This window comes from Juglans microcarpa x Juglans regia, chromosome 4D, assembly GCF_004785595.1.
Source record: "Juglans microcarpa x Juglans regia isolate MS1-56 chromosome 4D, Jm3101_v1.0, whole genome shotgun sequence".
In the NCBI taxonomy this organism is placed as follows: Eukaryota; Viridiplantae; Streptophyta; class Magnoliopsida; order Fagales; family Juglandaceae; genus Juglans; species Juglans microcarpa x Juglans regia.
In genome coordinates, this window is record NC_054600.1 from 3,323,305 (window position 1) to 3,465,417 (window position 142,113).

Sequence of the window (142,113 nt, forward strand, 5' to 3'; positions counted from 1 at the left end):
TTGTACGTAACATGCTCTCTAACTGCTGTTTGCTTATGACACTCTCCTCTCCGCCTCCAGCCCTTCATGATTTGCCGTTGCAATACATCCAATAAGTATGTAATTTTGTGACACAATCTCTTGTTGATCATTACCATATAGAAAATATTGGGGGCTGGCTTGAACAAGACAAGACGGAATAGCAACTGGGAACAACGACCTTTGACTCAGAATCAGGTAAATTCATTCTCGTTCTTTATTTTTGGTAAGTATCGTTCTCATTTCTTCTTCACAACATAACTTACTAAAGCTGCGGAGGAAGACTGTCATGAAAGATAACTACAGAAGCCTACTCCAGTTTAAGGAAATGAATTTCTTCTCCATCCAATCAGCATGCATTAATGTTTGCAGTCTAATATCTGATCCTGTGCAGTATTAAATTACGGGTTATTTTGATATGAGAAACTATTTGTATGAACACCATTTAATTGCGTAATAAAGAGCTATTGGATATCTATTGTAATGTCAATTGGAATTGGAATAAACATAAATGTTTGCTCACCATTCAAGCACTTATCAAAGCTAAGTTCTTATGTTTGCACAATGGAATATTTCATATTAGCTGTGCAGAAAAGGCTTTTCACATATTCCAAGCAATGAAAATAATTTGAACTCTTACATTTCATACAGAATGAACTCCCTGTCCTATTAGGTTTTTTAGTCTTTGTTCAAGCATGCGTGCATCTCTTATCGATTCAATGGTGATAGAAGTTTTCAGATGTGGAATCGTCTCTGTTTTGACCTATAAATTCATCTAAAATCTCTTAACGAAAACAAAAACTATACCTTGGGTGCAGCTAGAATATGCTGCTCTGGATGCTGCTGTACTTGTTCGCATCTTCCTCCATGTTTGCAGTCATTCTCAGCCTGCTACTGTCTCTGGGGGGCATGATAAAATTGATTGGAAATCCCACATTGTAAGTATAGATAACAGACTTACAAACAGAAAATATGACACCTGATGTTGCATATTAAACATTTTGTATGTGTTGGACTAATGACAGGTTTCCCATATGGATAATAACATCAAGAAATCCAAGAAGGAAATTAGAAGTAAAAAGCAGTTGAAAGCAGCTCTGATTGAAGAGCATTGTCAATCGAGTTAGTGCAGAATTTCATTCCCATAGCATTAGACTATAAATTTGTAAATATTTTTGTGGTTGAAGAAGACATTGCTGGTTAAAGCTGTTTCTTTACATATCTGCATGTTTATTATGAGTGAAACATTTCTTCTTCTTTTTTTACATATTCACACTTCTTGAAGGACACTTTATATCCGTCGCCAAAACAAAAAAGTAATGTTACTCATCATCTCGATTCTCATCACATTCTCATCATCTCATGATGTGGCATTAGATGATTGAAGACTATTTATTATATTTCACATGTGAACCTATCATCTAATGTCACATCATATGATGATGAGGGGATGATGAATAGATTTTTCCTTAAATGAATACCAACATGCCAAACATGTTAGAAGAGCCTTTAGTCCTCTGATTTTAAATCCTGATTTGTACGGATATTTTTCTTGGCCATCAATAAGGCTAAAGAGTTTCTAGAAAAAAGCAAGTTAAGAGCATTTCCATCCGCATTCCTATATCACTGTTATCCCTAAATTATAAGGAAGAATTTAAGAAAAAGCTCAAAAACTCCCTTCCATCCCATCCCATTCCATTCTCTATTTTAGAATTTTGGTTTAGGGGATGAACAGTAGTATTCATCTCTAAATCATCTTTTATTAATATTTTATTCTAATAAATAAAATATATTTTTCTTCTAATCAATTATATTTTCTCTTATACTCATATTTATTATAGTTTTAAATAATAATTTTAAAAATAATTTAAATAAGTACTAAAATATAAAAATAATAATTTTAAAAATATTATCAAACCTGTAAAAAAAATAATTTAAATTTTTGTTTAAAATATTCACTATAGTAATAGTTCAAAATATAAGAAAAAATATTAAGTAGTTAGTTTGTAAATGGAAGTGTGAGAAAAAAGTAATAAAGAAAGAATAAAATAATATTATTTTAATATAATAGAAAAATGATAGGGAATGAGACGTAGAATTCTCATTTAGGAATGAATGCTCTAACATGGACAGGTAAGCAACAGGTACTTCAAACGGTCACGTATCCAAAGCAGTCGATAAGTAAGAGATTCGACCATAAAACAAAGACATGTCTAAACATAAACCTAAAAATGGAAAAGACTCAGTTTTTTTACCAATAAATTTATCTATAATTCACGATTCTATCTCTCAATACATTCCACTCTCCCCAACAGGAAGAAGAAGGAGGAAAAAAAAAAAAAAAAAACCAACTCTCCCTTTCTAATCATTTTATGTATCTAACAAAGAAAGGAAAACAGGGAGAGGGTGGGATGGAGGAGCTTGGGTACCGCTCCTATCGAGTTGACTGGAACCTTGAGATCGTTAGTGCGAAGGCCTCAGCAGAAAACTAGGTCTTTGTGGGTGGTCATTCTCGTCCTTGTTCATTCGAATATCCTTTTTAACCTAGAAAATACAATGTCGTCAAGGCCACAAAGACCTTCAAGAAATGGTGGAATAACCATGAGATGAAGAGGATGAGAGTTGCGAAATATAAGCTTTATAGCGCTGAAGGCACGACAATATTTTTAATCTTTTTTAACGGTTTAGAATCAGTGACGTTGAAAAGACTGTCATTAAGGCTTCGTTTGTATACAAGAGTATTTTCAAATATTTCATTCCCAAGCATATTCAAACAAAAATATTTTTCAATTTCAAGTTTTCAACTTTTTTATTTGATCATTACCTAATTCGTTACAACGTTTCTAAAATTTCAAACAAAAGGCACAAAATAATTTAACTTTTTTAAATCACAAAATAAAAATAATATTAAAAAATCATATTCTAACAATATTTTAACTTTATAATATTTTTATTTAACTTTCTATCTCTTTTCTCAAAACCCAATAAACATTCTAGTTAAAATAATTTCATATTATTCACAAACTATTTTATTATTATTAAAAAATATAAGATATTTTAAATATTCAAACGGAGCGTAAAAGTACCTTCTTGTGACAGATTCCTAAAACTATCACAAAAGACTAGTAAATTTTGTTGAACAATTTTTTTTGTGACACTTTTTTTCTGTCACGAAAAAAATCTCAATTTTCTACATGAAAATTATCAAATTAGTTTCAATCTATTACCATTAGCATTCGAATCTTTTACTATTAACGCTGGAGTAAGTTCAAATGAATTTCACGTTTGAATATATTATAATTTAAGTGCAAACACGTTTTAATTTACACTCGAACATATTTTAATTCACATTCAAATGTATTATAATTCACATTCGAACAATTATTGCAGGTTCAAACGTATTCTAATTCATGTTCGGATGTATCATTTAAATGTATTGTAGTTAAAAAGTTTCAACGTGATTTAGAAATTAGAATGCCTATATCAACCAATCAAAAGCTGACAAATGTAAGGTTGTAATTAGTCAAGTTCGGTCGATCCATGAGAGAATTATTGGACCGGATCAAAAAGTTCAGTCTGTCCATTTTTCAGATCAGAACGAATCGATTAGATCATACTTTTATATCAAGTTGGTCCATTCGGTCTGGGCAGTGCAAAATGGGCCAAACATACAAAAAATCTAAAATGACCTTCTATTGTTTATTTTCGGCCCAACTATACAAAAAAGTCCAAAATTTAAATTAAATAAGCTATTTAATGCAAATTAGGTAACTAATTCATTAAAAAATATTTAATTATAATTATAGTTATGATGTTAATAGTTACTAACTTAGTACTCGATAGTATGTAAATGAATTATGATATTTAATGAATAATGGACTATATTAAGATTTTAACATTTTATATATGGTTAATGAATAATTATCATTATCCATAGATATTTCATACTTACTTAGGTTCATATTGGCAAGGCGCAACCCCCTTCTACAGTTGTCCACATTGCTGCACTATGAGAGAAAATGATCAAACCATCCCATCTGTCTTAAACCGTAAACCACTGCTCCTTCGTAAGCCACCACCGTAGCCCAGCCTTGAACCTTTAGCGGAACCACTGTAAGCCAACTACCATACGCACGCACGCACTCCCTTTTTACTTTTTTACAATTAATATTTGTGTTGAGATGACAACCACAATCATATTAACATTTCTTTTTTCATATTGGATCGAGTTATTATGTATTATTAAAAAATCGTGTATAAGCGAAAATTATTCTTTCTTATATTTATAAGTTTAACATTTCTATGGATATTTTTTAAATCTAGGCTATATGAAAGGATCGTGAAATTCCAAAGAATTAGATATCGCACGACAGGATATGAAGCAAATAAAGTTTATATAGTTATTAAATTAATTATATGCTCAATTAGTCAATTTGGAAAATAATTATTATTGCCTTGTAATTATTTGCTTTCTATGTTTCAAACAATTATCTTGATATATGCATGCATGTATTTTCTTTAGAATGCATGTTTCTATTTTGATATTCTACTTATTTGGAGATTATGGTACAATTTGAATTCTTTGTGTATATGTGGACAACTTTATTAATTATATTATTTTTCCATTTTTATTGCTATTTAATTAAAATGTTATTATTGCTACAATAACATTTGAACAACATGTCATAACATCCCAATGCATGAGGGTTGACATTCCAACACAAAAGAATTAACATTCAAACCTATGTAAAATACAATTCACATTTAAACGTCAATATACTTCATTCAAAATTCAAATGTGAAATATTTTAAGTTGGAACGTTAGATCTTAATAACATTTAAACATAACAATTAACGTTCGAATGTAAAAATTGACAATTGTTAAAATTGATGTTTGAACCTAACAATTTATGTTGGAATATAATGGTTGTTGTTCGAACCTTGATGACGTCGAAATGCTTTTTGGTATGTTTGAACATACTTTTAGTGACGAAAACTAACTGTCACCAAAAGTTGGTCACATTCGAAAGTTCAATTGAATGTAGGTTCATAAATATTTTTTATGACGATTGAATAGTAAATCAACATAATATATATTTCAGGATGTGGTTGTTGTGTAGGTACGTGGACTACTTTTAGATGAATTTTGTTTTTTTGTGACAATTTGGTTTGATTTGGTTTGGTTTGGTTTTTTTTTTTTTTTATGTGACAGTTTGGTTTGCCACAAAAACTACAATCTGTTGGTTATCGATAAAGCTAAAGAGTTTCTAGAAAAACACAAAAAGTAGTTATGTGTTGTACCATGTTAACATGGGCAGGTAAACAATAGGTGCTTCAAACGGTCACACACCCAAAGTAGCAGCTAAGTTAGGGATTCAACCATAAAACAAAGATATGTCTAAAACATAAACCTAAAAATGGAAAAGACTTTTCAGTTTTTTACCAATAAATTTCAACCCCATAATTCACGATCCTATCTCAATATATTCCACTCTCTCCCCAGTAGAAACCCACCCTCCCGTTTTGATTATTTTCTGTTTTTGGCCAAGGAAGGAAGACAGGGGGAGGGTGTGATGGAGGAGCTTGGGTACCACTCCTATAGAGTTGACCAGAACCTTGAGATCGTTAGCGTGAAGGCCTCGGTAGAAAACCAGATCTTTGTAGGTGGTCGGTCTCGTCCTTATTCATTCGAATATACATTTTCACCTAGAAAACACAATGCCGTCAAGGCCACAAAGACCTCCAAAAAATGGTGGAATGACCCTGAGATGAAGAGGAGAAGGAGAGTTGCGAAATATAAGCTTTACAGCGCTGAAGGGAAAATGAAGACATCTCTCAAAAAAGGGATGCATTGGCTCAAGAATAAGTGCATCGTGATGGTAAGCCGGTTATGAGAAATGATCAGAGCATGCAAAATAAGAGACAGAAAGAGAAGAACAAGAGGGGGAGTATGTGTATTTCTAACAAAAGCTATCTCTCTTGGTACCGGTACTGCTATCCTTTTGCTTTGTGTTCTTTTCTAATTAGAACACAAACTCATTATACATATGGGGAACATTCATAATCATGTGTACATATCACATATATTTAATGGTAAATCTATTAATTTGCTTTGTTTTGTATGATTAATCCTCTCTTTAGATATCAAAAGATTTCGTATGTTTTGTACGATTAATTTGCTTTGTTTTGCATCATGCAGACTGTTCTACCGTGAACACACATGAAATTCCTCCATTTTAGATAAATGACGTTTGATAAGAGTAATGTTACTCATCATCTCAATTCGCATAATCTTATGATATGATATTAGATGATTTAAGACTATTTATTATATTTCACTTGTGAACCTATTATCTAGTACCACATTATGGGATAATGAGAAAATAATAAGAAAAATGATGATAAATAGATTTTTCTGTTTGATAAACTGCGAGATAATGGTCGTTAAAATGGCATTCCATATATATTCTTTTCATCTCCCTCAATGTTATAAAAAAAAATGTTAATTAACTTAATTGGTACGTACCAAAATGTTTTTAAGTTTCATGTCATCGATGGCGTATATGAAAATGAGCTCTTTAAAAGAAAAAAAGAACCTCCTAGGCCTCTCTATCCGGATGGGTTAACCTCCAATTATAAGAAATCTAAATACTCAAATCTCCCTAATCAATGTGTCCTTAATCAAGAGTTAAAATTGGTTTGGTTTGTCCTCACCAACTTTCGACTATCTATATTATTTGCAAGTGTGTAAAATACAATACCATTCACGTTACTTATATGACAAGATTTGATTTGAAATATTTAAATTTTAATATTTTTTTCTAAAATCAAATTATATTATGCAAGCGTTTTACTAAGTGTGTTATCTATACCGATTTATAAATAGAATTTTTCTTTCATTTTGATACTGTCATTCTTGTAAAAAATAACAATAGTTCATTTCAGATTGTTTTTTAGAAGATTCTAATACAAGTAAAATGATCAACAGATGCTACTTAGGTGTCAAAGCTAAGGCTGGTCTAATTATACAAAATTAAATTATCTCATTTTATATAATTATTATTATTTTTTTAAACTTCTACATAAAATATAATAAACAATTCAACTTTTTTAAATTTTAAAATAAAAATAATATCAAAAAAATTATTATAATAATATTTTACTTAACTTTTAATAAAATATTTTATGTCATTTTACGTAAACTGCGTAACAAAATGAGACATAAATATCAGTCATTAACCGAGCAAGTAAAATATAGAGAATGAGAGTGTCACAAAAATAGACAACACAAAACGACTTCGTTTCAGAGGCTTTTCTTCCTCCATATAAACGAGCTTCTCCGACCTGGTTTTTCAAAGCAATTTAGCGCGGGAGACTAGAGTTCAATTCGATCGAAGCCACAGAAATGGACGACCACGATCTGGAATTGGAGAAAGCTCGCTTGCTAAGCTTAGCCCTCGAGTTCGGCTTCGATGAAGAGGCGGCAGAGAAGTGCTTGGATCGTTTGGTTCAGCTCTATGGTACCTCATTGCTTCGCCAAAAATCTTAAACCCTAAAACACTCTTGTTTTTTTCCACATACAAATCTGTGCATGTAATTTTATTAAATAATGAAACGGGTTTTGGGTATTGATTTAATTCTTAGATATGTGGATGTTTTTGCCTTGTTTTTGCCTGTTTAGTGAGGGTTTCGATTTTGGATTCTACGAGGAATAAGCGCTGGATTGGATAGTGAGTTGAAATGAGATGAGTTGAAATAATTTGTGAATTGTAGTGAGATATTTGAGTTGAGATGAGATGAGTTAAAAATGGTTTGAGTTAAAATATTTTATGAGGTTTTGGAAAATGAGAAAAAAAAATTGAATAAAAAGATTATAAAGTTAAAATATTGTTAGAATATAATTTTTTAATATAATTTTTGTTTTGGGATTTAAAAAATTTGAATTGTTTTTGTGTTTTGTTTGGAAGTATGAGAAAGTTTTAATAATTAGTTAATCATTAGATGAAAAAATTGAAGATTTGAAATTGAAAAGTGTTTGTATTTGTAGTGTTTGGATATTAAGATGAGATGGGATGAGATGAAACTCATCATAGAAGCATCTATCTATCCAAACCAGGCCTAAGCTACGTTTGAGTAGTGAGGTAATGTCAGATGATTTGTGAATAGTGGTGAAAAAGTAATGATAAAATATACCGGTTTGTTAAGCTGTTGTTTTGCACAGGCTGATAATAAAACATCATTTGGGTTGAATTTCTCTCTTAAAGTAGCTGTGACCAGTGCATTTGGTCCTCTATTCAGCTGTAGGTATTCATTTCTCCATTGTCATTTATTTTTTCCTTCAACAAAAAAATATTTTTTAGGAGAGGATGGCCATGATTTTATCACTGTGGAGCACTGTGGTGATGATTTTCTCACGGCATTAGCTGAATCAATGCAAGACACTGAAGAATGGGATGATTTACAAGCCATTGAGTCAGAAGCTTGTGGAACCTTAAAGAATATGTTTGACAAAGATGTTTGCAACAGATATGAAGCAGATAATGATGAAGGTGGAAGAAGCTATATCAATGTTATAGAGGATTCACCCAAACCTCAGAAACATTTGAGTTTTATGGATTTGGATTCTTCTAGTGATGGTGAAGACTTAAGAACTCCAAAGAATAAGGGTGTCCAATCTACCCCTTCTTCTACTGATTGGAGCAGTCCTGTCTTCATGCAAGGGTCAAGTAAATGTCATTCAAAATCTGTGGTATGATATTTAGCCAACAAAAGTTTCTTCTCATCTTCTGTTTACCACACAGTGATGAGCTCAATTTTTGTGCAACTGCTACAGTTGCATCATAGCTGTTTTGGTCATTATTGTTATAGCAATATTTTTGGCTATCATTGATTGCTGCTAAGTAGTCAAGGGAAAATGTTAAAGCATGGCTGTCGTAAACTTATCTATGTGTGTGATTGTGAATGATTGCATGTTGTAGTTAGCTTGTTAACAGACAAGACGACAACCCCACCCCCCCCCCCCCCCCCCCCCCCCCCCCCCCCCCCCCCCCCCCCCCCGCCTGATTGTAAGCTTATGTAAGCAAAACAGTTTCAGCCTTTCAGACACTGAATTAGTCAGTCTTTGTTGAAGGATTGTAGGAGCAGCATCATTCAAAGTCCAGTTACATCAATTTCCTATAAAAGACGGTGCTCCCAAACATTGAAAGAGGAACATGAGACTCTGAGTTATGAAGAATTAGAGTCTCTGGATGATTTTGAATTGGCAAATGTCGTGATATTTGGTAACAGGGCATTCCGGCCATTGCAGCATCAGGCTTGTAAAGCAGCTGTAGCAAAGCAAGACTGCTTTATTCTTATGCCTACTGGAGGTGGTAAAAGTCTATGTTATCAGGTCATGTTCTCTTCCTTATTTTTATAGAGTATCTTACCTGTAAATTCTCTTAAATTATCTTACCTGTATGTTCTCTTTAAGATATGAATTGTGCAGGAAAATTCCCTTAATCCTGTCGGTAGTATTGGCACAAGAAACTTGAAACTTGTCTCTATTTGTGTTACAATGTATGTTGTCGATTTATTGTTGAATGTTCCCTTTATATTTTTTAAGACCTGATGGTCCATGACATACCATGGAGAGGACAGCATTACAGAAAACCAGGAGCCATTGTCGTTGCCATATAATTTACTAAATGTATTTTTCCAAGTCGAGTTGTTTTTTATTTAGATTTACATGGGCCAAATAAACCTTGCTACTACTCAATTTAACATATTATCACATGGCTATCACCTTTAGGCCCCCATTTGGATAGTGAGATGAGATGAGATGAGATGGTTTTAGATGAAAGTTGAAAGTTAAATAAGATATTGTTAGAATATTATTTTTTAATATTATTATTGTTTTGGGATTTAAAAAAGTTGAATTGTTTATTATATTTTGTGTGGGAGTTTGGGAAAGTTGTAATGATGAGATGAAACCGTTTCTGTATCCAAACGGGGCCTTAGACATCAAGCAATATGAATGCCTGACCTTTATTTGAGTAGTTAAATGTGAGATGCTGTTGACTTACTGTTTACATTGTATGACTCCATGTTTTGTACAGCTTCCAGCAACTCTGCAACCAGGTGTTACCGTAGTTGTATCTCCCCTACTTTCCCTCATCCAGGATCAAATTATCACTCTGAACCTCAAGTTTGGAATACCTGCAACTTTTTTGAATTCTCAACAAACTGCTTCACAAGCAACAGCTGTCCTCCAAGAACTAAGGCAAGGTTCAGTTCGTCTTTGAACTCATATCTGCTAAGAGAAGTACATTTATCTTTTGCCCAAAAATCTTCAAAAGGAGTTTTCTACATACCATAAGCGACAATAGGTTGCCTTTTCAATATTTCAATCTTCCCTTTCTTTCTACAAAATTCTTCCAATTGATTTTCTCATCCACGTTTTGTTTTCTCATTTCTAGGAAAGATGAGCCATCATGCAAGCTCTTGTATGTAACTCCTGAAAGAATTGCTGGGAACTCATCATTTCTTGAGATTCTAAAAGGCCTGCATTGGAAGGTGAAAATCTCAGGTTTCCAGCTGAATTCCTCAAATCTGTTTGCTACTAGAGAGTTTTGAAAATAAAAATTGCATGTAGTTGACCCCAGCATAAATTACAGGGAAAACTGGCGGGTTTTGTTGTTGACGAAGCACACTGCGTCAGGTATGCTATTTTCTTTTCTGTTTTCTGATTTATTGATTCATATTGATGGCTATTAGTGGTACTGGAATACATGAGAATCATAGCATGGGGATGCAGTCCACCTTCTGAAGGACCTGTCCCCTACCTTTCCACGACCTCACCAAACTACACAATTTTAACCTTTGGCCATCATAATTGGTTGAGGATTTTATTCGATTACTCTTCATTGATATATCATCCAAAAGGTGGGCACATGGAGGCTTGGTTTTGATTGTATTTAGCACTTGTATGATATGAGAATTCAAGAGTGTATGAGTGTGCCCTTGACTCAGGCCTCAGGTGATAAAGGCTGTGGGAATGGGAGGATTTTTGGTTCAAATCTACCAAGCAAATGAAAAATCATTTCTTTGCCATTTTATATGTCGAGTACTATTGGAATTATTATTTTTGATGAGTCTGTAATGTAGGAATTATTGATATTGATAATATCTGTTAAAGCCGAATTATGTGTTGGAAAATTCAGACCCATACTTTCATAAGTTTGGAAGATAATTTAACCATAAAATCACATATAAAGTGGTCACGTAATACCCTTTTTAGGGATAAAAGGAAAGAAAAATAACAGAATCCCATAAATAATATATATATATTTAAATTTTTGACTTAAACCGGCACAAATTTAACTTGAGAAAGCCATGCACCGATGATTGCCATATGTGATTGCAATACTGATGTATGCAGTCTCTGAAATAGAGGTGCAATTTACCTCACAACCACATATGTACCCTTCGATGGTTGACACGTGTTACCCCATTTTAGTATTTTACAGCCTCCTTTTGCCTCCCGAGATAACCAAGCTACCTTCAGTCCTTCAATCACCATTACCAATCTCAATAGTCTCTCTAACCAAGTTTACTGACATAACCTCCTTGTAATCCATCAAGCACCATTTTATTGTCTGCTGGTTTATTACCTCTGGTCTTTTACACACTACAGACATGCTGTCGCTGGAGAAGTTATGTTTACCTTTACGGGGAAAAAACTGGATTACAAACCCCCCCCCCCCCCCCTCTCTCCAAAAAAAAAAAAAAGGGGAGGAATAACTAGGTTCCAGATCTCCTCAACAATGTATGTCAAGCAATGCAACTTCTTTCACGTAACTGAAACTAGAGAATCTTATTAATTTGTTTTTGTTCTAATTTTGTTACTTATTCTTCCCAGCCAATGGGGACATGATTTTCGTCCAGATTACCGTGGATTAGGATGTCTTAAGCAGAATTTCCCAGATGTTCCAGTTATGGCATTGACCGCCACAGCAACCCATTCAGTTCGCGAGGTAATATGAAAGACGATGGACTTATCTATCTGTACCTTACTATGAAAAACATTATATGTTTCCCTTGTCTGAAATGGATGCTATGCAGGACATAATAAAAGCTTTAAGAATCCCTCGTGCTCTGGTTCTTGAAAGAAGCTTTGATAGACCCAACTTGAAGTATGAAGTTCTTGGAAAGACCAAGGAGCCACTGAAGCAGCTTGGGCAACTACTAATGGATCGCTTCAAGAATCAGTGTGGAATTGTATACTGCCTTTCAAAAAGTGAATGTGTTGAGGTTTCAAAGTTTTTGAAGGAGAAATGTCATTTTAAGACAGAATATTACCATGCTGGTTTGGTGGCTCGCCAGAGAGTTTCTGTTCAAAAGAAGTGGCACATGGGAGAGATCCATATTGTTTGTGCAACTATTGCTTTTGGAATGGGAATCGACAAACCAGATGTTGTAAGTCCAGATAAATTCAGTTGCTTTCTCTTTTATGCTTCTTTGTTGGATTTTCAAATAATGCTGTGGTCATGTGTGACTGTATGATTAATCACAGTAATGATGTCTCTATTGCTGAAACTAAATGCTCTCTGTGGTGATTGCAAATGACTACAGCTGTCAAACTTTATACAATGGCCATTATGGTATGTTGCTGGCATTGGCCACTTATGTAAAACGTTTTAAATATATAGGTTGACACTTAAACCTATGATCGAAGAATATTATTAAAGTTATTAGAGGAGAGATTTGCTTTTGCTTGGTGTTCAAATATTTTTTTTGGGGATTCTTACAACAGTCCATAACTGTGTGTTTGGATTTCACCATTTCTCCAGCCAATTGTGAATTAATGCTTATACTAATCTGTACATCATGTAAGCCAACTTTAAGTTGATCATCTCTACCTATCCAGCCCAAGGACTATCAGTTTATTTGGTGGAGAATTAAAGCTGATCTGAAGAGCTGCATATATTGGATAGCTATAGATGACTAACTGACTTGAAACGTGATGCTGTTGATATATATATATATTAGTAAAGCATCAAACTCAACAGCTGGCTTTGTCAAAGATGTATCACACCAAAAACTGTGGATGGTGTAAGAGTAATGTTGCACTAGTTGAGCATCAGGCACAGCTCAAATTATTTAGGATTAAGATCCTCTAGAGAGTATAATAGCTTTAAACTCTGGTGTTTCACCATTCAATGTCAGTATCATGCTTGCAGCATGGTTATTTCTCAGTCTGATTTGCTGGTAAAAATACTTGAGTAATGTGTGTTCTTTTTCTTTCCCTTTTAATGTTCAGCGATTTGTCATCCACAATACAATGTCCAAATCAATTGAAAGCTATTATCAAGAATCCGGAAGGGCTGGAAGAGATAATTTCCCAGCAACATGCATTGCTCTATACCAGAAGAAGGATTTTAGTCGGGTTGTATGTATGTTGCGGAACGGGCAAGGATACAAAAAAGAAAGCTTTAAGAGAGCAATGGCTCAAGCTCAGAAAATGCAACAGTATTGTGAACTCAAGGTTGGCAACTTCACATTCTAGCAAGCAGCTAATTCTCCATTGAACCCACCCCAAAAAATATCAGCCTTCTTATTACAGAGTTGAGTTTATTGATAAACTCTTGCTTTATTCTTAATATGTTTCGAAATTTTGCAGGCTGAATGTCGGAGACAAGCCTTACTCAAACACTTTGGAGAGTCTTTTGATAAAAAAGCCTGCAAATATGGTTCTAATCCTTGTGATAACTGTCTCAAGAACTCCTGAGCACCTGCATGCTTATCATTATTTGCTAGTGAGGTGTGCCACGAATCAATCTTTCGTGACATCCCACAAATTTCAATCAGGGGTTGTTTCATGCTCGGCCTGATTTAGCTGCCCATTTTAATGCCCTTAACGGAAGGGTAAAACAATTGTGTTTTACCATATAAATTCCGTCCCTTTTATCCTTCCAATTCCGCCTTAATGGAGGCAATGGTTGATTGGTGGAGGAACCAAAGCCACCCTCCTCTTTGTCAAGTGAAAAATAAAAACCCAAACCCAATCCGGCAGTTATATCCTTTTGCGTCTGTAGCTTGGGGTGTTTGCAGTGTGAGGGTTGTGTGCGTGTGAAGGAAAGTACTCTGGGGTTTTTGCATGGGAGTCTGATTTAAGCCCAAAAAAGATGAGGGACCATCGGATTCTATCCCTGCATTTGGATTCATAATATATTGACTACTACTTTTGTCTTTGGGAATTCGTGTTTGAGTTCATCAAATATTGGAGAAATCAATGTCTGGTATTGGCATACGTTGCAAAAGGCTAGCCATTGGTTTTTGTCTTTGTTCTTTTGTGTGTGGTGAAGATCTATTAAGCATGTGAGTAGTTTGCACTTTTTTTTTTTTTAAAAAGAAAATGATGGCTTCCAATTTTATTAATACACATTTACTTATTATGTATGAATACCGTGGTTACCATCCAAAATCTTGAAGATACATGAATCCAAACCAAATTGTTTTAAAAAAAAAAAAAAAAAAAAACTAGTGCAAAGTAAATAGACCCTTTTGCACAGTGTTTTGCAAGTAATTCAGCGGCTTGGTTAAGGAGGAGTTACAGGTTGAAGTAATTAAAAACTCACCACTCTTCTCTCCCTGGCTTTTCAAGAAATAAGAATGGCATTTGTATCATTGCATATTCATTCATCTCCAGAGATGTACTCATTGATTGTGTCAGATTGTTGATGAATTGGCTCTCTCGATCGACCAAAGCAACAATTGGGTGCTGCACCTGATCCAATCTTCACCCATCTGGCACCCTTTGTAGTTTAGTACCAGTAGTACTTGAACCGCCATTAATCCATCTCCTTTTTTCTTTTATCTTTTATTTATTTATTTTAACTCCTCCTCATGACACATCGATATTTGTGTATGCATTTGACCTTTGGTCCTTTGGTATTCCTCTGCCAACCATTTATATTTCATTTGGTTTGTCACGTTGCCGGATTGCAGTATAGTCAACAAAGATTGGCGGAACATTAATTAATATGGATCTAACATCTACAAGTTATTGAGACCTCAGAGGAATATTCCGAGGAAGTGCACATGCAAAAGCTTAGCAGCCACCATGCAATTTGTTCTTCTTCTTTTTGCATATTTGTTCTCTCACTTTGGACTATTACATCTTAACTGCCCCATTCAAGTATTCACTTTGTAAATAAACAGCACAAAATCTAAAACGAACAGCATTTTGGAAGTCTTGTTTTCTTTCTTAAAAAACTCGGTGAGATCATGGGAAGTGTATCTTAAATGGTGTTGCCCTCCAAAGCCTGTTTTGGAAAGAAAAATGACTATTCCTTAGATGTAAAAGACCCGATTGATTTACAACAAGTCCCTTTATGGAATCATTCTCTTGTGAAAATTGATCGACCGTTTGGATAATGAGATGAGATGAAATGATGTGATATTTGTATCCAAATAGATAGAGATATCTCTCTTTTATCTCAAATGTGTTTTCTGGTATTTTCATTCATGTTTTGAAGGAGCTGGAAACGCATAAAAGATGATATTATCTGTCCTTTGCTACAATTAATTGAAGCTATTTGGCAGCTTCCTTGTGATTCAACGATTATAATGAAAAAGCATGAGTGACAAAAATGGCTTTTTCAATAATTGAGGCAAGCTTTAAGAATGTAAACCCAATCTGCATCGGCCGGTCTCGAGGAATTGCTGGATTTTTGTGGGCAATGAGCAGCTCTGATGGGGCCTGAAACGGAGCCGTGTGAATAAGCAAAATGCCATGGTTTCAAAAACAGAAATAATGGAGGGGGGGCAGGGCAACCTTGGTTTCATGAACACATTGCATGCTTCTTGTAGTTTTTCGATATTGATTGTTGTTTGTGTCACCTTCTAACGTAACAGATTGAGCTGAGGGGTCAATTCATCGGTGCTAGGTTGTTTTCCTGGTGTTTTGCAACCGTTAAATTAGAAGACTTCAATATAAAAATACACACACGAGTAATGCTCATGTACAAGTTCCGCAAAGCTCTTTGTTAAAAAATGGGTCTCACTAAAAATTAATATATATTTTTGAATATTTTTTCTATATGTGATTTATATTTTTACAAAAATTTATACGTGATTTGTCTATTTAAAATTTGTATAAATTATTTCTCATTTATTGACAATCTTGACATGATTTTTTAAAACTGACAATAAAATTGATCCGAGTATTAATCAAAGTAATTGAAGATTTGAGTATATAGAAGGGGAAAGAAAGAGAAGGAAACAGCATTTGATTGTTTTATGCATTTGTATATCATTCATGAACTGAAATGTGACATTTTATATTGATACCTATAATCTCAAGATTTATTTAGCTAATTGGCTTTTTAAAGGCATAAATAAAGCCATAGATTCGAGATGGAAACCCCCATTTTACCTTATTGTCGTATATTTGGAATGATGTTTACTTATTTCGACAAAGCTACATATAATTTATGTACTTTTTAAAATAAAGATTTTATTTTTATTGCGCGACATGATCTGGTTTTGTGTTAAATGGCTAATGTTATATAAATTACCAATAATTTTAAAAAACATTATATCGATAAATACTATATAATATTATTTTTACCATACAAAGCTCTTTTTATTTTTTATGTATTTTTTGTTGTTAGTGATAGAAAAATATCATGTTTAAAAATCTAGGCAATCTAAAGTCTTATTTGTTTTCACAGATGAGATGAGATTAGATTAATTGAGATAAAAGTTGAAAAAATTATTATTATAATATATTTTTTTAATATTATTTTTATTTTAGAATTTGAAAAAATTGAATTATTTATTTTATTTTCAATAAAAATTTAATAAATTATAATAATTAGATAAGATGAGATAAGAACAATCGTAAAAACAAACAAGTTATTACATAGTAATCTCTCTTCTACTTCTTATAGGCACAATGAAAAGAGAGACATTCCATTATTTCTGGTTGATAAAAAACAAGGTTTAGGTTGTGTTTAGATGTTGAAGTGAGTTGAGTTGAGTTGAGTTGAGATGATAAAATATTATTAGAATATTATTTTTTAATATTATTATTATTTTAAGATTTAAAAAAATTGAATTATTTATTATATTTTATATTAAAATTTGAAAAAATTATAACGATGAGTTGAGATGAATTGAGAGGAGTTAACTAACCAAATGAAGCTTAAACTTAAGTTAAAAGCTCAGTACCAATTTGAATTTTGAAGATTTGAACCCTTCAGATTCCCCAAATGCACCGACTATTGATGACGTCGGCCCCAACCCAACTTTGAACGATACGTGGGGACGAGGATAAGAAAAGTGCTGGCACTCGAGTGGACTTTGTAACTTACTTTGAGAGAGAGATAGAGATAGAGATAGAGAGAGAGAGAGCTCTTCCTCTGTGAATATTTAATGCTTGGGATAAAAAATAAATATTGAATTTTTAATATTTGGGTTAGCTAAAGCCTTATACAACCAAGCATTTTTTTAGCCCTTCCAAAATCTTTTGGGTTCTTTTTTCTTTTCTATCCCTCTTTTACTCTTCGTTTACCCGAAACCGCCCTTCCTCTCTGTGTGCAGTGTGCGCATATTTCATCCAGATTTTCTTCCTGTTTGGTTCGTGTTCAGCTAAAGCCTCACACACCGGTCGTGTTGTGTTTTTGTTGCTTATTTTGAAGGGTACCCATTTGAATGAAGTTGCTTTTATGCATCTACATTGTGCTTGTTGATTCCGAGAGCAAGGGATTTGAATGATTTGCTTTTCCTGCAAAAGGAGTTGGAGATTGAAGTCTGCGAAATGGGCTTTTGCTGATGAAATATTGTAGGTGAGGCATTGATTGGAACCACTCAAAAAGTATGTTTTTTTTTTTTGTTCGATTTTATGGATATCCATTTGAATGAAACTATGAAACCCCGACACAGACGCTCAGGGTCTTGTGCTTACTTATGTTAAGTATGTATCTTTGCGGGATAGAGAAACTCTCTCTCTCTCTCTCTCACACACGCACGCACGCACGCAAGCACACGCACAAACACACTACAGAAAAGTAAGGGTCTTCTGGAAGTTACCTGTCTAAATGAGCAATGTGGAAAATTTTTTGGTCTGATTTCTTGAATAACTTAACCTTTTGTCCGAACTGCTCATTTGCATTTTGCTATTTGAACTCCTTTGCACATATATGAATCGAACCATGATAAGATTTCCCATCGTTTTTGGTATGTTCTTTGGGTTTTGTGGATGAAGTGGTTTTCTTTTATAGTCAAGAGGATGGAAGTTGAGAAAAGACGCTCGAAGGGAGGCTTCCTTAACTTGTTTGATTGGAATGGTAGATCTCGGAAGAAGCTGTTCTCTAACGATTCCGAATTACCTGGTATGATTCTATTCTCCAAGTTATTTTCCTTCTATAACAAAATTTATTATTTTCGTCTATGATCATGCTTATCATATCGATGTGTGTACCCTATATTTTTGCTGATTCTCTCTTTTTATGCTCATGACGTTCTTTCTGGTCGAGTATGATCTTTTACTCCTCTATTCTTAAGTGTTCCTTCCGTCTGAATGTAGAAGGACTGAAGCGGGGAGAAGAAAATGCAGAGAATGTGTCGAAGTCATGGTTCGATAGGGTAGGAAACTTCTCCTCTCTCCCAACTGTTTTCCCCCTATTTTTTTCTAAAGGAATGCAACAAATAAAATTGTAATCGTTTTGTCTGCTATGGTCATAATTCCAGGTAGAGGTTGATGATAATGAAGCAAGTTCAAGTAATAAAGGAAGTGGTGATTATAACTGTGCTTCATCAGTGACTGATGATGAAGGAGGTGGGGCTAGAGCTCCTGGAGTAGTTGCTCGACTCATGGGTTTGGATACGTTGCCAGCTTCAAATGTCACTGAGCCCTGCTCAACCCCATCTTTGGACTCCTGCTCTTATAGACCATCCTTTTATGATAGGAGCAATCCTAATTTGGGGAGTGATTATCACCTCATGGATTTCATGAACGTGCCCAATAAGCTGGAGAAATCTTCTTGGAATACTATAGAGTCAAGGACACAGAAGCACCAGAACCGCCCTTTTGAGAGATTTCAATCAGAGACATTGCCTCCAAAATCAGCTAAATCAATTCCAATTACGCATCATAGATTGTTGTCTCCTATCAAGAGTCCTGGGTTTATCCCAACCAAGAATGTGGCGTACATAATGGAAGCAGCTGCTAAGATAATTGACGCAAGCCCTCGGGCATCTACCAAGAATAAAGCATCATCCCTCGGGTCCTCATCAGTTCCTCTGAGGATCAGGGATTTGAAACAGAAGTTGGAAGCTGGACATAGTGCATCCAGACCAGAAAGATTCAAGGGACCCAGTGCTGTTAAGTATAAGAGTGGGCATTCTAATGATGGGAGCAGCAATGGATCTGAATGCAAATCTTTTACAAATTTAAAAAAGAGTGGTTCTGGCAATGTGAAGAATAAGGGAAAATTAGTTTCCCTTGCAGTACAAGCTAAGGTCAATGTTGAGAAAAGAAATGGATCAACTTCAAGTAGTAACAGGACTTTCATGAACCGGAACGAAAAGAATGATGTGAAATCAAACCAGTTTTCCAAGAACCTGCCAAGTATGCAAAGGAGTGAACAGAAGAGAACTTTTGCAAACAGGACTAGCAATGTGCTTCGGCAGAATAACCAGAAGCAAAATTCTCTATCTAGTAATGATAACTCGAGTTCAAAAACCTCAGTTTCTAATCAGCTAACAAGGACTCGGTCCTCCAGTGGTTCTGTTGGGCCAAATAAGAGTGTAAATAAGGTTGTTGTGAACTCTGAAACTGGGGCTAAAACGCTGAGCTCAGTGGCAATACCTACTGAAAAGGAGTTCCCATTATCCACAAGGATGAAGGTCCCCCTAAAGAAAATGCCTGTAAGTGGGGGAGTTCGTCTTCGAAAAAATCGCGTTGATGTGGAATTGCTCAATAATGATGAAAGTTCTAGAAAATGTAATGTTGCAATAGATGGATGCACAAGTTGGGGTGCAGATAACATGAAACAAGGAATGGATGTAATTTCATTTACATTCACATCTCCCTTGAGGAAATCCAGACCTGAAACAAACTCCTCTAGTCGTGTAATGGGAATTAATAACCACATTGGTAATGATTCTTTTGCCGATAGTGATCAGCCTCTTCTAAGCAATTTTAAGCTATCTTCTCCTGGGCTAAATGCAATTGGTGGTGATGCTTTGAGTGTTCTATTGGAACAAAAACTGCAGGAGTTGAGACATAGAGTTGACTCATCACACTGTAACCTGATCAGAGAAGGGAATTCTGCTAGTTTGGTATCAGGTTTTCAGGATTCAGATCCCAGTGTCATGAGCTCCAAATCAAGGGAAGAGAATAATAGGCTTCAATTTGATCTGCTTAGACATAAATTAGATAGTTTATATGACTTGGACGGCTCTTCACTTGATGATCTAGTGCAGAATGTGAACCGGCAGAGGCAGGTCTGTATCCTTCCTTTACATATTTGGTTGTAGCTATCATAGATTTCCACCCTTGGTTTTCTATTATCGTGGGACAAATCAAATCTGGAGGTGCTAAGTTGTTAGTGTTTGGATTTCAGATGATAGTTTATCTCGACTAGAAACAACCAGTCAATGACATGGAACTGCTTTTATTGGAAGAACAAAATTTAGCAAAGAAAATTCTCCCTGTAGCTAAAACTAGTTCATTTCAAATGGTACTGCTATTAGTGACCTTCTGAAAAGTTTAAATGCTAGTAAAGATCCCATATCTGTCGAGTTTGCAAGCAAGTTGCCTTTGTAGCCACTAAAGGAATTTATCTGCTTCTCTGTGGTCTAAGAAGCAATCAAGTGGTTCTATGGGTGTAAACTGTTGTTTGCTGCAAAAGTGGCGTCATTATTAAAGGTGAAGTAATTGGCATTTCCAGTGACATCCATTAATGTTTAAAGCTTTGATCATGTAAAAAGTGGTGGTTGGTTCTTCTGGTTCTTAGAACTAGTTTCTTTTCCCGGTAAACTTATTGTTCTCTGTCCTTCAGTGATATGATTGAATGTTATGGGTGGTAATTGGTCTAATACCTTTACACAAGAACTCCTAACTCCAGTATATCCACTGATTATGTCATAGAAAATTCGGGTCTGTATTTAAATGGTCAACCATGATGTTGGGCTTATTAATGTGTTTGGAGTTCGTGTCCATCTTATGTGCAAGTGCAGACACTTGCTCTGACTAGTTCAAGTTCATACTCTTGAAGTCACAGCTTACTGCAAAGTTCCTATGTCAGCTATTGGCACTCTTAAATTTCATCCATACGTGCCAACAAGTGAATCATAATCATAACTAACAATATTTAAATTTCCATAGCGTATTCTGGTGGGATTTCCTTTCTCGATTTCCTTTATATTTTTTTTCCATCTATGATTTCAAATTATTTTTCGTACATTGAACATATGCTTGAAATATTAGTTGCAAGCTCTCATGTTCTCTTCAACGGTTTCAGGGATCTGAATGGATGGAAGTGCATAGCAGCTGCAGCAACAACAGTGCAACTGGAGAAGAACTTGATTGTCTAAACCCCAGGCCTGCTTCAAGTTTTGAACACTCTTTTGTCAGTGAAAGTGTCCCGGATGATAGCCAGAGTACCATTGGTAAATTTAGTCTAATTTTTCTTTCACTACACATGATAACGATACATATGAGATCAGAGCATAATTTGGTCATGTGAATTAATCTTATTCTCAAAACTAATCTTGAAAACTGTCAGAAAAATGGCCAGGAACCTATTGTGCATAAGGAAGTGATGTCCAAGGAAAGAAAATTAAACTATTGTTTCAGGGATGTAAGTTGTCACTCAATGGGGAAAGAATTTAAGTAATCGAAGAATATGTACCAGCTAGGAGTTTTGCATGATTTAAATTACTTTCACTGTGTAAGGTTGTATGAGAAAATGATGAATAATTTAGTTTGGTAGTATATAAATGACTCTGAGAACAATGTTTTGTTGCCTTTGACCAAATGAATGTTATAACCACAACATATACTTTTTTTTCAGAGAGCACAAAGTATTTACTGGAGCAAGCTCAAGAATCATCTAATTGGCACTCTACAAATGAATCTCTACAAGTGGGAGGTGAGATTGAATTATCTGACTCAGCCTCTTCCGTGTCTACAATGGATATGGGCAGAAAGCATGCAAGTAGAACATTCAGTTTGATGGGTTGTATGGGATCAAGCAACTGGGAACTAGACTATGTGAGGGATATACTCAACAATGCTGAGTTAATGTTGGAAGATTTTGCACTGGGTCAGACCGGTAGGGTTGTGGCTCCAAATCTCTTTGATCAGTTGGAAAATCAGGGAAATGGATCACAAAGAAATAGAGAAGAGTACTACAAGCTTGGGCGAAAGGTTCTATATGATTGTGTGAGTGAATGCCTGGACTTGAGGTATGGGCCAATTCTTACTGGAATCAGCAGCAAATCATTGGCCAACTCAGTGGCACTGTCAGGCAGGAAGATGTGGATTGCAGAGGAACTATATAAAGAGATTTTAGGTTGGAAAAGCATGGAGGACTTGATGGTAGATGAGCTTGTGGACAAAGACATGAGCATTCAGAATGGGAGATGGCTTGACTTTGACATGGAAGCATGCGAAGAAGGTATGGAGATTGAGAAGCAAATATTGGCTTCTTTGGTTGATGATATGGTTTCTGATATATTGCATTAGCATAGATAGCTTTCTATTATTTTAATTTTATTGTGTCCAGGTGGTTTGGTCCCCAAGCAAATCTTGTACTTCTTCCCTTTTCTTTTGGGTATATATATTATTCAAAAAGGTGAAAAGCATCACAGATCATTCACTCTGGTCAGTAATTATTTTCCAATTTACAGTAGCTCCCAATATCAAATTGCAAATAATGTTTTGGTTTGTTTTTTGTTAAATGGCACCCATGTTTTTTACTTCCTAAAATGGATTAGAACTATCCTGGTATTTCTTACATGAACCGAGAACATTCAATGAAAGTGGAGGGGGTTTCCATTGAGCTACATGTGTGGTGCTGCAAATGGAGCTTGTTGGCACTGTAGTATACTTGATTAGTCTAGTCAACATGTATCTGTGTTGGTGGCATTTACAGGAAAATTATAAGAGTGCTGTTGATGTTATGGTATAGACAGTGGGGAGGTAATGGTGAACTACAGATGGTTGGAAACATGTGACTTGTGCTTGGGGGGTGAAGGTGCCCTCAGCTTTGGTGAAAAGAGCCATTAGCCTATATGCACCTTGCTTTCTAATCAGCCAATGCATGTAAAACTGGATCCAGTTTTACATTTTAAGTTGTAACTTCCTGCACTCTACTTTAGCATATAATGGCGACTTTCCAATCTCCAGAAAGTAATGGTGTCTATAGGGCCAAGGGCTTCCCTTTTTCCTCCAGTGCCCACGCGATTTAACTCTAGGGACTATTGAATTGGGAGAATTTTTCCTTAAATTATTTAATGTGCACTTGTGAGAAACTTCTTGCTGAGAGATTATGCACTCCAAGATTAGTCGGGCTTTTATTCTCGGATCCCGGATGCCAATAGAAAAGAATAGTACCCATAATATTTAACATCTTTCTTCCAAAACACTTGCGAACTTAAAATCGGCTATGACCACAAATTGTAATGATGGCAAGTAAAAGATATGAATCTCAAAGAAAAGCATTATTGCCTTCCAATGTTTGATGCAAAAGGGTTTTAAAAAGTTCACAACTTTGTCCAGTTCTCAATACAGGCAAAAAGGGACCAATCTGGCCAAGGTTTAACGGGGGGGCTTAAAGGTTGGTGGGGCTCAATAAAGGATGTCTAATTTTCAAATAAATAAGGATGAACGGGCTCGTTTGTTTTCAAAGATGAGATGAGATTGGATTAAAGTTAAAAAATTGAATAAAATATTGTTAGAATATATTTTTTAATATTATTTTTATTTTGAGATTTGAAAAAATTGAATTGTTTATTTTATTTTGTGTGGGAATTTAAAAAAGTTGTAATAATAAAGTGAGATGAGATGAAATGAGATGAAATGTTTCTTGAAAACAAACGAGGCCGAATTCAATCCAAATAATTAGGAGTAATTTTACGTATAATCGTGAAGTGTAAACGTCACGTAATCATTTTGAAAAAGAATAAGATTTATTATTAAAAAATTAATTTATTGCATTAGATTTTATTTTTTATTTTTTTTTAAAATAATTACGTGACGATTGTATAATTTATGATATAAATATCTTTTTTAATAATTAATTCTCAAAAGAGCAGATAATCATAAAGCTAAAAAAAAAATATGGTACGGAAAACAAGAAGACAAAATTGCGATGGTTCATTTTTTTGGGAGAAGGTCATGAGCTTTATAAGCCTGTTTACAGAATTTTCTTCTCATATTTTCAGTGGAGAGTCGGAGACACTACTTTTTTTTCAAGCGTTAATGAAATATGAATGATATTTGTAGTTGTAAAATATATAAATGTTATATAATTTTTTTAAAAAAAATAAGTAAATATATGATTTATATTAAAAACATTACTATTTTAAATTGTAAACTCAACTCGTTTTTAAAAAAATTGCTATGTGCTTGCGTATTTCACGACTGTATGTAGTATTACTTCTAATAAAAACATATCTAAACACAAATTTTTAATGAAGAGTACCGTTATAACTACAAAAAGATTTCATAAAAATAAAATCATAAAATGATATGGCTTCACATGATATATTAGATTTAATTTATAATAAAAATAAATTTACAATAAAAATAATTTTACAAAATGACTAATGATATCAAATAACGTACAACACATGTTTAAAAGTTTTAAAGAAAAACATTCAAAAGAAAATTTTACATCCAAAGCCTGCCCAAGTTTTTATTAAGAATTAAAACAGTGACCAACTTTGAGTACAAAGGCACATGGCTCTCGATGTGAAGCATCTATGGGCATGTTTAGCATTTACTTTGCAGGCATGCTGATGGGAAAGCAAGCAGTGTTTGTGTATTATTTTCAATAGAGTTATGAATGCTTAAATGTAAACACTCCTCACATGGCCATAGCATCGAAAAACGAATCTAAACAACATATCACGTGATTTCCCTCTCTTGTTTCTCACTTTCTTCCTCCACATAATTAGTTTTATATCAAATTATTCTTTCTCTCCGGTGATTCCATGAATCTGATCAACCTTTCTAGATTCTCCGTCGTTGACATTGATTTTATGTATCAAATTTTCACCATTTTATCATGAAAAAGAAAAATATCATCGAGATCATATCATCCTCATGGATCACCAATTTTAATTTTTTAGACTTCTATCTTTTTATATTTAGATTTTTTGTATTGGTACCGAATGTTCGAAAACAAAGTCTCGACTAATGTTAGAACGTACATGTTCTCAATAAGAATTTTTGCAAGTATTATCTCGAGTAATTTTAAAAGAAGTTTTCCTCTTTCAAAGAAACTTTTAGAAGGATCAAGTTTCTTAAAAACTGAAAAAAGAACTATGGTCTCATACATATAGTTAATGGATTTATATTATTAGATGTTGGTAGTACTATACTTAAGGTGAGTTCTTGGGCTAAAGACATTCAACTAAATTGTTGCAAGATTTTGCCAAGACCAAGAATAACATTACCAAAATGGGAAATTTTTAAAAAATTAATTATTTTTTAATTTCTTAAAAGAAGATGTGGGCAAAATGCAGATAGTGAAGGGTCTATGAATATTGAATGAATTGTGATATACAGAAGCTCCATACTCTTATATACTAATTAAAAATATATTATTTTATTTTTTTATCTTTATATTTTATATTTTAATGATAAAAAAATAAAATTATATATTTTTAAATAGTGTATAAAATGCAGAGGCATATAATTTTTCAAAAGAGTGCTCAACCTGATGTTAGAATTTTTATTTTATTTTATTTTATTTTATTTATAATGGAGTGATGAAAACTCATTGCTTGCTGCCAATATTCTTCTTTCTTGGGGATGGGAAAACAAATGAAAAGTGGGCCCTTCCTCTGCTGCATTCTATAAATAATGTGTACAGATTAGTATGCATTTGCTATATTTATGAATTGAATATTTACCTAAAACAGATTATTGTTATAATGATTAATTAGAGGGCTTCCTAGTAGCTGCCCAAAAGTTGGGATCCTATGAAGACAGTTACAACCCTGTGTTTCCAAGGTGTACCTATACCTCATATAAAGTCAGATAGAAATGGCTTTATTTTTTATTTTTTAAAAAATTATATTTATAATTTTAGGATGAGTACTCCAATTAAAAAAAAAAAAATAGAGAAATTTATGTGAAAAAATTATATTTTTTTAAGACCCTCTTTCCATTTTTATTTTTCTGGATTTATACCAGCAAGGTTGGCAAAGCATTGAATTCTCAAAATATACTTCTGATTTGATCGTGCGAAAGTTTTAAATTGATAAGATTTCGGTTAAAGTGAAATTATCTATTGTCTTAAAAGTGTTGATGAAAAAATATGAATTTTATTATTTATTTTATATTTTAATATTTTCATTATGTGTGTATCAGACTTTCTTTTAATGGATAAGCTAATACATGAAATATTTAATTAAATATATTAATATGTAGAGTCGGAATTTAAACTTAAGACCTCTATTATAATATTATGTGAAATCATAATTTGTTTGAAAAATTTAAACTAATAAAAAAATAAATTTTATTATTTATTTTATATTTTAACCTTTAATCATTCCGAGGCATGCATTAATGTTATTGATATTATTATACAATGATATTATAAAAATAATAACAAAATATTATTATCTATTTTAGATTTCATCATTTTTTATATCAATTGATTTTTTTTAAATGATTTAATTATAAAGATATATTTCTATTAAAAAAGACAAAATTCATAATAATATTAACGTTCATCAATACAAAATACAACTTTCTATTCACTCAATAATTCTCACATTATTTTTTAATATGAAATTAAATTATTAAAAAAAATAGAGAATAATTAACGTAGTGGCTCTAGTGGGATACTTTAGTAATTACAGAAGGACGTATGGTACGGATATGGAAAAGGAGAATGGCATTTAGGAAATAAAACACAAAAGCAATGGCAATTTCACTCTCAGACTCCCACTCCAATATATTTTTCCCATTTACCATATTTCCGGGCCTCGCACAGAATGCTCCTTTCCCCCACAATGGCCACACGCGAAAACACAAACGCAATGAACCTCGAAACTCCAATCTCGAAACCAGAGCTTCCGAATCCCAGCAATGCCGAAACCCAACCCATTTTTGAAGACATTGATAGCTCTTGTTCTACTCCTTATGTCAGTGCTCCCTCCAGCCCTGGCCGTGGCCCCGTCTCCGGCTTCTTCTACAGCGCCCCTGCAAGCCCGGTGCACTTTGCACTCAGCGTAGCATTGGCACCGACGACACAACCTCGGTCTTCTTCGACGATGGATGACTTTGAGTTCTCTGCGAGGTTCGGGTCTAGTGGGTTGAGTTGTACCGGGTCCATGAGCTCGGCCGACGAGCTTTTCTTGAACGGGAAGATCCGCCCAATGAAGCTCTCCACTCACCTGGAGCATCCTCAGGTTTTGGCTCCATTGATGGATCTTGAAACAGAATTGGACGAGTATGAGCCGGATCAGGTTGGCGAGAGAGGCAGAGATCTGAGGTTACGTGATAAGTCTCTGCGCAGAAGAACCAGATCTCTGTCTCCGATGAGAAACGCAGGGTTTGAGTGGACAGAGGACGAGGATAGAGATAAAAATACAAGCTTTGAAGACAATAATGGTTGTTTGGAAGTAGAAGAGAATGAGAGGGAAAAGATCGAGGGGTTCTGTTCAGAGACAACTACTCCTTCGGTCTCTGCGTCGTCGTCGAGATCTTCTTCGGCTGGAAGGAGCTCAAAGAGGTGGGTTTTCTTAAAAGACTTTCTCAGGAGCAAAAGCGAAGGGAGAAGCAACAACAAGTTCTGGTCGACGATCTCGTTTTCTCCAACAAAAGAAAAGAAACCTGGAAACCAAACGCTTCCAAACCTTGTTTCGAAGGATAAAGACAGCAAGTTTACCAACCCGGTCACCGTGGCTTCAGAAGCAGGGAAAAGTAAGAGAACTGCACGAACTTCGGCCAAGAAAGCTGCGGGAAAGCCTGCCCATTGGGTCGGAAAACGGGGCATCCCCCCGTCGCCTCATGAGTTGCATTACACGGCTAATAGAGCACATGCTGAGGAAATGAGGAAGAAGACTTTCTTGCCTTACAAGCAAGGGTTGCTTGGGTGCTTGGGATTTAGTTCCAAGGGGTATGGAGCCATGAATGGTTTTGCCAGAGCTTTAAACCCAGTTTCCTCCAGGTAACTATCTCTGTTGGATTTACAAAAGAAAAGGGTTGTACATAATTTTTTTTTTTTTTTTGAGCTTTTTTATTATTTAGGATTTTTTTTTTAATGATTATCTATGTATTTATTGTTGGGTCTTTCTCTCTTTTGGCTAAAAGAGGCACTGTTCCTAATTTAATAGGGTTCATGAAATTATATATGGAGTTTCTTTTATCTCCCCCACCTCCCCATTTGCTTTGTTGAGAGCTCGGGTACTTCACTTGTATCAGTTTGATATCGCAGTTTCTTTAATGGTGGTATGTTCCAAGCCATGAGGAAGATAAATTATCAATCTTGTTCCTTATGGTTAACTCAAGAAATTTACAAAAGTTTCACTCAAAGTTGATGTAATTGTTAATTTGAGGAATTTTCAGAGTATTGTTATGTAATCCAAATTGCATGATTATGATATAGAAACTTTATTTGGATGATTAGATCAATAATTTGATCCACATGGTCGACATGGCCAGACCTGTCTGTGTTTGGTACTCAAGTCTGAAGGGGGCCCCCTCGCACCAAGCCATAAACACATGAGGAAATGGACGTGTGTTTGGCTGTATGTTTCTGGCTCAAGCTCTTTGGTTCATATGCGCATATTTACATAAAAGAGGTCGTTGGGATTCTTTGAAATAGATTAGACGAGCCAATTTATTTCTGTTATAGTAGCAGTACCCTGTTTCAGGGCCCCAAGAATGCAACTTGTTCATACAATAATTTTCCTCTGATTGCATTTAAGCCAATCAAATAGTAGATCTAGGTAGGTCGTAGTTGGAGGTGATAAAAGGAGGATTATGGTCTAAATTCAAATGGGGGCATGCTGTCTCTAGACAATGACAGAAACAGTGTGGGGGTGATGAAACATTGACTTGATCTTGAAGAATTTGTTTTTGTCTAATAAAAAAACAAAAAAAAAAATCTGAAATCTCTTTTAAGGCTTCGTTTGGTTACCTAACTCCTCTCAACTCATCATTACAATTTTTTCAAATTCTAATACAAAATATAATAAACAATTCAACTTTTTCAAATTCTAAAATAATAATAATATTAAAAAATAATATTCTAATAATATTTTATCATCTCAACTCAATTCACTTCAACATCCAAACACAACCTTAGTCTTTCCTTCTTTCTTTCTAACGTGAAAAGTACATCAATTTTCTGGACTTTTGAGACAGAAATGATTTTTATAGCAAGTCTTAATAAATAAATAAAAAAATTATACTTTAAAAAAATGTAAAAAAAATTTATTTTTATTAATGGATCCATTTCTCTTGAACAAAATCATGGTCCCCATGCTATTATTTTTCCAATTTTTAATATTATCCCAGAAGTCAATAATAATGACAAGTTTGGGTTGTACTCGTAAGATCTGTGTGAAAATTCCACTCCGTTCAATCACCAACTGGACTTGGAAAATGTTGGTCGATACTGGTCCCATCTCCAGTTATATGTCGGGGAATCCAAATATATATATATATATATATATATATATGACTAATCACTAATCAGTAATCCCTCTTCTTCACGAGAACAAAATCACTACCTCCTCTCTACTACCCCTTTTTTTTCCCTGAGCAACTTTAGTTTTTAATTTCGAGAAGAGACTAAGACTTTGTTTGGTTATCAAACTCATCTCAACTCATCATTATAACTTTTTCAAATCTCAATACAAAATACAATAAATAATTCAACTTTTTTAAATTTCAAAATAATAATAATATTAAAAAATAATATTCTAATAATATTTTATCATCACAACTCAACTCAACTCAACTCACTTCAACATCCACACACACCCTAAGGCTACTTTTAGATGTTGAGTTTAGATAATAAAATATTGTTATAATATTATTTTTTAATATTATTATTATTTTAGATTTTGAAAAAATTGAATTGTTTATTATATTTTATATTGGAATTTGAAAAAATTATAATAATGAGTTGAAATGGGCTGAGAGGAAGTTAGAAAGCAAACTAAGCAAATCTAATCATGATGCATGCTCCTACGATGGGCATTCATTTGTGATGGAACTATTTCTGGTAATTTATACAGTAAGGTATTATGTGTTGGAATTTCAGACTCTTTCTGCACAATGATTCATGAAAATAAGGAATCCACTATCTCTTTTGTTTTTGTTTGTTTTCTTCCTTAAAGACAAGTATACGTAACAAAAGTATAAAAGTAAGTTTACCTTAAAAAGAAAAAAAAAAGGAGGATTATTTTCCCGCTTAACTCCTTTTGCTCTGTCTTTATGGTTATTATAATGGTACCTTGATTGTTCTGCTCAGGAAAAAAAGGCAAAAAGGGAGGATTGTTACTCTTGACACCAACCTAAATTGGATTTTCTCTTGCTTTACGATACCAAGACATTTTTTTCAAACTAATTGGATGACAGTTGAACACAGGGTTTGAAAATGATCAGAAAAGCATAAAAGGGTGAAGAAATAATGCAGTGCGAGTTTACCAATGATTAGGCAAAAGTTCTCTGTTTCTACAGCATTTTGTAAGATGACAGGTTTGAGTATCAAATTCTCCAGCCTAGAAAGAAAAAATCTCTCTTGCATCACACATCTAATCCCAATATGCATACACGTATGTAAATGGGGAATTCCTGAGAGGAGGTGAGAGAGAGAAGCCCTTTTGTTTGTATCCTGATCATCTGAACAAAGAGGCTCACATGTAATTTTATCAGGAAATGAGTCCTGCAGTCAGCACTGCTGCTGTGGGTCTAATGTTAAAAGCACCACTTTCTGATTGGATTGTCTTAGATATGGGTTTGAATGATCCATGTGAAACTTTTCAGAGTCCTATCATCCAACTGTAAACATTTACTACCCAAAATGTCTGTAATTTGGAACGTAAATACGCATCATTTTTTTCATTTAGACTCGCACCATTGACCTACTCTCTACCAAAAGTCTGAAATATTAACCAGAAACCTGGTGTATGTAATGGTCCATGGCAGCACACTACATAAACTATCTGCCAAAACTGAGCACCAGTAAATATTGGGCAGTGAATTATTTTAACATTGAAGACGCAGTCTCATTTTTTATTTTTTATTTTTTTGGGGAAAATAATCCCCTCTTGTTCGAAGCTTTTAAGTGGGGAAAAAATATAACACATAAAATATGACTACATTATTTGTTTTTCATTCGTGTAAATATTTTGAGCAGAATTAAATATTTAATAAATACTACAAGACCCACTATATATATATATATATATTTCCTATTTGAAGTTTTGATTACATAAAACCAAACTATTTCATCTCATCTCATACAAAATATAATAAACAATTTAATTTTTTCATCTAATCTCATTTAATCATTACAATTTTTCTAAACTCTCATACAAAATATAATAAACAATTTGATTTTTTCAAATTCTAAAATAAAAATAATATTATAATAATATTTTATTCAACTTTTAACAAAACATCTCATCTCATCTGAACTGCGTAACCAAATGATGCCTCAAGATTCTGGTATGTAAACAAATCTTCATCAATTTTTTGAGTCGACAAACACAGTAAGGACAACAAGATTTTCGTTTTACCAGCTTGCATCCTTTCCGGTAATTTGTATCGGCCATATCTCCAGTTACCTCCCACTAATTTGACCCACATTGGTAGGAGAATTTTCACTATGATGTCTTCTGGATGATCCTTCGCCCACATCTCTTCTTCAATCTTATTCTGAATGGATGGATCTATATTTTACACTCTTACTGAATTTTTTTTTTTTTTTTTGGTTTGTCATGAGCTTCCTATCAATTTTACACAGAAGGCTCTGTCTCTTCACAGTTGTTTGGACGGGAACACAACGATAATGCAAACAAGAAAATATGCCAAAACAGTCTATCAATCAATGCCTACGTGTCCCAAAAGGAGCTAAATCGGATTTCAAATGCAAAAACAGTGTGTATTCCTGTTGATCGTATGCTGGCTACCCTTTTCTTCTGTTCTACAATTGTAAATTTAACAAGTGCAAAATGTGACGAAAAAGGTTCACAGAAACAGTAACATTTCCCGAGTCCAAAAAACTCAATAATAGAAACCCAGTAACTTGGTTGCTGATACCTGATCCAAGCAAAATGGAAAGAAGTGCCTCCAGCGGATCAAGCAAAGGTAGATAAAATATTCTTCTTGAGAGTGAACTCATCTGCCTTCGCTGGGCTGATAGACTGCGCAAACAATACACAATATATAATATCACGTTGAGTTCATCCAGTTCGTGATACGGAATGTTTGAAAGATGAGATGAGATGAGATTCGAATTTTGTGAATAATAATAAGATGATTTGTAAATAGTAATAAGATAGTTTAAATTACGTATTTATTGGGTTTTGAGAAAGTAGAGAGAAAAAATTGAATAAAAAATATTATAAAGTTAAAATGTTGTTTAGATATTTGAAAATGTTAAATTGTTTTTTCTTTGAAAATTTGGAAAAAGTTGTAATAATTAGTTTGAAAAAATTGTAAATGATTTTTTTTTATTAGTAAAAAATTGTAATGATTAGTTTGAAAGTATTTATGTTTGAATGATATTTAGAAAAGAAATAAGATAGGATGAGAGGAAAATTGTTTCCAAACATCCCTTAAAGATTCCCACAATAGCCCTCATTAATAACAGCACAATAACATTTCACGTTTGATATTGACCATGTATTAATTATTAACTGGTATAACTGTCTTTCATAGCATCTTATCACAGACCATCTATAACATATCTAATTTTAATTAAATGGATTGAAATATAAAGTCAGGATTCAAACTCAAGACTTACATTGATATTATGTTAAATCACCATAAATAAAAAGGCTTAAGCTGATAAAGAGGTATATTTAATTATTTAACACTCCCCCATGTTTTAATAATAACAATTGTCTAAGAGATAACCACCAGATTTCAAGGCTGAAAATTCTCATAAGTAATCTAATAATTACAAATAATATTTCATTGCTCTCCAAGTAGTTGAAAATTGAAAGCTTTCTTGAGTCATTGCGTTGAAATTATCTCTTGTTAGTTTTTTTTTTTCCTTAACTACTCTTTCTATTTTGTATTTATTTTTTTCAAACTTCAGAAAGAGCAAGTTCAAGCTGTCCAGAGAAAGTATTAATAGCTAGGTGTTGTAGCCCTGCAGGATGCACAAGTTTTGTAGTGCTCTTCGTTCCAGGAGGAAAAAAAGGGGTAGGAGATATGAGCATATGCTATCTAATGAGGATGACAAAAAAAAGCCTATCATGAGTATTTGTGAGAAGTATTTGCCAGTTTTGCAGAAAGAAGCCAGATAAAGGGAAAGATGGTAGGAATATGCTAAGATCTCTCTCTCTCTCTCTCTCTCTCCCCCATCATCATCTTTCCTTTTCTGGATAACCAAGTACTTTTGAAGAACCACAAAACATCCTAAAAGTCTATCCTAAATGTTTTGGCAGCAGACAAAACCTGATTTCATATGTAAATAAACAAACGTTCTGGGATCAACATCGCAAAATTTATTTCTTCCCTTCACTGTCTCTTTAAAGGCTGAAAGTTTAGTTGGTTATAGGAGCCAAGGTTAAAATTCATTATTCCAAAACGTCTGCAACTTTCAATGACGCGATATATTTATCAAGTTGAATTTATTGCTCAAATGATTCAAGCATGCATTCAAGGCGCTGAACTTCATTCTTAGCATAATCGGTACCTTTGTCCATAGAGTTCTTGGCAGCTTTCAAGTAAATCTTCCCATATCTAAAGACGTAATTATGAGAAAAAGAAATTCAACTTTAGAAACTTGGATCTAGCAAACTTTATTATTTTACAGCAAAAATTCCTGCCATTTCATTACGAAAGTCGTGCATAACAGCCATCAACCATGTACGTTGGATAGAAGTATGAAGTCATTGATATAACCTGGTTGTTGAGCCCTTAAGCTGACTGACTTCTTCTTCTATCTGGGCAAATGCTGCCTTCTTCTCTTCACTTCCAGCACCCAAAAACTCCTTAACTAGGATGTTCAAACTTGCAACTATACCAGCCTACATCAAGGAAGATAAAATTTCTCAAGAAAATTAAAACATGTTAAGTGTGATTCAGTTTTTAATATACATCTCTCACTAACTTTGGATGTAAGTTGCCCTTTGCCATCACAACTTGTGCCACACTTCTCACTAGAGAAATTTACTAAGTCATTCAAATCTCGGCTACCATTATAATCTTCACCAGCTTTGCTGTTCTTTGGGAAAAACTTCAACGTGGGATATCCACTGACATCATACCTGCAAAAGCAGCATCATTGCATAGGTCATATTTGATCTTTTTACAGAAATTGTTTCTTTGGTCTTGTGGTTTTTAACAGTCCTATCTAAGTACATAATTGTCAATCATAGAAATCGGAAATTCGATAGCAAACACTCCACAAATAATGAATAAAGAGTCGTATTATTTATACTAATGATCTCACTTTTGAGCCAAATCCTTGTACTTGTCCGCATCAAGGTTAGCAATTACTACATCTTTCTCCAATTTAAATGCTGTGGCAACCTTTTCGTATGTCTGAAGAACAGACAGCAGACATCGATCAAGAACAACCATTGTTTAGACAAAAGATGAAGATCCATGACAATAATACCATCAAGAAGCAAACAATATACTGACCTGAGCAAGAGCTTTGCAATAGCCACACCTGCCACCCAAGCACGCACTGAAAAGAAGGGAACCATTTAGAGTTGCAAAATTTCAAGTAACATGAACGGACCTTTTCCCCTTGTTTGAATTGAATTAGCTTCACTAATTTCACAATGTTAATATGGAAGAGAGTACGAAATAGCGGACTTTTTCAAGTAAGAAATAACAACAAAAAAAAAAACTTACCAGGGTGCATAGACCTCAACCAGAACTCTTTAGTTTCATCTAGGACAATCTCATTAAAATTGTCTGGAGTTAGTTCCACTACGTTGGACGGGCTTGCGGCTATCTTCATATTGGTCCCTGGGGACAAAGCAAAATTTCAATGCCAATACAAGTTGACTAAGCTGAATGAAGCGAAAAACACTAGCGAAATCCCTGAAGATGGAACCCATGCAGCAAGTCATGCAGGGCAGCAACCAAAAAAGTAGGCACAAATCACTGTAGTGACTCCAGACATGATATATTACAACTCAAGAATAAATTACAATCCACAACCAGGCATTTTGATCTTCAAATCTCACAAGAGCCATCCATTCCACTCTAACAGATTTACAGGTTTACACTGACCAAGCTATGTCTACTCAGCAATCAAAGGAGCAAAATTGGAAAAGAAATTGACCTTCAAAAATTGGCCAATTGCAAAGTTATTGCACCAGCAATATACGGCCAACCCACTCAAGCAAATTAAGGTAGAACGTGTAACTATTCAATTGAAAGTTGAAAAAGATATTATATCTTCTCCATCCATTGGAAGTATTCAAACTCCCAGCAATACATATGCAACCAATAAAAAAGCAATGGAGCAACTTGGAGGGAAAAAAACATTGGAGCCAAACAAACCTGATGCAAGAAACATCAGCAAACTTCTTAGGTTCGCTACATTCTATTAAATTACAAGCATACTCGTACCTTCTTCCCTGTTCACGAACTCAGCAAGGGCTTCCACAGTACGAGCACCTTCATACCTAAACATGTAGAATTTGATCAAAATCTGTCTAAGTTAATATTCTTGAAAGTAGCGTGAATGGTTGAAAATTATTCTACAATATTAAGACTTCAAACTGTAGACATGGAGATAGGAAATGTTATCATTAGAGAGAAAAGGATAGAAGTTTAAGGTAACAGAGGGCACTCACTTCTTGGGTTCTAAGGACCCTTTAGGAAACCACTGAATTGTGGGGTATCCAGAAACCCCATATTTAGAGCATAGGTCCTTGTGTGCATCGCAGTCCACCTACACCAGAAACCATCCGATGAAGTGAAATAATATGTCAATCATTAGCCATTGAGTATAACACTAGCAGCATAAGAAAAAATAGATTTCAAGATTAATTTGAGACCCACAAGTGCAATAATGCATGATGATAAATGTAACACTCATTTAATTGGTAACCAGAACAATTGATTTAGACTCATACATACTGAAATACAGCTATATTTAAAAAAAAAAAAAAAAAAAGGAATCAAGGAACTGACCTTCCCAATCAAAATAGATTTTGTTTTCTTGAAACTTGTGCCAAGCTTCTTATACTCTGGAGCAAGCTTTTTACAGTCATGCCCACACCAGCCATTGGAGGCAAAATAGCTCATATTTTACAACTGACATCCCTAAAAATTTTCAAGAAACAGTTTGGCAACAATAGAATTTAGTGAGGAGTTTTGAACAGGATGTAGCCCAGAAAGTAATTCGTAAAAAATAGAGAGGGTGGCTATAGATCAACGGTATCAAGGTACGAGCTCATCAAACACTGAGCTCATCAGTAACACGCCGGTTGCTAAAATAAACCTAAAAATATCAAAAACATTAAACAAAACGTGACTAACGCCTATCCAACTCGTGTTTGGTTGGAGAGAAAACTTAATCGAAAGAAAGGAAAAGAAACCATAACTCTCGATACCATACATTTTATGATTCAAGAGAAAGTCATCCAGGATTTCAAGACTATTTATAGTTTTTGCTACGTTTTCTCAGCAACTAACCAAAGAAACGGGAGAGTGATTGATTGAAAATTTAAAAATTTTAAATTATTTATTATATTTTGTATGAAAATTTAAGAAAATTATAATGATTAGATTAGATGAGATGAGTTGAGATAAGTTTGAGATTTTTTTGTATCCAAACCGGGTCATAAGGCTGTGTTTGGGTAGTGAACTATTTAATATTTTATCATTAATTTTAACTATTTTTTACTATTATTCAATATTTTATCGTTACTTTTTATCACTTTTTCATTATTATTCACAAATAATCTAAAATCGCCTCACAACCCAAATATAGCCTAAAACTCCATGAAAAATCCCAATTTTTAATGATGAAATCTATTATTTCTTAAAATGAATACACAAGATTTGCATATATAAAACTAGATTACTCCGCCACGAAATAACAATCATACCACTGGAACAAACACATGCTCATGGGAAAAGGAGCATATGATGATCAGATTTCCAACGCAAAAAACACCGCATTTCTGTTGATCATACATATGCAAACATTTTCCTTTCTCACACACTTCAATTACTGAAAAAAAAAAAAAAAAAAAAAAAAAAAAAAAAAACCAATGTAAAGAAAAAGACACGTTACACTGAAAAAGTATCTATCCCAAGTTCAGAAAGTTGAAAATAGAAACCCCAGTAACTGGCTGCTCTGATACATCCAAGAAAAAAGGAAAGATGAGAGACTCCTCGGGATCAGCCGAAGCTAGATAGGATATTCCGCTTGAGAGTGAACTCATCTGCTGCCTTTGATGGGCTGATAGACTGCACCATCAATACACAATATATAAGAGCGTGTCGAGTTCATATACATATGCAGGTATGCCGGAGTGCAAATAAGAGTGCATCTTTGATCAGGACAACTTTCAGTCAACAAATCCAAAAAACCAACATCAACCAATTGCATCCCGAATCCAAATGGCAACGAAAATCAACACCCAATCATGCATAATGCGATCTTAATCCACTCAAATCGCAGAAACTGAAAACAAACAAGAATATAGAAAATGTAGATGATTATGGGTCAGATGGTAACCCTTTTCTGAAAAAGTTTCGCCTTCTTTTGCACCATCGCCTTATTCATTTTCTGGACAAAAGAGTACTACTGAAGAACCACAAACTTTTCTGAGCTAATCCCTATACAAAGCCTCCTAGAGATCTGTCTTGTGTGTTGGTAGCTGAAAAAACCTGATCTCCCATGGAAATGAACCCATTGAACTTGTGATTTTCATAGAGAGAGTGAAATGAATAAAGAGTTTTGCAATTTTGAGCCCGGAAAGTCGGAATAATTCATACTAACATGATATGAAGTAATTTTGTTGATGTAACCGATATAATTAAGAGCAGCGCGATAACAATCAAGCGGTAGCTCTGCAACTTTCAAACATATGAAATACTTTTAAAGTGCGTTTTGATTAGATGGATTTATTCCCAAAATGGTATGATGTAGCATTACCTTCTCAAGCATGCGCTCAAGCTGCTGTATTTCATTCTTGATATACTCCGAACCTTTCTCCAAAAAGTTCTTGGCAGCTTTCAAGTAAATAATTCCATATCTAAAACAAGATGTAAATTATTAGAAATATAAAGTCAACTTGGATCTAGCAAACTTTAGAATTCTACTTGTGACAGCCACTAATCACTTACATTCTGATAGACGGTTGGAGTCAATTTTAAACAATAAATATTGGACAGAAGCATGAAGTCATTATTGTAAACCTGGTGGCTGAACCCTTGAGCTTCCCAACTTCTTCTTCTATCTCGGCAAATATGGCCTTTTTCTCTTCACTTCCAGCACTCAAAAACTCCTTCACCAGCTTGTCCAAAGTGGCAACTAGACCAGCCTACATCAAGAAAGATAAAATTTATCAAGACAATGAAAATAGATTACACCATGATTCATCCATGAATCTACATATCTCACTAACTTTGGATGTAAGTTTTCCTTCCCCATCACGATAAGTGCCACTTTTCTCATTAATGAAATCTATGAAGCCATCTAAATCTCGGCCACCGTCATAAGATTCACCAGTTTTGTTGCTCTTTGGGAAAAACTTCAGTGTGGAATATCCACTGACATCATACCTGCAAAAGTAGCGCCAGGCATAATTGATTTTTTTCACAGAAATCTTTTATTTGCTCATGTGGATTTAAACACAGTCCTATTTAAGCCCACTAATTATCAATTACACAATCCTGAAAGTTGATAGCATGCGCACATTAAAAATACAAAATTAATATTGTACTACTAAACTCACTTTTCAGCCAAACTCTTGTACTTCTCAGCATCAAGATTAGCAATTACCACATCTTCCTCCAATTTAAATGCTTTTGCAAGCTTGTCATATATCTGGAGAACATGTGGCGCAGACATAGATCAAGAATAACTGTTGTTTAGGCACAAGATAAAGTTCTGCAACAAGACAATGATCAAGCAGCAAACAATATACTTACAAGAGCAAGGGCTTTGCAATGTCCACACCTGCCATGTAAGCAAGCACACTAAGACTATTTAGAGATGAAAATCTTCAAGTAATTAAAACAGACATTTTCCCCATATCGAGACAGAAACTGCTCCACTGACTTCACTATGTTAGTATAGCAGATGCAACAAAAAGCATATTACAGAAAAATTGAACACAAAAAATTACCCGGGTGCATAGAACAGAACCAGAACATCTTTAGTTACATCAAGAACAATCTCGTCAAAACTGAGTGCCGTTAGTACCACTACAATGGATCGGGTTGCAGTGATCTTCACGACAGTCCCTGGAATAAAGCAACACTTCAATTTCAATAGATAAGTTGACTCGAGATATATTGGTATAATAAAGCAACTAAAGTTAGCTTGAATGCAGCATTATATCCCATAAAGGACTAAAGCATAATAAAGACGAGAGAGATCCCTGAGATGGAGTCCATAACTCCATGCAGCAATTTATGCTGGGCAGCAACCAAACAAGTAAGCACAAATATTGGAGGAACTCACAACAATGCATTACAACTCAAGAATAAATTGGTATTATTCACTGATGGCATTGTGAAGAAGTGTTATGAAACAGATGTTAAATTATATGTCATGCAGCTCTGAAGTTGAATGTACTTGTCCATTAAGTCGTATCTCAATTATTATACAACATGCATGGAGTGTCTACTTTGTCATAGACTCGAACTTTATTTGCTTCCCATTAGTCGTAGGAAATGATATATCTTCAAATCTCACAAGAGCATCCCATTCCAAGCACAGCTGCTCCAGTGAAGTACTTGGAGTGCTCCAGCTTTGGTTTCTCGTCAAAAGTATGCTGCCAGATCTGTCAAGGCTTAATCGCGCATATGAAGAGTGGCTCGAAAAACATCAGCTGCTGGTCAGTTGGATAGGCTCCACCTCCCCTTCCATCTGTGATCAAATCCTCGAGCCAAAAAATTCTGTTTCAGGCACTAGATCTGACTCATGCATATCAGATCTGGAATGCCTTCATGAGATCTTCACCCAATAATCCTAAGCTCAAGAAATGCAGCTGTGAATTGGTGTCTCTCCTACTTCCAGGATTCCTAATTTCCTTCACCCTTGCTTTCACATCCAAAATCAATTCTGAAATAGCAGTCCCTTCATACGGAGTTTTGGAAATTCAGCAGATAAAATGTTAAATTTATCAGCCATTCAGCTCTGCAGTTGAACATACTTTTAATTAAATCCTATCTCAATTGTCAATAAAAGATGTATGCTAGCATGTATGCAGTAAAAACATCCAAGAACTATCATGATTCATTTCCCTTTAGTAATAGGAAATGATAGATCTTCAAATCACACTGAGGACATCTTCTATTATTGTTATTTTGGTTATTTTACTTATGTTTTATTTATTTTATTTGGGTTTGTATTAATGGGCTTGAGCTTTAGCTAATAGACTTTCCAAGATTTATTTAAGGTTTGTGTTTTTTTTTTTTTTTCTTTTACCATTTAAATGCTTGTAATGAAACAGAAGATCAGTTTTGGAGATTAAACAATTGAGGCTGCCACCGTCTTCCATCCCTTTCTCTGTCTTCTTCTTCTATTAGTTTTCTGACTTCTTCTTTCTCTGCCGCTATTGTCTTTCTATTCTAGTGTTTTCTCATCTTTCATCCTACATCACACACGAGCATCCCACACTGATGATCTGTAACCAATTTACAAGTTTACACCTACGAACCTAAGTCTATTCAGCAATTAAAGGAGGGAGTGGAAAATAAATTCTGAATTTCGAGAAGCTGGCCAATCGCAAAGTTGTTTGCACCAATAATATTGCCAATCCAGTCATGCAGAATTAAGTAAAGAAGTCTAAATATCCCATTGAAAGTTAAAAAGACAATAGGTCTACATTGTTTGTTGAATCTATGCAAATTCCCGTGATACATAAGCAACCAAGAGAAAAGATCAGGGCGGGGCAACCCAATAAAAAAAGAAAGACAGCAAAAAAAAAAAAGAAGCAGCAACTTGGGGGAAAACAGATGGAGCAACATAAACATAATGCATCAACAAACTTCTCTTGTTCCCTAAATTCAACTAAATTACAAGCATATTAATACCTCCTTCGATGTTCACAAAATCGGCAAGGGCTTCTGCAGTACGAGAACCTTCATACCTAAAACATATAGAACTTGATCAGAATCAAAGTTAATATTCTTAAAAGCTACAAGACTGGTTGAAAAAGTGTTCGTACGGTTTTTAGAATTTAAACTGTTTACATGGATTTGGAAAATGTTTAATTTAACGCTCTAATGGAAAGTCCAAATCACATGGTTTATATTTCAAAATGATTAATCAATTATATATTTGGAGTTTCATTAGAACCTTATAAAGAGTAATAACTTCTCATTTTCAAGCAATGTAGAATTCCATAGATCACTTTTAATTAGAAAGGATGGAGGTTGACTTAACAGGACACTCACCTCTTGGGTTCTAGGGACTGTTTAGGAAACCACTGAATCGTGGGGTACCCAGAAACCCTATATTTAGAGCATATGTTCTTGTGTGCATCACAGTCCACCTACACCAAAAACCGCAGTGAGAAGAAGTCAAATAACATGTCAATCGATCACCATTAGGCATAACAGTAGCAATATAACAATAGATAAGGCTTTAAGATCAATTTGAGACCAGAAGAGAAAATGAGAAATGATTAAACACACAAACAGAACAATTAGACGGCAATCATACGTTCAGAAACACACCAATATTAGAAAAACCAAAAAATCTAGAAGATTCAAGGAGCTCGCCTTCCCAATCAAAACAGATTTTTCTTTCTTGAAACTTGTGCCAAGCTTCTCATACTCAGGAGCAAGCTTTTTACAGTGCCCACACCTGCCATATAATCCAGCAAGGACTTAAGCAAGCAAAATCGATGGATGCCCAAACATCTAAGGCCCTTTGACTACCAAAGTACCCCAGTCCATCATTCAGCTCAATACATTCAAGACATGAACAAGTGAAAAATGGCTTGGTCTAAGCAATTTGTGACCTGATTACCTTTCTTATACCGAAAAAAGGAACATGAGACTGGAAAATATTAACAGGTACGGATAGATAACTGCTCATTATAATAAGTAACTATCTAATTGTGAATAATATTTTTGGTTATTTTTTTTATTAATTTTTCTTATTTTTTCAATAAGTTCTATTTTATTAAAAGGTCCTTAAGATCCTTCATAATTTGACATATAACTCTCTTGTAAAAGTTAATAAAGGATCATGTTTTATCAAAAGTTCATTAATATTAATAATAATATTTTATTATTATATAAAGAATAAATAGATAATCCAATATGGATGCAGACCAATATTCATACCTTACTGAAGTTTAGATTTTTTTTAATACTGATTTTTTGTCTTTCTTTAACCTTATATTTTCTTTTTCTAGACAAATAAACTACTAACTTTTTTATTTTTTTTATTTAAATCATTATATCATGTGCATCCCTTGGCTAACACATCTGGGCCGTTCCCGTGTGTATATATATATATATCAATAAAATTATGATAATGTATGATTTGATCAGTTGCATGCAGACGTATTGACAAGCAAGTAATATGCAAGCTTAATTCCAAATTGAACCAATGAAACACGAAAGAGTAGTTACGTTATATAGTAAAATCAATGAATCATGTTATCGACTACTTGAATTTTAAGATTAGTGTAAAACAAAGTCATAAGAATTCCTCTACGCCAATAGGTTTGAATATACAAACAGTGAATTCATCTATAGCAATATATATGGAGCTCCAAACCCACGTATCTCCAATCACAGTCCGTCGACTATCAATATCAAGGCAAAAGCTCATCAAATGCTGAGCTGATCGTACGACGCCGATCGCTAAAACGAACTTAAAAATATTAATAAAAAAAAAAGACTGCATCACCAACTCTTATATAACTCATGCTTGATTCCCGAGAAAACTAAAACGAAAAAATAAAAAGAATTAGAAACCGCAACTCCTTTATAAGTTAATTTCTCGGTCGAGTGCATTAACTCATCTGATAAAGCTCTATTAATGTTTTGCTACGTTTTCTAAGCAACTACTGTTAGACTCAGGAAGAAAAGCATTAGTTGATTCATTAATTGTACCAGGGAGCGTAGAACTGGACGAGAGCGCCGCGATCTTGTCCGACCTTGTTGTCGAAATTGTCGTCGTTGAGCACGACGACACCGTAAGCGAAAAGCGATGAGGCAAAGAATATCAAAGCCAGGGCCAGAAAAGCAAACGAAGTCCTTGAGCTCAAAATTCTCGACGAAAACGGAAACAGTTCATGATGAGAGGAAGGCGAAAAGATGTGTATATATAGCTCCAATTCTGTCGGTTTGTCGCAGCCGTGACTCAGGCTGCCTCGGCTGTGGTAAGCGGTGACACGGGGTGCAAATTGCAGACCTTGCAGCCATGCCACTATGAAGACCATGTGCAATACATGGGATGCCATGAGCCAAAAGCCAAAAGCCAAAAGTATATATTAATGCTTGAAAATCGTGCTCGAGCAAGCAATCGACGCTGGCCGCCTCGAGTGAACGATTGCGGCTTGGAATTGGAGCTCGATTCGAAGGCAGCACGCGGCACTGCATGCGTTGTTAATTACTGCTGCATGAACGATTTGGCAATTGTCTTGCATGTATTTTGTCACGCTCCGATACAAATAATTCTACACGCCGCGTGGATGTGTCTTGTATTGTACAGGTTAGTGTTAAAGATAATAAAGAGTTTTGTTTTTTGTAAACAATAAAGAGTATTTGGATGCGTTAAGAGACTTGTTGCTCGAATTGTATACGTGACATATAAACATATTTTAAAAATATTTATTGAATATTTACTATTAACAAAAAAAGTAACATAAATTATTATAAATGTCGTATGTCTCGTTTTATGAATCTCTCAATTTAAGCCGGGTTTCAATAGTTAGTTGAAATGAGATGAGATAAGATAAGTTGAAATAGTTTGTGAATAGTAATGAGATATTTGAGTTGAGATGAGACAAGTTATAAATTTTTTTAGTTTGAAATGTTTTATGGGATTTTAGGAAATTAGATAAAAAAATTGAATAAAAATATTATAAAGTTAAAATATTATTAAGATATAATTTTTTAATATTATTTTAGTTTTTATATTTGAAAAAATTAAATTATTTTTTGTATTTTGTTTATAAGTTTGGGAAAGTCTTAATAATTAGGTAATGAAGAGATGAAAAAATTGAAATTTTAAAATTAAAAAATATTTGTATTTATAGTATTTAGATATTAAAATAAGATGAAATAAAAGTATCTATCTATCCAAACCAAGCCTCAGACATTAAAATTCCTAATTTCCTGGCTAGCAAGCAATATTCTCACTTCGCAATCGAGAACAGGAAAGTAAGCAAGAATAGTGACTAAAGTCTCATTTGAATAGCATCTCATTTGAATAGCATCTCATCTCATCTCATCTCATCTAATTTCATTACATCTCATTTCAATATCTAAATACCATAAACACAAATATTTTTCTATTTCATCTAATTTTTAACTTTTTCATCTAGTTATCATTACCTAATAATTACAATTTACAAATTTTCAAACAAAATACAAAAATCAATTCAACCTTTTCAAATTTCAAAACAAAGATAATATTGAAAAATTGAGTAATTATACTCATCGTCCTAATCATCATTCTCTCATCATTCCACGATGTGGCATTAGATGATTGAAGACTATTTATTATATTTTATTTGTGAATCTATCATCTAATGTCACATCATGAGATAATGAAATGATGGTGAGAAAATAGATGATGAAAAAAATTTTTGTAAAAAATTATATTCTAACAATATTTTAATTTTATAATATTTTTATTCAACTTTTGATTATTTTTTTCTTTTATATAATATTTTTTAAGGTATTCTTTATTAATCTTAAAATCTTCTTTACTAAGTGTGTATATATTTGAGCATCATCTCCAATTATTTATGAATATGTTGAAGAAAATGATTCTTTTAATTGCTCAGGATTATGAGAGTTAGAGGGTTTACTAGGATTAACTATATAGACACATGTGTCAATAATATTTTCAAGAATGACTCCTTGAATCTAGGTGTCCAAGTTTTGAGATCTATTTTGTGAAACTGAAGTAATAACAGATCAATGTGTGTGGTAGCTAGAGAGTGCTGGTGAGGAATAATGAGAAAATGATTTTCTAAAAGGTTGAAAAGCTATTTGGACTGATCCGTCCATTTTTTTTTATCTATGCATTCTATATCATCTATAACATTATTTTCTATTTCAGATAGTGGAGTTATATTATCTAACTTCTATTCATTACGGAAAGTAATTTGATTCCAATGAATTTATTTAGGAATCTATGTACTTGAATTTGATGTGTTAGATTGTAACAATAATGTGTCACCCTTTGGATTAGTAATAAGAGTTCGTGACTCTAGTGTTGTTTTCACAAGTTTATAATGGATCTTATAAACTACAATTAGGGATGTGATCATCTCTTCATATGATACCTATTTGTTTTAATATTTAATAATAAAGCATGTGGGATATTAGCATCAAATAATGAAAGTGAATAATTGGGATAACAATTGAAATAAACTGAACCTTGGAACATGCTGGTTTCTACCATACCAAATAATGGGTCATGAAATTTATAATGTCTTCCATCCCTTAGGTAGAGTAGTACTGAAGCATTTAATCCACTTCTTGCGAGTGATTTTATAGCAACTTGTTCTAATCGAATATGTATGAAATAATATTTTTGTTCCATATGATGTTTAACAACATATTTTGTTAATAATTGTAGTGACTCATGATCATTATTTAAGCTAATAGTTTTTTCTATAGTTTTAATAGAATAATTAATAAGAAATGATAATTTTGAAGAGAAAGTGGACTGTTTATAAATTTGATTTTTTGGAACATTAGGAATTGTCAAATCTTTCAAATTTATTTCTATATTTAATATAGTATAATCTTCTTAATTAATATTATCAGGTTCTATAGTATACTTAAAGTGGATTTGGATGAATCAGATATGAATAAGGAATTCATTAAGACAGAGTTTTTAAACAAGAATCTCCTAATATCAAAGAGAATAAGTAGATCAAGATCTTGAGAGAACACTATCGAGACCACCTTTAGAGCTTTCTAGCATAAAAAGGCCAACTAACGGATTTTCCTTAGCTTATCAATACAAGACTCTCAATATACTCCAATTTTTTTCTATAGTCTATCGTTGTTAAAAATTTGTTTGAGCAAATTCTTACTGTTTTCTTTTCTATATAAAGCAAGAATATTCAAATGATTCTATATTCTTTTAATTTCAGTTTTTAAAAAATTGCAATGATAATCCATTTCATCTATTGCTACTTGTTTGCTTAAATATATGTGATATTTATTAATCATTGCTTCCTTATCTAGTTTTATTAGCTCTTCCAATCATTATTTCTTATTCAAACCTTGTATTATAAGCCAAATATTGTAAATTATAAAGATCACGATAGTCAATACTATGAACAAAATAATATTTTATAACTATATAACAATAGGTAACAGTATAAAATATAAGGCATATTAATAACCAATGCCTAAGCTAAAAAAAAACTAATAGCTCGGATATCAATAATGTATCCCAAATAATAATTAAATCATACATTTGATCGGTTATATAGCCTGTTATTATTTATAATTAATTCAAGCATATAGTTATTATATCGCCTATAATTATATTATATAAAAAGTTGTGCAACAGAGAATTAATTATAACATATTTTGAACTATCAATTGAGAACGATTATCATTTTATATCTGCAACTCTTTTATAATTATTTTAAATTATTTTAAATTATTTTAAATGAATTAAGATATTATATAACTTTATTAAAAAATATTTTTAATTCTACATAAATAAAATTTATTTTAAATAAAATTGTAAAATCTTGTGCACTAGTTTATCATTACTTTTCGCTTTGTTTACCTTCCCCACTTTTCTTCTACTTCGAAGTTCTGGAGCTCGGAATCAGAATTAGGGTTTTGCTCCGAATCAGAATTGGGCTAATCTGTGAATCACGTCAAGAATCTTCCTTCTATTTCAATGGCTCACACCAGTGATAATGTAAGTTTTAAGTCTCTTACCATTACTTTCTCAACCTAAAAATTTCATCACATTTTTTCTTTTTATGTTACTGACAGAATATTACAACTTAGTAGATATCCGAATCATACTTTTTATTTTCACTATCTATTGTTTTCTCTGAGTTTTTTTTTGGGTGTTGACTATAACGTGTTCTTTTTTTCGTAATTGTTTGTGTAGGTTGTTGGGGTTGATAACACCTTCAGAAGAAAATTTGATCGGGACGAATATTTGGAACGAGCGAGGGAACGTGAAAAACAGGTTTTTCTAAATCAAAGTTTCCAATTCTCCTTTTTTTTTGGTTAAGGTTGTTCGATTTTCTGATTAACGCCCCTTGGTTGATTCTGCTTATCTTGTGTTGTATATAGGAGGCGGAGTCGCGGGTTAAATCTAAATGTGAGTAATGTAATCCGAAAATCTTCTTTCTTTTGTATTTGTATCTTATTTGATGGATTTATCTACATCTGTGTTAACGTTAGAGAAATGGGTTGGCTGGTTTTGTTACAGCCAGAGGCCCTCCAGTGCAGAGGAAGCCCTTGAAACATAGGGATTATGAAGTGGACCTTGACTCTCGCTTGGGAAAAACTCAGGTGTGTCGCTGTTTTTATATCTTGGACCCTGCTACAGCTACCGAGGATCTCACCGAGAAGGCAGTTTTTTTTTTTTCAAAATTTATTTTAAACCCCTTAAAACATTTTTTTTTTTAAAAAAAATTTCACAAAGTCGTTAAAAAACATTTCCTTAACCATGACGTTAAAAAAAAAAAAATCAAATCGGTGAGGATCCTTGGTGGCCCAAGCATTATTCTTATATCTTTTTTAGATATGCATAGTCTTTCTGCTAGGACCTTTTTGGTTGTAAGTTGTACTTTTTGGTAGACCATTTGTTATATGAGCAGCTCAATATGGTGTTTATGACTTTGATTCCGCTTGTCTACTGGAGTACCATCGATTCCGATAAGCAATTGTTAAAGGGAGTTGTTCTCTAGGTTCCTGGTTATGTATGCCATATAATCCATGGAACATGATAAACTTGTGGCTTTTTCTAGAGAAAAGAAAAAAACACAATAGATGGCAAGAGTATTACAATGAAACTGGTTATCATATCTTACAGAATTGGTTTTTAGAATTCGTTAATTAAACTTGTGGCTTTTTCTAGAGAAAAGAAAAAAGAAAACACAATAGATGGCAAAAGTATTACAATGAAACTGGTTATCACATCGTACAGAATAGGTTTTTAGACTTTGTTAATTAATTCTTGAGTGTTTGATTGGTGGGAGTTTCAAAGGTTGTGGTTAATCTGTATAATGCTGGTAGATGTGCCACTTTTGAGAACCCAGAATAATTTTTACTAATGTAATTGTGCAACTTGATGCAATTTTACATGATAATTGACCGTAACTTGCTGGATTTCTTATTTTTTATACCTATTGAGGTGTTGACTATTTGGTTAGCTCTCTGCTCCAGTTTTGTAACATGCCCCTGATCTGTCAAGCCAGATTTCTCAAGAATGATTAAGATTTGGGATTGGCACTGCTGGTACTTACAGATTGGGACAATATTATAATATGCTAGGTGTCTCCTATGCTGCTTTTTATGCTGTTTTTATGAGGATAATGATAGGACTTATCCTTCTTTGGAAGGGGATTCAGTCGGTGGAGTGACATCACCCTACCGATATAGAGGTATCAAAACTTTGAAGCAAGCATGCTTTTAACAGTAGGCTATCTTGAAATCAGGCCTTCCAATGTTACTTTGGAAATAGAATATCAAATGTCTTTATGGTTAAAGAAACACATATATTAACATGTGGGCCTTAATCATGTTGACATCCAAGATATATATATTAGCCTTAAACAGTTTCCTTTATGGACTTTGGATTTTTTATAAGAGGAGTTCTAGGTTTACAGAGGGATCTCACAAAAGTATAGTTCACAAAGTGATGTGGCTAGATGTGATATGTTAGATCTTTTTTATAGTAAAAGAACTTTACATTTTGATGTACGACAACAATCCACATTAGTTGCGAACTCTATTGTTGTGAGATCTTTTTGTGAACCAAATATTTCTCTTTCTATAAATCTGCCAAGGCCATTAATCCTTTTCGTGGAGATTTACCATAAAATTTTGGATCCTGAGCTTGGCATGTTCTAGATTTTGAATTTGTTCTATACAAATTTTCATGGGTTTATACCATCATAACCCAAAACCCTAATCGTTTGGGGGGCATGTTTTGCTTCTTGCTTGCATTTATTTTTATTTGTTTCCTGCCCGATAAGTTTCCTGGCACAATAGCATGCCTTTCTGTTTCCCTTGAGTTTCAAAAGGATGAAACATCTTTCAGCATTTTATGTTGAGTATTTTATGCATGGGTCTTTGATTGGCAAAATTATTGACCTTATTATATCATTTTTTATTTTTGCAGGTTGTTACTCCAGTGGCACCCTTAAGTCAGCAGGTATGCAACCATATTTTTGTTTTCTTGTAAGTAAAATAATAGCCAGTATGCAAACATGTTCTCATGTGTCCCTTGTCACCATATGGTTATTGATGATTCTACCTTTTGAATGTACAATTTTATTTTTCGTATGGCCTCCTAGTCAAAATTACCATTTTTTTAAAGTTTTGGGTGCTATTTTGATACTTGTTCAATGTTTGTTAGGATGAGGGTGGTGTAACACGCTGTGGTTTTCAAGACAAATCTCTAGCAAGGGCCTGTTTAATTTTATTTTTTAAGTGATTCAATCTTAAAATTTGGTTAGATTATCAAATTAGTGTTTGGTTGAACTAAGCATAAGACTAAAATTTTTAAACTAACAAATTGAATACGTCACAATTAAACAGGGTAATCTGATTGTGATGTAATGGGTTATTCCATAAATGAAAATCAAGTTGAAGAATCCAAACCAAGAGGCCTAAATCTTGTCACTCCTCACCAATCCTGGTTGAGCTAGGCGAGTGCCATGATAGTTATAAAAACCAAGATCGATCAAGCTGATCTAGACCCTGTATCCCACAGACTTTTATTTTAAGCGGTAAGCTCACTCACTTGGCTGTGTTGACTGTAAACGTCTATATCTATGCATAAAAAAAACACCTCCATTAAGATATTAGATTTGCTTTGCTGAAGGGAATACTTGAACTCGTGAAGGTAAAATCTGTTCTGTATCACTAGATCCAAACTATCGAAAAAATATTCTTATGAATCCCATTTCTCATCCTGGGTTTCCCTGTGGTACTTTTCGACAAGTGCTTGGTTGAGGAAGATGATATTGCTCATGGGGGATTTCCGAAATGTCTTAAACCTTGTGGTTAATGTACATCTCAAATGACTTAATTTTAATTACTTTACTAAGAATGGAACACTTTTTTTTTTTTGAACAGGGAAAGCTCTCCTCAATTTATTAATAACCCTTGCTTTAAGGCTCTTTTTTGATTTATTCTTTTTTAATAATGCTCTCCTTGGGAAGTGGCTGTGGAGATTCCAATCGGAAGGGGAATCACTATGGAGATTGGTTATTGATCGGAAGTATGGTTGTGATTGGGGGGTTGGTGCTCCAAGGAGGGTAGGGATAACTATGGGGTGAGCCTCTGGAAATTTATTACAAAAGGGTGGAAGGTGTTCGTAAAACACACTATTTTTGAGGTGGGAGAGGGTACAAGAATCAGCTTCTAGTTCGATGTATGGTGTGGTGAGAGAGCCTTATTTTCTGTTTTTCCTGGAGTATTCAGATTGGCGGCAAATCAGCAAGCATCTGTCTCAGATGTAATGAGCCGTTCTAACGGTAATGTACATCGGAATATGGTATTATCCAGAAATGCGCAGAATTGGGAGGTGGATGAAATAGCGAGTTTTTATAGCTTTCTTTATTCCAAGAAGATAGGTGAAAATGGGCGAGATAGCATGTTGTGGAAACACTCGGGGAGCAGGAAATTCTCAGTTAAATCTTTCTATAAGGTGCTGGCAGCACACCAGCCCAATGGGTTTCCTTGGAAGGGTATTTGGAGAGTCCCTGTACCCCTTAGAGTTTCATTTTTGACTTGGAGCGCAGCTCTAGGAAAGATTTTGACGGCTGATAATTTAGGAAACAAGGTGTGATTGTGATGGAGTGGTGCTACATGTGTAAAAGCAATGACGAATTGATTGAGCATCTTTTTTTGCATTGTGAGGTGGCAAGGGAATTATGGGCGGGTATTTTCAGTCGAGCCGGGTTGTTTTGGGTAATGCGTAAGAGTGTGATGGATCTTTTAGCATGTTGGAATAGGACGCATCATATCCCACAACTAGCAGCAACATGGAGGATGATTCCTTTGTGTCTTTTGTGGTGTATTTGGATGGAGCGCAATGAGAGGTGTTTCAACAACAAGGAGAGAACTATGGGGGAATTATGGAATTTTTTTGTATTTTCTTTAGTCCAATGGTTTGCTGCTATTGTATTGAAGGGAGGAAATGCCCATGAGTTCTTGCTTTCGTTTCAACTTTCTAGAATGTAATTAGGTGTCTCTTTTGTATACTTCCTGTGTACATGGGTTGTGCCTAGTTTCATTCCATCAATAAAGTTTCTTACTTATCAAAAAAAAAAAAAAAAAAAAAAAAAAACCCTCACTTAAGGCAGAGGAAAACCAACATTACATCGATCCACCAATAAACGAATACCACAAAAAGACAATACCAAACCAAAAATAAAGAAAAAACACAAGATTTCTACAGCCGAAAATTTGGGAGTCCCGTTTTATCTAGCCGAATAATCCCCTTCAACAACCTTGGCAAATTCTGATCACCTTCATAACAAATACATCTCCCTTCCTCCCCTTGTTTTGCAAGAAAATCCGCCGCTTGGTTACCTTCGCTAAATTGATGCCCCACCATGACATTAACACCTTGAAGCTCCTTGAGTAAGTCATCCCAAAAATCCCACAAGTATCACAAAGAACATCTTCCCCCAATGAGCCAATCCACCACCAATCTGGAATCACTCTCAATGACCACATTAAAAATATTTAGCTTTTTGCACAATACAACCCCCTCCCTAATAGCCCTCAACTCTGCCTCACTATTAGTACCATGAGCTGAAAAAGCCACATGGACCCTGCCGAAATTGTTCCTGATCACGCCTCCTCCCCCCCCACAACTTCCCGGATTGCCACGACAGCTCCCATCACAGTTTAATTTCATCCAACCAGTAGGTGGTCTCTTCCAAGCAACCTGACGGAGACGATGAACGCGTTAGGCTGGCTGAGGCACATCGAGACTACTAAGAAGCTGCATGTCATGCGAAGAGAGAGGCCTAGTTGCCGTGATTTCCCCTGCTAACACTCGAAGCCAATATTTCACCGACGACCATACATTTTCGGCTGAGTCTTTCACTCCTTCCATCCTAGCCTTACACCTCCTCGTCCACAATTTCCGAGTGATCAAACATGGCAATAAACTGAGCATCAGACATTTGACAGTGGACCTTCTTGCACAGCGAAACCAAGCCGACATTCTGGCCCACCAAGATTGCAAACGCAGATGTGGGATCCCCAGCTCGTTACTAGCTTTTTCCCATACTTGGTTAGCAAACTCCCCCACGCACAAGATGTGATCTAAAGATTCTGGAGCTTTTCTTGTGCAACAGTCACATCATGAAGCCAACGACATGCCCTTGCTTTGCACTCTATCATCCACCACTAGAGCTCGAAACCTTGCTTTCCACACACACAGAGACACCCTTTTAGGAAGCAGTTGGTGCCAAATCCACTCTTGTCACTGTAATGGTTCTCCTTTAAGCCGGACCACTTCCCAAGCACTCACCAAAGAGAAAATTCCATCCGTAGATGGCTTCCAGATAAAAACGTCTGAACCTTCTCTACCCACTGAAATTTTCGGAACAATCTCAGCCGTGATCTCTTCACCAACCAGATCCACTAGCCTATCATAATCTCAGGAACTAGCAGACCAACAATCTTTTATTTGCAGCGAATTGTTTTGAATGTCATCCACACACACGGAAAGAGGTCCTAAAGCAAGCCATCTGTCATGCCAAAACGACGCATTTCCACCTCGCACTAGAACCTGAATGTTCCCAGTGACCTCAGGTAAAACCAAAACAATGGATTTCCAGAGCCGGGAGCCCGATGAATTCGCAGGGGTGAGAACAACATGCCCAGACTTTTAAGTATTTTGCACGAAAAAAATTAGTCCACAGGTTCTTCATCGACATAATCCTCCATGCAAACTTCATGTGCAGTGAACGTCGGACTTCTTTAAAGTCCCGCAAGCCCAAACCTTTGTAGGCTTACACAGCTTTGACCAAGCTTTTCATTTCATCCGCTGAACACCATTGACATCCCCCCAAAAGAAACTAGCTAAAATAGAATTAATTTGCGTGATGGTAACCAAAGCACACTTGTTACCGAGAGGAGATGTATAGCCATACTCGAAAGTACATGTCTCAACAAAATCAACCTTCCCCCTTGTGAAAGAATTTTCAACTTCCACCCTGCCTCCTTGTTGCGAATTTTAGCCACAAGAGGTTCCAAAATTCTAGCCATTAGTCTCCCCACAACCAGCCGCGCAGCCAAATATGTCACAGGAAAATTTCCTTCCTTAAAACCTTTATTCTCATCAAAGCACGCTTACGTGAAAGATTAATAAACTTTGAAGGGTAAAAAGCAGATTTTTCTTTACTAATCTTCTGGCCTGACCATCTTTCATAAAGATCTAGCATCTCAATGAGCCTCTTAATAGACCTTCTCCCGCCATTAACAAAAACTAAAAGATCATCTACATACAATAAATGGGAAATCAAATGAGCTCCTACTGGACGGTAAAATCTACCAATCCGACCCTCTTCAAAATTCTTCCTTAACAAACGTTACAAAACTTCCTCCATCACAATAAATAGATAAGGAGATAAAGGATCTTCTTGCCGTAAGCCCCGAACAGGTTGGAAAAAACCTTTGAAAGTTCCATTCATCATGACTGGGAACCAAGGGGACTTAACACACTCCCCAATCAACTTGCAAAAATTGTTAGAGAAGCCAAAACCTTTTAGCACCGTTAGAAGAAAACCCCAATCCACCCGATCATACGCCTTAGTAATGTCAAGTTTCACTATCACATTGCAGCCCACAGATTTCTTATTCAAAGAATGCACCATTTTTTGAGCAAGCGTAATATTTTAAAAAATTCTATGCCCTGGCACAAAAGCACCTTGCTCAAGAGAAACCAACTTATTTAACATCCCTGTCATCCTCTTAACAATAATCTTCGAAAAAATCTTGTAGGCCACAGAGCAAAGACTAATCGGTTGGAATTTATCAAAACTTTTTGGCTCCTTAACTTTAGGAATAAGAACAATGAAAGATGATGAATAAACTTGGGGCAACCGCGTACCACGGAAAAATTCACCAGCCGCCTCCACCACCACATCTTTTTTAACAATATCCCAACAAGCAATATAAAACGCAGATCCGAAACCATCTGGCCTTGGGCTACTATATTTAGGAATGGAAAATAGTGCTTCTTTTACCTCTTCCTCCGACGGATCCATGCAAAGCATATGATTATCTCGTGCCGTGATACTAACTTCCAGTAACGACGACAAATCCGCAATTTCCACACTTGAAGTTTCCGTGAGAAAGTCTTTAAAATAATTCGTGGCACCGATGTGAATTTCTTCCGGATTGTCCAACACCCTCCCGTCTGAAAGAACCATTCTAGAAATAACTACTTGTTTCCGGCATTGGTTGATCACCGAATGATAATACTTTGTGTTTTGTTCACCTTCAACCATCCACTTCTTTTTTGCAATCTGACCCAATCTCGTTGCCTCTCTTCTCTCCCACATATTGAGTTCAACCTTGGTCAGCAAATAGTCAGCTTCTACCTCATGAGAATACCCGGACTGAAGCTGGTGCTCCAGAGTTTCAACTCTCTCTTGAAGTTCTTTTAACATAAAATCCACCCTACCAAAGACCGATTTATTCCAAGCCCGTAATGCAAGTTTTGTCTGCTTAAGCCGCACCACAAGTTTCAGAAGACCAGTATTAGAATCCGGTCTATTCCAAGCCTCTTCTACGCATGCCAAGAAGCCCTCATGTGAGCACCACATGTTTTGAAAGCGAAAAGGTGGAGGACCATAGGACACTGACGGTCTATCAAAATACACCACCATAGGGCAGTGGTCAGAAGTCTTCCTCCCCAAGTATTCAAGCTGGCCAAGAGTAAATTGACTAGAAAAATTATTATTGATGACCGCCCTATCCAACCGTGCCCAGCACCTTGATCTCCCCTCATGTCCATTACACCAAGACATATGTCTCCCTCCATGAGAAAGTTCAAATAGGCCACAACTATCTAAACAACCATTGAAATTTGCCATAGAAGACGACGGCCTAGGATTTCCGCGAATTCTCTCATTGTCATTACGAATAGCATTGAAGTCCCCTACCACTAGCCAAGGATGATCTGCCACCTGAACCTCCAAATCTTTCCATAATTCTCTTCTTTCAGCTTGATTACATTTGGCATACACAAAAGTCACTAAAAACTTTTTATTCTCCAAGATAAACCACCCAGTAACCATTTGTGCAGACTTACACAGCACCTCAAAAGCTTGTTCATCTCTCGATAAAATCCATAACTTGCCCCCTTCAGCTTCATTGGAGCAGAGAAAATTAAAAGACGAGCTTACCCAGGAGATGCATGCGACACTCCTCAGCAAAAGGCTCAGAAATCGCCACTAAAGATACACTTTTCTTGGTAACTAAACTTTTCAACCGCTTTCTAGATCAGCCTAACCCCCTTACATTCCAGAACAATATATTTTTTTTTTTGATACGTAAGAGATAAATTTTATTAATATGAATGAAATAGGCCTAAACCATGTACACAGGAAGTATACCACAGAACACCTAAATACATTCTAAGAGCGATGAACTAAAGACAAGAAGTCATGAATATTATCCCCAACTAAAACAATAGCAGAAAACCAAAGCAAGAAGGCATTTAGAAAGAAATTCTTCAGCTCCACCCCTGTGCGTTCATTGTCTTCAAAACAGCGCGCATTCCTTTCCATCCAAATGCACCACATGATACACAACGGAATCATATTCCATACTACTGCCACTTGACGACAACCCTGCAATTTTCTCCAACAGCCCATCAAATCCATCACCCTCATAAGCATTACCCAAGCGACACCAATATTGTATCTTTCATAGATTAAGTTTTTGAGGATGGGAGTGCACCTGTTGAGATTTCTTTACTGCCGTCTTAACAAGACTCGTCGACTTATTAGATAACCTTCGGGGATCAACATCAGAATCATAAATCTTATCCTTACCTAGCCTCAAAATTTGGTCATCCACCTCCCGATCCGAAGAGTAGTCAGGCACAACAGCACTTTGTGGTGCATTAGCCCCATCCAGGACCCCTTCTGAAGACACCATTTTATCCAAAGGCTCACGAACCTCCATCATCTCATCCACAGGTACTGCCAGCACTACTTCCCCTTGAACATCATTTTCATTAAAATTCTTGCTAGGCTCCTCATCACACCAAACCTCCACACACACAGCATCACTAGCCTCGACCTGCACCCCTCCACCACTAAACACATCGCCATGCACCTGTACTTTTTCTGCCCCAACCGTAACCATTTCACCCTGGTGGCCAATGTCAGGTCCACTAATTAGACCACTTGACAACATCCCCTTGTGATCACTCCGTAAAGAATCCTGCACGTCCCCCTCGACACCCGCTACTTTTTCCCCTTCAGAAATTTGCAAAACATTGTTCTTATTCTCATTCATGTTACCCAGCACCCCTTTATCAGATTTCGGTTGCCAAATCTTTTTCGCCTTATGTTTTACCTCCCCTTGTCTCCTCTCCCCAACCCTACAGACCACCGACGTGTGCACTTGATGGAAATATTTCTGACAATAAAAACCAAGTTTTTCATACTTGACTTCCTGCCATATTCTTTTCGATGGTGAAAAAACAATTGGGAAACCCTGCATCGACTCCACAGTCAGGTCCACTTCCACACAAATACGTGCCCCCGAAGCCCTAGTTCGATTGAGTGTCGCATTATCCGTCCCTAGGTATCAACCAAATCTTGATGCTAATATCTGTAAGCAATCCTTTGTATACAAGTGCATCGGCAACCCTGGTAGATAATCCATTGAGGAGCCAATGGAGATTCCTTGTGCAAATCAAACTCTTTCGTCCTTTTGAAAAGCTGAAAAGTATAACCCCCCACCGTTCGACCTTCACATGCCCATCTATGCACAAAATCATGTTCATTTTTCATCAGGATCAAAACATGATATTCATCCATAAAACTTGTCGTTGGGATCTCTAGCAACCCCCACGTCTTAACAACTGCAAGTCAAATATCATCAATAGAAGGTCGAGATCGCATGAACTTCATAACTAAAGCAAACCGAAAGTCTTTTGCTGCCTTTGCCATTTCTAGAATGGAATTAGATTACCGAACTTCATAACTAAAGCAAACCGAGATCGCCAATATATAACATATACAATTACTAAGAATGGAACACACTAGCTATATTAAGCTCTTTAAGAGACTGGGATTTCAGGCGTGAGGACTTTCCATGGGAAGATTTAACTTCATAGTGATGAGGATTTGATGGGTGGTTCTCTTTTGGCAACTAAACTAGATTGGCATGCCGCGCGCGGGGGGGGGGGGGGGGGGGGGGGGGGGGGGGGGGGGGTGCACCATTCAATTTGGGTAGAGAGGGTTTACTTTTTGTTTCTATTTTATGTATTTTTTTTTTTTATAGGTAATCAAAGATTTTATTTAAAAAAGGCGTAGCCCAAGTACATAGATTGTTTTTCTTTTATATATTGGTCTGAGGGAAGAAGAATAGTAGTATTATGAAGTGAGCCGAGTTGAGTTTGTAATTGAAACTCATGTCATTTTTCAAAATTTTTGTTTACGCTGTCCTTTTGTGATTAAATCTGTTCTTTTGCAGGCCGGATACTTCTGTTCTGTTTGTGAGTGTGTGGTAAAGGATTCTGCAAATTACTTGGATCATATAAATGGAAAAAAACGTATGTGGTTATCTATAGACGATTTTGTTTCATCAATTAGTTTTGGGAACTACTTATAAAAAAAAAAAAAAAAAATTAGTTTTGGGAACTATTTTTTCCAATTTATTCCATTTTACTAATGGTTCATTTGCTTTTGTTTCATAGATCAAAGAGCGTTGGGTATGTCTATGCGGGTCGAACGGGCATCTGTCGAACAGGTACATTTTAGAAAGTACTTTGAAGCTTAATGAATGCACCAATAATTAAACATAGGTGAAAAATGATGCAACCTTTGTAAGACTTGCTCTCGAGCATAATTTTTGTACATGCAACAATGTACCGAGTAAACCACGAGGAATACAAGATAGAGGAGATTGTGTACATGGGTTTTTTAATAAAGATTCCTTATGAAAAACAAAAAAGAAGAAAAAGAAAATAGAGGAGATTGCCACAATTCTTTTAAAGATAAAACTATTTTTCTGACCTAAGCATGTCATTGATCACAAGTACATATTTGTCTAGCAACAGTGTTTATGAGCTGCAAATTCTATGGTCTCAGGTCAAAGAGAGGTTCGAACTTCTTAAGAAACGGAGTGCTCCTGGCAGCTTCACAGAGCAAGGTAAAGAATTTTATGGCGTAAACAGAAAATGCATATATTTTTTAAAGACGTTTATCTAATTGGTGATGGAAAATTGATATCTGCCTCTGTCACAGATCTTGATGAGCGGATCTTAAAGCAGCAGCAAGAAGAGGAGGAACGGAAGCGCCAACGTCGAGAAAAGAAGAAAGAAAAGAAGGTGTGTGCTCTATATCACCACAGGTCGCTTATTGCTTAGATTTGTGAACCATAAGTTTATAGGGAAAAAAGAACGGGTGCTCTATATCACTATCAACACAGGTTGGCCTAAGTGGTGAAAGCTTTGGTCTTGGGTATCACTTCCTTCAAGGTTCAAGGTTCATGGTTCAACATCTTATGGGTGCAAACAATCCTTTGGGGCCAAACCTTCTGGTGAAAAGCCAGCAATTTAACCAGTTCCCTGTAGGGAAATTTTCGAGGGTGCGATGCACGGGGCCGAGGTTTACTTTGCAGGGATGGGTTTGAAAGGCCGTGCCTTGGAGAAGTTCCCCGATTTAAAAAAAAAAAAAAGAAAAAAAAAAAAAAGAAAAAGCATTTGTTGCGCCAAAGCTATGCAATTGAGAGCATATTATCTTTTGAATGTGTGAGCATATCATGTTTACCATAATATTTCCTGATAATTTTTGGTCTGTATCTGGGTTCAGAAAGAGAAGGCGGCAGAGGAGGAAGTTGACATGGATCCTGATGTAGCGGCTATGATGGGATTTGGGGGTTTCAGTTCATCCAAGAAGTGATAATGTTTAATCGTGGGAGTCTAGCTTTGAAGGAACAACTTACTTTAGGTACCTTGACCTTTTAGAAACAGTAATTACTAATGATTTTGAGATGTTCTATATTTATAGTGAAAATCAAAGTTTGCCGAAGCTCGATATTTTTGACAGATTTCCCAGGTGAGATATCATCCATATTCATTCTTTGTACATTTTAATCCTTGCGATACTAGAGGTAACTTATAAGTTTCAAGGCTACTTTGTACATTTCTCCTGACTGTTGTGGCGAAAGAAAGTCTGCATTAGTTGGAGGAAGGCAATATTGCTTGACATATAAACCTTTTGCTTTGTGTGTAACAAGCCAAATAAGAAATCCAACGAATCTAATCTCACAACCAAAGTCAGAAGATGATGAAAATATATGGCTACAAAGCGTGGGGGGACGAGGTTAGGTTGGGCTGATAGAAAGGAAAATATGTTCTTGTTCCCTCTCATGGAAGGTGCAAATTTAATCACGAATGTAGCCGATTCAAAACTCATCTCAACTTATTTTATCTCATCATTATAATTTTTTTAAATTTTCATATAAAATATAATAGATAATTCAACTTTTTCAGATTTTAAAATAATAATAATATTAAAATAATATTTTAATAATATTTTATTTAAACTCACTTAAAATCATCTCAGCTCTTTTCTGAATTTATCAAGGCTAATCTTCCATGACATATCTATTCTAGTTTTCTTTATATGATTTTAGAATTTTATAGTTTTTGTTAATTTTTTTACACTTAATTGAAACAAATATAGACAAAATCCGATGGCAGAAATAATAAAAACTAGAAACCAAGGGAGCAAAAAGATAAAGAATGTAAAAATCGGGAGCAAGTTCTCAACGCCAAAAAAGTTATTGCAATTCCCTGCAACGCCAAGGATATACGACTCGACGTTTACGAGACCCCACCTCCCGCTACCCAACCACCATAAGGTTCACGACACTTCAAATTTCTGTTTTTCTGACTGTAAACGTTTCTCTCGCACATTCGCTATGACTGGCAGTATCACATTGCCGTAGCTGGAACCATGAACAAAGCCTACCGCGAGGCAGAACGGCGAGTCCTCCGCCTTCTACACGGCCACAAAACCCGAACCCAGATTCCCCAAATCCACGCCCACTTCCTCCGCCACGGTCTTGACCAATCCAACCAAGTCCTCGCCCACTTCGTCTCCGTTTGCGGGTCCCTTGACAAAATGGCTTATGCAAATCGCATCTTTCTCCAAACGCACAACCCAAATATTTTCCTCTTCAATTCCATGATCAAAGGCTATTCACTTTGTGGACCCTTTGAACAGTCTCTCCATCTGTTTTCTCTTTTGAAAAGTCGCAGCATTCGGCCTGATGAATACACGTTTGCGCCATTGCTTAAGTCGTGTTCTGGTCTTTGTGGTTTGAAAATTGGGAAGTGTGTTCATGCGGATATTATTAGAGTCGGGTTTGAGTGCTTTGGTTCTATTCGAATCGGGATTATAGAGTTTTACGTGACTTGTGAGAGAATGGATGATGCTACGAAGGTGTTCAATGCAATGTCTTACAGGGATGTAGTGGTTTGGAATTTGATGATTCGGGGTTTCTGCAAGATGGGTAACGTTGATATGGGGCTACATTTGTTTAGGCAGATGACTGAAAGGAGCATTGTTTCTTGGAATTCAATGATTTCTTCCTTAGCACAGAGTGGACGAGATAATGAGGCTTTGGAACTTTTTGGTGAGATGTGGCAGCAGGGTCTTGAACCAGATGAGGCGACGGTGGTCATTGTTTTGCCTGTTTGTGCACGTTTGGGGGCTGTTGACGTTGGTCAGTGGATACACTCTTACTCAGGTTCTAGAGGGCTTCTGCAAGATGTTATTTCTGTGGGTAATTCGCTTGTAGATTTCTATTGTAAATGTGGAAATTTAGAAATTGCATGGAATATTTTTAATGAAATGCCGGCCAAAAATGTCGTTTCATGGAATGTGATGATCTCGGGTCTGGCATTTAATGGGAAGGGTGAGACTGGGGTCAACTTGTTTGAGGAAATGATCAATAAAGGTATGAGCCCTAATGGTGCAACGTTTGTAGGTGCTTTAGCATGTTGTGCCCATTCAGGCTTGGTGGAAAGAGGACGAGAGTTGTTTGCTTCTATGACAGCAAATCACCGAATCCATCCGAAACTTGAGCATTATGGGTGTATGGTTGATCTTCTTGGGCGTAGTGGGTGTGTGGGGGACGCTCATGGCTTGATTAGAAGCATGGCAATGAAGCCAAACGCTGCTTTATGGGGTGCATTGCTCAGTGCTTGCCGTACTCATGGTGATTTAGAGCTTGCAGAACTCACAGTAAAAGAGCTGATCAATCTTGAACCATGGAATTCTGGTAATTATGTGCTCTTGTCAAATATATATGCGGAAGAAGGGAGGTGGGAGGAGGTCGAGAAGGTCCGGGTTTTAATGAAGGAAAAGTGCGTCAAGAAAGCACCAGGGCAGAGTGTGATTAAATAGTTATGAAATGTGGGAGTCCTTATTCTTGGTTGGTAAGGTAATAGTGCCATGGTTCTAAGTTGTGATACTTACCACCACCTCCACCATGAATGAAGATTGTACATGTTGGATGCTTAGGGAATGACTTTCAGCAGAGGCAAAGGAGGCTGAATGGTTTGGGTATCTCCCTAGACCTCGGTCATATACATGAAGAGGATTATGAGACCACATGAAAATGGGAGCAGGAGGCAGAAAGGAAGCTAACCTGCGGATGGGGTAAGAGAACTTACAACTAGGTTTCTTATGGAGAGAATATACCCAGAGAAATGCATTTAGTGAAACGCATTTAGAGTTTGAGATATCCTGCTAGGTACATATCTAAGTATGTCCTTTCGGGGGAAACCCCTCTTCTTCTCCATCACAAATATAAAGAAAGAAAAACTTGGTTACATTCTTCTAAATGAAGTACATCGAGACAGCCGTCGGACATCGTATCTTATCATTTTCTCCAATGATACTTCAAGCTGTCATATAAGATGGAAAAACAGCAAACAATAATCAGCATGAAAGTGTGGAAGCTGATCAAGTTTGGCAATCGGTGTGCATTGCTTGTTACTCCTTCAATATACTGTCCCACATTGAAATTCCCTGTACAAACAGAAACTTTTGTTATTAATTGAATAGTTGTTCGTCTTAAGCATGCCATTATATTCACGTAACATACCTAGCATATTGAGATTGAATTTTGTAAAGACAAGTCCACAGATGATGGAGATCATTAACAGGAAAAAAAAGGAACAAAACAAAAAAGATATGAAAGAGAGCAGTAGAAATATGCTACCTCTTTGGCTGGTGTGGCTGCAGCCAGCGTTTAGTGCATATCTCACTGATGGTATGGTCGCCTTATTGTGGAACATGAAGTTTGAAAAAAGTTCATCAATGCAATTGAGAACTTCTTGTGTTTCGGCTAGGCAAGGTCCATTACAGAATAAGTCAGCAGCCACAGGAGGTACATCAATGTTCCCACTCGGGTTCAATCTATATGCCTCATTACATCCAATATAGATCTGTGCCACATACAAATTACAAAAATAAAAGAAGTGACACTACAAAAAAGAAACATGAACTTCACTAAATAAAGAAATTACAAGGTTTTTATATGAAATGCTCTACTATAACAAGCTTGCTAGCTACAAGCCTACAAACCTACAAAGGAATTAGGTTAGAATAGAAAGGTTAAAGATGAACATAAGGTTCTCACTCACAAGCTTATTGTTGAAACACATTAGGGCATTTGCTACCTCTTGCCCAGGGTTGTCCTGTGCATATCCTATTCACAATTATATCCAACATCCATGAGGATAATGAAAAAGGTATGATGAAAAGAAGAAAAAGTTGTGAATGTCACAGGACTATGACCTGAGGAGCAGCAAAATATGGCAATGGAAATTAGACTGAGGATAAAGCATTTCTGCTTTGGAAAGACTGAGAATGCCATTGTGAGAGCTGCGAGGAAGATGAAGTGGGGAAGAAATATTTGAGCTGGGTCAGTAATACAGTATGCTATTTATTGAAAGGCATGATTTAAGTCTTCAATATAGAAATATAAAATGCGGTGATAAAAGGCTAAAAGATTTTAAGAAAGAAAATGAAGAGAGGTTAGCTGGTGATTGTTGGGGATAAACGGACTGAAAGGAAGAGTTGAAGTAGGTGTTTTGGCCACCAACTTGTACTTGTCTTTTCAAAAAATGGAGTGTTGGAATTGAGAATTGATTTCTTTTTGTCATCTTTTCAGTGGATTGAGTTCACATATCCATCGGACCATCAGAGTTCAACAAAATCCCTCTGCCTAAAAGTTGACAGACACAAGTTGAAAAGCACGTGGGGATGTAAGCATTTACCTTTTCAACAGAAGGTAGAAAAGGACATGTTCTGTTCTTTGCAACCACCAGGAAATCTGCAGCTGTGGAGAAAAGAATTAAAAAGACTTGAAAAGTAGAGACGTAAATAGTGCACTGGAGATGCGGGGTATCGATCCCCGTACCTCTCGCATGCTAAGCGAGCGCTCTACCATCTGAGCTACATCCCCTTGGGTTATGGAAGAAGTTTTTTAATTACTAATAGTAATTAAAGTTGATCGATTTTTTTTAGAGTCAGAAAGAACAGCGTGGCATTATTTCAACCAACGTGAATGAGTTAAGTATAAAATAATAGTTCAGTCACGATTATTTTACAACTCGCAAAATAATATTATGTTTTCTTTTTAATTTTTCTACTTGAATTGAATTTCAAATATTTTTCAAAGAGTCGTAAAAAAATATATTATTGAGTTCAGCCGAGTTGAGTTTTGAATATCCAAGCTTTATTTATTTAATAGTATTGCTACAGCCATAAGTAGATTATATAAAAATAATCATACAAATTGACATAACTTCATTTAGTTCATTAAATTTACGTTACAATAAAATAACTTCACAATCTGATAAATCACATTATATCACATTAATTTATAAAATTATTTTTATATAATCCATTTGTACTAGAATATTTTCATTTATTTAATTTTCGTTTGAACACTACTTAGAATTATTGACGAATTATAGTTGTGGAGCATGAGCTTAACAAAGCCGAACTCAAATTTCTTTTTTATTCCAATATGAATCGAACTTAATTTTTTTTTTTAAATTCTTGAAATCATATATATTTTTATAAATTTGTAATGATAATGAGTTTCTTAATTATGTTGAGTAAGCTACGTTTGGGTAGTGAGAATATCTGAAAAGTGTTGAGAATATTTGTGAATAGTAGTGAAAAAATAATAAAAAAATAATAATAGAATAATAAATAGTAGATAAAAAGTAATGAATAGTAAAAGAAGTAGGTAAAAAGTAATAATAAAGTAAAGAATAGTAATGAGAGTACTTGAGGTACTCTTGGTACCCAAACGTAGCTATGCCATTTAAGTGACAAATCTTGTATTTATACTGAATCATATATGACTTTTATCATTAAGACAATTATTAATGTTATTATGCAGAATTTGATCATCTACAAACTTTTTTTTTAAAAAAAAAAAAAAAAAAAAGCTCTTATAAAAATATATATTCATCGTAAAGTTAGAAACAATACTGTAAAAGAGTAGTGCTATATAACATCCACTGTAGTGGTGCACACAATGCACACACTACAATTCACTAATTTCTTCTCCTCAGATGGATGGCTAGAATGATGCCACATAGGGTATGCAAAGTGACTGCTCCCAAACAGTGGCTTCTCCCAAGATTATTTCTATTATAAAATTAAAAAAATGTATATACATGAAATCTTCAATCCTATGTGAGTTAAAATGAATTTACAAGAGTTTGAGATGTACAGACTTAATTCATTATCAATTGATCCAAATCCAAATCCAAATCCAAATCGAGTTTGTCTATAAAAGTAGGTTTGAGTTGTTCATGAACGGCTTGGTTTGGCAGATAAAAATAAGCTGCAGGGTAAATCCGTGGAAGCATATTATATGTTTCTTCCCAACAATCCAGGAAAAGAATTTCAAAAGCTTACCACTCCATTAATTCAAGGCAGTCAGGAAACAAGTATGGATTCCTTTCCTCTTCCGTCTCCTTGAACCATATATCTACTGGTCTTTCTGATGGGTAATTTATAGCCAGGAAATAGCTAGCATGATTGTAATTAATGCATAAACAAGGTTGAGTAGAATAGAATTTGGAACTCATTTCCTGAATTACATAACAGAAAAATGGGGTTTCCTCGTCTCTAAAATGCCCTGCTCCCCTCTATCAGAGCACAAGTCATCAATTACTTTTCATGTTGAGAGCTATCTTTGTGGATTCACCATAAACAAAGGAACACAAAAGGAAACATGTGGAATATATCTCCAACAGTTTTTTTTTAACTGACAAGAAGTCCAGCTCCATTTTGTAGGAAATAACATATAGAGAAATAAGATGACAGATCTTCACTTCTAAGGCCTACTACTTAATGTACTGGGAAAGCCATTTGAATCCATCTCCATAACCCATTTTCCGAACAATACTACACATGAAAACCTCAAGAGGGCGGACATTCGAGTCTGCCAGGTTAACCTTACCCTTACCTGTGGTGAAGTTGGTTAGGCCCAGGTGGAAACGCAATTCGTCCTCTGAGGCAGCATATGGTATATCAATCTTATTGCCAAGAATAAGGAATGGAACATTTGCCAAGGCCTCATCAGAGAGGAGAGCATCCAGCTCTTTTTTTGACTCGGCAAATCTCTCCTTGTCATAAGCATCCACTAAGTAGACAACTGCATCCACCTTCAGAACAAAGATGAAATGTATTTAGCAAAAGAGGATTCACTTAACAATGAAGATAGAGACAAGAATCCTACAGCATGGTGGAACAACCTACAATTAGAGTATAACCTGAAACATATGATGTAAGGCTCGAATAACACAAGCCCATAAACAACAGCAGAGGCCACAAGTGTTCAATTGGGATAGCAAAGTAGAAGATCACATGGGATGATTATCATCTACCTATGAAAGATATAGAGAGAGATGGAGAGAAAAAACAGTAAATATGGGTGGATACATACGGTGATACAAGCACAAAATCCTCATCTGATGAGCTTTTAAAAAAATCGGTTAAAAATACTACCAGGGGATTAAATTTTCCATGGTAAACCAAATCGGGGAGAGTCTAAATCTGGCTACTAGAAACAAATAGTCACAACTGTCAATAGTTCAAATCATGTTTCCTATTTTTCAACCTTGAATCATAAAATTGACTCTATAGGAAAAATAATAAGTGAAAATTTCAAGTATTCTCAAGGGTAAAAACAAAATGTCAAGCATAATCACTAACATTTTTTTTATAAGTAATCACTAACATTACATTACATGTATCATTAACTGAACGTACTTATCAAGGATAATTGATATACAGAGAAATTTACCTTGGCATAGTAATCTTTCCAAACTCTACGAGCTATCTGGTGTCCTCCCAAATCAAAAGCCTTGAATTTGATTTGCCCAATACTCAATTCTTCCGACGTCGGATACTGTGTTGGCTGGTGTTGAACTAATCTCTGCAATATTTCATTACCAATACCCAGAAAAAAGAATATCAAGTAAGTGGAAGTAACTTCGTTCAGAATTACTATGATTGAAAAAGAAATGCACTCTCAGCCTAGGTTTCATGTCGTTTTGACCTCCAAAATTAAAAGTCTCAAATAAACTACAACTACTAACTGTCTTGAGAAAGTGATCGAAAATCTCGTCTTTTTTTTCTCTCTCCATTTTTAAGTACTTTTTCCAATTCGCTATCTATTCCAGGCAATAAGCAGAACTTTCAATGAAAAAAAAAGACTACCAACATTTACAAACCCAAAAAAGAAAAGTACAGGGCTTAGCTCAAATCAGCTTCGAGGCAAGTGGAGTATCTAGTACTTATCACATAATTGCAGAAACTCGCTTATAAACTAACATCCAATTCACTTTCTTTTCATATCCCACATTTCTCATCAACCAAGCCACCATTCAATTATAAGAAAATAACACAAAGAAAAACTCAATTTCAGAGCACAATACTCAAAATTTCCAACACCCGCTAAAACCAAAGAAACCCAAGTCGAATCCTTTTCTTTGTCATCATCCCGAATTTTTCTTCAATTTCATTTCATTTACTACATTCAAATTTTCAAGAAGTGTAATTTTTAATCAAAGACCGAAAATAAACTCTTAATAAAGAATCACAGCACCATCAACTGAGATATAAAGAAACAAAATCAAGACTTCCCTAACTTCTCCTCGACAACCAGACAGAACAAATTAATAATGAAGTTTCAAAACAATTAGAGAAATACTTCAGAATCTTCTTTCTTTTTCTTTTTTTTTTTTTTTTTTGGGGGGGGGGGGGAGTTGAAGAAAAAGTACCTCATCTTTGAGCATATGAAGCAACGTCGTTTTGCCGGCATTATCAAGACCCAAGAACAAGATCTTGGCCTCCTTTTGCCACAGCCCCAGCGACGCTAGAACACCGTAGAACCAATCGAACAAAAACATGGTTTTACGAAGATGATACTCCGAACCCACCCAATATTTACCACGATTGCCACCCGATCGAAACCACAGAGAGAGAGAGAGAGAGAGAGAGAGAGAGAGGAGTGGCTCTGGGTGGAAATGTATATAATGCTATGTTTATTTGGGATTGTTGGGAGTTGTGGTGGTCACTGGTGACTGGCTGGGCCAGTTTCAGTCGGGTGGTAGGTGGGGGAGAATGTGTTTGCTGTGGGCGGACCGGGTTACCGGGTAGATGGTGCTGGGACCGTTCTAGTGGGTTGAGTACAGACCACGAGGTCCACGACGCTCTGGATATTTTTTTTTAAGTTAAATTATAAATTTAGAGTAATGTTAAGTCACTATTTAGTCTTACATACCATATCTATATTTTTTTTTATAAGATGTGAATATATTTTTTATAAAATATGAGGCGTAAGATATTAAATAGTGATTGATAAAAAGAATTTTTTATAAATTTATATGACACGTCTTAATCATGCTCTTCGTTTACTTTGTTAATTTTAATTTATGAATTTATTTAAAATTAGTTAACTCATTTATTTATGAATTCTTTAAAAATCTGATATATTAAATAATGTGATTAGAGTAATAAATTTAAGATAAAGAATAAAATTACTTTATAATTATATTTACTTTCTAGGCATAATGTTTTTCTTCAAGATTTTATAATGTAAAAGTATAATTTTAATTTCTAATAATCTTTTTATTAACCTATTAAGCCTATAAACAAGTTTAGACACCAAATTGAATCTTAGGAATGGTTTCAAAGAGATTATCCTATGATTCAACACAATACACGTATTATCGACTTCCTATCTAAAAGGTTGTGACTTCTTAAATGCGACAACTTATATTCTCGCTAATAATAAGAAGAATTTACTCGTCGGTATCAATTAGGCAGTTCGCACTCTTTATAATGTTTTAATAATGACTCATGCTTTTTAAACACTAAAAAGTACTAAAAAGTTCTATACACCGTACTCACATCTATTATAACGAGATGATAATTTCATCAATATTTATATTTATTTAAAAAAATTAAAAAAAATCACCGAAAAACGATAAAAGTGTCACATTATATATAATGAAAAAACAATACAAGAGTGATTTATAATATTACTTTTAAATAATAGGATCACATGCTTTTAATTGTTAAAGTTGTAAAATTATTAAGAATAAAAAGAAATGAAATTTTGGCAATATTGTGACACTTCTGTAAAGATATTTGTCCTATAAGCTGATGGTAGACAAATGGAATTAAGTGAGTGCAATTGTGCACCAATGACCCCTATCTATACGCCATCATGTACCGATTAGTAAAGAGCACAATCATTGGTAACTCAATAATTGGTAAATGATACAACCTTAAGAAGTGACACAATCTTTTGACTAAATCAAAAGATTATGTCTTTTGACACTTCCTTAACTATCACCCCATGGGAACCATTACCATGGAGATGGTGTCATTTCAGGGGATAAACCGTTTGGTGATCACACTCCTTAAAATTACATCTCTCACTTGATCACACAAAACAGTAATGATCCAGTTGAGTATTTTACCTTGGTACCAATATAAGATTTACACTACTCAACTCTCATCTGCATATTCTTGCAGATCGGAGTCAGAGCATGACAAGCCTCTACGTACACACATTTTTGTCATTACATTATCTGATCAAACCATTTATCATATGTGCTCCCACTGATCACATATTAGGGGTGACTTCATTTCCCTAAAAATTTAATGATCGGCATCAATCCTCCGTGACTAGATCAGTAATAGATATCTCTATCACAATTGACGACTTCAGCCGAATACATAACACATGTATCGACCTGCGTTGAATTTTCGTTAAGTACTTCCTCTAGAGGTAATTCCTGAGACTTTTCCTAATCACCTTATCAGCGATTTTACAAATGATCAATCAATTTTTTTGGTTAATCAACCTGCACTGAAATTTTATTAAGTACTTACGCTAATGCCGTTTATGAGATTTTCCTTAATTACCTTATCAGTAACTTTACAAATGACCAAAATTTTCATTTGGATATCACCATAACTCCAATTTTCTAGGTGTCTCTAGAATTTCTAAAGTTGTGCATGTCGACCATGAGGTTTTTTCACTTAGGTTTCTTTCAACCTCATTCTAGTCATATGTTCTCTGAATTTATCTATAGATAATCATTTGGTCATTGGATCTGCTACCATCTCGGTCGAGGAAATAAAATTAGCCTTGACCTTACCTTTTTTTACTATATCTAAAATATAGTGATAATGCACATCAATATGTTTTCCATTGTAACTCTTTGTTCCATTTTTTATCAATAAGATGACAGACTGATTATTGCAAAACGCATTGATTGGTTCTATAGATGTACCTAAATTTAAGCTTTCAATAAAGTGTTTCATCCACACCACATTACCCATTGTAGTACTACAAGCAATTTATTCTGCTTCCATAGTAGACTTAGCAACACAAGCCTGTTTCTTACTTAACCAATAAACTATTGTTCCATCAAATAAAAATATATATCTAGTTGTAGATTTTTTATCATCTACATCACTTCCAAGATCAGCATCATTATAGCCGATTAATTATATATCACTGATCCCAAAACACAATTTCAAATTTTTGGTATGATATAAATACCTTAATATACGCTTCACTATTTGCCAATATTCCTTACCTAGATTGGATTGATATCTGCTTACCAATCCTACTGCATGACAAATATCTTGTCTTATACTTATCATTGCGTACATGAGACTTCCCACAGCTTGAACATAGGAAACTTTAAGCATTTTGTTTATTCCTCCTCATCTTTTGGGCACACACTTTTATTTAAAGCATGACCTTTGCAAACAGATGTACTTAAGGATTTATAATTTTTCATACCAAATCTAAGTATTTCTTCAAGATATTTTTCTTGATCTGAATACAAAATCTTTGTGTTTCTATCTCTAGCAATTCTTATACCAAGAACATATGATGTTTTACTCACATCTTTCATTTCAAATTTAGATTTAAGGAATTCTTTTGTTTCATTCATTATATCTAGACAATTATTTGTTAGTAATATATCATTAACATATAATGATAATATGTTAATTTATTATCATTTTTCTATATGTATACACAATGATCTAGTTGACTCATTTCATATCCCATTTTCAAAATAGTTTGGTGAAACTTCAAGTACCACTGTCTTGAAGATTGTTTAAGTCCATACAATGACTTCTTCAACCCATAGCATTTTTCTTCATATTCTTTAATTTGGAATCTTTCTGGTTGAATCATAAAAATATCTTATTTTAATTCACCATTAAGGAAAGTTGTATTTACATCCAACTGATGTCAAACTCATCCTGCCAACAATAGACATAATGATCCTTATGGATGTGAACTTCACCACAAGCAAATACATATCCACAAAGTCTACACCTAGTTGTTGAGTATATTCTTTGGCCACTAACTTTGTTTTACATCTTTCTAAACTACCATCAACTTTAAATTTTTTCTGAGAACGAGAACTCATTTACAAGCAATAGTTTTTCTATCTATTGGAAGATTTGTTAACTCCCAAACATTATTTTTATTTATCTATTTTATTTCATCTTCATGGCTTTAATCCAGTTATCTAAATCGATACTATTGATTGCTTCAAAAAAAACTTTTGGGATCATTTTCTAAATTTTTCAAACTGGTATTTAGTGCATAATGGTCTTGAAATAATATCGATGGTCATCTGGTTCTTTTACTCCCAATATCTCCAACACCAATACCAGAAGATTGATTTTCATCTAACTTTCTTTTATTTTTATTATTCTATATTTAAATAATATCATAATTTTTATTGTCAGACTCTGTGGAGATATGTTGATTTTTTAAATCATTTTCCAAATCTATCTGATCAACTTGAGTAATAAGGTTTGTATTTTTCAATAAAACGACATCTCTATTGTCTATCAATCATATTTTAGAATGATAAAATTTGTAGCCACTTTCATTTTCTACATACACAATAAACCTGCATTCTCAAGTTTTACTTTTCAATTTATCCCTTAGTGGTCTAGTGATAAGCACTAGGGCCTTACAACCCCACACTTTGAGTTTACTTAAATCTGATTTATGTCTTGTCCATATCTCGTAAGGTGTAAGAGCTTTTACTTTGGTTTTAACTCTATTTAATATATATGCCGCAATCGATAATGCTTCACCCCAAAAATATGTTGGTAGATCAGCATATGCTATCATCGATTTCGTCATATCCAATAGAGTTATATTTCTTCTTTCTGCAATGTCATTTGTTGAGGTTTATATGACATATTATAAACTTGTCTTATACCATTCAATTTACAGAAATCATCCAAAACTTCAAATTCACCTCCTTTATCACCATTCAAACCTTAATGGGCCTACCCAACTGGATTTCTAGTTCTACTTTATATTCTTTAAATTTATCAATTGCCTTAGATTTATATTTGAGTAAATAGATATACCCATATCTTGAATAGTCATCAATAAAAGTAATAAATTACTCCATTTCTCTATGGGTTTTAGTTCTAAAAGGTTCACAAACATCAGAATGTATAATTTCAAGTAAATATGTGGATTTCTAATTTTTTGAAAAAGATTTACTACTCATTTTTCTTTTGATACATGATTCATATATATCAAAATTATCTAAGTTTATTTGTGTTATTAATCTACTTTTACATATTCTGAACTTCTTATTTTTATTTATACGACCTAATCTTAAATGTCATAAATATGCACAATCTGTAGACACATTTAAATAATCATAAATAGATACTTTATTAATATAAATATTCAATACATACATATCGTGATATTTCACACCTTTCACTAATATATTACCCTTACTTATTACAACGGTTCCAGACTTAAAATTATCAGTATAACCTTTCTAATCTAGTACAAGCACTGATACTAAATTCCTACGAATACTAAGAACATATAATACATCATTAAGTAAAATAAGGAACCATTCACTTTAAATTTACAAGCACCTTGCCCCAAGATATCGCAGTATGTGTTGTTGCCCATATACACTCTGTGCTATCTTGTTTGTTTATCTCCAAGTTTAACAAACATATTTTTGTTCCTACACATATGTCTTGTTGCTGCAGAATCAATCTACCATGAATCTGACACTAGTTCCACTAGCATTACTTCTGGGACTGTCATCACAATTTTCTTATTTTCTTGTGTTTTTTTCTTATTAGGACATTGTGATTTGTAATGCTTATTCTTTCCACACTTAAAACAATTTCCGGTAAATGGTTTACTTTGTTTATTTTTCAACCATTTGTTTTTCTTAAACTGTTTTGGCTTCATTTTGTTTTGTGTAGAACATTTGTCTTAAGCCATCAATAAATTGGATGATTCACTATCTGTATTCCTCATCTTCATCATTTCTCATTCAAATACTAAAAGTACTAAAAGTGATGTCATTATTATTTCATTTCCACTATGTGTTAATGAAGTAACAATGTGATCCCAAGATGAAGAAAGACTATTTAGTATGGTTGTAACTTGCATTTTGTCAGTAAGAGGATGACCAGAATCATGTAATTCTTTTACACTTAACTCCATTTGAAATAAATGATCGTCAATGTCATCATTCTCTTTCGTACGATTTCAGTTATACTTATCCAATAATAACTATACTTTGCCCCAACTGTATCCATAATTTTTCTAGCTCTTTCATATTTTTCAAATAGAGGAATAATGTGATCATTTATACAATACAAAATTAAAACTTTTGCCCATGTATTGTGTTCTTCCCATTTATCTTCACTTGATACGTTGCTCCCACTTTCATTCAGCTCATTTTCTACATTTTTCTAATGGCTTTGGTATTGTTAATGTGTATAAGGTCTTTTCATGAGTTAGAAGAAAAGTTATATGCCTTTTTCCAGGCTCGAAAATCTCTTCAGTTCAGTTTTTCTATCCTCAAGGGATCAATACTTTTTTTTGGTACCATAAATATTAAACCTTAAAAAAATTAACAACAAAAAGAATGTAGAAATAATAAATGTGTTCTATTAAATACAATAGTTTAACTGTGAAAAATTAAAATTATTACAAACTTAATAATAATAATTCTTGGATTTAATCCAAGGTGGCAGCCTCGAAATTTTTTTATTATATTTTAAATAAGGAGAATAATGAAAGTGACGTCCCGATCGAGAATTTTTAAGACATTTTCTCGATGTTTGACCTTTTTCAAAGGATTTCTGGCGATAATCTCGATCAATAGGTGCTTTGTAATGTTTCGGCACAAAATTTGGAACACAACAGCTTTTGAACGGATCAAATCGGATTTAAAATGATCTCGAATAGTCTGAAAAGTCAAAACTGCCCTAAATTGATTCAGAAAACTGAGTAAATCGGTTCAGCCAGTTCAAACTGGGTCTAGAAGAAAACTAGCGGTCGGCGGCTCAATCAACGGCTCGGCTAGTGGTTTGGTCAATGGCTCGGCTTAGGGATCTGCTTGTGGCTCGATTGAAAAGGGGTGGAACGACATTGTTTGAAGAGTTTGGTTTCACAGGATCAGCCAAAATGACACTGTCATTTGGCACTTCTTTAGGCTGAACGCCCATGTCGTTTAACCTTTGTTGATTTGAAAATATATGACAGTTGGATATTTCGTCCAAGGTCTTCTTCTTCCTCGCACTGGGTGTTTTCAAATTCTGTGAAGCTTCGGTCTTCACTTCCGTCCGACGAAATGGTGACTAGTGTTGAGGATTCCGATGTACTCCTGATGTCCATTAACTCCGACAGGGGTGAGGAACTCCAGCGATTAGGGGTGAAAGCCGGTCGGTTCGGATAGGAGAAACCAACCGGACCAACCATTTACACTGTGATAAGATATTCAATTAATTTTTTTCAAAATAATAACAACTTACAAGATTTTGAAGATTCCCAATATACTCTAGGCCTCCCACTGTGATTTGAAAGAGTTTCTCTCTTGGATTTGAAAGCCTCCAAAAATGATTTTAATATGCAAGTATGGTTGTCAAACCAAACGCTTATCTATTTATCATCTTCTTAATGATTGAGAAAATTTCCTTTGACATGACCGGACTCTGATACCACTGTAGAATTATTAAGAGTAAAGAGAAACGAAATTTTGGCAATATGGTGATACTCCTGTAAATGTATTTATCTCACAAGTTGGTGATGGATAAAGGGAATTGAGTGAGTGTAATTGCACCAATGATCTCTAGTTATAGACCATCATGCACCAGCTAGTAAATGACACAACCATTGGTAACTCAATAGTTGACAAATGAAATCAAAAGGTTGTGTCTTTTGATATTTTCTTAATCATCACCCCATTAGAACCATCATCATGAAGAAGATGTCATTCCAATGAGTAAACTATTTGGTGATCACACCTCTTAAAATTACATAAATAAATCCAAAAAAAAAAGAAAAAATATAAAGCTCATGACACTAAGGAAATGTGAATTTGTCCATTTTTTTTTATTAAAAATGGTTAAAGAACTGAATTTTTTTTTTTAAGACTTCAGGTATTTCAAGGAATTTTATTTTTCAATTCCAACAATAATATTAGTGATAAATTTAAAAATAGGTTAATAAAATATAAAGAGTAATTATATATATAAATTTCGAGCCTAACAAATAAATAAAATGTATTTAAGATTTTTTTTTTTAAATTCTACTTAGCCTTGCACCACAAACCCGTTGAGAAGAAAAAAACTATATCAATATATGTATGGTGTAAGACTGCTGAATATAATAACTTATAAAAAAATACAACAATTGTAAAAGAGAGATTTGATTTGGATAATGAGATGAGATGAAATTAGATGAGTTGAAATGAAAGGTTAATAAAATGTTGTTAGAATATATTTTTTTAATATAATTTTTATTTTAAGATTTAAAGAAGTTGAATTATTTATTATATTTTATTTAAAAATTTTAAAAAAATATAATGATAATATAAGATGAGTGAAAATGATTTGTGGAAAAAAAAAACATGCGGAAATGAGACGAGTTTCTCTTAAAACGACAAGATGTGTCCATTTCCATGTCCGACGTCCGTCCTGAAGTATGTCGGTCACTGTACGATTTGTTTCTGCCTCCATCCATATATATAATATTCTTGGAAAACTCCAGAAGGCGAGAACCCTAATCATCGAAGAGCTGCCAACAGCGAGAGGGAGAAATGGCGAAATCAAAGAACCACACGGCCCATAACCAATCCTACAAGGCCACAAGAATGGCATCAAGAAACCTAGAAAGCACAGGCACACTTCCACCAAAGGGGTATTCTCTCGGTGTTGTGATTATCTTTTGTCTCATCTCTTGACTTATCCATTGTTTGGTTGCTTAAAAACCATAGGGAAAGACGAGAAACGAGAAAACGAAATTCTAAACTCTCTGCCTTTTTTTATTTTTTATTATTCGTTCCCTGAATCAACTGAAGTTTCAAAATTTATTTGTGTATCACACAGGAACTGAAGTTTGATATTTTTGTTTTTTCTGATCTTCCTTGAAATTTCATATTTCATTATGTCTCTATCTTTTGTTGAGTTGGGCACTCAACAAAAGATGCAAAAGAAGGAATCCCAACTCAACCAGACACATGCCAAGCAGTTGAATTGGCCTCTTTTTATGGAAAATTTTTTACTCTTTGGGATCATGTAGATGAAAATTACACATGTAGTTGAATTCCATTTTTTATTGTATTAGATACATCTAGCATGGCTTTATTTTCTTTTATGAGAATTAAATTAATGGGTTGTGAAAATTTATTGAGTTTTTATTTCTATTTTTATTTTTATAGATGGATTCGAAGTTTTTGAGAAACCAGAGGTATGCAAGAAAGCACAACAAGAAGAATGGTGGTTCTGCAACTGAGGAAGAGTAAATCAATGAGGGTTGGGATTCTTTAAAGTTTAGATATTGTTGAAAACTTGAAATGGTTTTCAGATTTTATTGTGTTGAAGTTTTTTTCGACCTTTTCGATTATTGACTGTGGGTAAGTTCTGTGTCCAAGATTATCAATACATCTTGTTGGAGGATTGATCCCCAGGGTGTTATTTACTTGCAATTAGCAGCATTACGTTTAACAATTTCGATAGATTCTATTATGCTGAAGTATTACGCATTTAAATTATAATCAGTTTCTTATATCTTGGGAGATTTAACATTGATGATTTCAGTTCATGTGAATAAATAACATTGATGATAACTTATGAATGAGATATTGGGCTTACTTTTTCTGTTGCTGGATGAACTAATTCTATGCAAGATCATTTTACAATCCAAGAGTAATGGAAAAGCCTGCAAACAAATATATGTTTTCTTCCAATCTTCTGTTTATCCTTTAGCCAATTTAAGTAAGAAGCTTGCTGAACTGTGTAGGTAATTGAATTGTTTTGAATCACTTTGATCTAAAGTTTGTGTTGATGTCTCTGATCCTGTTCTCATACAACCATCACAGCCCTAGTCAGTTAATTTCCTTCTGTTTATATTAACTTGGCTTGCATTAAATCATCAAACAACCCCTAAGGGTTAACTTAAGTGGTGAAGGCCGTAGTGTTGGGGGTATACTCACCTAGGTCTAAGGTTCAAATCTTTGGGTGCAAACGACTTTTAGGGACTTGCACCCATTGATGAAAGCCGATGATTTTTCTGATCAGTATGATGTGGGCTCGTTACATAGATCTTGGGTTTAAGTGGGTAAAAGTGAAAAATTAATTAAGCAGATAACTTGCATTGGAGTTCTGAAACTAATCTCATCTTCTTGTTCAGTCATAAATCTTCTTCCCGGTAACATGGATACCAGGCACAATGAACTGGATGGGGGCATCAGCTGCTCTTAGACGGGCAGTTGCATAGAAAATATATCTTCAACAGTCTTCAAAGGTTATGCGGATATATCCAATATACAAACATCGGATATCCAAAATAAAAGGAAACTATTGTTTGTGTTGCTGCTCATCCTTTTAGCAATTGACTAAATTTACATGTATATATATATCTTTATATATATAAAGTGTTTATAAGACGGAAATTCTTGTTTTAATGTTTTTTTTTTTTTCGTTAAAGTTAATGGTAAGTATTTAAGCCCTGCTTTTGAGTGTCTTAAAAACAATTGGATTCATCTCACTGCCTACCATTACTCAATTGCCCATGGTGTGGTTCGACAAATTTAGTGCAATGGTATTTTCATATGGTTTTTGCAATGATGGTGGAGCCAAGTTCGGGATAATCCGATCAACTTTTTTTTTTCTTCTTCTTCTTCTTCTCATATTTTTTGAGTTTTCTCCTCTCCCCTGGAACTCTTTGAAAAAATTCTAGAAAGTCGAACTCCTAACTTCTTCAAACAAAATTTCTTCTTTGAGCGGCATTTCATCTTCTTCTTTCGACTGCTTGTGCGACAAGAGCAGAGCCAGATTTGGGATAACCCATTCAATCATTTTATTCTTTTATTCTTTTTCTTTTCTTTATTTTTATGAATTTTCCTCTTCTCATGGAACTCCTCCGTGAAACATTTACAGAAAGTTGAGATCTTAAGTTCTTTCAGCAGTATTTCTCCTTTTTAGTGGCATTTCCTTTTCTTCTTATGGTGGAGCTTCTTCTCTAGGTTCTTGCAGCATTGACAACGTTGATATCGACAACACCACCGTGGGTCTGTGTTTGTTCCATGATTGATTGATATCTGTGATGGAGATTTCTAATTGCTGATAGTATTAGCTGATTACCAGCATTTCCTCTTCCATTGCTGGTGTGTCAATGGAAGCATGCATCACACCATACTCTGATCTTGAGTGTCTTCTCCACTATGGACAGCGTCCAGGAGGAAAAGAAATAAAGCCCTAAGGCTATGGCCAAAATGGCGCCGTTTAGAGAGAAAGGGAGGACTGGGCTACAAGCTACGGACTTGACTTCAAATCCGAATGGGCTGGGCCCAAAAGAGAATAAAACACACTAAAACAAGCCCAATTCGAAAAAGAAGGGTCCAATAAAAAAAATACATTAAAATAAGAAAATAAATTTCACAACTTAGTAATCATAAGTACCATAATTTTATAAACAGAACCACAATAGTGAAATATCCTAAACGAGGTTATATAGTTATCCGGCAAAATATAATACAAAGCCAAAATATATAAGAAAAAGGGGAAATAAATCTCATTTGGCCCAAAACACACCATTAAATACCATCATCTTGATGATGCAAACTTAATCATCTTATTAAAGTACTAATCGTGGTAGTTAATTTGTTTGTTATAGTTCCTTTGTAATATTCTATTAATTATATTACTTGTATAAATGTTGAATCAATATCTTCTAAGCTATATATGCCATCAACTATTTTTACAAATTTTATAAAAAAAATATATTATTTTTATAAAACAACTGTTTGATCCAACTAGGCAAACGTGCTTTGCACGTTACTTTGACCTAGTATATATATATTATGTATGTATGGAGAAGCAATACAGTTGTGGTCCGGGTGAAACTCATGATTCGAAATATTAGAAAAAGAAAAAGTTTACTATACCGTCTCAAAATGACCACTTCATTTGACCGTTTAGTAATTTTTTTTTTACTTAATGATGAAAGAAGTGATTTTAAATATATTTGTGTATTTTTTATTTTTTAAAAATATTTAAATATATTAAAAAAAATATGAATAGAAAAAAAAAAGAAAAGTTATTTTGTAACTGCCCGTAACACTGGTAACACTGAGCGGCGCTCACAAAAAAAATAATTCCTTTCAACTTTAGCAGTATAAAAAACTCTTTTTTTCCCAGCTAAAAAGATGCTTTTGTTGTTCAATTTGTCGGCCACGGCAGCCTATGACCACTCTAGTTTCAAAATCTAGATTCCGTTCTTTTTGGAGTGTTCTTCCCTTATAGATGTTATGCTTGTTCTACAACCTTTGATCTGATCATTTTGTCTGTCCCTGTCTTGAGGAGAACTTAAGGTTTTAAATATCAGATAATGTTTGAGCTTTATCTTCTTCTTTGGCTCAATATTCACTAGAATCCATCTACAGAAACAAGAAGATAGGGTTGTGGGTTTTTGTGAACCGTGTTGTGTTCTTCCAGAATCTTAAAGGCGAGCTAATATATTTAGTATGTCATATAAAACACATGAAATAGAGTTAGTTTAACTAACTAATAATTATTGTTACAATTGATCGCCTTGATATATGCATTTAAAATATCGGTTCGCGTCGATGGCAGCCGGTACCGTCGGTTTATGTACAGTTCTAGATGCAATCATGCAACAACTATATAATAAATTATAGAAACTCTTTTTACTCAAAAAAAAAAAAAATTATAAAAAGCCCTTGGATAATATCGGAGACAAAGGAAATAATAAATTCTCGACTGGAAAGGCAGTCATCGAAGACATTTCTTCAATTCTTTTATAAAAAAATAAAATATCCAGCACAAGATAATATTAAAAAAAAAACTGACAAAGGCCCACAGTCTTTGAATAAAAAGCCCAAACCACGAACCGCCAACAGTTTTTACAGACACCATAAATATGTATAGAGCATGAGCAGTCGAGGACACAACTCTCACTCAGAAACATCAACGAGAAACAGTTATATCAGTCTTTTTAGCAGTTGAAAATGGCAGACGTGGCAGCAAAGGAGAGGAGGATACTGGTGGCCGTCGATGAAGGAGAGGAGAGCATGCACGCACTCTCCTGGTGCCTCAGCAACGTCATCTCCGAGAATTCCAAAGATGCCCTTCTCCTCCTCTACGTCAAACCCCCCCGCGCCGTTTACTCCTCCCTCGACGGCACCGGTATTCATCTCATCTCATCTCTTGCTCAGCTTTCCGTTTTAAGAACGACGAGAAGTCTTGAATGGCATTTTCTGTAATTGTTGGTTGTGTTTCAGGGTATTTGTTTTCGTCCGATATAATGGCGGCCATGGATAGGCACGGTTATGACGCGGCAGAATCCGTTCTTGAGAAGGCCAAGCGGATGTGCAAAGACCTTCACGATGTATGTGATAATATATTTATTTATTTATTATTTCGTTTGTTTGTTTTTCTTGATAAATCTAAGTAGAACGTATTATAATATTTATTCGAGATTTATAGTCGTATTTTTTTTTTTTTGTATTTTCAAAATTAATTTCATGATTATAGAAATTCACCCCCATAAGGATCGATATTTCAAGAAATACATCTGTTATTATCAAATTATATCTGTTTTTTCCCTTTTTCTCTCTAGAGGAGATTTTAGTATTTGAGAAAAGCTGTGAGAAATAAATAAATAAATATATATATATATATATATATATATTAAGGTATTTATTAATTTTGGTTTGACAAATTTAAGAATGATGTACACAGGTTAAGGTGGAGAGTATAGTAGAGCATGGTGATCCGAGAGATGTAATTTGCCAGATGACACAGAGATTGGGTGTTGATGTGTTGGTTATGGGCAGCCGTGGTTATGGCCTGATTAAGAGGTGAGTCCCTACACATTATAAAATCTTATATTAAGATTTAGCGTGGACTCTAAACAAAGAAAATTCTATTTATAAGTTGGAAAATTCTATTTATAAATCGGAATAGATAATATATAGTAAAATATTTAAGTAACATAATTTGATTTGAAAAAGAAATTTTAAAATTTGAATTTTATTTTGCCTTGTTTGGCATTTGGATAGTAAAGTGTTTCATCTCATCTCATCATTATAATTTTTTTAAATTTTTACACAAAATCTAATAAATAATTTAATTTTTTTAGTCCCGTTTAGATTGAGAGATGAAATGAGATGAGTTAAGATGATTTGTGAATAATAGTAAGATTTATGAGTTAAAATTTGTAAATAGTAATGAGACATCATCTCATCTCAACTCATTTCTCAATATAAACTGACTCTAAATCTCAAAACAATAATCATATTAAAAAAAAAAAAAAAAAAAGAAGAGAGAGAATACTTTGTTTCTCTTGAAAAGCCTAAATTTGTAGGAATTTTGGTGTTTGGCAGGGCTTTCCTTGGAAGTGTGAGCAATCACTGTGCACAGAATGTGAAGTGCCCTGTTTTGATCGTGAAGAAGCCCAAATCTACTGTTTCAAACAACTGAATGCCTTTTTTTTTTTTTTTTTTTTCTAACTCTTATGTGGCTCTTGTACAAAAGTTTTCTTGCGGGCCCTTGTAATATATATCTATATTTTTTTTTGCGGTTCCAGTTTAATGATTTGACTTTGTTTATTTTTAAAATCATGTAAGAAATGCTTTTTTTTTTTTTTTTTTTGGGGGGGGGGGGGGTTGAATTATTTCTATAATATTAATTAAGTGGGGAATTTTCCAAAGCGAGAGTGAAAAGCTTAAGAAGAAGAAGCAAGAATGGTATCTTATGAGAAGAAGCAATGAAATAAATATAGAAATGTATTAGATGATGATTAGGGAATTAGCATCACATTTTCTAGAAAGTTTGTTTTACCCCACATTAACTAATTAATTACGAAACACATATTCCCTTAAATGCTTATTTTAATTGTTATATTTTAATCAAATGTTCCTTTCTCCTCTCTTTTTAAAAGATTATATGTCTATGTGTGTGTAGTGAATGAAGAAAATTTTTCTTCTCAAGTGGGTGTGTGGACATGCCTACTAATTAAAGTGTTTATATGACATAAGTTGATTTGGAATATAAATTTCAAAATTTAAATCTGATAAATTAAATTTTACTATTTAAGTGATGTAGATAATATTTTTTATAAATAGACTTGAAAATAGAATAACTCAGAAATGAATATACCAATAGTCTATTCAACGAGATTGCATGCAGCGAAATTGAAATTAAAAAAAAAAAACCTTAGGCCTTGTTTGGATAGTGAGATGAAATTAGATGAAAATTAAATAAAAAATTGTTAGAATATTATTTTTTAATATTATTATTATTTTGAAATTTGAAAAATTTTGAATTGTTTATTATATTTTGTGTGAAAATTTAAGAAACTTGTAATGATGAGGTGAGATGAAACTGTTTCGGTCTTAATCCAATGAATAAATGGTTAGATCCTACAATAAGAAAGGCTTTTTGCAAGGAAAATATATTGTTGCAAAAAGCCTTTTTTCGTTGCAACTGATTATTTACAACGAACGAACATTGCCCTACTTTTGGAATTACTGTGTCAGTGTAGACATTCACCAACGAATTTTTTTTCCTTTGCAAATAAGGACTTTTAGCAACGAGAATCTTTCGTTGCAAATGTATATCTTCTCGTTGCTATTGTCCATCTAGGGATCTGGATAACTGTTGCAAATATACATTTGCAACGACTTATAATTGTTGCAAATGTTCGATAGCAACAACCTTAATTATTTGCAAATGTACTGAAGCAACGAATTTTGTCATTGCAAATAAAATTTTGTTATTTGCAATGAATTTGATGCGTTGCAAATACATTGCAACAATTTTTTTGTTGCAAATGTACATTTGCAAAGACTTCACTTCGTTGCAAATCTATAGTTGCAATGATTTTGATTCATAGCAATGTATACATTGCAACAAATTGCATTCCTTGGAAATGTATATTTGCAACGATGTGCATTGGTTGCAAAGGTACAAAAGCAACGAATGCATCCATTGTATTACACCTCCAAATTGTATTTGTTGGTAATTTGTAACAAAAAAAAACTATTCGTAGCAAATATATGTCGCTGCAAATAGTCTTACATATGAGAAAAAAATACAATTCAATTAATGGTTTAACCTATAAAAATGGAGGTTCATAGGATATAGAAAGCAACAACCTTGAAGCAACCTTAACAAGCAAAAACAAAGAGAGAAAGATAGATAAGTGGTAACGTAATTTGAAATTAGGATAACTAGCATGTTAATAGATTACAGTTTCCTAAGTTCATGATTATGATATGTATGTATTAGGAGAAGCATGTTCACCAACACAAACACAAACACAAACACAAAAGTATGTTCAAGGATTTGCAAGTAATACTCATAAGGAAACTTAAATTATGCAATCCATCAGATAATATTGAGCAAGGTCATCTTTGCAGTTGATAATCTGCACAAGGGTATTTTCATGCAATTTTAAGAGTTAATAAAAAAAAAAAAGCTTCTTAGTTGAAATATTATAATAACAACTACAACAATTTAGATATAAAAAGAAATAAAAATTTTGAGAAGAGAACTAAAATAAAAAAGCACTAAGATTCTGGGAAGAATAATATCTTTGTACATTTTGAGGTCTACACTCTCTATCTTTGCACTAAAGGCCATTCCTCCATGCAGAACAAGTGTCAACCAAGATGGCTAGCTTGCATGTGGGGCGCGTAATCCCCATGGCCGAACCCTAGAAGTCCCTTACTATTTGTGCCATCTAATTTGTAGTGCTTCTATGTGCCTCTTTGTCTTCTTAAATCATTATAAACTTCTTAGAACTTGCCAAAATCCTATGGGTGGTGTGTAGGTCTCTTGGATTCACCGAAACCCTAATCTTCTCTCACTCCTCTTGTCTTCTTTCCCGTCCAGATTCAAAGTGACCTAGAAGTGAGTTGTGAATGTGAGACACGTGGCATATGGTTGGTGGGAATGGTGTGTTTCCTATGTGTGGCCGTATCCTCTCTCTTTATCTCATCCACTCACTTCCTTCTAGAACCTCTTTGCATGTCGGACAAGTGTCACACTACTTTCCTAGGTTTCAAATGATGAGCTTCTAGTAAAACAAAAATATCTTCTCATGCCATGTGGTGCCTCCTCTATCCTTAGTGATCAACATTGGGTTTCCAAACCCTAATCCTAACTTGGTTGGCCGAAATCCACATGGGCCTTTGTTGGCATTTTTCTCTTCTTTCTCTTGTGGGCTCTTATGCTTAAGATTTTAAAGTCCAAATAAATAGAACATATCTCAAAGCATTCTTCTAACACCTAGAATGATCCAATAACTAAAATAATATCCAAATAAAAATATGAACGGGGACTTGGCAAAGTCCGGGATGTCACAAAATTCGTATCATTCCACTTCAGTACCCTTTCATATACACAACTTGGGTTATAAAGCATACCAACATGCTTGCTGCCTAAGTACTCAAATCCAACCCAAATATACATTTTCTATCCATCTAACACTTGAGCTCCATACAAATCCATTGCACAATCAAATAGTCATACAAACTTCACATTACATTCAATATGTATAAAAAAAAATAATTCATTCAACCTTCATAAACACTTTACTCAATATTAAGGCTCTTGGTAATACATACATATTTCCAAATTACCATCCAACACAAACATACATCCTCAATGACAAGTTTATAATCACCACATCAATTCTTCATAGTTTATTGAAATCTACACATTCAATGCATAAAATCTGTCTATATCATTTATACCAAAGTTTTAAAAATCGTTTCGTACCGGCTGGTACGGTCGATATTTGCATTACCGGCCACTGGGCCGGTACAGATACTACCTGTATTTCGTACCGGCTTAAATACTGGCCGGTACCAGCCGTTTCGGCCTAAATTTCGGCCTGTACCGGCCGGCCTTCATTTTTTTTTCCATTTTTTCAAACTACAAGTTCATTTTTTTACCCCAATTTAGACTAGACTATTTATAATTTATATATATGTATGTATTTATATATAATTTATTCATATATAAACTATTATTTTAGAATATAATTGTTATATATATTTATATATATAATTTATTCATATATCGACTATCCCGAAACGGTACACAAAACAGTACCGGTACCGAAATATTTCGTTCCAGTGCCTTGACCGGTACGCCATCTGGTACGGTATTCAAAACATTGATTTATACATCTACACAACACAATCACAAAACTTTGTAAATTACAAATCATGGCTCCATAAAACTACAACCATATTTGCAAGGAAATAACATCCATGTACATATGCAAGGAATTATATTTGTTGGTAAACAAGTTTGCACAGTTTTAAACTCCTATTAGCGAAGAAATTAAAATCGTTGCCAAATTTTTTTGAGAAAAGATATTTACAACCGTGAATTGTGCAACTGCCGCGTAATCGTTTTGAAAAAAGTGAATAAAACATGTGACTCATATGAAAAAATTAATTTTTTAATAGTGTACCTCATTCATTTTTAAAGTGATTACGCAGCGACGTTTACACACTTCATGGTTGTATGTATAATTAATCTCTTTTCTTTTTTTTTGTAAGGAATAATATTTATTTACAAGGAAATAATATCCTTGCAAATTTACATTTGCAAGAAAATTACGCTCGTTGGTAAACAAGTTTGCACAGTTTTGAACTCCTATTTGCAAGGAAATTAAAATTGTTGCTAATTTTGTTTTTTATAAGGAAATAATATCCTTGTAAGGAAATTATGTTTCGTTGCACAAAAGTTTGCATACATTAGCAAGGAAATTATTTTGTTAGAACTGTACAATAACTTGTTACTAAAAATGTTTACACTATTCTGAACTATTATTTTACAAAAGGCTTGTATAGGGTTTGTCTATTTGAGACTTGTATCTAGCATTACTCTTTGCAAGAAAATTAATGTCATTGTTAATATATTTTTTGCAAGGAAATCATACGTTAGTAATAATCATAGCAGCGAGATTATATCGTTGGAAATTAATACTTTGCAACGATTCAATGTCATTGGTCTGGATGATGTTTTCGCAAGGAATTTTTTTCATTGGTAATGAATTTTTAAATTTTGCAACGACTTTGATTCGTTGGCAAGGAGGCCAGTGGTATTTGCAACGAATCAAATATCGTAGGTAATAGAAAAAAATTGTTTTTGCAACGAAAGTATATCGTTGATAAATGGGGGAATATACATTTGTAATCATGAAAGTGTACGCATTTTTTTCGTTGCTAAAGGGTACAAATTTTTTGCCACGGAAAAATGTCGTTGTAAATGTATCAAAATCGGTTGCAAAATGGCATTTCCAGATATGAGGTTAATAATTGCAACAATAATTTTGTAAGGAAATGTTTTCGTCGCAATTGGATCCATTTGCAACGAGAAATGGAATTTCCTTGCAAAAAATGTATATATTTGCAACGAAACAAAATCTCTTTGCAAAAAGCCAAACCCGTTGTAGCTAGAGATTCAGAAGTTGAATATTTTTATTTTTTTGTATACATAGTTTTCTTTTTCGTATTTTAATTTTTAAACAAAGGAAGTTACATAAAATTTGAAATTCAAATAAAAGACTACAATATTTTTAGTGAGGTGATACTCTGATATTAATTGATTGTAAAATAGATTATAAAATAATTATATAAATCAAATTATTCTAAGTCGAAAAGAGATTGCTTGTTGTACCAGAAAATGGATCTGAAAGTTGTGGAAAAGATGCAAATCAAGGCATAAAAAGTGTAATCTTTATAAATATATATATATTGCCAATAGATTATTTTCCTTGGCATTTGGATGTAGACGCAACAGAATCAGCAACATTCGAGCAACATATGCGAGAGGGAGTCTATTTAAAGAATCACTTGAACTAGGTTAAGTGATCGATCTAAGGTTAAATCGGAACGTGATTGTTTGTTTACTAGGAAACTTCAAGAAAAAATAAATCTGTGTGTGTGTGTGTGTGTGTGTGTAAAGACTTGAGCCTTTCTTAACGTTAAACAATAAATGAACAACCGATCGAGGTAAAAAAAAAAAACAAAACCAACGTACGAGGCTTATGGCTCTTTCCTCATAGTAGGAATGGATTATGACCCTCTGCATTAATCATTTTGGATTATGTTTGGAGAGAATATCACGCGATCTTCTCTTTCTCAACCTCCATATTTCCATCTTCCTAAACTGTGAATCATTTCCACAGTTTCTTGATTGATTGGTGCTCAACTAGCTACTAATTTCCGAGCAAGTCTTCTCAATACTGTCGCCGCCACGCATGGCTAGCAACACCACCAAGTGCTACATACATTTGTCATAGTTCTCATGGATCAGCCTTTCTTGATCATGATCTTCATCTCGATTTCTCCTATAATCATTCTACACACATGAAGTCATGACTTCTTGTCTTTTTGTTATTAGTTTTTCACGATGGTGACACTGATCATCATGAGCATTTTCTGTCATTCTCTTTATCATTATTCTTTTCCTACTTATTCTAAGGTTTTATTTCATTTATGTTGATATCACGTAATATGCATGTGATTACATATTGGAAGATCTAGACATACATGCATGCATGCATGCATACATACATACATACATACATATCTATGCATGGGTATTATATTGCATGTGATGATCTATAGCGTTGTCCTTGAGTACTTGGTACCATATCATCGTACAAATCTTTGATATTCACAATTTTGGTCGAACAATTAAATCTTCTATCTCCTTAATCTACTTTTTTTAATGTTAGTGACAGGAAACCACATATATAAACTTTGTTTAAAGATTTTAATTTTAAATAAAATTAAAATATCTATTATTTTTTATAATTTTTACTTAATGATGTGAACAAAGTTTTAGGCATAAATACAAGATATTGCCCTTGTTTTCAATTATATCATGTAGAGGGTGACATTACCTATGAAGGGGATACAACTAACTACTCTGTATGATTGCAACACTTGTATTAGACACGTTTCTTTTAGCTTACTTCAAATTTCAAGAGTAGCATCTATGTACAATCATTGAATAAATCGAAGTAACTATATTTTTCATTTGTACTTGAACATGCTAAGAGACTAATGCTGGGATACCAAAATTAAGTGAATTTAGACACATTTTGGTTTGGATTACTTGCAAGGTTGTTCCATAGTATCATGATCCTTGAACAAATCGAAGTTATTCAATAGCTCATTGGTCTATGAAAATATTGTCGACTTTAGTTCAAAATTAGTAGCAATGTCATTGTGTTTGATAGCAATTAACTAAAAACAGAATATGCTATTATTTATAGCCATCATCTAATAATACTCTGTTTTAAATGAAATGCAGATTCTAAAGCACAGGTTCAACCATGAGAGTGATCAAATACTACCCGATGAACGTCTGCTTGAGAGTAATTTGGCGGCCAATATGTTTGCTTGTGATTCTAGTAATTCCCTTCAGAAGTTTGGAAACCACATCTTTTGGAGTTTTGGAAGTGCATTGACTGATATTGAAAGCTATTTTTTTTTTTTTTTTCTGGTTTTTGCTCAAGCAAGAGAATTAAGCATATTTTGTTGTACAATGTTGATATTTTTATTTTATTTTTATTTTTTTGTTTTAACTTGCACATTTTAATAATTACTAACGACTTTGAAGGGACTTTCTAGTTTCATGATCTCACGTCTGTATTTGCTGAACAAACAAACTGAAGAAAGTATTATTGCCTGGGAATCACGTAAAATACAAGAAAGTTCTTCTTTAGGAATTGAAATGACAGCAAAACTGCTATCTCCGCTAAATTCATCAGCTATGAACTTGGCAAGTGCTTTAAGTTCGTCTTTGAATGAAACTGAACTATCATTTGATACCATCAAAGAAAAGGTCCGTGCAAAAGTTAGTGTGTTTCTGTATCAATCGAAAAGGTTCCTGCAGCTTCAAGTTTCCCATTTCCAGTGGTGAAACAGAAATTTATCAGCTTCATAATATTTTTTGGTCAATTTTGTTAACCTTGCTTGTGTTCTTCAGGTTGCACCAGCATTGTTTTTAGCAGTTTCAACTATTCCCCATTTAGCACAGGCTACTTATATTGGAATAGATGGCTTGATGTTCTCATTTTACAGAGGGGAGACTCAAATGATTGCATCGTATAGCAACATTTCATATTCTTCAGTCTGGTATAGTCGGCAAGTGGACCGGGACAGCGGGAATCTATATGGAGAACCTATTTTTACAAAATCTATTGCTGCTAGGAATGCAACTTGGTTTCAAAAGGCTTTAAATAGCTCAAGTGGCTATTCATGGTTTGGAAAAGCATGGAACAAAGCTCAAGATGGGTTATTTCTTAGTGCTGTGGCTATGGATGGCAGAGGTGTGATTTCCCTTGGCTTGAGAGCAAAGGCGGTTGCTGATCATTTTGCAGCTTTAGAATTCCATGATGCTGATTTTCAGTTGGCTACACATGATGGGGAAGTGATTATACCAACGAGGCTTCCAAACACGCAGATAACTGTAAGCAATAACACAAAGCTGAAGCCAAATGGTGACCCTTATATAGATCTTGTTGGTAACTTGTCGTGTTCTATGTCTCATGGTGGAGGGTCAAAATATTTTAATGAGAAAGTTTCTGGAGTGACATACAAGTTTTATTGCTCTACCCTTGAGATTGCTGGGGTTCAAACGGTATGATTTTTGTTGCTTTCTTGCTACAAGTTAGTGTCTATGTTTAACAGATTCATGTGAATTTTAAAATGAATTAAGGATATTATTAAATTCCAGTATCAGAAGTTCATTTTTATTCAATCAGGATATCCAAATCAAATGTCTTTTAGACATGAAATTCCTTATTAATATATATCTGATAATATTATTTGGCAACTTCTCTCAGGTATATGCACTAGTTTATCCCACAGAAAATTTAGTCAGCCTTGTCCGACATAACTGCAAGCTGTCGACCATACTCCTTTTGCTTCTGTTTATTCTGATAGTTACCTCGCTTTCTGTCTTCATATTCTCAATAGTCAGAGCTGCAAAAAGAGAAATGTTCTTATGTGCTGCTCTCGTTAAACAAATGGATGCAACTCAACAAGCAGAACGGAAGAGTATGAACAAAAGCCATGCCTTTGCTACAGCGAGTCATGATATAAGGGCTTCTTTGGCGGCTATCATTGGTTCAATAGAAATTTGTAATCAAGATTCCAATCCTAACTCAGTTGTAGCAGCAAACTTAGGACAGATGAGTACTCGTGCACAAGAGCTCCTAGGTAAGGTGTTGTGCACGTTCTGTTTCTTTTATCACACCTCCTTGAAACCAGTTTGTGCTGATGATTCTGCTAGCTGAGAAGTGCTATATTTCAGAACATGCTTCATTAGTACATATTCTGTTTAAATGTGGAGCCTTAGTGATGCATATAGCCGTTATATCATTTCAGAACTCTAATTTAATAGTTTAATCAACAATTTACTAACAAGTTAGCCACTCAAACCCATTTGGATTTTCTATCAGAACTAGTTCTTCGTTATTTAGCCTCAGAAGTGGAACTATTCGGGAAGGATAAATTGATGTTTGATTTACATAAATGGTTCAGGCTTGTTGAATTCAGTTCTGGATACAAGTAAAATTGAAGCTGGAAAAATGCAACTTGAAGAAGAAGAATTCAACTTGGCTCATCTCCTCGAGGACGTAGCGGATATGTTCTATCCTATGGCTATAAAGAAAGGTGTTGAGATTGTGCTTGATCCTTGTGATGGCTCAATTTCTAAATTATGTCTTGTTAGGGGTGACCGAGGAAAGCTTAAACAGATCCTATGTAACTTACTGAGTAATGCAGTAAAGTTCACATCAGAAGGTCACATTACAGTTCGTGCCATGGTCCAGGAAACAAGTTTCGAAAATGCCATAATTGCTTCTAATCGTAATTTTTTGTTGGAGTGTTTGTGCCGTTTGTGTTTCAAGAACAAGACAGGTTTACAGGATTTGGATGTCCTTACTACATCTCAGCAAGATCCCCATATCACAGAATTTGTAATTGAGGTGGATGATACAGGCTTGGGAATTCCAAAAGATATGCAAAAGACTGTGTTTGAATACTATAATCAGGTTGCAGAAACCTCTTTTGGTCAAGAAGGAACTGGTTTGGGACTTGGTATTGTTCAATCTTTGGTAAGTACAATATGCAGTCAAAGCACTGAGACTTCGATTCCTATTTAGAGTTAATGTTGAATGGAGTTGCTATTCTCCAGCCTTTGGTAGATGATCAAGATCGTTTTCATTCTATACCCTCTTTGGTTTTGAAAGAGAGAGCTGATTTGTGTAATTGTGAATTATATTGGAGCTTTAAGCAGCATACACACACACAAACGCGCACACACACTTCTGTTTGTGCATTTAACTAAATCTTGTTGTGTTTGTACCTCAGGTGCGTCTAATGGGTGGAGATATAAGAATTGTTGATAAAGAGACTGGTGAAAGAGGTACTTGCTTCAACCTCAATATCAAACTTCCAACATGTGAACCACAATCAACTGACATTGAAAAAGAACTCCCTAGAATGCACAATGATCGCCCTTCAGATAGCTTTCAATCTCTTGCATTACTTCGAACCCTTTCACCTAAACAAGAAGAATCTCATGTGGTACTTCTCATAGCAGCCGATCAACGGAGGAAAGTTTTGATGAACTATATTGAAACCTAAACATAAGAGTGTCATGTGTAAAACAAGGGAAGAATCTACTCCCACATTTGGAGAAAATAAAGCAGAAGTTGGAGATTTCCTATTTCAGTTTTTCCGAGAAAACCCAGATGGACCACCAGAGAATATCTGCATCATTCAATTCTGGTTTGGGGCCGAGTGATAGGCCTCTCTGCATCAAGGATGAAAATGATCAAGTTCCCCTGCCCTACAGAAAGACCGACTCCAAAGGTTCACCAGGCATCATACTATTAGTGATTGATTCCAGTGCTGGTCCTTTCTCAGAACTATGTTCAGCTGTGGTTAACTTCAGGAAAGACATTCATAATTCACGGTGCAAGGTTGTCTGGTTGGACCATCCAGCAGTGAGTGATGATGCTCATTCAGGAGAACCTCCATGCGATCTCATTGTATATAAGCCTTTTCATGGGTCACGCTTATTCCAAGTGCTAGGACTAATACCAGAACTGAAAAAAGGAAACTTTATCAAAGTTGATAGACCACAATTCTTTGAACAAATTCAACGGCGAAGGTAAAAGTATGGAGTTGGGGATGCCTTTATCTCAACAAAGCTCACTCCAGCAGAAAAAAATGCACAAGCATGCAGATGAGAGAAGTAGTGATAAGCCTTTGAATGGGAAGAAAGTTCTGGTTGTTGATGATGATAGTGTTCTACGCAAGGTGAGTACAATTACTCTTTGTAAACTTGGAGCAAACGTTGAGGCCTGTGAGAATGGAAAAGAGGGACTTGATCAAATCTGCAAGGGCTTGAGTGATGGGAGAGAAGGACACGCCAATCTTCTCCCTTATGACTATATTCTCATGGATTGTCAGGTATCTTCACAATGCCAATCTCCTTTTTATTTTCACTTGGAAATAGAAATCGACTTCTTCAATCAGTTATGCTTATGGAGAATTTCAGAATGCCAGGCAATAAAAACCTTGGATTTGCAGTGATCTTAAACAAGATTAATTACTTCCCAAGGCTCACAAGTATTATATGCATCTGTGGTGACTGCTTTATAGTATTTCAAACTCAACCAAACAAGATTCATCTCTAATCACTCGTATTATTTCTTTTTTGGTGGTAATTTCAACGAGTATGTATTGTATATAATCATTTCAGATGCCGGTAATGGATGGAATCGAAGCAACCCGACTGATAAGAAAAGAGGAGCTAAAATATGGCATCCATATGCCAATTGTTGCATTGACTGCCCATGTAGAGACAGAGCAAGTGAGAAAGCTGTTAGATGCAGGAATGGATTTCCACGTACCTAAGCCATTACAAGTGGAAAAGTTGTTGAAAGCAATCCAATCTACGGACAAAATAGGATAAACATGGGAACAATTCTCAACTTTTTTTCCGGATTAGATCTTAGTCACTAGCAGTCATTATTTTGTTCAATGGTTACATATCAAAGTTTTAGGGTCATCTTTCACTTCAAGTCCAAAAGTTCCTTTTCAAGGATGAGTAACTGTAAAGTCTTTTGTTCTGGGTCTATTGCTCATTTTCAGCTGTGTATCAGTCATTGTGAAAGGACGATAGCAGCTATTGGAGAGAAATGTCACTCCCCACCTAATTTGCAGGAAAAAAAAAAAAAAAAAAAACCACCAGACTTCCATGGAGGATTACACTGGCTTTTACACACCGGATATGCTCTGAGGCTTTAAGATTGATGTTTTTCGGTTCATTTTATATATGAAAAGAATCTAATAAAATGAGTCAAGTAAAATTGTAAGTATATATAATACTACTCATTCAGGTTTTATACACTTGTGTGAAAATGTCATTCAAGATTCTGGCATGCAAGATAGGGACTTGCGTGATCCTAGCACTATTAATGCAGAAGAAGATATTAACAAGGAAATAGCTTAGCTAGCCAAATGTATTTTAGGAATTCCCAGCTGTGAATACATATATATAATTAGATAAAATATCATGTCAATAAACATTAGATAATTTAAAAATTTTAAAAGTAGTGGGAAGAAAAATGCACCATGCATGATAGTATCGAATCAGCCTCGCTAAGATTAGCTAATATTTCCCGGGGAAGCAAGGCTGTGTACTTCAAAATGTCGGTAGTAAAGTCATGACGAGCCTTCACAGTGAACTCAACCTCTATCATTATGTCCTCTAGTTCATGGTTCTATAGTATTTAGGATACCTGTAACAACTTTTACCATTCTGGGTGGGGAATGATAGTGAAAACTATCATAATAAAATTTTAAGAAATCTCAGTAAATAAACAAGTAACATACAATAGATATCACAAACATATAAGAGTAAACCACAAATGAATACATGGACATGTACTTTGACATAAAGCTTGACATATGCAACATAGACCTTAAAACATCTTTTCATCTTTTAATCTCTTAACACATGTTCATATCATTTGAATTTGAGTTCTTGTTCTTGCCATAACATATTATGCAATTTCTTATCATAACGTATCATGTCATATCATGATCGTATCATATCATTTCATGTCATTTTATATCATATCATGACATATCGTATCATATCATGTCATAGAGCTTAAACGCTTTAATTATTTCTTATAACACATAGTTGGACACCTCATGGCTCCCCTGAGCACTGTGTGTTTCCCGCTAGTTACCGCATCATCCAACAATCCACTTTAATCGAGGTGACTACGTCATATTCTTAAACATATTCATTACGGCAATTTGCTTATTTCGCCTTCATCGTGTGACATTAACTAGCTTTAGGTGCAATCTCGTTCCGGCACCATTTCCATAAGAAACCATTCGAGGCTCGTCGAATGTACTTTATTGACCTAGGGGTCTTCACTAGACTTTAAGCACTCCAGAGTGGACAGAGAGTTCCACTAGGGCATTTCCCTATCCGAGCATTTGAGGTTGTGACAAAACATGCCTTGACTCTTTTTTCGAAAATACATACCTAAATGCATGAGACATGAACTTATGATGCTACATTCTCTCATACTCATGAAACGTGTAAAAATTAAGACATACAACACTAAGTTGCAACATGCTTCTTGTGATAAGGCTTGAAATCATTAGAACATGCAATCACATGATGAATATGCATAAACATCGTCGATTCATGATCAACGAAGCATAAAACAAATTTGAAAACCCGAATTCTAGCCTTGGCCGATTCATATAGATCCTCAAAAATTTTCATCATCACAACACATGCTTTCATTCTTCCACACATTCGATTGATCTTATTAGCAAACAAAACACATTCACATGTAGAAATCGAAACCCAAACATAGCATATTAGAAGATAAGATTCAACCAATAATCCCCACAACATGGCATCATATATTTTCCATTAAAAACCGAGTACACACAACACAAGAGAAGCTAGATTAAAACAAGAATAATCAAACACGAGTTCACAATATATATACAAGTGTTATTAGGAGTAGGTTGAAGGTCTACTTACAAAAATCCAACGAATGCAAATAGTAAGCTGAAAATATAATTCAAAGATAATTAGCCAAGGTCATATGAAAAATCCTAATCTTATTGGTGAGTGTGTGAGTCGAATATATGGCTTTTGAGGTCCGTCCTTATGGTAAGAAAACTCCAACACTTCTGGGCTTTTCAAAACCAAAACTCCATGTAAGAATAAACCTTAACTTTTCTAAGTGTAATGGTTGTGGCTCTCATTCCTCTTCAAAGTTTCATCTTTTATTTGTTCGAGACAAATGGTGTTTAGGTCCCTTTCTTTCATGTGAAGAGAAACCCTAGCTTTTCTGGAGTGAGTGCGTGTGTGTGTGGGTGTTCGTGGGCATGTAACACCCTTGAAGTCTGAAACTCTCTTTTTCTTTGGCTGTGTATGCGAGTGTAAGAAACAAGTGAATGGTTCTTACCCCATGTGTTTCTCCTCTGTAGGTGGCATTGGTACTCTTTGGTGAGTTAGAAACAATGGTTGGAGGAAGATGGTTGGCGTGTGGGTAATGTTTGGTTGGAGAGAGAAAGTGATGGAAAATGGGAGAGAATGGTGTAATCGTGATTCACCAAGAGAAATTTGAAAAAGACCAAAGGACTTCCCACATTTGGTTCCCACCTTCTTATAGGCGTCTCCCCCTTGGAATACTAAGAGCATTGGTGCATGGATGTCATTTGGCTCCTTAGCCGAAATGTCCCTTCATCTCCCTCATGATGGGATTGTGTTGAAAGACTAAAGGTCCTCTTGGACAAGTGGCGTGTGACCTCTCCGAAACCCTAATTCCCTTCATGTCCTTTTTCATGTGTACTTGGTGGTAAAAAAGTAAATCTCAAAATCCTAAATCAATCTTAAGCCACTACATGTGTGCATGTTTGCCATGTGGCAAATGGGGTGTGTGTGTGTGCATGTGACTTGCTAAAAACCCTTTCCCTTCCCAAGAAAATCTCTTCTCTTCCCTAGGTGGGTAGGTGGTGTGTGCCTCTTGACTTGCCCTTGCCGTCACTCTTTGCACTTCCCTTCACAAAGATTTTTTTAGAATCTAGGTGGATGCCTTCCCATGAGTCTCTTTCTCTTCCCAAGAAAAATCTCCAAGAAAAATCTCTTAGAACTCTAAGGCCTTTTTTCCATGCATGACAAGTGTCAACCAAGATGGTTGACTTACATGTGGGGCATGTAATCCCCATGACTGAACCCTAGAAGCCTTTAGTATTTATGTCATCTGATTTGTAGTGCTCCTATATGCTTCTTTGTCTTCTCAAATCGTTAAAAACTTCTTGAAACTTGCCAAAATCCCATGGATGGCGTGTAGGTCTCTTAGATTCACCGAAACCTTAATCTTCTCTCACTCCCTTGCCTCTTTCACGTCCAGATTCAAAGTGACCTAGAAGTGAGTTGTGAATGTGAGACACGTGACATGTGGTTGGGGAATGGTGTGTTTTCTATGTATGATCGAATCCTCCTCTTTGAATCCTCCTCTTTGTCTCATCCACTCACTTCCTTCTAGAACCTCTTTGCATGTTGGACAAATGTCACACTTTGCTACTTTCTTAGGTTTCAAATGATGAGCCTCTAGAAAAACAAAAAGATCTTCTGATGCCATGTGGCACCTCCTTTATCCTTAGTGATCAACATTGGGCTTCCAAACCCTAATCCTAGCTTGGTTGGCCGAAATCCACACGGGCCTTTGTTGGCTTTTCCCTCTTCTTTCTCTTGTGGGCTTTTATGCTTAAGATTCTAAAGTCCAAATAAATTGAAGATATCTCAAAGCATTCCTCTAACACCTAGCATGATCCAATAACTAAAATAATATCCAAATAAAAATATGAACGGGGACTTAGCAAAGTTCGGGATGTCACAAAATTCATATAATTCCACTTCACCCTTTCATATACACAACTTGATTTATAAAACATACCAACATGCTTGCTGCCCAAGTACTCCAATCCGACCCAAATATACATTTTTTATCCATCTAACACTTGAGCTCCACACAAATCCATTGCACAATCAAATAGTCATACAAACTTCACATTACATTCAATATGTATAAAAAAATAATCCATTCAACCTTCATAAACACTTTACTCAATATTAAGGCTCTTGGTAATACATACATATTCTCAAATTACCATCCAACACAAACACACATCCTCGATGAAAAGTTTCTAATCACCACATCAATTCTTTATAGTTTATTGAAACCTACACATTCAATGCATAAAATCTATCCATATCATTTATACATCTACACAACACAATCACAAAGCTTTGTAAATTACAATTCATGGCACCATAAAATCACAACCATATTTGCAAGTGAATAATATCCTTGCAATGTACTTGCAAGGAAATTATGTTTGTTGGTAAACAAGTTTACACAGTTTTAAACTCCTATTTGCAAAGAAATTAAAATCGTTGCTAAATTTTTTTGTAAGGGATAATATTTAATTACAAGGATATAATATCCTTACAATTTTATATTTGCAAGATAATTATGTTCATTGGTAAATAAGTTTGCACAGCTTTGAACTCCTATTTTCAAGGAAATTAAAATCATTTTTATTTTTTATTTTTTTTGTAAGGAAAATATTCAGGTTAGAAAATGCTAAATATACTTAAGAAAAACTTACAAAAAAATGTACTTCTCTACATGTCAATTATTGATATGCTAAAAATAATAAAATTTGAATTTCAAAAGAAAACTAATAAAATAAATCTTATAAATAAAATTATAAGTATATGTAACACTTCTCATTCAGGTTTTATACACGTGAAAATGTCATTCAAGATTCTGGTATGCAAGATAGGGACTTGCGTGATCCTAGCACTATTAATGCAGAAGATATTAACAAGGAAATAGCTTAGCTAGCCAAATGTAATTTAGGAATTCCCAGCTGTTAAATATATATATATATATATATATATATAGATATAGATATATATATCTATATCTATATATATATATATATATATATTCATCTTCTACTCAATTGTTGCTTTGTTTACGTGATAATAGTTTCCTCGTACAGACCCTCCAAAAAGGGTTACACTCGGTTTGTAATTTTGCTACATATACATATATATATATATATATATATATATACACACACACATGAATATTAGAACACTGTTGAGATAGAAATTCTCAAAAATTACATAAAATATCATGTCAATAAACACTAGATAATTTTAAAATTTTAAAAGTAGTGGGAAGAAAAATGCACCATGCATGATTTTCGACCTATTCTAGTCCCGAAATTTTCCGTAACCATGAGCACAGTTCCGACGACCCTCGTAGCAAGTTTCATAAGGCTGCTTGCTTGATTCGTCTGAACAAGAAATTAAACTCAAAAAATTGAAAAAATCCAGGACATTTTTTGCCTTCGAATGCAGCCTCAAATGTCCAAACTACATCGAAATTGTGATGATACAAAATAGACAATATCCTCTTCGGTGGATGCTCAAATAGTTAGAAACGACATTAAAGCAATTAAGCCACTCAGTTTTTTGCATTATACTTTCCACCGTTCCTAATAAAAACCCCTACTACAAAAATTAAAATTAAAATTAAATTTTTTTTTTTCAAAAAAGAAAGAGGAAAAAATCTTGGACCACTTCATGCCCAGGCTTATCTCTAGTATCACTAGTTTTCTCCCTTACAGTTCATCCTGCAAGCATTGTAGAGCAGAAGGAAAGACAGAGAGAGAGAGAGATATCAATAAACAGTTAACGCATAAAAATAAATAATACAGTCCCATTAAGAGGGGAAATAAAATCCTACATGTTTCTCCTCTTCCTCGGTTTCAGCACCGTCTGTGCTTTCGTCAAGTTTGCCTTCGGCATCAGAATCTTCTCCTGCATCATCATCCTCATCCTCGGCCTGCAAACCGGGTTTTACCAAAATAAGGGACCACAGTAAACATTGCAAAATCTTAATTTCCAATATAGGCTTACATCAGAATCAATAGGATCATCCTTTGCTTCCTGGTGAAAGAATCAAATTTTACAGTAAGAAGAAAAGAAACAAGTACCGAATTCTCTCAATAAAAGCAATATGGTGAAATACTATTCAGCTTTCAGAACTGCCACAAATAAATACATCTTTATTTTGCAAGCTTTCTTATAAAATAAAAATAAAAATAAAATAGAAGATACGTGCAAAGCGAGTACCTCTTCCTCTTTCTTTTTCTCTGCCTCATCAAATGCCGCTTTCTCAGACTGCAAAATTGATTGATTAATCAGATATCAGCTCCCAGCTAGTAAGAATTGCATTGATTCAAAGATAAGAGACAAGGTGCTACTTACATCCTTGTGCTTGCCCCATGTTTCTTCTGCCAGCTGCTTGGCATATTCCGGATCATCAGTAATCAAAACATTGTCAAACAAGGTTCCGGATTTCACCTGAAAAATTACACATCTTGATTATCAGAATTCAAGTTGCATAGAAACATAAAGTACCCCCGCAAAAGTTGAAGCATACTAACCTGCCACAGTTCAATGCCAACATACTTCAAACTAGGGTAGACATAGAGATATGGATCATCCTTGAACTCTGTTTAATATCAAAACTACCAAGTGTTATTAAATACCATAAACAACTCAACCAAACCCAATCATAACTAATGTAGTGTCACCACACATCATACAACGAATTGTTAATGTTATAGTTTACACTAATGTAAGTTTTTCGATAAATGCGTTGTGCTAATGTATGTGACAAGCAACAAACCTGGGTTGTCGATCATTGGTGCCTTCCACTTCCCCTGGTAGTTGGGGTTCTTAATTTTCTGCAAGAAGGTGGAGAAAAGTTATGAAAAGTGGAAATTGTAAATTGCAGAATGCTCCTAACTTGTACTCGTTAATGTACAAACCTTTGGGTTCCATGGGCCCTTGTATTCAGGGTTTGCAATAGTTGGGGGTGTCCATTCACCATCCTCTTCATCATCCCAGTCTTCCGGCTGAGACCACAAACCAACTTATCAGTAGCTAAACCATTATTTTTTGCCAAGTAAAACACAGTCAGCAACTACATCGTCATCAGAGAGGTGTAATATTTTCAAACCCAGGAAGTTCAGCAACTACCTTTTTAGCATCAGAGTCAGGAATTTCTTTTGGGATGTCATCATAGCCCTAAATACACATCAAAAGAGTCAGATTCCCAGTACTTTAAATATGTATATATATATATTACAGAGAGAGAGAACTTAAAAAACCTCATTTATTTATTAAAAAAAAAAAGAATTCAGGAGCCACTACCTCTGGCTTCTTGTCCTCAGGATCAGGAATATACTCTTTGTCATCCCAATCTTCTGGCTGTCCAACATTAATAAAGTTGAGACAACATCAGTATCTGAAACCAAATAAGATAAGCTAAAATAAAACTCGTAAGGCTGTGAATGGATAAGTAATTACTTTCTTGGCCTCAGGATCCTTGATTTTCTTTGGCGGGAGGATACTCCAGTCGCTGTAGAGACTCCCAGATTGCTTTTCCACATTGTCAATTAAAATGCTGTAGGTGGCATCTGGCTTGAGAATAAAAGTATAAACATGACTGAGTTGGTCAGTCTCACACGGGACATCCTTCTTGATCAAGTGATTTGTCTCGTTATAGTGGAGGATAGCATGGACTTTCTTGGTGCTGTAGCCACAGATATCTGGCCCAAACATGATGCTGCATTGTTCGATACAAGATCAGCAATTTTCAACAAGAAATAAATTCAATGAAAATTGAAAATTTTCAAGTCGTAGGGAACATGGTATTGACCTGTAAGGAGTATCCCCACCAAATTTCTTCTGATCAATTCCACCACTAAGCAATTTCATGTAACCACCACCACAGTCAAGCTTCTGTTCATGCTTCACAGAAAACTGGAAGACTAGGGTCGTATCCTTGTTGCTGAATTCAGGGAACTCAGCAGAAATAGCATAAAACCGGTAGTCTTCGCTAGTCTGGATACCTGTTGGGAAGTTAAAAGTCAACATTAAAAGCTTCAGACTCTTCAGAAATCTGAGAAGGCAGCATTAATTGAAAATGCTAAAATCAACTTATACATATACACAGATTATACAGTTTGGAAGGGTACCTTTGTCATTAGGGTCTCCATGCCATTTACCCGCAGTGTAGTTCCATTCCCCAGCCACATTTTCATCTTTCTTCCAATCAGATTTAACCCACCGACTTTCCCATCCATCTTTAGTTATAGCCCAATGATTTATGCACAAAAAACCCAAGGAAATCATCAGCAAACTAATATTCGGTGCTAAAGGGGGGAAAAAAGTAACAGCAAAGAGCAAGCCACGTACAGCAATAAACCATCCATAAGAAAACTGGCTTGTTTACATTAGTCATCCTAATGGAGAACATCGGGCATGGTTTCCTAGAAACGAAAAATATCGAACTATAAGGCTCAATTTGAATTGAGAAATACTCTCAATCCATCTTATCTCATCATCACAATTTTTGCAAATTTTCACATAGAATAAAATAAAGAATTTAATTTTTTTAAATTTCAAAACAATAATAATATTAAAAAATAATATTTTAACAATATTTTATTCAACTTTTAACTTTCATCTCAACTCACTATCCAAATCTAACCAAGCCAAAATGTTGCATTAGACGCCCCTACTCGTATGGGTGTGGGGACCATCCATGGGCCCCACACGTGCATGAGTGGGCACGTTATACACGCACACAAGACATCCTGATTCAACGGTTTTTTTTTTTTCTTTTTCATAGGCTGGTTCAACGGGTGTTATTGCCCTAATATGTCATAAAATGAGAAACACAAGATTCAACGGTTCAATTACTCTTCTTCTTCTTTTTTTCGCGCTTATCAATAAAGAACTATTACTTATAAATGAAATGCTATTCTTTTCTATCCTTTACCTAACTTTGGGATTACTCGAGATGCAATTCGATTCTAAAGAAAGGCTGCAAATTCTATTCATTCAAAAGCACAAGCACAAGCTTTTTTTTTTTAAAAAAAAAGAAGAAGCACAAGCACAAGTACAGCTGCACAAGCCCACATATTTCCAAAGTCAAAATACATTAGTGCACAAGCCACACACCCACAAGCAATAAACTTCAGTACGTATCCATTACAAATATACATGACCTAAGCATTTAGAACCACCTGTATCTTGGTTTCACTCTTTGTGAAAAAACACCCAAGCACAATCCTAACACATTTGCAATCTCGTTTCGTTTCATCGTAACTAATTATTTTTCACCCGCAATAGGTCACCACCCATATATTATTTTTTTTACGGTTCAGTACTCATAAATCGAAATAATTGCAAACTGCAGTATCAGAGAAGCTCAGAACACAACATGATACAATTTTAAAACAATATTAATTAAATCCAGTCCCACACGTCTAACATTATGATCTTGATCGTGAACGAAACTATGATTTGCTATTTCCACGATGTAAAAAACGCGAAACAAACACGAAATGTCAAATTCTACGCAGATCTAATCAAAATATTTACAAATTTCCAAAACAAACAGATCGAACCGCAAACTCACACAAAACTCGGATCCTTCGCGGATCATACGGCATTCTACATCCATTTAAGCATAAAGAACCTCAGAAAACCCATAGGTTAAAATGCGAGCCAATTGCAACACTATAAATCGCGATCAGAATCGCACACTCACACACACACACACACACACACACACACACACACACACACACATAGAGAGAGAGAGAGAGAGAGAGAGAGAGAGAGAGAGAGACCGTCGAAGCGTTCTTCGAAGTAAACTTTTGCGGAGGCGATCGCGAGGAGAGAGAGAAGGATAAGAGAGAGAATGCTAGGGTTAGGAGCCCTAAATGCCATGGCTATGAGATGGAGAGAAAGAGACTGAGAAAGAGAGACGAGGATATTGAAAGGTTCGAGCCTCGTTCCGGGAACTAAATAGTGGCTGTACTCTCTCTTGGTTTTGACGGTGAGGTTAAAAATGGTAATTGCTGAGATTGTTAAAAGTATTATTGCTATGGACGAATAGTGGATCGGGGCGTAACTTCAAGAGTGTCATTTCTATGACGTGGCATATTGTGATTGGTCTTTTTTAGTTTCGGAGGTTCTAATTGGACGTGACGCGTGGGGAGGGCCGTTTTGGTTCAAAAGTTTACGGAACTGCCCTCTAGTACAAGGGATTTAGAAGGAAAAGAAAAGAAGACTGAACGTGGCAAGTGGATAGTGGTTAGAGAACCGAAAGATGGCCCCACTGTAATATAGGAAGTAAAATGTTAGTTTAACGGATAAAAGCGATCATTAAATTTTTAATTTTTTATTATTTAATGATTAATGAAGTGATTATTAATTGATTTTTTTATTTTTTAAAAATATTTAAAAATATATTTAAAAAAAGTATTTACACTTATCGGTAATTTGATCGGTTAAATTATCGGTCTTAGCAGCAGCAGTTCCATACAGAAATTAGACACCAGAATCATAATCATTGTCTTATCTTAATTTCTATTAAAACAAGAACCATAATCATTGTCTTATCTTACTTTCCATTAAAACAAGATGGCAGACTGAAAAACAAATTAGAAGGTTGTATGAGAAGAGTAGAAGCTTGGAGCTGCATGAGCAAGATCGTCCTCAATCAAACCAGATATTGCAGCAGAATTCATTATATATGTAGAAAAGATTACAAGGCTAAATATAAAATAGGACGGCACAAATCGGCTATTTAATTGGGGCTTTTTCCTATTTATTACGATATTGATGACAATATGTCACAATAATATATATATGTAGTAGCTTTGTATTGTATTGGTTGGAATTGATCATAATAATTACAATAATTATGGAATGTTGCTTGCACTGAGACCATAGAATAAGATAAACTTGGGAGGCTATCTAAAATCATTCAAGTGGGGCGGTGCTCATTTTTTATTTTTTATTTTTTTATCTTTATTTTAATTTATTTTTGGATGTTTTGATTAGAAGCTACTCCTAATCTCGTTAAAAAAAGATGGGCAATGGAGATGACCCTTTTACACGTTTGCCATTGTTTTTGGTGCACGCTTCATTAGAGAAAAATTATATTCTCAATTCAGTGTATAATGAGAGTATATATAATAAAGTGTTTACGTGATATGATTTGATTTGGAAGATATTTAAGTAATATAGATGACGTGTTTTATACATCGACTTGCAAATATAATAACTCTTCTCTAAATTATCGATGTGGATAATAGCTAAAATCGAACGGTTATGATAATTTTTTAGGCGAAAAATAATATCTATAGTATAAATTGGAGAGTGTGTAATTAAATATCATACGCAGAAGAGTAAAAGTCATGCTGAAATGAGTATGACAGACATGCATTTTAGGACAAAAACAGCTTTAGAGAGCTAAACAGAGCTCAGTACAAGATACACACAAAGTGCAGTAAACTTTTGATCAAAGTAAAGCCACATATATAGCTTGTTCTCTTTAGATCTTGCAGTTTCAGATTAGATGAGATCAGCTCCAACTCCATCCACTTAAATTTATTGCTACACAAGTTAATACGTATGTACTAGAGTAAAACTGATCATATGGCAGCCCCAATATTTTCAAAACAGTTTGAAAATCAAGCCCCCATGAGTTGCAAAGAATGGAGCAAACACCAAGGACTCAACAGCCATGAGCTTGATGAGGATGTTGAGTGATGGACCAGATGTGTCCTTGAGAGGATCTCCGATTGTGTCGCCTATGACAGCCGCCTTGTGAGCGTCTGAACCCTTAGGACCTAGTGATTTAGCATGTTCATTCACACCAGCCTGCCAGTACCAACATCAGAGTTCCTCCCAAAATTTGAGTGCAAAATGTAATCTTATCATGAAGTATATATAGCATGGTAGAGCAGAGAGAAATATCAGACCAAAAGTTGAAAGAGGAAAGAACATACCTCTATGTATTTCTTTGCATTATCCCATGCTCCACCTGTGTTGGAAGCTGAGATGGCAACCTACAAAGAAAAACAAGGTAGAATATTCGTCAAATTCAAGCATTCATCAGTCAATTGTGGTTATGGATTCTGATTCTTAGGCAGTGGTTTACTGGTTACTGGGTAATGATTGTATAAAGATGCATTAATAAATGCCTGAAAGCTATTCCTTTTTGCATAAGGGTAGTGATAAGGAAGGTGGACTAAGACAAACAAATTCCAATATAGTAGGAGAATCTGATTTTATAGCTTACCTGTACACCAGAAACAAGTGAACCGGCCAGAACCCCAGCAAGAGTCTCCACTCCAAAGATGGTGCCAGCAATAAGTGGTGTGAGCATGACTAAAGCACCGGGTGGGATCATCTCCCTTAGTGAAGCATCGGTAGAGATCTTGACACAAGTTGCATAGTCTGGTTTTGCCAGTCCTTCCATAAGGCCAGGAATAGAATTGAACTGCCGGCGAACTTCTTCAACCATTTTGAGAGCTGCACTTCCAACACTCTTCATTGTCATGGCTGAAAACCAGTATGGAAGCATGGCTCCCACAATCAACCCAATGAAGACCTTTGGAGTCAACACATCAACGGTCTTGATACCTGCCCTGCTCACATAGGCACCAAACAAAGCTAGGGAAACAAGAGCAGCCGATCCAATAGCAAAACCCTGATACAGAGAAAGGCATACCATGTAAAAAATCTCATAGAGCTTGACTTAAGATATGAAAATGGAGTCAGGTCCTATGGAAATCCCAAGAGTTGAAGTTATGAGAACACTCCGTAAGCAAGAGCATAAGGACATATAAGATCATGATCATCAATTACAAGCAGCGGAAATATAACATATTAGTTTCTTGTCATCCCTTTTTTCTTTAAAGGTGATACCAGCTTGTGTACTTCTTTTCTTTAGAAGGACAGCAACGACTCCTAAATGAGTTCAATAACTAACCATGTATACCAACATCTTTAGCATCGTGCTAATGCTCTAGTTATAACATGCTGCTCCAACTTAATGTATAGAGCCTGGAAAGAAAATACCTTGCCAATAGCAGCAGTGGTATTTCCAGCAGCATCTAAAGCATCTGTTCTTTCGCGAATCTTATGGCTCATACCAGCCATTTCTGCAATTCCACCGGCATTGTCACTTATGGGGCCATAAGCATCTATTGCTAGACCAGTGGCAATGGTGCTGAGCATTCCTAAAGCAGCCACAGAAATTCCATACATTGCAGCGAAGCTAAAGCTCACATAAATGGCAATGGCAATGGAAAAGATGGGAATGATGACAGATTTGTATCCCAGTGCCAAACCAAAAATCACATTTGTAGCAGCACCCGTCCTGCAAGAATCTGCCACATCCTGCACTGGACTGCAATATTTGAACGGGTAATAAACATCACATTTGTAAGTTGTTGGTACAATACATACAAATATAATCAGAAGCATTCATGTTTTGTGTAACACACCCAAGGAAAGTGCATAGTGGTAAAATCCCTCAGATTGGACAAGGTCATTTAAAATCATTAGATGGTTAGTGATCTCTTTTACAGTTTTAAATAGAAGGAACAGGTCACAAAGTGATGTAGGGATCACAGAGTTACCAACTTGTCATAAAATTATTTTCTAATGAAAATTTCCTTAAAAACTTAACAATTTTGACATTTCATTTTGATTCTGTGCCACTATGGACGAACCTACAGCCCGTTACAGATTCTATGGACTGTGATGATAATTTCATTACGTCTAAAAAAATTGGGAATATTTGACTCAAAATTTGTGATATCTTTTATGGATCCAAATCCGAAATGGTCATGCAATATAAAAGTTGGAATGCCACATTTCTGCAGCAGAGGCTGGAAAAAGATCCAATTATCATCACTACATGGATATGTATTAATGTTAATATTATAAGCAGCACTGCAGCAGTGCAAAAGACCAGAAGAAACTAAGCACTAAATTTTAAATCTGAAAAAGATCACTCACCTATAAGCATTGCTGGTATAATATTCTGTAGTGTACCCAATAGCAAGTCCAGCCCACAAGCCAATGGCAACACAAAAGAAAATGTGCCTGAATCAATTTAATTTAATAAATCAGTCAAAACCTCTTGAGAAACAAACCGATTATGCCAAAGAACAGAAGAAGGGGGGAGGCATACCAATTCTTTACAGCCTTCTCAGCCCCAAAATCATAAAGAGTAAATTCTGATGGCAAAGCAAAGAAGTTGACCACGGCAATACCAGCAGTCATCAAGACAGTTGAGATAAGAAGTTGTCTCTTCAAGGATGGTTCAATCTCACTCACATTCTTGATCTCAAAAAGATCAGTTGCAAAAAGTGTTGTTGCTAAGCAAACAACAATCCCCATTGAGCTTATAATAAGAGGATAAGACATTGCGGTGTAGTCAAGAGAGACACCAAAAGATGATATTGATGCAACAAAGAGTGCCGCACAGGATGACTCAGCATAAGACCCAAACAGGTCAGAACCCATTCCAGCAATGTCTCCTACATTATCACCCACGTTGTCCGCAATAACCTAAAAGAAGTAACATAAGAGATGTGGAGGCTTTGGCCATAATCAGTAAAACAAAAGAGAAGAAAAAAGGAAATTACAGCTGGGTTTCTTGGATCATCTTCAGGGATATTCTTCTCAACTTTTCCTACAAGGTCAGCACCAACATCAGCAGCTTTTGTATATATACCTCCTCCAACTCTTCCAAAAAGTGCCATTGAAGAACCTCCAAGTCCATAACCAGTAATAGATTCATAAAGCCCTTCCCAGTCATCTTCATAATACTGCTTGAATAGATTGATGGTGACCCACAGCACCAAAAGGCCATTGGCAGCAAGAAGGAAACCCATTACAGCACCAGAGCGAAAAGCTGTAATGAAAGCCTTACCAACACCTTTCCTTGCCTCTAGAGTGGTTCTAGCATTGGCATAGGTAGCAATCTTCATCCCAAGAAAACCAGAAAGAACTGAGGTAAGAGCCCCGAGCAAGAATGCAACAGTGGTGAAGAAGGCATTGGCCAAAGCTGGTTTACAATAATTCCCTGTATTGTAAGTGCAAGGTTCACTTTCGGTGCTGAAGCCCTTGACTGAACCCAGGAAGAGGAAAATGATGACACCAAATACTCCCATGAAGATAGCAAGATATCTATACTCAGTAAACAGAAACGAGGTGGCCCCTGGAAACATGAGACAGATCAAAATGATGTCAAATAGTATGTAAATAAGGTGACAAACATCATCCTGTCCTCCAAAATTCAGACCAATCCATACTCTTACAATGACTAAAAATTGAAGATCAGTACCGGATTCTACCTGCATCGATTATACTGGCATGTTACTGGAGTGGATTAACAGAAAAAGCGTCCAAACTCCAGAGTATAGTATTATGTTTGAGAGAAGATTACAATAGCGAATCAACATATCTCATATATATCATAAAATTACAGAACTTCCACGAGTGCCTTTCTCCTTTTAGCTAGGTTTACTCAAACAAGGTTCCCATTTGCATCTAGCTCCATGCATGCTTCTCGGCTACATCTAGTGGTACTGTTTCTAAGGTGCGGTTTAGATATCAAGTTAAATAAAATGAGTTGAAATGAAAGTTAAAAGTTGAATAAAATATTATTATAATATTATTATTGTTTTAAGATTTGATATTATTTTACGTGAGAATTTATGTAATAATGAGATGAGATGATAGATTTATTGTAACTAAACGCAACCTAATTGTGCCTCCTCAAGTGTATTTATTATATCATCTTCAAACTTTCAATTTCAGAGAGAGAGAGAGAACCCAAAAAATTTCAAAACTTGGGTGTAGAACAAATTAGACACTGTTATCATCAACATAAAAAAAAAAAAAAAAAAAAAAAAAAGACAATAAATTAGGAAATTTCCTCCCGAAAGGAATATAAATGTACCTTTTTTAAGAATTTTTTGGGAGCTAGCCATCTCGTATGTGTGTGTGTGTATATATATATATATATATATGTATATATCAACCAAATGAAAGTGTACGTAATTGCCTTTGTCTGACCTGCTCTGCTCCGATGGTACCTAATGTATTTAATCTAATTTGATAGTTTCATTTCGGAAATAAAACAAAAAAAACAAAAAATAAAATAAACTATATAGCTAGCACCCACAAATATTAGAAGACCCCATGATCTAGCAGTTCTTAATAAAGAAGCTAAAAAAAATGATTAACCCACACTTGTTCGTCTTCCTAGATGTTAAATTTACAGGTGAAAAACATCAAACGACGGATTTCATTCTCGGATCAAGATCCTTTCAAATTTTCATTTGAGATAGATGTATGAAGTGAGTCTTACAATTTTTATTATTTGTTTAATATCATCCAAAATATTTAAATGAATAATATTTAATATTGTAGGACCAACTTCAGGCCCCTATCTCAACCAATGAATCTGCCTACTGGTTGCAGACTATTAGGAAAAAACCACTTTAGAAGTTAATTATATGTCAATTACATTAGGCAAGAGGAGATAGGATAAAGATCTTGGTGCTTTTAAGATAGGAGTAGAATAAGAAACGATGCAAAATTTTCATTTGATTTCATCTCATCTCATCTTATATTATTCTTAAATATAATTCAAATATAAAATTTTTAAATTAATCGTTACAATTTTTTTAAATTTTTAAATAAAAAATAAAAAACAATTCAAATTTTTTTAAATTCTCAAATAAAAATTATATTATTACAATATTTTAATTTTATAATATTTTTTATTCGATTTTTTCCCTCTCATTTTTTAAAATTTAAAAAATATTTAATTTAAATTATTTCATTATTATTCACAAATTATCTTATTAGTAAAATTCTTTTCCATCTCACTGCCAAAATAATACCGGAAAGAAACAGGAGTTTACAGAGTCAGATACAAGTACGTACGAACCTTTCTCTTCTTCGTCAGCACTATATAATGATGAAACTCATCATCATCATCCTCAATTCAATAACAAAATGACACCAAAAAAAAAAAAAAAGCATTCGATATCTTTGGCCCAAAAAAAACAGCACAAAGAATGACAAGCACCAAAAGCAAAACAGACCTCAACCTTCAAGCTGAGCTAACCAATAACATGAATCAATTGCCAGTCCAGGAAAAGGTAAATAATCTTAGAGAGAAAGAGAGTGTGTGTGTGAGTGAGTGAGAGAGCTTACCGACAGAAATGGCATTCTGAATCTCAGCACACTTGATAGATGCCTCAAGACCGTCTACACCCTCCTCAAACTCTGCTTCATCAATAAGGCTGCCCTTATATTCATGATCATAATCATCAGAATCACCAGACACCCTGACCTTGGAGACCAAGAACCACTGAAGCAAAGCAAACCCAATCCCAATCAAAGCAGCCGCAGGTATCAGAACCTGCGTAACTTCCTCACACATCACACCCATAGCCCAAAAACCAACACTACTTGCTGATATCTGACTACTTTTCTTGACCAATGTAGCAAAAACCAGTAGTACGTACTGGGTCTTGAAGTACTACAGCCTCTCTCTCTCTCTCTCTCTCTCTCAGAGATCCAAACCTATTGATCCAGAAAGTACATTATCCTTCTAGCTACATGAATTATCCCAGCGGCCTCTTTTTTTTTTTTTTTTTTTTTGTCCTGATCATATATATCCGAGTGGCCTTGCATGGCCTTGTGAATGAATGAACAGTATGACTTTGAATGGCTGTTGGGTGTAGCAAACTGGTTGTTTTGATTAACGGGTAGGAGTTCTGTCTGTCAGTGCAGTCTTTATCCAGTGGGATTATTTAATTTATTTGTCTCTGACGGATTGGTAAGCAATCTTCCATGATAAAAGAGATACATATTTTATATAGGAGTAATAAGTTACATCACACTAATATTTTATTTTTATTCTATTATATAAGATGTAATATATTTATTATTATTAAATAATAAAAAATTATTTAATAGTGATAAATATATCACATCATATATATAAGATAAAAATGAAATGATAATATAGTACATAAAATTTTCATATATATGTATATATATATATATCAAGAAGCTGCATGTCTTCTATGATTTATTATTTGATGCATAAAAAAGATGTCCAATGAATTACAAAACATTACTGCATTTTTATTATGCTAGCTTATAAGCTACGTACTCTCGATCAACTAGCTACGTACGTCAAAGTCCGATCGATCGCTTTCTTTGTAAAATGGTGATGATGACGCTGCTGCATGCCATGCCAGGGCCACGACGGCATGCATATATTGATCTTTGCCATTGACAGGATCGACCTACTTACCTAACAATTTCCCGGGCCGGGAGTAGTTGATCAACTACTACCATACCTAACAGTTAATAAGAAAATTCAACATCACTACTACTGAATTACATTAATATTAATTTATCACTATAGTCGACTGATATGTATACTGCAAAAATTCTTACACATTTTATTAATGTGATTGAATGCGTCACATTTTAATATAAAATAATTATTTTGACTAATCATATTAGTAGAATGCGTAAAAAATACACAAAAATGACTGTATATAACAGAACTCTTAATATTAATATATCCTAAAGAAATTAATAATTTAAATTCTTTATAATGATTTATATATAGCCTAGTTTTGCCTAATATAAAGAATCCATATTGACTACGGCTGGCCTATTACTTGTACAACCCATCACAAATTAGGGACAAAACAAAAATGGTTTTAATTAATGGCATTTAACTTTTTATTATTTAAATTGATGTAATTGAGACTGCTCGTTTGTGTCAAGTTTTTTCTCGGCCCGGTCCAATTTTTGGAATGTGGTTTTCATATGTTTTTCAGCTCGGGAAAAACTACATTATCTACCCGACCCTACCCCACTTGAAAGTCTAAAATATGTAAAATTAAATGTTATCTCTAAATATAAGTAAACCTAAAAAATTTTCTAACTAATAATTCTAACCTATTATAAAGTAGTATAAACTATTATACATTAATATAAAACTATTACAAGTTAATCTAAAAATATTATAAATGTTCAAATAGTTTGAATGAATAACAATATTACAACAACTGAGATACATTGAAAAAAGGTAATAAAGGTTGTTAAGGACTATAAACTACAAATAATTAATCAACAAACTAATTATGGTGTATCAAAGTCAAACTATCAATGTGTGCCCGATGTAGATTGAGATGGAGTCTCTTTTTCTGAAGTTGTCTCTATAGTAATTGAATTTAAACTTAGATTTTTTAGATAAATATAACAATTTATTATAAGCAAAAACAAGTAATGATTCAAGAGCGATTACCACTTCCAAGAATTGGTGTAGGGGTGGGTATAGGGGCAGGTGTAGGGGTTGGTATAAGAGTAGGTGTACGGGTTAGGATAGGTCTAGGGGAGGTAGCACTAATACTAGTGTTCAGAGTTGATGCACAATTACCATTATTCATGACTTCGACATACAATCAAGTACCAGACATGATTTTTAAGATCACACAAAAGTTCAAAATCATACAAAAACCACACAATTAAGTTTGGGATTTCAAATTTAGTTTGGATCAAGATCTCAGCATAGATTGAGATTTTAATTTTGAAACCCCATAATAGATTAGGTTAAGGGTTTCAAATTGAACCTCTAACCTAACTTATGGTTTCAATATGAAATCCTAACATAAATTGAGGTTTCGGATTGAAACCGTAAACTAATTTAGGGAAATGCTTTCTCAAAATCAAACAACGAGATCTAACCTAATCATAGAATCCTACTCCACAACATCCAAACACACAATCCCATTCTCCATTGAAGACAATTCCATCCTCCATTGAAAATATAAAACAATTTGAATTTCAGAATTTCGAAGAACTTAGGGCTTTGAGATACTTACAAGGTGAGTTGGAGAGAAAATAAATTTGGCGACAGTGATGGCATGACTGAGTGAGAGAGATGAGGGGAAGGGATGATTAAACCTATAATCAAACAACACCGAAATTTATTATAAAACTTAATTTTTTTAATATATATATATATATATATATATATATATATATATATATATATATATATATATATATATATATATATATGGGTCAAGCCGATGCCCAACTCGGCAATTGCCCCCTGCCTTATAGAATGGGTAGTTGCCTGCCCATCCACCTAGGGTCGGATTCTAGGCCTACTAAAAGTGACAAGCAAAACGAAAGCAGAGATCGCTAAGCTTATCACTAAGCTAGAGGCAAACAACCCGACACCTGCGCCGACTGAGGCATTGACTTTGCTTAATGAAAAATGAATTCTCGTGTTAGTTCTCTATTTTGTTTCCTGACAATATGTTAAGATACAAAGAAAATAAGAATCAAAAGTCCTAATCTTATCCACTTAACCTCATGCCCGTTTGAGTTGGTCTTTTGAATGAACTAGCTAGTGTAGTCTCTTGATGGAATTATCCACGATATTACAGCTGCTTGCCTATAATCTTCTTATAGTTGGAGTCTCACGTGTGATGAAATCTCAAGGCCAGTAATAATAAGAAATTAATCTAACGTTATTTGTCCCAAACCCATATTAAGATCATGTTATCTTCCGCCTCTCTAGGTTCACTTAGAGTCGATTGCAAAATCCGATACAATTCGGGTATCTGAATTTCAAACTTCAAAAATCTTGATAATTATAACTTGGATTAACCAGAGCGAATACCCAGGCCATTCTTAATATTTTCATTGGGATAACTTTCCCAACCAATCTCATTTCATCTCATTTTTTTTTAAACATCATCAGAACACATACTTTCCAATTTCAAAATTTCAATTTTTTCATTTAATCGTTACCTAATCATTAAAACTTTACCAAACTTTCAAACAAAACACAAAAAATAATTCAATTTTTTCAAATCTCAAAATAAAAATAATATTATAATTTTATAATATTTTTATTCAATTTTTTATCTCTTATTTCTCAAAATTTAATAAAATATCTTAACTCAAACCATTTTATTATTATTCACATATTTTTCATTTTATCTCATCTAATCGTTCAAAGTGTTCATCAAGCTAGTCTCTCTTTGGTAGGCAACTAACTATGTTGCCCAGTTCAAATCCAGCCCAAAAGTTTTGACATTTTAAATTGATAGTGAGTGCCCGAACCGTCAAACCCATGCTTACTTGACATGAACCTCAGGTATCTACTCTAATAGACATACAACAACGGCGTCTCAATCATTTCCTGTTTATAATTTATCCCATCTTTACGAGTCTGTATGGCGCTCGTACAAGCAATATTCACCAATATTGAATAAACCACAAAAGATGGACTTGTTATATTTTCTGTAGGCTAGCATCAATATACATCAGCCCTGATCTACCTCGGATTTCCAATGAATCTGTCAAAGTAGTCCCTGATTACTTGCAGATGAATCAGTCCCCTTTTTCCCTTTACAGAATATTGAGTGAGAAAAACAATGCAAAACTATCATACAATTGTCCCAACCACTTCATCTCAGCTCACCCATATGCCAATTATACAATATCTAACCATAACATACAATTGTCCAAGTAGACAGATATTTAACAACAGAAAAAGAAGCTTAGCAATTACATTTGAAAAAAATGTGCACAAAAGTGGCAAGAGTAACAAACTCTGCATTTCCTAGGTACTTGAGACTTCATGCCCCAAAAAATGGGAAAGAACAGAAAATTATTTTGATATAGAAAACTGATCCGATGGTCATGAATTAAACTTTCAAATGAGAAAAGAGAGCTCATGATGTCAAAAATCTCATCATAAACTCTTTATGCATATGAATTCACTTGCCACAACCTCTTCAAAAGCCGCTTTGGGAAAAGTGGCGCCTAAATGAAGAGGTTTGGAATCTTTTTTGTGACGGCTGACAGAGGGGAGTGATGGCGAGGCAAACACTGCAATTGCAACAGACGGGATTCCACTTGAAGTCCTCACCTTTTGCTTTTAGCAATGGACCTTTTAAGTATAACACAGTCTGGCGATAGAAAGGGGGAGATACTAACCCCATAAGTATTAACTGGCTATACTTGACACCAACCAGAAAGCACTAGCATCATATCCATGTAAAAACTTCCATTTGCAACTCAGAAAACCAAAATGTCTAATCTAATATTTTCTCACCTGAATGTTGCGAGAATCATCCAGAGCCGTAGAGGCCCATGCCAAAGACAACAACGCCATTTTAATATTATTGCTGCAATGCCTGGCTGGGCCATAGAGGTAGAGGTGCTTGAAACATGATAGGAAGACCAGTAACAGGGTGCTCAAACGATAAGCTCTCCGCATGAAGTTCATGGCCTTCGTAAGTTCTCCCTTTCCACTCATAGACACCTTCATATTTCACGTCCCCTCTGATGGAAATTCCAAGATATTGACAATGTAAGCGAATTTGATGTGTTCTTCCACTTCGAGGATAAGCTCTTACCAATATCTCATCCTTCTTTATATCGCTGTCTATTACAGCTCTCTCTTCAACTACAATAGTATTTTCTTCATCTTTCCTAAATTCAGATGGCTCTTTGAAGCTCCCTTGTCCATTTATTGATAATACTTCAAATGATGTTTCCATGTCTCTGACTACTGATCCACCTGGTAGCATCCGACCAACATCTGATGCAGCATAAACACGCCAGACCCCAAACTTTGACCTGCCATGACCTGATTTAATGGTTATTTTTTCCCATTTTGGAGCTGGACCAACGCAGTGAGCAATGTATGTTTTGGTAACCTTGTGATTAGTGAATGCTTGGACAAGCTTAGAAGCTACTTTGTGGGACTTTGTTATCAGCATAACCCCACTGGTGTCACGATCGAGTCGGTTAGCAAGATGAAGCTCTGGAGACTTGATCTTGGTCCCTGACATTGAAACATCTTAATTTGGTTCCATATGCAAGAAATGGCTGACTTAAGCTATCAGAAAGCAATATTAATCTTCCTTCTTTATTATAGAATTTTCAGAATTTGCACATCCAATCAACTTTATGGCTTGCAGCTTACAGAATATCACAGACATCAGATGGCATGCCTAGCGACTTGAAACGTCTAATATTCAGAATGGTCCCATTTACAGCAAGCTCTGATCAGGTTAGGTTGCCTAGTGACTTGAAACATCTAATATTCAGAATAATCTCATTTACGACAAGCTAAGTATAAGTTCTATGAATTGAAACCCTATGCAAATGAAGAGATCTTTAGATACCCCATACAGCTTTTCCAAAAAGCACACATGAAAGAGTTCATTTTTTGTCCAGCTATTTCACAATTGGTCGTTTATGGGATTTAATCTACAACTTTTTTTTGCAGACGAACTCAAGTAATTTCCAAATATATTAAGGAAGCTCATTTTATCCAGAAGCAAACTCGAAATGCAGCCTAGCATTCAAAAGAAATTGTCCAAGTCAATCCAATTCTATCAAGCATCGAATTACTCTGTACTGTCAACTTCTTGTATTTGATAATGGGCAATGGCTTTATATAGAACAGACAAAAAGATAGTGGTTTTGTTTCTCAACAATCAGATACACTTCGATAAAAAAATTTTCAGTGTGGAAAATTAAAAAGCCACACGTACGGTTCAGCAATCTCTCTTGAATTTAGTGAACCTCGAAAACCAAAAGTCAATTTTCTGGGATGTGTACTTTATAGAAATCAATGAAGAAATCAAAGAAGTTTCAAAACCACCCACAAAGGAGGGGGAAAAAAAGAAAGAGAAAGGAGAGAGGAGAAGCTAAGCAGACCTTCACTAAGTCGTCCACCAGACTCGGCCGCGTCACAGAGAAGTTGAGGGACGGAGGCCAACACGCTCTCACAGTAGATCCCCTGGGGCTTGTTCACTGCAATGAGCCACTCGTCCTCGTACACCACATGGGTTCTCGAGAGAGCAAAGAAACTGGACTTGGAGGAGGCAGACTCGGCTCTGCTGAGCTCTACGCTCTTGGAGATGGGAGGCAGTGGGGGAGAGAGTGGCACAGGGTAATTTTGTGGGGTTTGGAGGTGTTTTCAGAAGTGGGTTCTGTTGGGCCGGGTTGGTTAGACATGGCGGGGGCGGCGGTTGTCACGCAGCTGAGAGGGAAGAGGGGTTTGGGGAACCTCGAGAGGAAGATCGTGGTGGTGGGTAAGGGTTGAAGACAGGAAGGGAGTCGCATTTGCAGATTTCACTTCTTCGAAGAATTAATTGTAGTGGCGACTTTTCGGAGTTCTAAAAGCGAAGCGACGATTTGTTTTTTTTTTTTAATTCTGTTTCCGAGGCCTCAAATAGTCAAATATATGGAAAACTAAACACGTCGTCGTTTCATGGGCAGTCTAAACCCCGAGGCTGAGAGCCCTAAACCTCTTCATACCTTCGACATAAACCCTAATACTTCAATCCATCAAAATAGAAAACAGGGAAATTCAATTTTGTGTTCCCCAATTCGTCTTCCAAATCCAAAAAAAAAAAAAAAATGTCGTTTCTCGCTTTCAGAAAATCATTTAGAAGATCCATAAATTCCATCTATAATCGTAGAATTTCCTTCCTATTCTCATCTGGGTCTCCTCTTTCACACGAAACCACAGAAACCCCATCTGGGCCTTTCCAATTCTCGCATTCAGTATTAGAAAACCATATTTCTTCATCTGGGTCTCCCATTAACAGGCATGGGTCTCACCAAATTCCCCTCCCTTCAACACCTTCGGTGTCTGAGAAGCCTATTTCAGCTTCCGGGTCTCCCATTTTCCGGCGCGAATTTTCTGGGTTTTGCTCTCGTGCAATTCCAAGCAGCAAAAACCCTTGTCAATTTCACCAAAATCCATCGATTTTGACGCCATTTCAATATTTTTGTACTGAAGCTGCTGTGCAGCACTCAACTGCTGACGGGCTCACAGTGGAGGGAATTGTAGCTAGTAATTGGACAATTCTTGATGAGACTGAGAGTGATTGGAAAAGTCATGCTGCTGCCATTGCTCAATCCATTCATCTAATGAAGAAGCGGTTGAAGGTATAAAAAATTAAGCTGATGGCAATTATTGAATCTAATCCTTAATTTACATTTTAACACTCCACTCATTCTCAACATGTAAATATGGAATCAAAATGGGGTAAAGTATCAGGTTCAAACACACTACTCTTGTACCATTTAAAATCACTATCTATCTCAAAACTTAAGTGGACGACCGGAAATGAATTCAATCATTTCATCTATATTCTAACGATGTTGAAAGTTCAATCATTCTTGGATTCTCTATACTGAGGTCTGCTACAGTCTTGTATTGTTATTTGAGTGATTTTTCTTTTAGTTTGAAATGATATTTCTGATCATAAGAGGTTAATCAAGAACGACTTTGAGTTTCCCTGCTGTGCCTTTTGACTGTGTTTCAATTTCAGAAAAAAATCTGAATTGACTTCTGTTATTCGTCAAAAGCAAACTATAAGAAAAGGTTAAGCTTAATTTTGTATATACATTGAGATTCTCCTTAGGTCATTTGTAGTTGTTCTGGACTGTTTTTCAGTTGATTCTAGACTGTGATGTATAATTTTGCTTTACTTCTCTGATTATAAGAGTTGAAACAAGTTTTGATGTTGGATTTGTATGACCTATTTCATGGCAATGTGATTTCTTTTCCTGTGTATGGTGGCAGTGGAAAAAATTGGTGGTCAGGTTGGATTTGTTATCAATGCAGCTGAATAAGCCAGATATTTGGAATGATCCTGTGCATGCAGGGAAGATAAGTCGTGAACATGGTTCACTCATGGGTAAAATGAAAGCGGTGAGGGCATTTGAGAGAGAACTGCTAGAGCATATTGACATGATTAACCTTGCCCGCGAAGAGAATGATCCAGAGATGGAATTGGTGGGCACTTCCTTTATCTAGGCATGTGTGCTCGTTCTGTTTTATGATTTTGAACAAATTTGCAAAACTTGGTCCTTTCTTTCTGATGGTTTTACATAAGTACATGGCACGTATAGAGTAGTTTTGTCAAAACTTTGGTGAGAACCTAATTCTTTTTTCTTTGTATAAGTAAAAGTAAAACGTTATTAATATAAATAGGCGTAGCCAAGTACAGATGGAGTATACATAGTATAATGCCTAAATACCACTAAGCACTGATGAGAACCTAATTCAGTGTGCAATGTGAATAATTTCCTAGAAATCGGCCTTGTTTTAGTTGTCTTGAAGAGTAACTAAGATTGATAGGTGTGGGGGTGTGTGTGTCTATGGACAAGACAAGAAGATTATCATAAATTTAGCTTTTTTGGAGCAAACTAAATGGCTATTGTCAGGTTTTTGGATGTTGAATCTTGTGTACTTGGGCTTTGCCTTCTCTTATGAATTTTTTATGGGTAATCAAGAAGTTTTATTCATTAAAAGTAGGCAAAGCCCACATAGACAGGGAGTATACATGAGAAGTACCTAACTAGAGTTTACAACTGAAAGTAGAAATCATGGACATTTATCCCATTAGAAAGAATGGCCCCTACCCATAAGAGCAATGATTTAAAAAAGAAAACTTTAAGCTCCTCCATTGTTCTCTTGCAATCTTCGAAGCTTCTATCATTTTTTTCCTCCAAATACATCAACACATACATATAGGAACCATTCTCTAGATTGCTGCTACTTGTGAATTACCTTGGAGGCCTCTCTGGCTTGCTAGGAAATCCACCAGTCGAAGAGGCATGACCCATGATAGTCCAATTCAAGCAAAGAAAGCATTCTACATGGTCCTGGTCACCTCACAATGTAAAAGCAGATGATCTACAAATTCACCGTTCTTCTTACACATGCAACTCCAGTCCAACACCATTACCCAATGTTTCCTTAAATTTTTTGTGGGGAGAATCTTGTCCAATGATGTTGTCTAGACGAAGAGTGTTGCTTTTGAAGGAGCTTTCGTCTGTCATATACTCTTCTTCCATGGGAACATGGTCTTTCCATGGCTCGTTAGAACTTGATAAAACAATCTGACAGTGAATCTACCTTTCTTGGAGGGGCTCCAGTTCATCTTATCTATGGTATCCTCGGTCATGCTTACGAAATACAGTGTCGCATAGAACTCTGAGATAGCCTCCAACTCCCAATTTTGGGCTGCCCTAATGGAATATACATTCCATTAAGGGGAGCCACTAGAAAAAATCAAGAGATCAGCTATCGCTGCATCCTTTGCTCGTCCGAGCTCAAAAATGGTAGGGAAGGTGTCTTGGAGGCTTTGTTGACCGCACCATTTGTTATTCCAAAATCTAACACGAGAGCTGTTGCCCATCATAATATGTTCATGTCTTCGGAAGATCTCTCAATGTCTCCTAATGTCTTGCCTTCTCTTATGAATAAAACTTATTGATTACCTATAAAAAACAAGTTTTTAGGATGTTGAATCCTATTGTTAATGTTCAACCTTTTCTTTTAAAGTTCAATGTACGCTTAGAGATATTTTCTTATAATCTAGATACTAACTTTATACATGTTGCTTGCCTTCTCTTTGCAGGAATCATTGAAAGCTTTGCTTAGGATGAGGAGGAATTCAAAAGAGAAAGAGCTTCAAGCTATGTTATCTGGGGAGCAGGATTCTTGCTCTTGTTACATAGAGGTTATTTTTTATTTAGTGTAACAATAGCCTTTTAAGTTCATTTCATGTTTGTGTACCAAATTTCCATGTGTCTTCAAGTCCCCTATCTGAATCTTGATATCATGAGATTTTACCTTAGTTCATATCTATATATTTGTTTCTTCTCCTTGTTTACTGGTAACAATACTGTGCTTGTATGTCCACCACATAGGTTCAAGCTGGAGCTGGTGGTACTGAGAGCATGGATTGGGCAGCAATGGTCATGCAGATGTATAAAATGTGGGCTCAGCGGCATGGATATAAAGTCACCGTGGTGGATGAAATGTCTGGTGAGATTGCCGGAATCAAGGTTCATCTACTTACCAGTTTTTTCTCACCCTTATTTTCCATTATATTTATTTTTCATTATGTATTACTTACCCTGTAAGGAAGGAAATCAGTACAAAACAATTCGAAGCAACCTAACTGTTCTATTATTCAACAGTTGATAATGCTGCCGTATGTTTTGTGAATTTAAATGTCTGTCAAGCCTGTTCGGTGGTCTGCATGTTAGTCTTTGCTAGGTGCTATTGTTTAAACTCAAGTACTGTTCTGATTTTAATTTTATCTGCACTTTCAGCGAGCAACAATCAAGGTGGATGGTGAATATGCTTTTGGATATGCCAAAGCAGAAGTAGGAGTGCACAGGTTGGTACGAATCTCACCATTTGACAGTAATAAGCGTCGACATACTTCATTTGCTGCTGTTGCTGTAATTCCAATATCGGGTGATGGATCTACCCATGTACAAATTAATGACTCTGATCTCCGCATTGAGCGATTTCGTGCTGGGGGAGCTGGTGGCCAGCATGTTAATACGACTGAGAGTGCTGTGAGGATAGTTCACATTCCTACAGGAATTTCTGCCACTTGTCAAAATGAAAGGTACGAAATTTGCCTGTGAAGAAGGGTTTTTTGAAAGAAAAAAAAATTTAACTATACCTTCCTGCTTTAGGATTTTTTTTTTTTTTTTTTTTTTTTATTGTGGATTTCGAAGTCTCAATTCCAAAAGATGCAATATTGTTTTGAACACAGATCACAACATCAAAACAAGGCTTCAGCAATGGCCGTGCTTCAGTCTCGAGTGGACCAGCTTGAGATGGCTCGCCAGGCTCAGATGAATGCACAACATACACAATCTCTCACTGACATTACTTGGGGCAGCCAGATACGTAGTTATGTGCTTCATGTATGCAATAAGACCTTTCATTAACTTGTTTGGTACCATTGACCGTGTAAGCATCACTTAACTTCCATTAAGATTTGCTATGCAGCCTTACCGCATGGTTAAAGATCTCCGAACCAGCTATGAAGTTTCGGATCCTGATTCTGTCCTTGAAGGAGATCTGGATGGATTCATCCTGAGCTATTTATCAGCTTCCTTGGATAAAGATGAAGATGGTCGGTGAATTTAGTTGCTGGATTTCTTTGGCATCGTGCATATTGTCAGCAGAGCTAAGTCCGTGCATGCCTTGGGCATCCGATAATTAGCGGCCAGATCTGGACTAGCAAGACAATCAGCGACAACGACATCCGGGTGGTTCAGGCGTGGGATTTTGATTGTCGTTGAGAAAGAATACAGTTGAATTTAGAGAGGTTGCCATTTGATCACCAATGATATTCTTTGAAACAAAGTCTTGGTTAATAGTTTCTCCGGGACGAAATAATATCCATCTGTAGCTAAAACAGTTCTAGCAACATCAGTTTATAGATTTACTTTTGTATAATCCCTTTGTAGTTAAAGTATTTTCCTCTCTGTAACGTCTGAAAACTGATATGCCTGTCTTCAGATACAAATATGACATGATGTAAGATTATACATTGTTGTTAAACCAGGCCTTGTCTTAGAGTGCATGCATGTTGATAAAATTTGAAGGTGAGATTTAGATGAGCAGAATGATCATTGGATAATGATTCTCCTTTATTTTGTCATTTTTCTTAATTAATGATAATTTGAAATTGGAGGATGGAGTATATATTTTATGATTTATTTTTATGAAAGATTAATAACGGTATCATTTGGATTCAAAGATGAGTTGAGATGAGTTGAGATGTGTTGTGAATAGTAGTGAGATGCATTGTGAATAGTAGTGAGATTTGTGAGTTAAAGTTGTTGAATAATAGTGAATAGTAATAAGATGAGTTGAGATGAATTGAGATGGATTGTGAATACAAACCGGGTGAGAACCGATATGGGTATAGTCGGATTGAAGGGCAGTAAGAGGGCCACCGAGAGTGGGTCCCGACACTATCCATCGATAAGGTCATTTTTTTCTTTCTTTTTTTTCATGTATTTTTAAAAAGTTTTAAATATGTTTTTTTCAAAAAATTCACAATATCATTTATAAAAACTTACTTAATCATTAAGTAAAAAAAAAAAAAAATCAAGTGTTAACTCTCGGGAGATTTCATAAGTGACTTTAGCATTATTCCGGATTAAAATGTCTTTATTTAATTATCTGCTTATTTAATAATAACTGTTATTCATCGACATCAAATCATTTAAATAATTGAAAAATTATTTATTATCTATTATTTATTATTTAATTATTTGATATCGAAATAATAATGTTTAACAAAAGGGAAAACAAAATCTTTTGTTATTTGAAAATATTTCTTTAAAGAGAAAATTTATTTACAGTTTTGAGTAAGTGATTGTGTGTATAGTCTTATTGATAAAGGAATAAGAGGAAAAAAAATTTCATTTAAAAAAATATTATTATAATTTTAAAATTTTGTTAGAACAGTCCCCATCTGGGGTTAATAGACTCACGAAGTAGATATGGGAACGAACCGCCTATAAAATAAGTCGTCTATTCGTCTCCGTCTCCTCTCTCTGTCTTGTCTGATTTCTCCAGCCCTGTAAATTAATCCCTAAACCCTAACTCCGAGGATTCATCGAAGCTTGGTTGAGGGGCGTAAGACAGACCAAAATGGAGAGCCTATGGTGAGTGGCGACAGGCCAAGACTCTAGCCCGGAGGACTACAGCGGCGTTGAGTTCTGGTCAAACCCCGAGCTTGCTGACTGGCTCCCCAAGCGAGGAGTGGATCAGCTCGATCGAACACCCATCAGGCATCACTCGTGATCGGTTACCGATTCCGAAGTCATCGATTACGTTGATTCCGAAGTCGTCACGCTGATCTCGAACGTTGATTGTTGGCCAAGCACAGTGATGTCTTTGCAAAGGTGAGAAAGCTATATAAGGGGAGACTTTATTCATTGGGAGTTTGACAATTTTTTTAAGCCATGTCAGCCGCCACATCGGCGTGTGTGGTAGTGTGTTGAAAAGGAAGGCCTGTGTATAGAAAAACAAAACAAAAACAACATTTGAGCATTTTTAGGAGTCGACGGCAAATTACGAACGAACGAGAAATCCACAAACGGTATTTGTCGAGCGATTCAGGTACGAGACTCTCTCTCTCATTTTATTTAATTTTGATAAAAAACAAAGATTAGGAAACAAAAAGATTTTTTTTTTTTTTTTTTAATTTGCAGGTGATTTTAGATTTGATGGAGTCGTCTTCATCGGTGATAACTCCAGAGGATGTGTTGGAATCGCTAATGAATGACGGTACAATCGACGCGCTCAGATTGAAGATCATCAACCAGCTCAAAGCCAACGTAAGTAAAGTCCCTCCCCGTCTATCTTTGTTTTCTTTACTGGTTTACTTATTCTGTTTATTGGCTCGGTAATCTAAATTTTGGGTTTTTAATTTAATTTAATTTTTTGTTAAGTAATAAATATTGTATTGAGCGAAGTAGACATAGCCCAAGTAAAATAAAAAATATTGGGTTTTTAATTTTATATCCGGAGAGTTATTGGGACTTGAGCAGTGAAATCTTCCAGCTTAGGGTTTTTTTTCTTTGTTAATCTTCAGTGTTCATTGTCTATATATGTTTGTATAGCTGTACTCATTCTCTTATTAGTGACACATGCATGTGGATTTGTATATATGTGAGTATAGAGCAGTACTATGAATAAGATTGAGTTATACAAGAAGTCCATGCAATGATTTGGTAAACATACCAAATACATTTGATGGGGTAAGAAAAGAATTTCCTGGCATGTGTGTGCTTTTTCCTTGATGAGTTGCTACATATATTTGTATTTTTGTTTATATATGTTAATATAATGATATGAGCTATATGTTGGTTCAAGTTCTAGTGTTAGTACCGTTGTTTTAAATTCGAGAACTAATTTGCAGTTTGTGTGGTTGGATATTAGAATTAGTGGGGTTGTGTTGTTTTCTTCTGTAGATCTTTGCAAATTATCAAACCTATCGATGGGCTAACATGGGCTACTGGATCAGAAGTTTAAATCAGCCAATTCTAGAGATTTCTTTTTTATTAGTAATTTTTCTAGAGATTTATTGGTGACTTTTGAAATCTTTTGAGTTTGAGGGCAATTGAGTTTGTTGCTCATATTGGTTTTCAATTGGAGCTGGCTAGTTATCACTAGTTGTCTAATTTTTGGATCTCAGTGACATTATTATTTCATAATTAGGATGCCACATATGTGATTGTAAACTCTAATTTAGTCATAATTTCTTTACTCTACATAAGGGTGTGAGTTAGGCCAGGTAGTTATCAGCAGTTATCCAATGCTGGTAACGGAGTGACATTTCCAATCAGGGATTGTCAAACATATCCCTGGCTGAGTAAGTACTGGTTTGGTTGCTTTTAAATAGAATAGATACTTATGTTCATGCTCCTTGTTGCAGGAGGAGCTTAAGAATACCACTATTAAAATGGCAGAACAAAGTAAAGTTCTTAACACCCCTGGGGCAGAGAAACAGACAAAAAGAGAGCTGTTTGATGCACTGAGACAGGAACTCGAGTAAGTTTTTGTGTGCCTTAACTGTTCTCACTTGTCTTTTAAGATAGGAATAGCCTCCCTGGTTCGGCCTAAATGCACTTGCTTACTTTTTGTTATCATCCATTTGAGATTTTTTTGTTATCTTGGACTATTTTCGCTGTATGATGGAGTTTTAAGTTTTGTGAAATTATCTCGTGTCAAAAATTAATAAGATGGCCATACAGTGTATATAGAGTTGTGATGATTGCTTGGGATGGCTAGATTATGTTGTGAGTGGAAGTTATAAATGGGTGTGAGGATTCTTTGGGGTAGATGCCCTGCATGTGGGCTGAATTCATGGCTAAATGGTCTCATCTATATTAACTGCTGCTTAGGAGTTGCAAAGTTACCTACATTGTGTCAAATATTAGTGATTCAGAAGGGGATGTATCTTTCTTGGTCCTTTCCACGTTTGTTCTCTCTAAAGCCAACACCTTACCATGATTTGTTGCACATATCTCGATGTGAATCTCAAAGAATGTTGCAATGGCCAGCATTGGTATGGTTAGAAGAGGCTTCCCTTTATGTGATAATACTAATTTTGTTGTCAGTACTGCAGCTTCTGTGTCTTACAATTTGTATATTGTTTGAATGCAGAGCTCCTGTGCTTGAGAAGGCTTCTAAATCAGTTTGGGAGCTAATTTTAGACAATAATGGGCTCGGGAAGGAAATTAACGAGATGGTTGAAAGAGTATTTTGTCGATTGAGTGGCCGTGAGTCTCCATTGTTTCCTTTGCAAGATGTTGGCACTTGGCCTAATAAAAAAATTCAGAATGAAACAGGAAAAGAATTGGCTAATGAAAACAACGAAAAGGAGAATTCTCCCTCTGCATCAAAGAAAAGGAATTTTAGTGAAATGAATGCTGAAGGTGCATATGAAGCTGCAAGCAGGTCTGGTGATCCTCCAACCATGCCAGAAGAGTCCACTAAGTCACCTCAAGTAAGCTTGAAGACATGAGTTACTATGTCAAATGAGATGACAGAAGTGGCTGCTGCAAATATGGTTTGTTAGTCTAGATTTTGATTTATCACCAGTTTTTTATTCCAGTTTATGGAATAAAATTGAAAATGTTAGGACCTAACTTGAACAGAAATGAATTTGGCAACTGATGTGTTTAAGTGTTTACTCAAGCAGCTTGTTGTATGCTGTAAACTTGATTCATGTAGTTAATACCTGTAGTAAGTATTGTGAATGTTTGTTGAAAGAACGGCTGTATTTACTGCCTGAATTAGTTATAGTACAAGGTAGATAGACAGTTGTTAATTTTGTTTATGCCACAACCTTGTGCTTGAGCATATCTTCTAGTCAGTTGCTGGCTCATTTTGACTATGCTAATGAAAAGTCATTAATGCTTTCTGGGCTACAATGTTGAAGTAGAAAATACCATGCTAAGATGTATTATTTTCGTATTTTGCAAAGGAAAATTTTCTGACCATTAACCAAAACTTACGGTACAAAAAAATTGAAAGAGACCTGAATGTCCTAAACCAATTCAGATAGTTTTTATTTTTAACTTTTTAGGCAACCAATTGAGATAGTTTGATTAGCATAGCTTTGCTTTTTTACCTGAAGATTTGAGATTCAATCTGTAAGCTCAAGGTTGTTGGAGCTCAGGGATTTGAACATGTCTCCTTTGTGAGTCATGCAATGATCTCCAAAGTGGAGTCAGCAACTGTCTCAGGAAATCATAATCATCAAGTGGAGATACAGATCCCTTGTCGTATGGCAGAAACACGTTCTCCATGATCATGGAACCTGTTTCTGATTCTTTTATTATTTTTGTCCTTTTTACAGCTTATAAAATGTAGCAGGTTAGAACATTCTCGGTAAAGGGGCATGCTTTATTACAAGAGATGGTAGTTCAATTATCCTTTGGAAGAAGGGTGGGCTGGTATCACGGTTTGTTCTACCAAGGAGGTTGCATATTTTTCTCAGTCCTGATAAACTAGTTGACCTAATTGTTCAAGTTCCTGCAGTTTTTGGGGATGAGCTGTGGTATTGGAAATTTCAAGTTTATTTTCCTTGTTGATGAATCACATCAGCTTTATTTTTGGCTGGGACCCTGCCTTTTCTTTTCTTTTTCTTTTTTGTTTTGGCACAGTTAAATCTACTTTTATTGTGAATTTGTGACCTAGCAATTAACCTTTCTGCTTGATTGCTTTATCATTGAGGAGTAGAATTGGATCTTCTTGAGGATTCATTTAGTGCAAATATCTATGAGCAAAACATTTCACTTCTATTTTCAGGCATGAAGAGCAGCTGAGGTTGTCTAGTGCTCCTTGGTTGCGTTGAAGATGTAAAGGACTTTGACATGTACATGCAGTCCATGAGCAGTATATGTGGCGGTGTGTGTAGCCTACGCTCCCCCATCTTACCGGCAGCATACAGTTTTTGGCTTCTCCTTTTTAACTAATGCTCTTACTTCCCTTTCTAAGAATACAGAGAATGGGTATGGAAAGTTCCGTCTAATGTTTCGGAGTAGTCATAGTCCAATGCATGCATTTGACCTATTGCAGCTTTCAACTGTAGATTGCATTAGAAATCACTTTTTATTGCTGTACTTTCCTCGACTCACAAAGAAATATGGGTTAGGGTCAAATCTTCAGCTTCATTGTCCATTTATTAATTTTATTTCCTTTCACAGAAAATATTAAAATTTTTGAGTTAATATGTCCAAACATTGCAACAACGATATACGAAGAATGGCAAATTGCTCTTACAGTCTAAATACAAATTGCATCAACAAAATCCAAACCTTTAGGCTGATTTGATGTTTTACAATATTATTGTAAGGGGATAAGGAACTTTATGATGAATATTGATGTGTTATCCTGCTTGTATTGAGGTTTTTGAGGCTTGCTTGCAGTCTTCATGAGGTATCAATGTCTCATTCATCATTTCTCCTGCACCATCTTCACTACCCATATCCTCAGAGGTATTCCAACACAGTGCGTGTTCATCATTCTTCTGCTATTCTATGACCCACATCTTCGAATTCATCAGTTGTATCCTTCTCTTAACAATGCATTGAAGCTCTAGGTCACCGGTATTGCATTTATTTATAAGGTTATTCAATGTATATATCTGAGAAAAAGAAGCCCTACTTGCTCAGCATAAGGAGCTGGCATATTGTAGTTTTGATAAGATATGGTTGGATTCACTTGGGCTGGCATAGGAATAGTAAATGGCTCTTGAATCTGATCTCTAACTTGGTTTCTTATAGCTATGGAAAATGGGTCTTGATCAATCTGATTTCTAACTTGGTTTTCTATAGCCATTGAAAATGGGTCTTGAAACTGGTCTCTACCTTGGTTTTCTATAGCCATTGAAAATGGCGCTTGAATCTGATCTCTCACTTGGTTTTCTATAGCTATCAAAATGGCTCTGGTATCCAATCTCTTCCTAGAAGATCATTAGAATCGATCATCCCTTGGTTCCAGGTTGCCATCCTTGAATTTTCTCTTACTAGGTTGCTAACATTCTCATCTAGTTAAGGAGCGAAATCCACAATCATCCCTTCACACAACATTTGAAGAAAATAAAAGAAAGTTAAAGAGTACTGTTTTTAGTTGCCAAGACCTGAACATAATTAAGAATAGGAAGAAAAGCAACTCATTACCTGTTGAATCATTTGCAGGAAAGTATGGTTGATTGGTTTGTTCATAAGCCTGAACTTGTTGCACCAGAGCCAATGGAGCAGGGGTACTCGAGAAATAAGGCAACTGATAGCTGGAGTACTTTATGTTTAACCCATCTCCATTGTAATCCAGGGAAAACTCTCGTCTCATTGTTGAATCCTGAGTGGAAGTAAGGGGAAGGTAGACTTGGGAATGGTCTTGGGCTCAGCATCAACATCCGGCTGTCGCATTGCAGGAGCTTATCCAAGTGTTTGTCAAGGTTTCCAGGTGGAAACTCAATATAGTGCCTCCTGAGGATAGCATGTCAACAACAAAGTTCATTAGTTCTAGTACCCATAAGATTCATATATAAGTTATATAAATAGAAAAAAAAAAAAAAAAAGGAGATATTCACTGCTATAGAAGTTAAAAAATAGTGACAAATAACTGAAACTTGGTAGTTTGACACATTCAAAAGCAAAAAAGAAGGAAAGTACAGAAACCTGTGAATTAGAGCTTGACCATCAGTGAAGTCTGAAGTAGTTTTCCAAATTGTACGTTTTCTTGGCATTGGATCAATCTCTTGGTAGAACATAGGTGGAGTATTAAGCTGAAAAATAAAAGTTGATAACACTCAAACAGGAAAGAATTTAAACATCATACTTCAATAAATCTCAATCTTATTGAAAACCAACGATTTAACTAACCTCGATTTCAAGAATTCCCGACTGACCTTACGCGATCGGAGCTCTAATTGCTAGAATATTAGACCATTCTATTTCAATCTTGCTCTTCAAACCATCCTTCATGATTTCCCACACAAGTTTTCTCTTTGCATAGTAACACTTTGCCACCAAAGCATCTTCACGTTTAGAAACTTCTTGCACATATATTACAGCCAACATGCATTAATTAGAAACTATTTGTTCTTTTATTTATTGCAGCTTTCAGATTTTGGGGTATCACCTCCCATGAGCCAATTCTAAGCAATGATGCACAGAAGTTTGAAGCCTTCAACTTCTCAGCATCATTGCCTAGCCTTGGCTTCAACCCAACACTGAACTGCATCACATCTAGAACTGTTGTTTGCATGGAAAATCTTCTCTCCACTAGGTCTAAGAAAGAGTCTGTTTCCGTCAATGTCAAACCGATGGGAGGTAACTTCAGAAGAGTTTCTCTCAATTCAATAGCCAATATGTTATATCGAGGTATTGGCATAAGGGGGGAAAAAAAAAGAAATTAAATGAATAATAAATATACCACAAAAATGAAAATAATCAATGTTTAATCAACTCATGCACTATCAAAACCATGCAAAAATCAGGAAAAGCAGCACATATTGCTTAAAAGTGGTGCTACTCTGCTGCCTGGGCAATGCCCATTCTGTGTGCCGCCTAATGCAATTTGCACTTTTTTTTTTTTACTTTTTATTTCAAATATTTTTTAAACATATTTAAACATTTTTTTAAAAAAATTCCAATACACTAATAATCACTTTCTTAATCATTAAGAATTTTTTTTCTTAAAAAATATGAGGGAGCAAATTGGTGAGGCGCACATACTAACATTATTCATTGCTTAATGCTGAAAGGAAAATTACTAATCAATAATTGGAATTATGATCAATAACTAGAAAGTGCACCTTGATATAAGCAAGTTGGGGATGGAGAGGATTAGAGTGCGAAGATCTAACCCCAAAGAGAGTAAAAGTAGTTATTATTTATATTAATCACTATAAAATTCTTGGTTTTCCATTTTTTTTAATATTTCAAAAATAAATCAACTTTAATCCCAACATCTTTAAACCTAAAAGAGTTTTCTACATATTTATAAAAAAAAGAAACAAACTTTTCATCTAATCATTTATATTGATTTCAAAAAATCTAAAATAACTTTACAAAAACTGAAAATAAAACCACGCAAAAGTTTAATAGTAATACTAGATACAATCATAAATAGTATAAGCGTTGTGTATTCATTTTGAAAAAAATGAAGTCTATTATTAAAAAATTAATTTTTTTCATGTGGATTCCATAACCTTTTGCCCAAAGTTTTTTTTTTTTTCTTTTTGAAAAATTCTCTAAATTTTCACTAATCATGATACATAACCCGAAAATTCTTCAAACCCGAGAATACCAATAACATGTACAGTCACGCAACTATCGCCAGTTGCTTTGATCCCCAATCAGTGCTCCTCCATTTGCTTTTAATAGTTTGACCTATCTCCATTTTTTGAGCCCATCATGAAAAAATTTAGAGATCTAGAAAGATCTATTAAAATATTGTAAAAGGATGTTGATTTACTGAAGACTCAATGATCGTTTTAGTTATTATTTTTCCTTTTTATGTTGTATTGAACATTATATATTTGAGATGTAATTAATGTATAGTTTTTATTTTTCGTGTTTACTATTTTGTTTATTTTTTTCATTTTACTTGCCGTTCATGATAATATAAAAAATGATCATATCTTTAAAGTTATATTTATATAAATTTAACATAAAAGAAATTACTATAAAGTTTTGAAGTTAATTACATAAAATTAATTTATAAATTTATAAATATTTTAACTCACTCCAAATTATAATAAATAATATATAAACATTTTTATATTTTGAAAATGATAACAAATTAATGGGAAAAATATATGCACAAATCCATACTAATAAAAAAATTAATTGATAAAATTTCCATTCGAACAAATAAATTTAAGTTTGAACGGTTATTAACTTTTCTCGGGAAAAATAAATTAATTTTCCGGCCAATATTATTATTCGAACAGATTATATACTGTTCGAACGAACATTAATTCCATGTTCGAATCTATTTTGTTTTGTTCGAACGGTTTTCTTTTTTTGAGACAATTTTGTTCGTCACAAAATATCTTGTTCGAATGGATAGTTTTCCGTTCGAATGAGTTTCGTAGCTCAGGCATTTTGTCTCCAAAAATGACTTTTAGGGACGAAATTAAATTCGTCCCTAACAAATTTCGTCCCTAAAAGTCAAATTTCTTGTAGTGACCATCGTTACTACAACTCTTCTAAATCAATTCTAGTCAAGCATATCTTTAAAAGAGAAAAGAACAAAATCAAGGTACTGCCTGAGCCATTCACAAGCAAAAAAGAGTTTATATATTATTATCCATGTATGCATTTCACACTTTCTAGGTGACAGAAAGTTAAATCCATGCCAGGTACATGACTTGAATAAAGATATCGATGAAGACAATTCAGCATAATAAAGCACCAACTTGTATATATCCTATTTGATTCAACACTAAAGCATCAGAGGGGACACATCCTTGTAAAGAACATCATTCTGAAATACAAGAAAAAAATAGAGAAGAAATTATAATAAATATATAGCAACAAACAAGAAAATAGGAAAAGTAAACAATATCTAGACATCAGACCTTTGCAGATGGTTCTAGCATAAATTTTTAGTTTGTGATCAAATCAAAATCATCTTAAATGTGTGTGATTTAGAAATAAGAAATCCAGAAATTCTCCCAATTTGGAAGAATCATTGCTAACCAATAATTTCATTACTTCATTGGATGAGGCATTTGGTGGTAGTGGTCAATTTGTTTAACATACTTTATTTTCCAGTTTTTTGTTATAACGGATCTAGCAAAATTCTATCCTCCATAATGCAGTTTCTAAGTTTCTTACATGAATAAAGCCAATCACCACAAGTTAATAGGAGATATTGCATAATCCTCCCTAACCCTCAAGAGAAAAAAATGCCATACACCATGTGACGTACATCTTATAAGCTGATATTGCAAGCAAGGGCATAAGCAGTGGGCTTTATCGAATTGAAATTATTCAATCACCATAGCATGTTCTATCTATGGAGAACATAATAATGAATAAGAAATAATAAAAATTGTTTCCATCCTAAGCCAAGACCTTACCACTTGAGTTATTATATGCATTATATTCACAGAAGTCCAAAAGAAAAATGTATTTGTCTAGGACAAAGAAAAATAACTTCAAAATCCAAACATCTTTATAATTAGTCCATTTTAAGCAACTTACAACATCTTCAATTCTGTCAACTCTCCAATATAAACTGGGATTGAAGAAGTGATTAAGCAATTCCTAGCACCCTGAGAGCATAGAAATAAGAGGAACAACTCAATAAATTTAAGAAACAAAACAAAAACAAAAGGCACAGCTTAGTATGATACGATTAATGTTTGCTTAAAAGATTGAGCATTTATATATAATCACAAATATCTTAACTTTTTCAGATCCTGCAAATGAGGGAGTCCAATACTTGGTCCTTTTAAATCAGATATCCTCCTGACAAACATGACAGATTAGTAAAAATCAAATGTACCATCCTTCAGATTTCACATTTCTACTCAATTAATGTCCAGGAAAGGAACATATAATCACAATTCTTCTAAGTTTGTCAACCTGGATATGTTAGAAGGAATGGGCCTTCCATGTACATGCCTTGTATATCACTGCCAAAAAAATCATCAGATAGGATAGAAAAAAAACTAAACTTTTATGACTCCAAGAAGGGAAAGATGGCAGATAAAAGGAATGGAAATACAAGACTCACAGTCTTGTAAGATTGATCCAATTCCCTACAAAATTGGGTATTTTCCTTGATATTCTGCTCCCATCTATCCTACTGCAGGCAGTAGCTCAAGTTTTAAGAATTTCTGAGTTCTAAAAGTTGAAAGTCACAAAAAAAGTTTATAGAATGACACAACTTACAACTCTTCTAAATTATTCCAATTGCCAAATGTTTTTGGTATTATCTGTAAAATTGTTTTCAAAAAGAAGGCTGCAAGATAATGAAACATTAGGTCATACTTTTCCTCCAAGCAACATGGCAACAAGAACTGGTGCAATACAAGTGAGGTGCTGATTTAACATGAACATGACATGTTAGTCATGTATGTGCATGTCCATAAAGAATGACTATAGAAACTCCCTTTATTTATTTATGAAGTCTAGTTCCAGCCAACACACAATTAATATGGGACCAAATATCCATACAACTCCTTTACCATCCATCAGGCCAACAAGTTCATAATCTGGAGACCAAATCCCTGTCAAGGACAGTGGAGTACGTGCTGGGGTGCTAGGACGAATTGTAATCTTAATTCCATCTATTACACAACCATATGGCACTTAGTACCAATGCAAGACTGTCATAATCCACTTCTCAAATGTACTACTTAAATCAATGCTTTCACAGTCCAGATTATCCAAGAAGCATGATTATAAAGTAGATGGACCACTATGCGGACAGAAACAATTCAAGCTTGACATATGAAAATGGCAAATATGGGCTTTTATTTCAGTCATTTGAATTAACAAAAAAGAGTGTTCTAAGTCTTACAGTCTTCTCAAGTGGCTCAAATTTCCGAGGCTTTCAGGAAGTTCAAGCAGATTATCTTTCAAATTAGAGTGCAGTGTTGACTGTGCAAATCACCAAAAATCCCTTCATTCCAAACTACTTATAACCATCCTTTTTTTTTTTTTATATAAGTAACTACTTATAAGTACCATCTGATAAAACTTTTTCCATTTTTCAAATTATATATAACTCTTCATACATTAATTAGCACAGTTTTATACTTGAATATTATATAGAAACTCTTTCTCTCTCTCTCTGGCTTGTTCTACCCATGCAGAAGAAGAAAACATGGCCATACTCTACTGAAGATCATTCACACGCATGGCTTAATATTTATTTGAAAAGATAAAAAGATTAGGAAAACCATATTGCAAAAGAGAATGGTTGAAAAATAATGTATATAGAAGGATTTAAAACTAAAACTCGAAAACTAAAATTCAGTGGGCTAGCAAATACCAAATCCACCAAATCTACAAAATGCGATTCTGAGCAACTGAACATTGAACATGGTATATATGCAGCTGGGCATGCAGCTGAAAATAGAGATATTAGGAAATTTTGGGAAGATGATTGATTTCAGCCCCAAAGAAAAATGGTACGTAGTACTACTGCTGCATGCACATGTTGCACGCTGAATTAAGTACTGTTTTGCAATAGATATTACTTAAATTTAGAAGTTAATATTGACTTTTATAATGGTTCTAATCAGGACTTTTTACAAGTCCTTTGAGAATATAATATTCCAAGATATATATGTGGATTGGGCATTCCCTAGATCATTACAAATGTTATTAGTGACAGTTCCAACCTGAAGTAAATGACTTAAATTGTGCTGCTTATGATAAATTAATACTCTGATGGGAATTTTAGAGATCTAAAATATTTAAGAAGGGATTTTAATAATAGAAATTCAGAACAAGAATGTGCATGGTGAATGAGATTCTACGATATTTGGGATGAACTTTTTTCTCTTTACAATAATTTTAATTAAGTGACTCCATTTATAATATTTATTGGTTTTTTTCAAATGCAAACTTAGACATAGCTCAAGTCTTCCTCAGATTGTTACATTTAACTGCTGATCGCACTCATGCAACCTCCTATAGCCAAGTCCATATCACAAAGTTCTACATGCTATTAGCAATGCTTAGGGCTAGTAATGCTTAAGAGCATTAGCATTGGATTATGCAAATACAAATGTAAAATTTGCATAATATGACATGATTTTGCATTTGGCTATTCCACTCAAAACTTATTCCCACATTGGATTATCCATCTATTAGTCAAATTTATAATAAAATATTATAAATTTAAATATATTTTTACTTAACAATTCTTTTTGTTCTATTAATTTTTTTTTTTCTAAATTAAGAGCTACATAGAAATATTAATGTTATACAATATGAGACTTGGATAAAGATGTAGATGGGTCCTGGAGTTCAGCAAATACATGCAAAATATTTAGTACAACACCATTGAACTTATTTCAAACATAATGTCACTGTCATATTCTCAATTTCAGTACAACCAAGTATGTGAAAGTTGCAAAGAAATCCCAAGTAGCATCTCAGGCAGACCAAGGTATGTGCATGTTCTATGTTAATACTTGTTCCTTTACTGCATGGGCTTGATGCACTGTGTATAGAGGCTGGACTGGTAAAAATTCTGTATCAGTGCTTGGCATGGCAGTTTGGATAAGATATAACAATCCCATAAATATATAGACACAATATCAGTTACTTATCAATTTAGGTAAAAGTTGAATGCATCCTGTGTACTTTGCCTAATGGAATGCATTATTTAATGGAATTTTCAATCACCTATAAAAAAAAAATTAGCTAAAAGTTGCTGTTCATATTGAGTTCACTACTGACAAGTTATTGCTGCCGAGCACTAAAATCTTGTGGCCATTGGCCAATAATCTGCAACTTGAAACTGATTGTCAACCACTAGAGAGTAATATATATATATATATATATATATATATATATATATATACTCGATTATGTATGTATGCATGCGTGTATATGTATGTTCTCAGAAAAGTAAAAGAAATTATAGGTATTACCATATAAAATATCCCCCACACTGGGAGAAGAAACTTTTTTCAATGTTTGTTTTAAAAGAGGGATATAAGGGATAGTGACTGATATGATAGGAAGGACAAGAATGTGCATGACAAGCTACACCTATTCTGGATTTCTTTGTGCCTGCCAAGGAAAATAACAACATGTCATGTATTTCTTTTATTTCACTTGAGCATCTTTTGATGTTGAATAGGTTTTCAAGATTTTGCTTCGGGAGTAGCTTATTGCAATATTTTGGAAGCTTTCATTTATTCGCATGGTCACTGTGAATGATTTATAGCCCACATTGTCGATCTTTTTCCCAAAACAGGATGGCAGATTAGAATGTGCTATTGGTATGTAAATGTGCATGGTCACTGTGAATGGTTGATGCTTGTGATTAATTTAAGTTGGTCTGTGATGTTGTCATTTTCAGGCAGGAAGATGCTCAGGAATTCCTAAGCTCCATCATGGATAAAGTGCATGATGAGTTACTTAAACTTGAAGGGCAGTCTTCAACCATAAATGGAAACAAATTAATGGCATCAGAATTTGGTTTGTTCTGAAGCTAGCTCCACACCAGCACAGATCAAACATGCGCATATATTTGCAGGACACTTATATGGTTTGTTCTTTTGTTTTCATCTTTGATTGTCAGGAAGTTGAAACAATCTATCCCCATCATCAGAAAACAGTAATTGTAGACGCTGATGCAGGTCATTATAAATGAAAGATCATGGCATTTAATTTATATATGGCCAGCGAAAATGACTCTCGAGGGTTATATAAAGATTAATTTATTGGTCTCTCTCTCTTAACTCAATTAAATTTTGTGACATTTCTTATTATCATTACTGTTGTCAAATGACTCGTACTGTTATGTTGGGTCAGTCGGATTCAGTTTAAAATTTCTTAAAATAAAAGATTATATTAATATACATATAATATATACAATTAACATTTTTAATTCTTGTTTGAATATGGGATCGGGGTACTTCGATCCACATGTGTTCGTAAAATTTTTGCATTTTATGACAAGGAAACTCCCATGTATTTTGATGGAGTTACTCGAACATCATGTGAATTTTTAATAGTTTTTCATTTTGTAATGTTGCTTTTTTAATTTGTTTTAATTTGACATCATGCATTCAACTAGATATTATAAGTCAAATGTATGTGTCCAATGGATCGTATCTGCCGGTTAATATACTAAGCCGGATATTAAAGATGATTGAGTACTTTCACTTGCTCTTCTCTTTTCATGGTACGTAAAACTTATCGAGTTAGATGGGATGACCAGAATATGACCCGACTACAACAACCAGATTAATTTTGAATGACATAAATCAACCTAAATCTAATTATCTACCACTAATTCTATTATGTGAAATGTAAACTATTTATATGGGCCGAATCTGTTTTTTCAAACTCTTCATATTGAGAAAGTGTTATAATCATAAAGAGATCACACAAAAATAAATTTATAAACTGATATGGTTTCATATGTATAATATAGTATATCTACTTTACAATAAAATTATATTTACAATCTAATGTATTATATATACCACGTTAAGTCACGTTAGCTTGTAAATTTACTTTTGTGAGATCCTTTTATATATATATATATATATATATATATATGGGTAAATCATTTCTCATTCATGTTATGGGATTATACATGTATAGTTATTTTATTAAATAAAATACTCCCACGCATCGAATAATAACAACAATTACTTCATCATCTCCACGATAAAGATCATATATCGATTATATCACCTATCACTATGAAGATATATATATATATATATATATATATGTATGTATGTATAAATTTGTCAAAGACCCTAATTAAGATATATAGAACATTAATTAATATTGCTTAATTCCTACTCATCAAAATCATCATCTTATATAAATGTTGTGGATCTCAAGTTGCCTTTTACGTGAAATCTCGTTCTGCTAGGGTTTCACCTTTTTTTCTCGTACGCCGCTCACGTTCGCTGCATGGCGGCCGTTGATGGCCAGCCTCCCATGGCTGGTCCTCCTCGATCGTTTGCTGATTTGGTCTCAACAGTGCCCCAACCACTGCCGAAGGTGGTTGTTCCGTTCAGGCAACCGAAATCTATGGACAGTGAAGTGTTCTTCTCTTTTTCATATGAGGAAATTATTAAAACTGCAGAACCATTTAGATTTTCAATGGTTGTAAAATTCCTACGACAGAGGCCCTCCCTCGATGGCATTTGTGCCTTCATTCGCAGCTGCTGGAGTCTGTCATCTATGCTCGTCGTATCGGCCATGCAACGTCCCAGGAATATTTTCATTCACATGAATAATGAATCTGATCTTCACAAGGCACTGTCAAGGGAATCGTGTGATATAGAGGGTGTCCCTTATCGCCCCTTTGCATGGTCACAAGATTTTGATGAAGACTTTGAGCCACCGTCTGTTCCTGTTTGGGTATTCCTACTGGGCCTTCCGCCCAACTTCTATCACTCATCCCTTCTAGAGATGCTCACGGCACCGATCGGGAGATACATCCACCGTGATAATCCTACGACGTGTGCCACTCGCACAGATGGGGCTCGGGTTTGCTTAGAGATTGATGCCTCACAGGAGCCCATCTCCCATTTTTGGATTAGTATGCTTGGGATGCCAAGAAGCCGTAGGCAGGAGATCATCTACGAGACTTTTCCGACTTACTGTTTGAAGTGTCGTTGCCAAGGTCATAATCAAAGGACCTGTCGGTATGGAAGTGACCAGAAACAAAAGGAGAAAGGAGGGAAGATCTGGGTGAAGAAATCTGAAAAACCTAATGCTAAGGGGGAGAACGTGGATGGAGGTTGTTCGACTACAGTTGTTGTGTCTAATTCAGAAGCAGAGAAGTCTCTGGTGCCTTTTGTTGGTGTTGTGATAGCTGAACAGGGAGAACCTAGTATAGAAGTTCCTCGGGTTGTGACGTCGGTTACCTCTGAAAGTCTTCATGGCTTAGGGGGTTATTGAGCAGATGCAAGTGGTTTCTGAGAAGGAGCATTTGATGGAGGTTGTTCCTGAGTTGGCTAGCGAGATTATGCCCGTTACCATTCAAGAGGGTGTCCCGAAAGCTGTGAATATTGTTGACCTTCCATTGGACAGGTTTGCCGATGAAGGTGTTGCGGGTCAAGGGTCGGTGTGTATGTCTACGCCTAGGTTGTGTGAGGAAGCTGTTGGCATTGGGGGTGCTCGTGTTAAGGACTACTATGAAGGGAAACAGTTTGATACCTTGGGGCATGGTGAAACTGGGCCCAGTTCAAAGGTTATGTTGGTCTCAATTACTACTGTAGAGCTTAATGAGGAAGGTGACGAAGAACAGGCCCATGATGGGTGTGTATTTGCCCAGGACGAAAGTGACCCAACTTGTGCGGACATGGAACGTGAGAATTACTGCCCGGATCATTTCATTTGCTCTGACTCTGATTTAGATGGGATTTTGGAACATTTAGCAAAGAACAATCTTGTGATTTCGGACTCGGATATTCAGTCAGAAAAGAAATGCAATAGGAAAGGAATTAAATTAAGGGGTTCTTCTCAGTGTTTTAAATTTCGTACCGTACCAACTGGTACGGTCGAAAATTTTCGTTTCGGCCGTTCGGCCGGTACAGGTACTATACCTGTTCCGTACCGGCAAAAATACCGGTCGTACCGGCAGGTACCAGTCGTACCGGCTTCAATTTCAGCCTGTACCGGCCTATATTTCGGCCGGTACCAGCCGATATTTCGGCCTGTATTTTTTTTTTTCATTTTTTCAAACTAGAAGCTTATTTTTTAATCCCCAATTCAGACTAGAATATTTATAATTTATATATATATGTATTTGTATATAATTTATTTATATATAGACTATTATTTTGGAATATAATTTTTATATATATTTTTATATATAATTTATTTATAGATTGACTATCCCGAAACGCTATCCCGAAACGCTACCGGTACTGAAATATTTCGTTCCAATGCCTTAACCGATACGGCGTCCGGTACGGTATTCAAAATATTGGTTCTTCTAGGGTTGTAAGCAAGTTCTCTCGTCTTAATTTATGAATATTTCATGCTTGTATTGGAATGCTCAGGGTGTGGGTACGT

At 34.9% G+C, this 142,113-nt stretch overlaps 16 protein-coding genes, 1 long non-coding RNA gene, 1 other non-coding gene and 1 pseudogene across 23 annotated transcripts in view; 11 read left to right on the plus strand and 8 right to left on the minus strand.

The window, feature by feature from the left end:
* Nucleotides 1-1,283, plus strand: part of LOC121259220 — an 8,691-nt gene extending 7,408 nt beyond the window's left edge. For both annotated transcript variants that reach the window (XM_041160728.1, XM_041160729.1), the window contains exons 9-11: nt 142-216; nt 837-956; nt 1,044-1,283. In XM_041160728.1, the coding sequence (XP_041016662.1) occupies nt 142-216; nt 837-956; nt 1,044-1,145 (297 nt within the window). In that variant the 3' untranslated portion in view covers nt 1,146-1,283. The remainder of the gene's footprint in view (nt 1-141; nt 217-836; nt 957-1,043) is intronic.
* Nucleotides 1,284-7,296: 6,013 nt separating this feature from the next.
* On the plus strand, nt 7,297-14,073 carry LOC121259221 (ATP-dependent DNA helicase Q-like 1). The gene is made up of 10 exons (XM_041160730.1): nt 7,297-7,538; nt 8,379-8,767; nt 9,149-9,409; nt 10,116-10,279; nt 10,476-10,572; nt 10,674-10,717; nt 11,918-12,032; nt 12,121-12,474; nt 13,319-13,543; nt 13,679-14,073. The coding sequence occupies exons 1-10, from the start codon at nt 7,424-7,426 to the stop codon at nt 13,784-13,786; spliced, it is 1,872 nt and encodes a 623-aa protein (XP_041016664.1). The 5' UTR covers nt 7,297-7,423; the 3' UTR covers nt 13,787-14,073.
* A 3,408-nt stretch (nt 14,074-17,481) lies between these two features.
* On the plus strand, nt 17,482-22,885 carry LOC121259223. Of its 4 annotated transcripts, none has more exons than XM_041160734.1 (6): nt 17,482-17,849; nt 18,269-18,395; nt 18,590-18,648; nt 18,754-20,511; nt 21,531-21,678; nt 22,083-22,885. In XM_041160734.1, the coding sequence occupies exons 2-6, from the start codon at nt 18,293-18,295 to the stop codon at nt 22,754-22,756; spliced, it is 2,742 nt and encodes a 913-aa protein (XP_041016668.1). In that variant the 5' UTR covers nt 17,482-17,849; nt 18,269-18,292; the 3' UTR covers nt 22,757-22,885. The 4 variants fall into 4 exon arrangements, with proteins under 4 accessions (XP_041016668.1, XP_041016667.1, XP_041016666.1 ...); XM_041160733.1 differs by having other exon boundaries at nt 17,483-17,849; nt 18,285-18,395; XM_041160732.1 differs by having other exon boundaries at nt 17,483-17,845; nt 18,285-18,395.
* Nucleotides 22,886-27,066: 4,181 nt separating this feature from the next.
* On the plus strand, nt 27,067-29,374 carry LOC121259224. The gene is made up of 2 exons (XM_041160736.1): nt 27,067-28,418; nt 28,878-29,374. The coding sequence occupies exons 1-2, from the start codon at nt 27,241-27,243 to the stop codon at nt 28,888-28,890; spliced, it is 1,191 nt and encodes a 396-aa protein (XP_041016670.1). The 5' UTR covers nt 27,067-27,240; the 3' UTR covers nt 28,891-29,374.
* Nucleotides 29,375-31,966: 2,592 nt separating this feature from the next.
* LOC121259599 (probable protein disulfide-isomerase A6) lies at nt 31,967-44,043 on the minus strand. Its single transcript, XM_041161235.1, is given in 20 exon segments — nt 31,967-32,632; nt 34,082-34,177; nt 34,340-34,464; nt 34,548-34,704; nt 34,890-34,981; nt 35,084-35,111; nt 35,300-35,327; nt 35,330-35,416; nt 36,026-36,081; nt 36,253-36,350; nt 38,568-38,667; nt 38,831-38,955; nt 39,040-39,196; nt 39,370-39,461; nt 39,566-39,593; nt 39,763-39,880; nt 41,678-41,733; nt 42,041-42,138; nt 42,368-42,452; nt 43,715-44,043. Coding segments are annotated over 20 exon segments (2,025 nt in total). The 3' UTR covers nt 31,967-32,562.
* A 3,515-nt stretch (nt 44,044-47,558) lies between these two features.
* LOC121259225 (zinc finger matrin-type protein 2-like) lies at nt 47,559-60,468 on the plus strand. Its single transcript, XM_041160737.1, has 11 exons — nt 47,559-47,726; nt 47,925-48,005; nt 48,113-48,140; nt 48,252-48,334; nt 50,169-50,201; nt 58,730-58,808; nt 58,953-59,005; nt 59,347-59,407; nt 59,503-59,585; nt 60,070-60,207; nt 60,307-60,468. Exons 1-10 carry the CDS (start codon nt 47,706-47,708, stop codon nt 60,157-60,159), a joined length of 612 nt encoding a protein of 203 aa, XP_041016671.1. The 5' UTR covers nt 47,559-47,705; the 3' UTR covers nt 60,160-60,207; nt 60,307-60,468.
* Nucleotides 60,469-61,091: 623 nt separating this feature from the next.
* Nucleotides 61,092-63,349, plus strand: LOC121259226 (pentatricopeptide repeat-containing protein At1g09190). The gene has a single exon (XM_041160738.1). The coding sequence runs from the start codon at nt 61,219-61,221 to the stop codon at nt 62,671-62,673; it is 1,455 nt and encodes a 484-aa protein (XP_041016672.1). The 5' UTR covers nt 61,092-61,218; the 3' UTR covers nt 62,674-63,349.
* Nucleotides 63,152-64,214, minus strand: LOC121259227. The gene is made up of 4 exons (XM_041160739.1): nt 64,072-64,214; nt 63,918-63,982; nt 63,494-63,719; nt 63,152-63,300 (listed from the first exon to the last, which is right to left on the minus strand). The coding sequence occupies exons 1-4, from the start codon at nt 64,148-64,150 to the stop codon at nt 63,152-63,154; spliced, it is 519 nt and encodes a 172-aa protein (XP_041016673.1). The 5' UTR covers nt 64,151-64,214.
* Nucleotides 64,215-64,668: 454 nt separating this feature from the next.
* On the minus strand, nt 64,669-64,741 carry TRNAA-AGC. The gene has a single exon. It is a non-coding gene; the product is annotated as a tRNA-Ala (tRNA).
* A 1,801-nt stretch (nt 64,742-66,542) lies between these two features.
* LOC121259229 (GTP-binding protein SAR1A) lies at nt 66,543-68,930 on the minus strand. Its single transcript, XM_041160741.1, has 3 exons — nt 68,586-68,930; nt 67,607-67,738; nt 66,543-66,965 (listed from the first exon to the last, which is right to left on the minus strand). Exons 1-3 carry the CDS (start codon nt 68,712-68,714, stop codon nt 66,645-66,647), a joined length of 582 nt encoding a protein of 193 aa, XP_041016675.1. The 5' UTR covers nt 68,715-68,930; the 3' UTR covers nt 66,543-66,644.
* An 8,007-nt stretch (nt 68,931-76,937) lies between these two features.
* Nucleotides 76,938-77,890, plus strand: LOC121259232 (annotated as a pseudogene).
* Nucleotides 77,891-81,307: 3,417 nt separating this feature from the next.
* LOC121259230 (universal stress protein PHOS32-like) lies at nt 81,308-82,968 on the plus strand. The gene is made up of 4 exons (XM_041160742.1): nt 81,308-81,561; nt 81,657-81,763; nt 82,117-82,235; nt 82,761-82,968. Exons 1-4 carry the CDS (start codon nt 81,384-81,386, stop codon nt 82,855-82,857), a joined length of 501 nt encoding a protein of 166 aa, XP_041016676.1. The 5' UTR covers nt 81,308-81,383; the 3' UTR covers nt 82,858-82,968.
* A 6,744-nt stretch (nt 82,969-89,712) lies between these two features.
* On the plus strand, nt 89,713-94,398 carry LOC121259600 (histidine kinase CKI1-like). The gene is given in 9 exon segments (XM_041161236.1): nt 89,713-89,868; nt 90,028-90,252; nt 90,397-91,050; nt 91,256-91,631; nt 91,956-92,530; nt 92,787-93,054; nt 93,057-93,588; nt 93,590-93,893; nt 94,186-94,398. Coding segments are annotated over 9 exon segments (3,303 nt in total).
* Nucleotides 94,399-99,869: 5,471 nt separating this feature from the next.
* On the minus strand, nt 99,870-104,415 carry LOC121259228 (calreticulin). Its single transcript, XM_041160740.1, has 14 exons — nt 104,256-104,415; nt 102,594-102,701; nt 102,275-102,467; nt 101,923-102,181; nt 101,767-101,823; nt 101,593-101,640; nt 101,382-101,468; nt 101,240-101,297; nt 100,995-101,062; nt 100,816-100,911; nt 100,681-100,728; nt 100,465-100,494; nt 100,292-100,390; nt 99,870-100,178 (listed from the first exon to the last, which is right to left on the minus strand). The coding sequence occupies exons 1-14, from the start codon at nt 104,353-104,355 to the stop codon at nt 100,167-100,169; spliced, it is 1,263 nt and encodes a 420-aa protein (XP_041016674.1). The 5' UTR covers nt 104,356-104,415; the 3' UTR covers nt 99,870-100,166.
* Nucleotides 103,246-104,233, minus strand: LOC121259233. Its single transcript, XR_005939537.1, has 2 exons — nt 103,561-104,233; nt 103,246-103,480 (listed from the first exon to the last, which is right to left on the minus strand). It is a non-coding gene; the product is annotated as an uncharacterized LOC121259233 (long non-coding RNA).
* A 1,492-nt stretch (nt 104,416-105,907) lies between the features above and the next one.
* On the minus strand, nt 105,908-112,227 carry LOC121259098 (pyrophosphate-energized vacuolar membrane proton pump-like). The gene is made up of 8 exons (XM_041160589.1): nt 111,661-112,227; nt 109,077-109,651; nt 108,620-108,999; nt 108,445-108,531; nt 107,500-107,830; nt 106,718-107,128; nt 106,425-106,484; nt 105,908-106,296 (listed from the first exon to the last, which is right to left on the minus strand). Exons 1-8 carry the CDS (start codon nt 111,896-111,898, stop codon nt 106,090-106,092), a joined length of 2,289 nt encoding a protein of 762 aa, XP_041016523.1. The 5' UTR covers nt 111,899-112,227; the 3' UTR covers nt 105,908-106,089.
* Nucleotides 112,228-115,944: 3,717 nt separating this feature from the next.
* Nucleotides 115,945-118,771, minus strand: LOC121259100 (RNA pseudouridine synthase 1). Its single transcript, XM_041160591.1, is given in 3 exon segments — nt 115,945-117,343; nt 118,225-118,476; nt 118,479-118,771. Coding segments are annotated over 3 exon segments (1,074 nt in total). The 5' UTR covers nt 118,633-118,771; the 3' UTR covers nt 115,945-116,675.
* A 22-nt stretch (nt 118,772-118,793) lies between these two features.
* Nucleotides 118,794-123,898, plus strand: LOC121259099 (peptide chain release factor PrfB2, chloroplastic). The gene is made up of 7 exons (XM_041160590.1): nt 118,794-119,463; nt 120,104-120,316; nt 121,947-122,048; nt 122,239-122,376; nt 122,647-122,951; nt 123,102-123,255; nt 123,341-123,898. Exons 1-7 carry the CDS (start codon nt 118,930-118,932, stop codon nt 123,473-123,475), a joined length of 1,581 nt encoding a protein of 526 aa, XP_041016524.1. The 5' UTR covers nt 118,794-118,929; the 3' UTR covers nt 123,476-123,898.
* Nucleotides 123,899-124,818: 920 nt separating this feature from the next.
* Nucleotides 124,819-129,484, plus strand: LOC121260624. Of its 2 annotated transcripts, XM_041162563.1 has the most exons (5): nt 124,855-125,470; nt 125,563-125,688; nt 126,789-126,904; nt 127,520-127,862; nt 129,170-129,484. In XM_041162563.1, the coding sequence occupies exons 2-5, from the start codon at nt 125,578-125,580 to the stop codon at nt 129,173-129,175; spliced, it is 576 nt and encodes a 191-aa protein (XP_041018497.1). In that variant the 5' UTR covers nt 124,855-125,470; nt 125,563-125,577; the 3' UTR covers nt 129,176-129,484. The 2 variants fall into 2 exon arrangements, with proteins under 2 accessions (XP_041018496.1, XP_041018497.1); XM_041162562.1 differs by lacking the exon at nt 129,170-129,484 and having other exon boundaries at nt 124,819-125,470; nt 127,520-128,151.
* Nucleotides 129,485-142,113: the final 12,629 nt, after the last annotated feature.

Bases quoted from the DNA above. Each gene is read 5' to 3' on its own strand.
- LOC121259221 (XM_041160730.1), top strand. From the start codon at position 7,424: ATGGACGACCACGATCTGGAATTGGAGAAAGCTCGCTTGCTAAGCTTA. The intron at 10,280-10,475 runs GCAAGGTTCAGT...TCTCATTTCTAG, and splicing joins GCTGTCCTCCAAGAACTAAG to GAAAGATGAGCCATCATGCA. The intron at 10,573-10,673 runs GTGAAAATCTCA...CATAAATTACAG, and splicing joins TAAAAGGCCTGCATTGGAAG to GGAAAACTGGCGGGTTTTGT.
- LOC121259223 (XM_041160731.1), top strand. From the start codon at position 18,263: ATGAAGTGGTTTTCTTTTATAGTCAAGAGGATGGAAGTTGAGAAAAGA. The intron at 18,396-18,589 runs GTATGATTCTAT...GTCTGAATGTAG, and splicing joins TAACGATTCCGAATTACCTG to AAGGACTGAAGCGGGGAGAA. The intron at 20,512-21,530 runs GTCTGTATCCTT...CAACGGTTTCAG, and splicing joins ATGTGAACCGGCAGAGGCAG to GGATCTGAATGGATGGAAGT.
- LOC121259224 (XM_041160736.1), top strand. From the start codon at position 27,241: ATGCTCCTTTCCCCCACAATGGCCACACGCGAAAACACAAACGCAATG.
- LOC121259225 (XM_041160737.1), top strand. From the start codon at position 47,706: ATGGCTCACACCAGTGATAAT. The intron at 59,408-59,502 runs GTAAAGAATTTT...CCTCTGTCACAG, and splicing joins TGGCAGCTTCACAGAGCAAG to ATCTTGATGAGCGGATCTTA. The intron at 59,586-60,069 runs GTGTGTGCTCTA...ATCTGGGTTCAG, and splicing joins AAAAGAAGAAAGAAAAGAAG to AAAGAGAAGGCGGCAGAGGA.
- LOC121259226 (XM_041160738.1), top strand. From the start codon at position 61,219: ATGAACAAAGCCTACCGCGAGGCAGAACGGCGAGTCCTCCGCCTTCTA.
- LOC121259227 (XM_041160739.1), bottom strand. From the start codon at position 64,150: ATGGCATTCTCAGTCTTTCCAAAGCAGAAATGCTTTATCCTCAGTCTA. The intron at 63,983-64,071 runs GTCATAGTCCTG...AATTGTGAATAG, and splicing joins CATATTTTGCTGCTCCTCAG to GATATGCACAGGACAACCCT. The intron at 63,301-63,493 runs GTAGCATATTTC...CTGTTTGTACAG, and splicing joins CAGCCACACCAGCCAAAGAG to GGAATTTCAATGTGGGACAG.
- LOC121259229 (XM_041160741.1), bottom strand. From the start codon at position 68,714: ATGTTTTTGTTCGATTGGTTCTACGGTGTTCTAGCGTCGCTGGGGCTG. The intron at 67,739-68,585 runs GTACTTTTTCTT...GAAATATTGCAG, and splicing joins TTCATATGCTCAAAGATGAG to AGATTAGTTCAACACCAGCC. The intron at 66,966-67,606 runs GTAAATTTCTCT...TTTGTTCTGAAG, and splicing joins GGAAAGATTACTATGCCAAG to GTGGATGCAGTTGTCTACTT.
- LOC121259230 (XM_041160742.1), top strand. From the start codon at position 81,384: ATGGCAGACGTGGCAGCAAAGGAGAGGAGGATACTGGTGGCCGTCGAT. The intron at 81,562-81,656 runs GTATTCATCTCA...GTTGTGTTTCAG, and splicing joins CTCCTCCCTCGACGGCACCG to GGTATTTGTTTTCGTCCGAT. The intron at 81,764-82,116 runs GTATGTGATAAT...TGATGTACACAG, and splicing joins TGTGCAAAGACCTTCACGAT to GTTAAGGTGGAGAGTATAGT.
- LOC121259228 (XM_041160740.1), bottom strand. From the start codon at position 104,355: ATGGCATTTAGGGCTCCTAACCCTAGCATTCTCTCTCTTATCCTTCTC. The intron at 100,912-100,994 runs GTTAGTATGCTT...GTAATTTTTCAG, and splicing joins TTGGCATTGAACTGTGGCAG to GTGAAATCCGGAACCTTGTT. The intron at 100,391-100,464 runs GTAAGCCTATAT...CCCGGTTTGCAG, and splicing joins ATGATCCTATTGATTCTGAT to GCCGAGGATGAGGATGATGA.
- LOC121259098 (XM_041160589.1), bottom strand. From the start codon at position 111,898: ATGGGTGTGATGTGTGAGGAAGTTACGCAGGTTCTGATACCTGCGGCT. The intron at 109,000-109,076 runs GTAATTTCCTTT...TACTTCTTTTAG, and splicing joins ATGATCCAAGAAACCCAGCT to GTTATTGCGGACAACGTGGG. The intron at 106,297-106,424 runs GTATGTTCTTTC...TGGTACTGGCAG, and splicing joins ATGCAAAGAAATACATAGAG to GCTGGTGTGAATGAACATGC.
- LOC121259099 (XM_041160590.1), top strand. From the start codon at position 118,930: ATGTCGTTTCTCGCTTTCAGAAAATCATTTAGAAGATCCATAAATTCC. The intron at 120,317-121,946 runs GTGGGCACTTCC...TTCTCTTTGCAG, and splicing joins ATGATCCAGAGATGGAATTG to GAATCATTGAAAGCTTTGCT. The intron at 122,952-123,101 runs GTACGAAATTTG...TTTTGAACACAG, and splicing joins GCCACTTGTCAAAATGAAAG to ATCACAACATCAAAACAAGG.
- LOC121260624 (XM_041162562.1), top strand. From the start codon at position 125,578: ATGGAGTCGTCTTCATCGGTGATAACTCCAGAGGATGTGTTGGAATCG. The intron at 125,689-126,788 runs GTAAGTAAAGTC...TCCTTGTTGCAG, and splicing joins TCAACCAGCTCAAAGCCAAC to GAGGAGCTTAAGAATACCAC. The intron at 126,905-127,519 runs GTAAGTTTTTGT...GTTTGAATGCAG, and splicing joins GCACTGAGACAGGAACTCGA to AGCTCCTGTGCTTGAGAAGG.